This window comes from Labrus mixtus, chromosome 1 (assembly GCF_963584025.1).
Source record: "Labrus mixtus chromosome 1, fLabMix1.1, whole genome shotgun sequence".
In the NCBI taxonomy this organism is placed as follows: domain Eukaryota; kingdom Metazoa; phylum Chordata; class Actinopteri; order Labriformes; family Labridae; genus Labrus; species Labrus mixtus.
Genome location: NC_083612.1, coordinates 23,843,135 through 23,987,313, shown reverse-complemented (window position 1 = coordinate 23,987,313; position 144,179 = coordinate 23,843,135). Strand labels below are relative to the sequence as shown.

The window sequence follows — 144,179 nt, the reverse complement described above, 5'->3', positions numbered from 1 at the left end:
TAAATTGTCTTGTCTGACACAGCAATGCAGGAATATTTAATCTTCTTGTTGATGGTCTTGTTTGCTTTTTATTGTCATGAATAGGCATCAGTACTCATTTCAGTCGACTTCATAACCAGCTAAAATCTCCTCACAGGTTCTTTAAATCTATGTTGTATGACATTCAGGGCATAGGAAGTTGAACACTCATAAATGTCCTAATCCTGTAAAAAAAACAAACTGTTAATTTAACTTTAACTTGTTGGAGTTATCATGCTTAAACCTATGCATACAAACTAAAAACATTTAAAAATAGGATTCCAGGAAAAGGTAAGTGCTTCAGAGTTCATACATGCGGTAAACTCAAGATCAAACTGCAATTCTGGCATCATGCACTGTGGTGAAAACACAATAGTATGCATGGATAGCAATTTTGAAAAATAAAGAAAAAAAAGTGCTTTGATTGTGATATTTTCCGCCAACCAGAATAAAAAGAGCTCTGTTTGCCCCTGCTTGTTCATCAAAGAAAATCCATTACATTTTCCAACCCTGAGTGACGGTGTAGAAACAGGAGCGTTTAAACAATAAAAGAAAAAAAACAAGAAAACAGAAATCCCCAGCTGCTTCCATTTTGCACTGTTTACCATGGTTTCCCCCAGCAGACTAAATAGGCCTGTGTTTGTCTTCACCATGCACTACACAGCCGCTCCAACCCCAAGACCTCTACTTAGGCAGTGTGTGGAATAAACAGCTTTCCTCAGAAGGCCTGAGAGAGGCACAGTGGATCTGTGAGGCGATGGGAGAGGTGAGTGGAGGTCTTACTGGATGAGCTGTTATCACAGTCCAACACAGCACAGATATAGGAACACTTCCTGCCTTTATTTATTTAAATGTGTTTCATGTCTTCTGCTGTGATATTATTGGATAATCAGAGTGGTCTACTTTCCATGCCTGGCTGAGCTCACATTACAAAATTATGTAAAGACATAGGGAAAGAAGTAGACACTGTTTTTGATCCTAATACACAGAGATTTGGCTCAAGCTATGAGGTAGGACATACATGGAAGCGTTGCCAAACAGCATCAGCACCTCCAGCTCTTAGCTGAGGTCATTTGCTGTGAAAAACAGCATCTGCAATTGCTACGGCAAGAGAGTGAGCTGCAGAAATGTAGAAAAACAAAGTCAATCTGTACTTTCCAGCAGTTTGGAAATGCTTTTGAAGGACGGTAGATATGCCGTGGCAAATACACTAGAGTGAAATTCCCTCATTTAGAGATCATGACCTGTTCTCACAAGTGCATTATCTCTGGAAGAAAGCCTCTGTGCTGCAGAATCAATTAAAAACAACCAGACAGAATGGACGGATTAAAAAACAACTGCAAGTGCACAGCTGATAAGAGTGTTTGAAATCCTCATTATCAGATAAAATGATTATCCTCGAAAGAAGTTGATGTGGCCATTAAAAAACAATAGAGGCAGATTATAAGTGCCTTTAAAAGTTTGCAGTTAAATGCCAAGCTTCATCGATTGCCATAGTAGAAGCCAGCACATTCCTATGCTAAATGAAAACGGTTTGCTTAGTGGTGTAAAGATTTTTCGCATTGAAAACGTATTTGTGTGTGTGTGTGTGTGTGTGTGTGTGTGTGTGTGTGTGTGTGTGTGTGTGTGTGTGTGTGTGTGTGTGTGTGTGTGTGTGTGTGTGTGTGTGTGTGTGTGCGAGTGTGAGTTTTGTCTTGTTCCTTTTTCGAATGGTGGCTCTAAGCTGTACAGAATGAAGGACAATTGTAGACCAGATTATTTGAATGAGTGAAAAAAAACCCGCAAAGCAATCATCCATAGCCCACTTCAAGGAAGTGAAATATCCATATAATAAGAGGCAGATTATGTTTTAGTCTTTATCAACACAAACAGACATACTGAGGCTCAGAAGAAAATCTATATTCTCTGTACAGTACACAGTTTGATATCCCGGCCATCATGTCCTTTTTGAATCCATTAATCACTTCCTGACAAGGCGGCGAGTGTAACTCCACTCTGAAAGAAGCATCACAGATAAAGTCTCATCAGTCAGACTTCTTCTGTGTGACAGCAGATCACAGCTGAGAAGCATCACACTTACAAAGTATCGACGCATGAGCAGGTTCTGTAATGTGCTGTGCAGATCAATGTGTCACATTATGCTTTTATTTCAGCAAAGAATAGATCATCAGTTTTCAGAACGGAAAGTACAATGAGATCATTCTCCTCAGTCATGCAGCTTCACAGTGACCCTGCAGCTAGAGGGAAACAGGCTGGCTAACGTAAGAGTGTTTCCCAGATGTATGCAAATAGGCTGTGTCTGGTAACTAGTAAAGTTGTCTTTAGACCTTATGATTTGAGTCCAATGAAGTAGAGCTCTGACCAAAAATATATGATTGTGCTTTATGCGAACAAGAATCACATTACACCAAATTTAATTAAACTAGAAGTGGCAAAGCGGTCAGAGATGTATTTCTTCCTACTCTGAATGAATCCTAATTATTAGTTCATACTCTACATACAAATGAAACAGATTTTTTTGCCCACTGGCATTGTGATGTCCAAACTGCTTTGGACACAAGAAGTAGTTCCTGTTGTCAAAGGAGAGGAAGCTACGTTACACTAAAATTACATTTAAAAAAGTTTGATTGTCCCCGTTCCCACACAATACTTTTGTAGCATCAACATACAGTATCTAATAAGAAACACAGTTAAAGGAGATTAAGGAAGGAATTCATTTTACTCACTTTTACCATTAATTATGTCATTCTGGGACACCTACTGAGGATCCTCGGGAGATATGTAGCTCAAAAACCTCCTTATTTGTCTTATACTGGCATCAGTAAAAACCCTCATTACAGCCTCAGCCTGACACATTTAATTTCAGCTGCTGTCTCTTTAAGGCCCCCCTCCCCACGTGCTCACTTTCCTCCATTTGACCAACTCTGTTAGCAGTCGCAGGGAAATGAGTGAGCGTCTCGGTGGGAGTGTCTGCGAAAAAGCTGCCAGGTTGGGCATGTCCTACAACTTTGCTCCAGTCTGTGCTCTAACCCCGAACTTCCACTAGATACGTGTGCATTGCCTGTCTGCTCTTATAAATACATAAACAAACACACATACGGCCATTTTTCTGAACCGTCAAAACGGTGTGTTTTATTCTGAAAATAAACTGGATGTTTTAATGTCGTATCGGTGTCTGACTTGCCGTCCCGCTTGTTCTTTTCTGTGCTAAATTGATGCGTCGTGCTCCGGCATTCAGCAAAAATAGAAGCCTTGCGTATCTGCTAGGGAGCTGAGGCGCAGCGCAGTCAGTGGAAGCACACACATTGAATAAAGTGAAAACCAATCAGCTCCGATGCCGTAACAGAGCAGAGATGGACCGAACACGCATCTGGTGGAAGTTGGCTGTAATACGTCAGCAGGACCTGACATCAGGTTCTGGCCGAGTCTCGCAAAGTTCTCATAAAATCTTGTTTATAGCAGCAGGAAACCACGTCCGGGGATTATGCAGACAACTGTGTATCAAGTTGCCGAGGTTTATGGACATCCACCCTCCCTAACAAACCCTTTTCTTGAAGAATAAAATATGAAAACAAACAAATGAGCACCATAAGCAAGGACGTTCAAAGTGTAAGGGGACATTTCAATGAAAATCAAGCTCGAAATAAAGACCCCTAAAAAAAAAATCCATCACAGGTTCTGAGCTATGCAAAAAGTTTTTACTCAAGGTTCTGATTCATAAAATTTAAAAGAATCCACAATTTCCCTTTCCATTTGTATAATCACTAAACCACACTGTCAACAGTTTTGAGAAATGGATAAACAGAGTCTGAGAACTATCCATACATTACTTTTACAACTGAAGTGGACACAAGACGGATAAACTTTAAAAAGACTGAAAAAGGTCTCACTGTTGGTGACGATATCTACACTGCATTTATCCCAACTGCCTCAAATTACTTGAACAATAGCTACATCAGTACTTCATTTGAACCACTCAAAAGATGCCAACTAAGTGTGTTTCCAACAGCCATTTGCAAGTTATGTGATTTAAAAGTTGTTGGCACATACACGCAATATCAACACCTGTCTTCTAAACTTGATACCTCTGGAGTGCGCCCAGAAATCTTGCATGAACTTGTTGCATCCAGCAGCTGGTTTTTACACACACTCACACATAGAACCAAATACATGCAGTAGGGTTTGTTATGACAGCTCAATGGTGCAACTGCCGATTCAATTTGATTTTATTTCAATATCTTCATTTAATTTGAAGTCATCTAAAGTTTTCTCCACATAGGAATAAGAAAAAAATAAATCATGGAAATAAGCAGAATAAACATGTATCCTTCACCTGAACCTCTATCTCACTGATACTTCTGCCAATAAACTCTATGTAGAAACATTTGTCCAAAATGGATACACAGCTTACAAAAAATCCTTTGTAAAACTATAAATCTTTAATAATAGTGGATGTTGGAATTGCACTAGGCTTTTGACGTTCATTTTAGTTTACCCACCTTTTGATTTAGCACTGCATCACCAGCCATCAGGGAGCTGATGTGGGCCAGAGAGGTGAGAGTCTGCTTTGTTCTGTGGCGAGGCTGACAGTCTCTTTATCTCCTCCTGTCAGACAGAATACTGTTTGATCTGCAGCTTCTCCAAGTCTTCTATCTCTGGTCAAATAACCTCAGTCCATGAGCAGAAACTGCTGAAAAGTGTGAGGAAAGTGTGAGTGTTCAAGTCAATGCAGTGTTGACTTGACTTAAGAGTGTATGTTTCATGCATGGTCCAACAAACACACAGATAGGAAGACAAGGACAAATCTAAGTTACTTTCTAAGGGTGTATGGATCACAGGGTCTCTGCCCTATGAAGGCACAATACTACACGTCTTACCTTATTTTATTTCAAGACAAGCTGGCAGGGAGGCTCCTTTGTTATGTTAGCATAAAAGTAACATCACCCTTATCCAAAACTACTATTTTACACTAAGTGTGAGAAAAACACATTTACTGCTTGTGAAGATATGAAGACACACAAACGCTTATCTAAAGAAATTCATGTATTTTTTTACAAAATGTTTGTAAGAGGACAATTGTTTGTCACCTTTTTTTTCCCTCTGCTTTTAGACCAGGAACTGACAAACAGACTGCCATTGGCGGATAAAGAGGTGTCCCCAGTGGAAGGCGCCAAGTATGGCAGAGGTGGACGGAGAGTTTGGAGTTTCTTTACAATAAAAGCTCTTTTAATTGTGTTTTGAATAATAACTTGGCAGAAATGTGTTTAGGTGTGCTCGATTATTGAATTATATAAGTTTGGTTATGTGACACAATAGGTGTGTGTCCCGTGTTGCTTAATTGATCACAAAGTGTTTAGTCATGGATAATGAGTCATTGTCTGAATGAATGTATATTGTCTCTTGGTATGACCCAGCTGCTATGGAAAAAAAGGCAAAGACATTTTTCACTGAAGGTGTTATTGTTTAAGTTATAATCATCATTCAGTGTGTAGAGCTGTTTTCTCACTGCATTTTGTTATTATGGTCATCTATCCTTTTTGGGAGCATTATTTTTCTTCAGTCATGTACATTTCCACCAGGCCTGTTTGTAAAAAGAATTGCACAAAATTGTTGGTTTCTCTATAAATAAATGTTCCTGGACTGCATACTAGATTTTTTTGCCTCGTTTTTTGTGCCGTAGACCAACAGGCCCTTGTTATAGTGTATATACTATATGAATTCAGACATGTACTGTAGAAGTATGCTACACGTGTGCTTTTATACACACTAAAATGATATAGTACATAGATATACAGTACTGTACTTGAAGTTTGGCCTTGGCCCTCTCTGTTCTAATAGTGCTGAGTGAATGTATTCCAACGCCTCGCTTTGTCTGCGTCTCCTGCTCTTTTACAGGTCGGGTGTCTTTTAGCAACTCACATCACAGAGCCCTACAAATAGCAATTAAAACGGATGTGCTACACTAGCTCTGTATGGGGAGAGAGAGAGAAGAGAGAGATAAAGAAAAGAGAAATGAGAGGGGACATGAGCAAGGGAGACAGAAAGAGAGAAATTAAAGAGGGGAAGTATGTGAGAGAAAATGTACAGCAGCACCTCTGCTTCAAAACCGTGACTGATACCGTGTCTATTGATCTTTATTACAATAGCAGCAAGCTGTAAAATGTTTGATGGTTTTGTACAGATCTTAGTCCCCCTCATTCATAATTACTGCTACACATGTAGAACCAAGGGCAACTTCAGAAGGGGCGCTGTTTGAAAAGCTGCTGCCAGACTGTGGGGATGATGGGAAATCTCGACGGGGCCTCTTGGTAGCTTCAAGCCCTAAGGCTATCATTCCTGCTACCGAACACCTGCAGCAACTTAAGTTTAACAAAGATCAATTTATGGAGCTGATTTTCAAATAAGAAATGAGAACAACCTCCTTTCACGATGAAACTCTGCTTTTTTTTTTTATTGCTGTTTAGGAAACGTCAGTCGTGCTCATTTTGCAGAAATTCAAAACACTCTCAAGTGAAGGCAAAAGGAAATAATATCAACAAATGCAGACATAGGTTTGCATATTGTATATCTATATGTTGACACTATCTCAATGCTTTGTCACGTGTGTGTTACTTCACTTCTCCGAGAGAAGAAGTTGGAGTTGAATGCTACAGCAATAACTGCTCTGACTCATAATGTTACAGGCCTGGAGGAACACACTCTGCTGCAGCCTACACAAACAAGCAGCCCAGAGTCTTCACAACTTATCATCCCATGCTCTGTTTTCTGGGGACAAAAGTGTTGCAGCAGTACACCAGGTACCCCCAGGCGGGCCTTGGTTCTGGCTCTCCATTTCCCCTCCCTGCTCAAATTTTAATGTCTTCTCTGAGTGGGAGCCTTGGGAGATACAGGACAGAGATTGAGGAGACAACAGACCAAGGATACAAAAAAAATATATTTGGATGTGTTCCCTCCATACCAGTGACAGTTCACATCAACAGGAAACAAAAGCAGAGAGGACAAATTATAGGATAGTGCTTTGAGTTGCACGAGTTGACAGGAAGAAGATGTGTGTGTATGAGAAGAGGCAGAGATAGAACTTCAAGGTGGCTAAGGTCAAAAGCAATGAATATTAAAAAAAAAAAAAAAAAAAAACTTGTATTGTCCCAAAGCTAAATAATCAAAGCCTGTACAGCACGTTTCACTAAATAGAGAGATTAACAAACCACGATGTATCAGAGGTGAAGAGAGTCAAACAAAACTGACAGAGAGCGGAAGAGGACAGAGAGTTCACAGAGAAATGTGTCCTAGAGAGATGACTGTTGCTTCCAGCAGTTGAGAACAGGGAAAAGAGTCTAGCCTGGCACGCTCTGAATAATGCATCACCCTCTCTGTAGCAGGGCAGATATATGGGCGAGGGGAGCACTGATTTGCACCCCCCTGGCATTGTTGGAGAAATGAATAATGGATAGGTTAAATGCTTGTGCTAAGTATAAATTAGTATAGGGTCTCTTCACTTGCTCTATTCGTGTAATTATTTGGTTTGGACTCTACAAATAGTAACAAAAACAGTCTCTTATATTAGATAATGTGTAATGTACATTCTAGGTAGATCTCACTGTGGTCCATGTACATCTGCAGCAGACCAGTATCAACTGCAGAATCTCCACCAGATGCTGGAGCCTCTCGTGTCAATCCACTGCCTGCCACTGATTAACATTTAACAACCAGGGAATACTTTGTCACCAAGAAGAAAAGCAAACTTTGAGCTCTTGAAAGAAACAGTAGAGAGGAAAAGGGAGGGAGGACGGGGGTTAAAGAAAAAAAAAGGGGGGGGAGAGAAAAGAGCATGATACACAGAGTACACAGGAAGCATTTTCACATAGCACGTCATGTATAACTCATGAAGTCCTGACAGAGCCGCATGCACATTCCTCATTCCCTTTGGCTGTCTCCGGCTGGCAGCCCAGATGAACAAGTTGTTCAGACCTTTCTCTCTGTCCCTCCTTCTCTTTCCCCTTTTTTGGTCTCTCCAGGTTATGCCACTGCTCCCCTAGGCTGGAGGTTACGGTTTCCGAAACAGGGTTCAGGTGGCATGGGCTTCAACACTGGGCCGATGTGGTGCTGGTAATGCTGGGGAAGCTGGATATCTGTTCAGTGCCCACAGCTCCAGTGCAGTGCATTACAGCGGCCCTGTGTTTAGACAGTCTGACAGATCTCAACCTGAACACCCTGAGAACCAAGGGAAGCAGTAACCAGCGCATACATCACCCAGCCAACATCTACATCCTCTCCCTCTCTCTGCTTGTCTGTTTTGCGAAGCTAGCTTGGCTTGTGTCTCTTCATCCTTCCCCGCTTGGAATCTCTTTCCTGACTTTTTCCCTCTGTTTCACTCGCCTCTCTCTCCATTTCTTTCTCCCTGGCTCCCCCTTCAACTCTGCTCTCTCTTATTCTCTCATGTTTCTCTCTCTGTCTCTCCCTCCCTCTCCTTGTGAGATTCAATAAGAGCCCTGGAGGCAGGAGAGAGAAAACAGGGGGGTGTAAAAACATCTATGGCTTTATTTACAAAGGGCCCAGGTATTGCCCGGCGTTAAATCCGGGGGAAATGATTTATTTTCCGCCCATGTGTGGCACTGATCCCCGAGGCGTAACTCAACAGCGGACTGGCTTGGTGCTTGCAATTTACGGTGGCTGCAGAGGCTCATAAAGGAAGAATGGATTAATCTGGAACACGACATAAACAATATGACTCTGACAGCCCTATTAAAACCTGTGCTACTCAGCATCAATTCTCTTTCATGCTCTCGCTCGATCTTCCTGAGGGTGGGAGGCCGACTGGTAGCTCTGGAAAACTGACCAGAGCTCACAGCCCTGTTATTGTGATTCCCAGAGTATCAGATTCAGAAACGGGGGGGTGTTGCGCATCTACATATAGCAACCGGACCTTTTAACTGTTTAGCCTTTGGACATCAACGGGGGTATCAGATATACCGGGTCCAGAGGGGAGGCTCCCACAGTGCTTGTTAGGGCCAGGCCGAGAAGGCTTCCTGTCCCAGCGTCGGTGGCCTCTCATTTTCCATGAGCGGTGCTTCTTTAGGGAATGTGCTGCGCTCACTTCTGCTGGCACGGGCCTCTGTCTGTGGATGTGTGCACAATATTGTTGGGAAAACATGTTGTGTAAGTGACACTCGATATGCATTAGTAGTGGATGCACATGTGCACACACACACACGCACACACACACACACACACACACACACACATCCATGCACATGCAGACATAAACAAACAGTTGTCAGCTGCACCCTGACCCTCTTGGGAAGAGGTCACTGCAGCATCTTCAGGGACCCCAAATGACACACACACACACACACACACACACACACACACACACACACACACACACACACACACACACACACACAGCTTGTCATTTCAGTAGCTCCATCTTTGTCAGAGACAGGTGTATGCTAAGCCACACAGAAAACAACCCACACAGAGGCAGCATCCATCTAACCACAGAAGCTTTTAACACATTTAAAAACAGCATTTCCAAGATAGCAACCTTTCTCAGAGAAACAGACTGAGTGAGCCGGAGAGATGAGCACAGAAAAAAAAAAAAAAACAAGAGACAGAGTTACTAATTTATGTTGAGCTATAGTTGAAAGCTGTAAGCGTCAGGCGAGGAGAGAACAGCCCTGAAATTGAAATCAATAAGTTCATTAGACTGCTGAGCTGCTTCTCGCTGCCCCCTCTACTTCCCCCGCAGACAAAAACAACAACACATGAAAAAAACAGGGGCGAAACAAGGCTTGACCTATGTCCACTAGCCAAGCATTCCATTTATTTAGCCCTTATCGCAGGCCTGATCTGAAGAGGCAGCTACACACTGATAACGCCCCAGGATAATAGCAAGACCAGACAGGGTCTGACCAAAGAGAGACAGCTGAAGGAAAGAGAAAGCGAAATAAAGAAAAATGCATTTGGGATCTTCTTGACATTCGTTCTCTGGTTTTCCTTCATGTACACACACACAATGTTGAAATACGAGGGGCTTGTAGGAAACTTTTACAAGGGTTGTTTTTTGCAGACGCCTCTGTTGTTTGAGCCTGTAATTTGGCGGATCCCCATCAATAAGTGAGAGGAGAGCTTTGTGGAAGCTCAGCCTGACAGCTAACAAGACCCAGACCCTATCTGCAACAAAAAGAAAGGCAAACAAACGCTGTTTGCGTGAAATCAGCTCATCTTCCGTGCAGGGGTAAAGTATCAGTGTGTGTGGTACAGGCATGCAGAAGAAAAAGTTTTTACCATCTGAGTGACCTGAATAGTGTTTCTTCTTGTACGGCAGTAATCTCAAGAGCCCTGCAGGGTAGTAAAGATCAGTGCAGCTGATGTCTCCCTCCTGCTGAAACAGGGCCCATTATAGCTCCAGACCATATCAGCAGGGCCCTGTAACCTGTGTCACACCACTTCCTATTGCTGATTTATGGCTACAAGGCTCATGGGTGTTAGCATAATGCATATTCTTAGAGTGACACGTGCACACACACACACGCACACACACACACACACACACACACACACACACACTCAGTCACACACACCAAAAGTACAACCGGGCACAAATTGTTCATGACCTGTACTCAACTTGCCCAACCAGAGGTTTCCAAACCTGTCTTCAAGGGCGCCTTTATCACACTCACAGCTCCCTTTTTCACCTGCAGATTAGTGCACAGGGCTAAATGGCCTGGCTAGACCAAGACCATATCTCTATTCACTCGAATGAAATACAAATGGACTTAAATATATCTACAAAAGAAAATCTTTGCTCCAATCCCTCTTATCCTAATACCTATGCAACTCTAAAAGACATTTCTTTCTTCTCTTTCGTCTTCCAATCAAAGAGAAAAAATGGTTCGCCTTCCGCACAGAAGCTGCAGGGAGTCACCATCCTAGGGGGGTTTCTGGGAACGCAAACACACCGCTGATGCTGGCAAGCGGCTGTTCGTTAAAGAGTTCAACTAGAAGCCAACGCATTTGTTACACGCTCATTTCACTTCCTGGTAGAAATGTCCAAAAATGAGAGGCAAATGTTAGAGCAATGGTTTACATAGGAAAGCTCAAAGGAAACCAAGCGTCAAGCTTTTACCCAACACAGAAACAAGAGCAGCTTTGGGGAAAAAGTGTGGAGGGAGTGAAAAAGACAAAGAGGAGTAAGCGGTCCTTATTGGAAAGCAACGAAAAAGTGCATTACACTCTGTTAACTAGTGGTTAGGGTGAGTGCCTTATAAACAAATGTTCTTAAATTGTCTGATGAGTCAGCGTATCCCTCAAAAAAAACATTTATTCCATGAAATAGTGAACGGTCAATTTCTGCCTTCTGTTTCCTGATACAAGCAGATGTGAATTCAAAGCAAATCTAAACCAGGATTTCTCCCTGCACACCCAAATTCTTCCTTACAACCTTGCATTTCCCAAGAAAGCGTTACGATTTAACATTTTCTATTTGCGTTCACTCGCCATGTGTACAGCTAAGCTTTATTCAACACTATAGTGAATACATAGGAGTGTGTCCAGAGGCGTTTCAAAGCTTATTCATATTTAAGACCTGAAACTTACTGGCAGGGCTTAGCCCCAGGCACAGGAACAACTCAGCCACATATATATACAGGACACAGGGCAGAGGAAGAGGCCAGTGTTGACCATTTATTTATGAAGTCAAAGCTCTGTGGCAACAAGCTATCCACACTGAAAAGCTTAAAGCGCTTATATCCACGCTGAATATTTAATCTCTGGATCGCTTCTCCTTTTGAGTCTTTTTCAAGGTATGAAGCGAGGGTAACGGCACAAACAAGAGCAGAGAAAAGAAGAGAGGACACTGCAGGTGATGCAAGAGCCCTCTGAAGGAAAACAGGTGGGGCTGGGAAAGTCAGAGACGGAGGAAGGGAAGGGAAAGAAGAAGAGTGGGTGGGTGCTGCTTACAGGCCTCTTCAAGGTCAGAAGAAGGAGAAGCTCAGTATTCTCTCCCCCTGTCTTGTCTTGAGCCTGCATTGGCTCACTCTTTCATCTCCTTCTCTTTCTCTGCGTCCCTTCTTTCCCACCACCATCTCGGAAAACTAAACCAGCACCTTTTATGTGTAAAAAAAAATGCATGAGGCGGAAAAAAGGGGGGGGCCTCAGAAAACAAAACGTTGTTGGGCACAGATTTGACAACATCCAGGAAATCTTGCCATCTTTTGAAAGGATTTAGGCTGTTATGAAGCCAGGATACAGAGCAGAAAGCCCTGGTGGAAAATGTAAATACAGCAGACTCCTTCTACCTTTCTCTCTCACACCTCCTCCCTCTCCTCCTCTTCCTCCCTCTCCCCCTTCACTTTACTCTCTTTCATTTTGATCTGTCTATCCTCGGTCTGTGTGTGGGAAACGAGGCGGCTGGCAGGTGGCTGTGTGCAAAGGTATTGAGGCCTATGAAATATTTACCAAAGCAATAATGACTCCCTGGACAGAGTGAGTGGAGGAAGAAGGCAAGGAGAGGAGCGAGGGGGGGGGGCAAGGGGAGAGTGAAGAGTGCCTGTCTTTTTTTTTTTGTAAGAAGCCGGGATAAAGAAAGATGAAAGAAGCAGACCTGATACTTCCAAACTTCGGTTGTTCTTTGACTGTGGTGCTTAAAATATCAAAGTGAAGACGGCAGTGATTCCAAATATACTGCAGTTGTGAAGTGTCCCTTTGATGACGAGTAAATAAAAAGCATGGAAACCAAGAAGCAATCCACTCCGCAACATTAACTTGTGCAAAATGCATTCCAAGACAGTATGCAGACGGAAAGTCCTCCTTTGATTTTGGGTTTATAAAAAGGAGGAAATTTTTTTTAAATAATAGATGTCATACAATTAAAAACGTTAGTCAAGATTAATCGCTGAATTTCAATGCTAGGCTTTCAATTTGAATTGTTGTACTGTCTTAAGCTAAGAATACTTCACTTGCTGTTTGAATTCAAACTGGCTTTTATTTTGAAATAAAGTAAGGACCTTCGGGTGTATAGAAGGTTACGCCTTTAACCTAACCACGTAAAAAGGAACTTGTTACCGATTAAAAACCAAACGAAAACATCTTTTGGGAACAGTAAAAAAGGGAAATATTTGATGTCACATGGTGGATATTTTTAAAATGAAATGAGACATTCAAAGATGCAGCAGGGTCGTTGTTTTCCATCACTGTGACTACAGGTAGACACTGCAGGAGCTTTTCCATGGTGGGCCTAAAGGGACCAAAATTTAAAAAAAAAGAATGCATTATTTTCAAATTGATCAGGATGAACTAGTTACAGTCCTAAAACATATATTTTAAAGGTTTATTTTTGGGGGCTTTTCATGACATTAATTAGTGATAGGACAGTGGAAAGAGTCAGAAATTGGGCAGAGAGAGAGAGAGAGAGAGAGGGTGGAGAATGGCATGCGGGAATGGGGCCACAGGTCGGATTCAAACCCAGGCTGTCCGCTTGGTTGACTGTAGGCTCTGTACATGGGGCGCACGTATGATACCACTATAAGCTTCCAGCATCCCATCAATACATTTCAAAAAAGAAAATGAAGAAACTAAAAGAATCGGAAAAATATGTGACGCACACTCAGGTGCACACAAAAACATAAAATCTCCTTGTAATATTAGCCTCTCCGCTGCTGTCCAAGAGTCAAATTTCTAAGACAGGTGCCCCTGGAGTGAGTCTTTAATGCATGGGCCTTCTCTTGTTTGCAGAGAGCACTCTGCACCACACTGTGGGCCAGTTTGATCCGGACAACCAGCAGAGCCTGCTTCAGAAGAGACAGGGAGAGGAAACTCCACTGCAGAGCTGCTGTTTTTCCTTCATAGCATTACCAGGATGCTGGGGTGGCTCAGAACAACAGTGAGCTCTCTAACCCAAGGCTCTGGGTTAAAGATGGAAGGAAGGACTTCCTCAGAGCAGCAGAGGTAGGGGGTCCGTTTGGATGTGTCTACAATGGGACTGAGTTGCAGTTAGAGAGCAAGGGTTGGGACAAGCAAACATAAACCTTTGCACTGTTTCTCTCTGTAAAAGACCATCACAGATCAGAGAGAAAGTTTATGAGTGGCTGGTACTTGACTTGAAATGAACTAAAGTTAATTTGATTGTGACTATAACACCAGAAGTAGAATATGTCAAATGAAATTTGCCAAAAATGAAACAAGTTATTTTTAAGTGACTGGAAAAAACACTAAATTGAACAAATAAACTAAACTGGTTGAGGGCGTGAAAAGTTTATTTTAGAAATAATATGATCCATATTTGCAGTATTAATTATGGTATCAAAGCTACGACATCCATCCGTAACACTCAAAGTCTTACACATTTATGTTTGACAAGTGAAAGTATTCACCACTTTCCTGCAGCTCTCTGACTTAGCAGGCAGCTCCCCTGCATGTAAGCATGGAAGATTTATGTCAGCCTGCGAGTATGTGTCCAAAACATGACACTCCCTGTGTACTCCCTGAAGCGAGAGGCTACACTTCCTGATCAGCAAGCCTGACACACTGGACAGCTGACCTTTGAGCCCTCATTTCACCTGAGTCGCAGTGCGACCCTGCAGTCCGTTCTCTGGCTCCTGCAGGGTCACTGGGGTCACAGTTGACACAGCAGTACTGTGTTATGCTGAGCTATGAGAGCCGCGGCACATCAGCACAACCCCTTCAATCAGGAAACCAGTGTCAGACCAAATGGACTGTACGGCGGTGTGTGCGTGTGTGTGTGTGTGTTTGTGTGTGTTTGTGTGTGTTCAGACTAATTTTTGTTTATATCCCAAATCTTTTTCTTTTCAATATCTTCTTCTAACTAGAATTATCATGATTCTTTTTTTGTGTTTTTATGTTAGTCTTATATTGTTTTTTCTATATCATCTTATTTATCAATTATGTTTAAATTCCTTGACAGTAAGAGTGCTGCTGTATAATTCACCTTTCACTTCTTTATTTTTGGTCCGGGTTCATTGTTTACTCCCAAAACACCAAGTCAAATTCTTTGAATTTGTAAACATACTACACAATAAACCAAATACTGATTCTGACTCCTATACTAATTTTGAAGTTTCTAATTATTGTTCATTTTATGTTGACCACCTTCTCTCATCTAGCCCATGAGAAATGTATATCCTTCCATATGTTATTTTTTCTCCCCCCTCCACATATCTTTATTAATAAAAAAAATGTATTTCTCTATATGCGAAACTAAAAGAAGATTGAGCGTCTTTCAGCACAAATGCGTCACCTTCCGTATGATTGGTAATTGATCGGCATGACAGATTTTAGTGCAGCGCCGCTCATGGGCAATATCTGACAAATAACTAGACACGACCTTAAAAGCTGACCAGCACACAACTAGGCCAGGATTGTAAAAAAAAAACAACAACAACAGAATGAAGGTACAAGAAACCGTAGGAGAAAAATCTATGCAGCTGAAGTAAAACCGCATTTCGTCTGATGAGCAATGTTAAACAACAACTAGACCGGCGGGCAATTACCATGATTGGAGTGCTGTTCCTAGCGGGAGCCATCTAGACAGAGTTAGTGGAGAAGTAGAGTACATCCCCACCCTTCTCCCTCCTCAATTAGCCACAGAGGCTCAGTGCTCATTAGTATGCATGCTTTTACAGGCCTGGCCAAAGCAGTCGATGCTCTCCACTTTATTTATTAGTAAATAGAGACAGATGGCGATGAGGAGGTAGTATCGACTACCCATAGCCTTTTAAACAGGAATCAATGGCAGGGCTGAATAATTGAGAGGGGGGGGGGGGGGCATTAACTTGCTAATATAGCTTTATGAAATGAGCCAGGAGTGTGTTGTGTCTCATGCTGCTGTGATTCTGAAAAGCCCAAAGACACTACACAATACAGCCTTTTTCGGTTGTTTGTCTTGATCATTTCACTGGTGACTCACAAGAACTGCCACTGTCCACATATTTACAAGTGAACGCACCTTGATAGGCGACTGATCCCATTGATGAGCCGTAGAGTCGTGCTGAGGTTTCATTTTGGGAACAGAAATGCGTTCAACACATCAGAGCTCAGCTGAGCTGTGAGTTGGATGCTGGATCCAATGGCATGTGTTGTCGTTGTGTGTGACGAGGTGGGAGGGTCTTGTAGCTTTCAGTATGACTGATGCACACACATACATACACACACACACACACCGTTTCAGTTTATGCAGCTCTGTGGGGCGTCAGGACAGTAAAAAGACACTGTAGATGTCCAAATTTACGCTTACAGCATGTACGGACTAAATTCATCACGGTAGTGGCTATTGATTATGGGGGCGGTGCTCGGATCAATGTACGCACTAAATGTATTAGTGTTTTAAGGAGGAGAGACACGATGCAGGACAAGATGGCATTAAGAGACAGACAGACAGACGACATAGATAGATAGATAGATAGATAGATAGATAGACAGATAGATAGATAGATAGATAGATAGATAGATAGATAGATAGATAGATGTCTCGCTGTGAACACTCACAGTGAAGTTGTTGTCAGAGGTCATCTCCATCATCTATATTAATAAGGCTTTATCACCTCTCAGCACTGTCTGCAAGCACGCACCAGCCACAATCCAACATAAAACAACTCCCCCCCCCCCCCCTCCCACTTCAAGTAACCCCAGCAGCCCCCTGTACAGGGACTGGCTGAGCTGCAGTGAGCCAGCGCCTTAAACCACCTACTGCCGAGGCAATTAAGAGTTTAACCTGGATGCAGCCCGGGGAATCCAGAGAGAGACTCCAGTCAAATAGAGCAAGGCTCTGCAGAGAGAGAGGCGGACGGGAGGAAAAATGGAGAGAAAAGTCAGGTGAGGGAAGGGAAGAGAACAGAAGAGAAGAAAGAGAAAGAAATAAGAGGAAAGCACAGCAGCAGAAAAGGGAAAAAAGAGAAGCAAACACAGCGAGAGAGTGAATTTCAGCACAGTGTACACAGCGCTCTCCTCCATGAGAGGAAGGTCACCAGCTCTCTCCGAGGACTCCCTTAAATAAAGTCCCGTATCCTGCACTTTTCTGTGCAAACAACCTCCTCTGCTCTTTATTAACTAAATATGAGGGGACTTTGACCGGGGGACAAAAATTCAATATTTTCCCCCCACCAAATATTTAAACCAAGCAAATAAACAGACAAATAAATAGATCTCCTCTGCCAGGGGAGAGGGGGCAAGCCGGTCCCCTGGATGTAATTTGACGGCCCACTTACTTGGAGGGCCAGAGCTCAGTGCTACTCAGACACTCATTTGAAGAGCTGTCAATCAAGGGGCAGCAGTGTTGGCTTTGGGGAGTTGTGCATGTGATGGTGTGTGTGTGTGTGTGTGTGTGTGTGTGTGTGTGTGTGTGTGTGTGTGCATGTGTGTGTTTGTGTTTGTAAGGGCTGGCCAGCAATTCATCCTCAAGGTTGGAGCAGATAAGGTAAGCGTCTCTCCTGATGAATGCATCACACCATCCTGCTCTCCATACTACATTTTTTCTACCCCCCCCCCCCCCCCCCAAATCCATCACTTACCACTTCTACCATGCCCATCAAATCATCTCAACATTGACCTAATAATCACCATTTTATCCTGTCTGTCTCTTTGAAGTATATAAAACATGACTGTGATGTATGAGTAAAGAGATGCAGTAAAATGCTTCCAGCTAATCCAGCGCAACTGTGTTAGAATAGAATTAGAGTGTTATTTAGAGGCCGTGTCTTTAGAAAAAAATCTCTTCTTCATGTTCCACAACACTTTTGTATTGTAACTTAAATGGAAAGCCTCCTGCTGTGGATCTGCCTGACTCCAACTGCCACAACTATTAATATCAGTCTATCATCATTATTATAAATGTGAATCCAAGAATTGCTCAACTTCAAATGCTATAATTAAGATGATCAGTCCTCCCTGTTTCATTGTCATTATAAACTGCTAATGTTAATATTAGAATGATCAGTCTTTTTTATATTTTGTTGTAATTGCTAATATATGTTTTATTATTCCTGGCATTGTATCGATAAATCTGTTTTATTCTTTGTTGTTGTTGCTCTGTTTGTCTCTATCAATCTCTCTTTTTCTACAACTCCCTCTGTACCACTTTCCCAGCATTTTTCCTTCATCACTGTTACTTTACAGAATGTCAGGAGAATTCTGACTGGTGTAGCTACGGTGAGCTGAATCGCTTACAGTGGGTGCTCATGATTTTTAATGCAACAAAGCCTAACAAATTAAAAACTGAGATTTATTTTTGATCTAAAATTGAAAAGCACATTTCTTAACATAAAATGCAAGCTTAATAAAATCCATTCACTGTTATCAAATCAAACGCTAACAAAAAGTGTTAGCAAAATACAAGCAACTGGAATCAAAACATCTGTGGATTTATTCAATACTTCATCTACAGTATGAGTAAAACTATAAGGAAGCAACATAATTTTACATTACTGTAGACATAGCAACACACAAACCCCTGCTGGGTAGCAGCTGTCTGTCTGCTGTAACTAACATCATCCCAGGCACACAAAACATTAGAGAAGTAGCTTCATTTAGCTCATGGCACTGACAGCTTAAATGCAGTCTGTTCATACAGTCCTCTTTGCCACTGTCCTCCTATTGTCCTCATTTTCTTCGATTTGTGGCGACATGATTTACTACTACATAAGCAATTAGTAATTTATCTCCCTCGTTCATTTCTGAGAAAAATTTCTGGTCTATAATCAGAAGATTTCTTTTAACTAACTAGATGAAACAAAGTGTCTGACAACTGTGTTTTACCAAAGTAATTCAACACTTGTGGTTAGTGCTAGACAATGAACTGTTAGAGTGGTGTTTTTCTCGATGGTCACACAAACTGTCTGACTTCAAACATGACTACCAGCGAACATCAGTATCTTTAAGACATGACCACAATCTTTTTAACCAGGTAGTTTGACTTACTGAACTTCCTTTCTACTGGATAATCACGTTCTACTTGTGTTGTTATTTCACATGTAGTGATGGTTCATCAGAGCTATTCGACCACTTCTTCTCATCTTCCTCTCCTTGATCTACCTTCCTAAAATGAAGCCTTCGTTTTTTTCTCTCTCCTGCTGGGTTCTTGGGGGGGAGTCGGAGAGGGGGAGAGGCTGGCAATATCAAAAAGTCCTTTCATCCATTTTAGATGAGATGCAGATGACTCAATTATGCTTGGCCTGACATCAAGACCACTTGGCGGAGAAGCTGCTAATGCTGGAAAACGATCCATTTAATCCCACTGATATGAATGGCAGGGCGCTAACAGGCCCGCTAACGGTAAAAGAGAGAGACAGGTATGAGCAGAGATGCTTCATGGCTACTCTGGAGATACAGGTCTCAGTGTTTGTGAAGGGTGGGAAAAGGAGGAAGGAGGTCAGGTCTTGGTTGTGGCGAAATGAAAAGAAAAAGGGGAGGAGAATTTAAATATGCTGTATTTCAGGTTTACTTAAAGCTCCTATGAGGAGTTTGTAACTTGTTATGAGACAGATTGATACTCATGCCTCTATATGAACTACAAAGTCTAAGAAAGACCATTAGCAAACAAAACGGACTACCCTATACTGTAATATTTAAGTGATGAGAAGATTTTCCCACACGTTGATTAAACAGCCCTGTTCTTTTACATTTTCAAAACACAGGTTCATCACAAGCGCTTCGACTGAGATTATGATGCTAAATTGGGAAATATGCTTAGATGAACTCAAGATTGCTAAAGCGATGACAAAATCCTGCTAGAAGTGTGATCCAACAAGAAAATTGGGTTTGGGACTGAACAGCAATCCAGCTGTCCGTTAAGCCTGTAATCCATCAATCAATCACTCTTTGTTTATATAGCATCAATTCATAACAAATATTATCTCAAGACACTTAAAAAAAAAAGAGCAGATCTAGATGTTACTCTTATTTAATTTACAAAGATCATTAATGAACTAAGAGCACAGCCCTTGGAAACATTAAGTAAAGTAACAGTGGCAAGGAAAACCTTCCTAACAGGCAGAAACCTCGAGCACTAGCAGGCTCATGTTTAACAGGTTGAGTGTGTTCAACTTGAGTCCCACTCTTCCTGCTTACAGCCTTTTTTTTTTTTTCTTTTTTTTTTACAGGAACAATGATGCTAATCTATGACATAAGCATTTTATAATTCAAATGTGTCTCAGAATTCAACATCATAACATTTAAGCGAGTTTCTTTGGACTGTAACTAAGGACAGAGTAGACGATTTGAAAAAAATGTGTATACAAATGCTCCATAGAAGGGTAAGGAGTGAGAGAAATGGGTCAGTGGCTTTAGATTGGAAATAAGAGTCAGAGAGATAAAGAGAGCCAGGTCCTGCAGGACAGATGATATCGGGGCTTTTGGTCACCAGAGCCAGGGCCACAGCGGCGACCCACAAACATGCTCTACATTTGATCAGACAGCTGTTTGATCTGCAAGGCCTTTCTCCCCTAAGACTCCAAGAAACACACATGAATACACACACACACACACACACACACACACACACACACACACACTTATCATGCCATACCCTATACTCATCAGAGCTGCTCAGCTGCTAGCATCCTGACAGCATCAACATCAGCATCAAGACCACATCACATTTGGGCTAATACTGAGTTAACTGAGGGGCAGTGAGTTTGTCAGTGTTGATCAGCCTGCTAACAGAGAGGACAGTTGGTTAGATTAAAAAGGAGATGCTTCAGAATTAAGAAATCAATTAGAATAGTCAGCAGTCATTGCCCTGAGTTTGAGAGGGGAGTAGGAGAACATCATATTGCTCTGCTTAGAATTTCTCATATATCTTGTTCATATATATTACATACACCTACACAATGATATCAAAAGTCAATCTGACTGAAGCCACATGTCAGGAACTTTCATTTGGAGTCGATCTTGGGACCTCTGTTGACAGTGTGGTACATCTTAGCTCCTTGCTATTCTTGTCCTGAAAATACTTCTGAGGTATTCTATAACAAAAAAAAAGAAAAAAATCCCCCTGATGTCTTTTAACTTTCAAAATGATCACTCACTGTAAATCTTTGCAATGAAATGTTTTCATAAAGCTGGTTTGTGTGCTTCATGGGACTCTGACCCGGTGGCATAAGTCACAGGTACTAAAAATAACAATATAATATAATTTCATAACCAGCTAAAAACTACTTTCAGGAGCTTCAACTGACATTGTATCCAAAATATGCATATTTTATAAAAAAATACCTTTACAAAAAATAAAAACAATCAAACTTGATTTAATGCTTCACCTGTGACTTTATTAAGCAGGGTTAAAAAGTCCCAACTCAAATCTTTATCAAAATAAGTACTAAGGTTAAAGTCACATACAGGGGAAAATCTTTTACACTACTCTTTGTTTCAGAGCAGTCACTCAGTTATGTTTGCACTGACATGAAACTCTGCACTCGGCCTTTTTTTTTACGACCTTTAGTGCAATTAACAGCTGCAAAACATTAGTGCTTGTGTTGCTTCACAACTAGTCAATCAAATCAGTGTTTTGTCGGTACTGAGTGGTGTGTGTCTGCATTGGTGACAAATGAGTGCAGCCCATCCCACTGCTGACAGCCGCCCCAGAGCACCGATGCTATCTTCAGCTCTTCAGCCTGCTTCTACAATTACCACTGCCTCTGTGGCCCCGGGGCCTCCAACACCGGCCTGTACTCTGGAACCCAGGACACACACACACACACACACTAATAAACATTTCACACGTCTTTTCCTTTGTACAAAATAGCTCACAGGGAACTTAACAGATATTTTTTAAAAAACAAACACAAATAGTGGAATGTGCTAACATAGAGGAATATAGCAGACCTGATTATAAAAACACATTTTATTCAGTCTTCACTGTAACATAATGCAGTACAGTGTAAAGGTAAGAGTCTGTCAGTTCAAAAAAATACAATAAAATTAGCCCAATTGCATAGTGCCATTATTCACATAAAAACACAATAATTATCTTCCATTCCACACTTTTATTTTCATTTTTAAAAAAAAATCTAATTTAGATTCACATCCATTTCCTGGTTTCATACGAATGCTTAGTCCCAGCCACACACTGAAACATTTGACTGGGATATGACCCCAAACCGATACCTTTCCCCACCACACCTGGTTATTTTATCTCTCCCTGCACCTATTGTTGGCTGGCGGCTGACCCCAGTCAGAACAATGCATACCTGTGGCTCTTGCCAACGCTATGTAATTGTCTTCTCAAGTGGGGCCCTTTTCCAGTCGGCCCCTGAGGGGAGAGCGCTCCAAACTCATCCATCACTCAGTCACTCAGCCACTACAGGAAGTAGTTAACATGGGCGACCTCTGGGATGGCGGTCCATAGTTGGTAGGAGGGGTGTGGAGTTGAGGTTATTTTTGTAGAAACACTGGCAGAGACATAATTCAATCAATCAATCCATCAATCATTCTGTTGTAGAAACTGTTTGCTCTGCTAATCAAGACGGTCCCTTTTAAGTTAAAAAAAAAGACAGATACAAGAAGCAGCTGGTCAAAATGCAAATGTTCTTTGAAAAGTATAGAAATGATGAATGTATGCACACGTTTTTAAACTCACACTTTTGACCTTGTGATAGTTCTAAAAAGAAAAATGTAGGGGTCAGAAAGTCCTAACAAATCATCCTTTTGTGGAGTGTGTTTTAAACATAATGACCACCCATTCTAGTTTTCTGAATCCACACACATAAATCTTGTGCAATGATCAACATGGAAGAATAATGTGTCCATCAAAATACCTAAACTCCTGCACACTTTTTTAACTTGAAAACATTTGTTGACAACAATTTTAGACCTTCATCAGTAAAAACCAAAGAGATTCCAGGTGGTTGTTTGGACAATGTAGTGACAGAACCATGCCAGGCCATTGCCATATTTAATAAATTCAACAAAAACCCTTGTGAATAATTAAGTCTTGTTGTATGTTCCATTTAAATTAAACCTTTCTTTAATTGAAGTATCTCAGTCGATTGCATTAAAAAAAATAATTGTACAGGAACAAAACAGTTTGTTGTTAGTAATGTGAGGTCAGCGGTGATGAAAAACCTTTACATGTCAGGACCAGAAAAGCTAATTCAGCCAAACGCTGTGGTCGCAAAATAATTTTCAACAAGTACCTATTTTTGTCTTAATCACTTTGGAAAACCAAATCTTGTTCACCCCATAGGCAATGTTTACCTATTTATTTTAAAGATCTAGATCAACACTGTCAAACCTGATACAGTAATCCTGACCCCTCAGGTTCACACAGCAACTCACACATCTGCATGTGTGCATGTAAGCACTAGTGATACAGTACCTGATATTCATCCCAGTGAAGTACTCCCCTAAAGTAAGCATCTTTCTGAATGCTGTTATCTTGAGGAATACAGAGGGAGAGGTTACTTCACAGCGCAGTAACTCACTTTCACCACAGTGGACGATTAAAGAGATGCATGCTTACATTTAAGATTAGCTTCAGATATAAGATGCAATCATAGTAGATTTAAAATGGAATACAAAACATGCTTGAAGATATGTTTGTACCTGTCATATGTGGGTTTTTCACCAGGAATTTTATAAAAATTGACAAAACAAACAGAAGAAAGAGCACTGCAGGTCATTGAATAAAACACTTGTTTTTTTATTTACTGCCATTCCTATTGCTTCAGACAGACAAGCTGTGGCGCAGGGAGCACAGAGTGATTCAAACAAGTCAACATTACTGCCGATCTACAAACAAATCTCTCTGACAACAACAAACAACAGAGGCGCAGCAAAAAAAAGAAGCAAGAAGAAGAGCATTTGGCAACTATTAACATCTTGGAAAAAACTTCAGAAGTAAAAAAAGGAGTGCATTCTGCATTTTTAATAGTAAACAGCGTCTCTACTTCATCATGAACTAGATAAAGGAATCAAATGAGGAGGGCTGATACGCTGCTTTGACGTCGGCCCCCTTTTCCACCCTTCTGAGCTTTTTTTTGAAAGTGGATTTTGTCAGAAGCTCCGGATGTTTCGCTCACTCTCTCCCTCTCTCTCTTTCTCGGATGGCCTGCAGCATTACAGAGGAATATGGTGCTCTACACACTTTAAGAGTAATTAAAAGCGATTGAACAGCTGTAATTATGAGAAACGGCGGTTGTGTTCCGGGTCATTCTATCAGTGCTGTCTTTCATCAGAGCAGAGGCAGAGGGGGCCCCGCTGCTACTCTCTGTTTCTCCATATGCGTATCTTCAAGAACAAACAACTGGCAGGCTGCCTACAGGCTCTCACACACACACTATCACATTCATACACACACGCCTTCATGTAGACAAGTGGGAGAGTGAACGTGCACAAACACAAACACACAAATAGACAACTGACATGTATATTCACATGGCTAGTGAACACACACACACACACACACACACACACACACACACACACACACACACACACACACACACACACACACACACACACACACACACACACACACACACACACACACACACACACACACACACACACACACACACACACACACACACACACACACACACACACACACACCATTGCAGCTTAAACCTTAAAAAGCACATTCTTCATGTTCTTCGTTGGGTGACATTCATAACTTTCTTCATAATCTTTCTTTGGTTTCTTCAGGCTCGTTCAACCTTTGAAGACAATTAAGGGGTTTACTATACAAAAGTAAATGCAACGCTGTGTGAGCACTTTATCATTCCATACTGTATAATAACACTATGTGACAAATAGAAAGCATGTGTATGTACTGTACTGTGACTACTGAGAAAAGAGTCCATACATTGATGAAAGCATATCTGGGTTACATGGTTATCTAACAGAATACACAGAAATAATAAATAGTTACACATGTATGCTAACACTGAAATGCCGGTTCCACTTGTGTTTTTTTTCGTTAGACCATTGTGTCACTAGTAGCATGTCATTAAGCGCTGCTAGCATTGTTAGCATGTTACTGAAGCACTATTGTGGTAATATTGTGGTGCTCTGGTTTTTTCTTCAAGCCAGATCCAAGGTGTAGCAGGCTTAGATGCCAAGGACATCATCTGGGGTAGTGGAGGGTGGAGTAAGTGGAGATGCAGATGCCCCAAATCAAAAGCAAATCAATCTTGGTAGGATCACAACGGAGGACTGCTCAGTGGTCTGTCCCTCGGATGATGTGGGAGCATTTGAAAAAAAGCTGGTGGGGTATTTTTTTTGTCTCTTTCTTAATACCTCTTGACACCCTTCACATCCTGGTGTAAAAGAAAACAAGAAACTGTTACTGGTTTAAAAAAAACAACAACAGCATTTGAATCTTTATCCTGAAATGGTTAAAACTGGAAATGAGGCCTCCTGTGAGGGTTAAGATGGGATTGTAAAGGCTAAAAGAGATGCTGATTATTTTTGGATTTGCCATTGTGAGACTTGATTCTCAAGCTGTTTAATTTACTTAAAGCCTGCATAGGTTGAATACTTTATTGTGAATGACCGAGAGGAAGACAGACACTGACTAACTTCACAATGAAGTGAATTATAATGGCCATTCCAAAATATCAAAACTTCTGACTGCAAACATAAAGTGTGTTTGACAGCCGGTGTTTCCTTTATGTAGAAATACAGACTACAGCTTGTCATGACTTCCTTTAAGGTCAGGACAATCCTTTTTTGGGTGCCTTGAGCTTGTTTTCTGAGCAGCTCCACAAGTTAAAAAGTGATATAAGAAAAAAGAAGAAGCTGACGAATTACTTCACATTAATCTTTCAAGAAATTTTACTTGAGATTTTAGTTTGCCTATTTCTTTGGCCAGCTTTTTTTGGCATTCTTGTTACTCACAACATGCTAAATAGTTTCTACATTTTCTATTGGACTGTTCACACAATGGTCTGTAAGGATAGTCAGAAGAAAACTGGCATAGTTCAATAATCCCATGAAGTAATGAACGATCCACCTGTGAATAGGTGTGTGCTGCATGAACTTAACATGTTCAAAACATTTGTCAAACCACTTGTCAACATCCTGAGCTCACCTCCAGAGCAGTAACTCCACTCTGTTGATGATGTCGGCCAAATCAAAGGGTAGTGGCATGCCGGGGTCATCCACACCCCAGAAAGGCCGGTCCACTGGGGCTTCCTCAGGGGGTAATGTCTGGGCCAGACTGGAGTGGCACCTGAGGCAACAGGACACAGGAAACAAGCGCACCCATTAACTCCTCCCTCCAATTTAGAAAACAACTGGTAGACACTCATCAGTATTAGGACACGTGTCTCAGGTCACGGACTAAATTTTGACCTGTGGTTTTTATTCTTTGGATGAGACTTATGCTTGAGTGAAGGTCTCTCACTGCTATAACCAATCCAAATACTATCAAGCTAATCTCTCAGAACTTTATTCTCATTATATCAAAGTGTTGTCTTTTTTTTTTTTTCACCCAACTGTAAATTCAAATGTAGAGGGTGTAAAAAGTCTCCAACACTCATTTTTAAACAGAAACTTTACTATCTGCTCTTCCAGGATTGACTGTTGAAAGCTTTAAAGGGGTAAGCCCCAGTAATATCAAGTTGTTAAGTAAATGATGTGTGTTTGTGTGTTTTGCTGACTCGTCTTTAAACACGCAGTGGGTGCTGTGTGTTTGACCAGGAGGCCGTCGGCTTGTGTGTTTCCGCTGCTTTTTATGACTACTAATAATACTGGGCCCAATTACCACTGCCCGGATACAAGAGATGAAGTGAATCTGTTTGTACTAAGGATACATGGAGAGGTTTACACATCATATACTTCAGAGAGATCTCCTTTCTCTATGTATGTTATTGATAGTTTATAGTTAAATTGTACGTCATTTGTACATCATTTTCTGGTTTAAACCTCTGAACTAGTAAAGCCCATTGAGCTAAATGGAACTGAGAGATTTGGAGAAAGTGATGTGTCAGGAAAGTGTTTTCAAGGCAATAAATGGCAGAATCTGTTTCAGGCTGATGAGACAGCATGATATCATTATGATATCATGATTAATGCCCCTTTCATTTAATACACAGAGACGCACACACAGCAGGATGCTTCCGCAAGAACATCACTCTCTGTTGTTGCAATCGTGACAGTACGGTGACAAATCCAGCCCTTTCATGTCACTGTGATTTTTTTTTTATGATTAATAATCCAGGGTTAGCTGTAATTTCTTCCTTGTTTGGAACCCCCACAGACCTCAGCCACATCTTTTGTCAGAGCAGTGTAAATATTTACTGCGGTGACTTGGTGTTCCTCTCTGCTGTCATTGTAAATCTGCCCTCCCTCTGCCTCTTGACAGATGAGAGCGACCCCTGACCTGGAGGTGCAGGAGGGAGGGGTGGAGGTTGGCATTTGTGTGGTGTGTGTCAAGTGTGTGTGTGTGTGTGTTGTCCTAAGAATTTCATTCTCGAGCCACAAGGCCAGTTATACTCCCCACTCAGTCATCATGCCAGGGTCTATCCTATCGTATCCCTCTACCCCATCCCCACAACCGTGAACCTCAAACATCCCGGAAACACACACACAAACAGGACCACCACCACCTTGTGGCCAGGGACTACAGGGGGGAACGGAGGGGACACTGAGGGCTGGAGAGACAAATATGGGGGTCAGTTATGGATGAGATGAGGGGATGTTTAAGTTGTCAGGGGACAGCCGGGGGCTGCCACAATTTGTGGTTATATATTTTCACTGGAGCCACTTAATGTCCGCCTGGCTCTGGGCCTAAGTGCTGCATTTTGGTGCGGTTAGCCCTTTAAAGAGCTGCTGCATTACGGTGGTGAGGAGCAGCATTAACATTCACTGTTCCAATATATCTTCTGTGCTCTGGATCAGGGCCTGATAATAGCATCTGTTAACATGCACTAAGTACCATTATGTAGCACATCACTTCATAAATAATACGATTAGGCGACCTTGGGGCTTTGCGACGAGCCGTGTGTTTAAATGTTCTCATCATTTATTTAGGGTGCGAATTAAAGGAAGCGCCACTTCAGAGGAGGAGGAGGAGGACATGGCTGGCATACATATCGAAGAAGTGAGCGAGAGAGAGAGAGAGAGTAAGAGAGAGAGAGTGAGAGCAAACTGACCCAGACAGCACACACTGACACACACACACAGTGGGGTTCTGCTGACATCAGCTTAAGGACACCATAGGCTGAGGGAACCCAGGCCTTTGATTTGGTCTGATTAAGTATTCATGCAGTATAGCTATGAAAGAAAACACTGGCCTCTTTTTCTGCTGTCTCGACTCATACTGAAAGGCTACATACCGTAAAAACCTGACCTGACGCCTTCAACAGAGCCGCTGCATTTATCTGACAAGGGATCTTGCAACATTAGCTTGCAAATAGAGGACTCCTGGTTTACCAGAGATATAAAAGATATCAAGGCTGGAAGACTATCAAAGATAATACAGTGTAGGTAATTCAGCACACACTTTTACACAATCTACCACTGTTCACAGAGTGCCGTCTCCTGACTGCTAAAATGGAACCAAACAAAAAGTCAATATCAAGCGAGGTGCCTTAAGCTCTCCCGGGCTCTCGCTAGAAATTCAGTGTAAGCCACAGCGGCGTACAAACAAGGCTCACCAAAAGACTTTCCCATGGTAGAACAGCCCACCTTAAAGTTAAGGTCAAAGACAAAGAGGTGTGTGTGTCGGGGTGGGGTCGGGGGGGGGGGGTGGGTGTTGTGTGTTAACAGTGTTTGTGAGTCCACAAACAGGCTGTTCAAATGGATTAACCCCAGACAGATATGGGCCTAACTATCCCATCTGGCGCTCGGTCAAGAGAGATTGGCAACACAATCACTCATTTCAATTTGCCCTGAAACCTTATAGCCTGGCAGGCCCCTGCTCAAATGGTATGCTAATGTGAAAGGTATCTCGGATTCTATCGCCTCTATTTCACAGAGGCTTTTTCCCCTTCACGCAGCACAGTGCACTTGAACTACGGCCGGGCGAGAGATCCACGGCCCTCGCTGCAATAAGAGCCAGAGCCCCCTTTGCGCTCAAACTAACCACTTTAGCTAAAGTGAGTGTTAATTATGGACAGGCAAAGCAGTCAATAAAAGGTTAATGTAAAAGTCAAAGGATAAATTCCTTTAAGCATTGCATCATTCCACCATCTCCAACACACTGCTCGCAGGTCTCCTAATCAATACGTTTTACTGTAATGCGCTCCCCATCGATCCCCCCCGCCTCCACAGTCCGGGCTCCATCACTTGGTTAAAGAAAGGAAAGAGAGCGGGAGAGAGAGAGAGAAATACGAGTAAATAAAATGATTAACCTGGGTTTTACTCTGTTGTTTCACTCTTCGTCTCTCTCTAAAAGGCTTGTTAGATGAGTGCAGGGTGGTCCAATATCATCACTGCCATCACCAACCATCCCAATCATCAGCATCATCAGCCCACTCAATCTCTGGCCCGTGTGTAATTGTGTAGCAGCACACTCAGGCAGGGCCATACATTAAAAGGCCCTCTGCTCTTTACAGGATGGAAATCCGCTTAATAGACAACATCAGTGCTTCCAACTCTTGCAATTACACTGATAAATGCACGATTGTGTCAGTCCCAGTGAAAAAGAACCCAGGGAACATAGATAGGAGACAACACTTATTGCATTATTGCTACAGGAGGTCATTTGTATCCACATGGGACTAGACAGCATGTGCTGACCCTAGACATGGTCTTAGGACACGGGTGGAATCATGATGTAAGGGATCTAGAGAGGCTTACTAAGATATTATCTCTAACCTTGATGAGGAGTTGTCATATTTGAGAGCAAATCCAAATGACGTTTTTCTTTGTGCATCAATGTGGAAAATGTCTGAGCATATTCTGCAATCAGAAATCTGTATGATAATATCACCATAGAAATCAAACTGGATCCTGACTAGGATCATTTTAAACTCCAACTTGAAACGGTGTTTAAAGAGGACTCAGTCATGTTTGATCTAGTGTTTCCTATTTTGCAGTGTTTTATGTTTTGTATCCTGTATTGTTTTCTCTCTTTTATTTGTTGTGTTTTTTTTGTTCTGTCTCTTGAGCATCTTGTTTTTTAATTTGAATGTACTTCAAGTGCCGTATAGGGAAGGGCACTGCAAATTACTTTGGCTATACTGTAAGTGCTGTAGTGTGTGGAATTGGTTTACTTGCTTCATACTTGTCACTAAGTTTGCTAAAAGTTTTGAGACTTTTGGACACTGCATGTTTTCAAAGGATAAAATCTCAATTTTTTTTAATGATCAAAAGTATTTAAAGGTAGATCTTAAAAAAACGACAGATCTTCAGTCATATTTTTAGCCCCAAATTTATGCAATTTTGACCTCATAATCATATTAAAAACACAACCGAAGTCCCGACACACCTAAAGATAAAAAAACAAATACAAATAAAATAGAATTTCTATAATTGTTCTTGAGGGTATTATAGATTAATATCAAATGCTTTTCAATATATTATTTTTTTCTAAGTGTAACTTAAGATAGCTCATGATCTGTTTATTTTATCATGGTTCTAATAATTACTACTCATAAATAACACAATACTTGTGTACAACCAAGAGAAGATCTTGTGTTTGATAAACTACATATTTGCGGCTATTATCCTTTGTTAATAAAAAAAGAGAAAAGCGATATAACAAAACATTTAACAAAACATTCACAAGTAGGTCATTGAGGATGACCTCAACAATCTTTTCATGTTATGTTCCATGCCCTTTGTATTATCTCAATCAAAAACATCAATCAATCAGTGTCAATTCTGCATTGTATTATATATGCCGGTGCTGATCAAGGCAAGCGAAATACCTCAGATCACCTGCTTCCTCGTGACCTGACTGTGCTTCATATGACTGTCTAGCAACACTATGCAGGTGTGAATTTTTATGGTCTTGGCAACCCGAGTGCCCGATAGCTGAGAATGCAATCAAACAAGTCATGAAAAAACAGGCATGTGTCTCATAAATCAGCCTGCCCCTGAAGGTAAGGCATGCAATCACGTCCAAGGGAGGGAGAAGAAAGAAAGGAGTATATTATCCATGTACATTCTGCATCTATGTGATGTTGTGTAAGAAATGAGCGATTGAGCACATCTGTCTTTGTGTGTCATGCAGTTATATAATGGGTGGGAGAGAGACAGAAGGATCGCTCTTATCTACAAACTTATCTATCTGCTGCGTTGTGCAAGATATTAGTGATATCATGAAGTATAACAAGGAGATGTTTAAAACAAGGCCCAACCTGTAAAAAGTCAAGCTTTGGATCTCTAACTGCACCACCCAAGAATCAAAGGGTCCTGTGAACTCTCAGGGCTGTCCTCATTAGAGCCTGAACAGAGCATCAGATCCCCACCCACCATCCCCAAACTGCCATTATCTCAATCACAGCCACATCCAGTGCTAAATGTAAAGTCGTGCAGAATGTGAGCCAGCCAGCCAGAAAGCCAGAAAGCCAGAAAGCGTGGGCAGGGCTGCGTCTTAACCGTTTCCTCAGGATCAATCAAACACTATTGTGTCTGCAGACAGCTGCTGACTGTACACTTTGTGAGTATGTGAGGTGGGCAATTCTGGAGGCAGAAACAGAAAGAGAAGGAGAGGAGGGAGGGGGGGTGTCATCAAATGCCCAACATATGTTCCTTTCATTTTGATTCCCTCTAAGGAGCCTGGGATAATAAAACTAACATCTGATGCACTCTTTTCCCCTTTAATTAATGGTTGTGGAAACCACACAAAAATGCATTAGCAAAAAAAAAAAAGAAAGGGGGGGGGGGGGGAGGTCGAGGTGGGCTCTGTGGTGCTTTCAACACTCTCCCACACATGCCGCCACGGCTCTGCTGTGGCTGGGACAATGATTCTGTACCTTTGGGGGGGGTAGCCCTCTTGCTCATACACTGTGAGGTGTCCCCCTTGCCAGATGCAGTCTGGGTGTTAAACCACATGAAACAAATAAGCTTCATTATTGGCATCTCAAAGTCAGACTCTGAGTTGCACGGAGTCCATGTACTGTTTGCAGGGTTAACAGGGGCCTACGGCACAAACAGAGAAGGTTTGCCATACCTGCACAGACCCTGCCTGCTTCACACCCTGAGTGTTTGATGTGGTCTGGCTGGCTGCTCCGTCTAGAGCAGGGTGAACCAGATGTAGGAGAAAAACACACACAAAGCAAGGTAGCCTCTAAATAGCCTTCATAATTGGAGGCAATAAAACACTATTGCAGTCTGGAAGTGCAAAGGAGGCGAGCCCCTGAAGTACAGCTACTGCTCTCAAAAACCAGGTGGACGTCCATTAGGTGCTTAACAGTGTAACAAATTACCGAACACCCTGGCCTGCTCCTTCTCCTCCTCGGGCAATGGGATGGAATGTGGCCTAGTGTCAACACCGGCGCAAAATTTACGAGCAGACAACTATTGTTCAAATGCAATCACGTCCTAATAAAAATAGAGGCAGGAAAAGGACAAACAGATAGGGCCCTCCTGGCCGTTTACTCTTCTGACAATGGGTGGAGAGACAGATCACCCCCTTAGGCACTGGATCTGTGTGTGTCAGTGTTGAGGGAAAGAAAAGTAAGAGGGATAGAGGGAGAGTTTGTGTGTGCGTGTGTATGTGCTCCAGGCATACTGGAATGACTGTAGCTGCAACTTTTGGCCTACTAGCCACCTGTGCCAGGCTACAGGCTAGTCCAACATAAGCAGCTGGCTTGAAGGAAGAGCGGGGGGGGAAAAAAAGAAAAGAAAAAACAAACATTTAATTTGGGCCCAGCCAGTAACACCCGAAGGACAACAACACTCAGTGGGGAAGGTTGCCCAGCTCAAACACAACCAACCCAAACCCACTCCATCATCATTCCAAATGAGCCACACGTGGCCAAATACCATAGTGAAACATTTGGATGTATACAGGCTAAAATAATTAAGAGTTGGTTCCAAGGAGACACTGAAGGTTTTCCTGATGACGCTGTTTATTTATAAAGCCCAGGAGAGAAAATGGAGCAATAACAGGACTCGTTGGTGAGGGTAAAGAGGTTACAAGCCTGCGAGTGATTGCTCTTTTTCACAGCTTTGCGTTCGAAGGCTGTAAATCTTCTGTTAGGGAATCAGGAAGAGGGTTACTGCGGCGCAGGGAGCACTAACTCATAGTTTTCCAGGGGAATGGCACACAGTTGCTGTGAAAACTTGTTCTCAGAGTGTTCTTGTAAAACGATCATTTTTTAACCCTCAGACCTTCCTCTCACCACATGCCCCCCCTCCCTCCCTCCCTCCCGTCTGAGCGGCAGTGCCTTGTGGGCATCACCTGAATGGTGCAATAAAGCTGGTGATGGATGAGGCCTGCCTCAACAGCCATACAAGCAAACCATTGGACGACACCTGACCCCGGTCACACGATAAGGTCGATCCAACATGGGCACAATTCCCACCTGTCTTCAGGTGACAATCGTGGGGTCAAGCTGGCCCAGCTAATTATAGTCTATTGTAACTTCAATTGCTCGGTTACAAGTCATCTCTCTAGCTCCAGGGGACGGGGTGTTACGTTCTGAAGCCTTTTGTGTATAGTTAAACTGTGAGATAGAAGCTTCAAACTGTTGCACAACAGATATCAAGTGTCAGAAACGTGTATATCAAACCGCCTCACAGGAAAGAACAGCAAACAGCAAAGGGAGCAGAAAAACACACTTCCCTGTTCCCTTTTAACAATTGTTGACTCATTGTTGGAAACGCTTGTCATGTTGTGATCACATATGTTCAACGACAAAACTCGCCACACACCCTTCTGCCACAGTCACAAACATGAAACACCATTTATTGGACAGGCAGAAGTTGTGATATGACAAGAAACAACACAAGTTCTACTTAAAAAACTATAAAGAAAACAAGGTGGAAAAGACTTTCATCAAATATTAATACGTTTTTTTTTGTTAAAATAATACAGCAAAAAACTAAAGATGCATAGGAAAATGCATACACCGAACATGTTAATGCTTCTGATAAAACAAGATAGATAGCCATGCTTCAACTCGCACAGAGACAAGGTGTAACTCTTTTTTCAGGTCACCAATCTAATCACTGAAATTTTAGCAACCCCCTGACCTTTCTTCTATTGCCACAATCGGGCACGCATCTGTACTTTTGCACATGCAGCGTGAGACAGTAGAACTAAAGTGATTACCATGATTTCTTTTGGAAAGACTAATTTCAGCGAGCTTCTTTTATTTAGTTAACCTTTAAATGGACAGGAAAAGGAGTGGCACTCGAGTATCTGCCATAAGTCAACAACTAAACTGTCATTACTCTTTCTATTTACAGAACACGATGAACTCAGCCTGAAAATGTCAGGCTGGGTATACAATACCTCAGCGGCCACGCTTTCTCGGATGCATATGAGATTTCTCCTCTAGTAAATAAACAAAAAGAAAAAGTCCAGAACTGAGTGAAGTTTCTTAGCCAGGCTTATGCAAATCATAGGTTTATATCACAGTAATGTGAATGTGTATGCATCCATGCGTACATATAGTGCACACTCCCCAACCATGCCAGAGGAGCGCTTACCGCCAGGTGTTTTTAACTTCTGCATCACTTGGTGCTCCTGCTGTGTGAACACGAGTTTTGTTTCACCCTATTAAGTAAATAGTGTAATTATAGGGCCTCGGCATTTAAAACGCTGTGAACAGCCAGCAATTTGTTTGGAAGAGCAGCCAGGCTAGGCCCTGAGGCACTGCACCAAGCAGGATGCAAAGAGTGCACAGAGCAAGCCAGGGAACGCTGTATAATAGTGTGGGAGTGAGTGTGTATGAGTTCATGTACCTGCCTATGTAGATGAGTTGTTGCATGTTTTTTTTTAAGCTGTGTGTGTAAATCACTCTTAAAGTTGCTCAGAGTGTTAAATAGGAGCAGTTTGTGGTCAAACAGGTACTTAATATTGTTTCGTTTGGCAATATTGATGCAGTAACTGTAATACCAGCACTATCTAGAACTGGGTTTTGTAGATCCCCAAATTGACTCCATAGTGGCAAAGGCATCGCTCGTATCGATGCCAAAAGAACAACCATAGCACAAAAGCCACACGGAAAGCTTGGCATAATAAAAAGAGAGGGATTACAACAACTCTCGTTATTACTTTGCTCTCTACATTTTGTCTCCACAAACATCCCAGCTCTGCTCAACCTCATCCTAGTGAGGATGCTTCTTACTTAAGTCTCTGCCCTTACCGCTGATCCAGGGTCAGCTGTGGGGAGTAAGAGAGGGATAACCTCTTTCTGAGCCCCATAGAGGCCCAGATGGCTGTGAGAAAGCTCCGATCCAAAAACTAGCTTACAACTCAATCGCTCTGGCCGCATCTCCAAGTCCACAATTTAACCCCCTCTGATGTCAGCCAAGGTCACAGATGCACACTCGAGAGTAAAAAAAAAAAAAAAAGAGCCAGGAGTGAAGTGCTGCCAGAGTCGGAGGGAATTAGATCCGGGCTGAGTGGCCCTCATCTGGCTAAGCCCAGTAAGAAGCAAGACTAACAGGCTGAGGCAAGGCAGTTTGGGTTCGCAGACAAACACACATCCACACACACACACACACACACACACACACACACACACACACACACACACACAGCCATGCTTGTAAGCTTGCACACAAATGGACACACACATAAATAAAGAGGTAAACACACACTTACAAAGTCACACACACACATGCACACACGGAAGGACTTGGAGGGCTACAGATGGTGTGCCCTGGGCCTGGTGACTGGGGCTCTGAGTGAGCTAGTTTTAGCTCCAGTTTGGAAGCAGCCATGACACACGGGGCTCAGGGGTTGGGGCGGAAGACAAAGAGCGGCGGAAGGAGGTAAAAGAGAAGAGGGCGGGGTCGCTCCGTCTCTGTATGGGGTTCTCCTTACCTTTTAAGTACAACACCAACATGTCACTGTCCATTTGTCCCCTTGCCCTATTGCCCACGTACTATCCCTGTGTCGCCCTACACCAACATTCCTAATAGTGCAAGCACACACCCCACAAATACACAAATATTCACACACACACTCACACACTCTGGGAGCCAGCGGCCACTTCAGCCGTAATTCCGCCTGACTTCCGCTGTCTGACTGGCAGAAGACAGGGAGGGTGAGGACAACAAGCTGTGAATACAGGAAGAGACAGAAAATCATTGAGAACCTTGCCTTTATGAATCTTTGATGAGAGGGAGAGGGGGTTGGCGAGGGCTTTGCCTCTGGTTAAATCAGAGCAGAGCGTGTGTTGTGTGTGTATGACTGCCAACAGAGGTTGAGATAAACAGGGCCTGGACCAGGCCCAGACAACTGCTAGCGCTTCAGTCGGGAACATTTGTCTCTGCAATTAGTCCCTGTCCTCCCTGTTCATGTCGCAGGTAAGTGGTATTTGTAGCTAGCATAGTGACTATAACTACGAGGGCCTCGGAGCCTGTAGGGGGCTGGAAGGTTGAGATTTGAATTTCAATGTATTTTATCTGATAGGGACAATGCAATCTAACAAATTTCAAATGCAGAGCATGGAACTGATGTATTGCACAGAGAGTTTACAGCTTCTGTTAATTTGAACACTTGTCCATAGTTGGGCTTTCCCATACACAGGAAGATAAAAGTTACAGTTTTGTGATCTTTCGTATGGTTTTGCTTCCGTCTCAAAGCGTTTTAAAAGAACCCTTGTGTTTAAAGGTAAAATATAAATAAAGTTACAATTTTTATAATACAACGTAAAAGTACATAAGTTATGTGACAATAAAATCCCTATACAATGAGTTAACAATACATCAATTCTACACACCAAAAATGAATACTAATTTAAAAATTAAAAAAAGCTATGTTTTCTTAAGCCAGCAGTTGGCCTTTGCTATGAAAAAATCTAAGATGAACACAGAGCACTTTGTTTATAACGCAACAAGTATTTCAGGAATTGAATTATGCAGCTTGCATCTCCTCTGTTTTACCACCGACTCCTCTTTCAATCTTTGCAGAGAAAGTTAACAAAAATCACAATAAGGTCTATAAAGACTTACAATACAGAAGGTGAGTGCTATTCCACAACAGTAACAATAGTCTTAAACTGTATATTATGACCATATCTATTTGGGTTAGTTTTATTTTACTGTGACCTCTTGACTACTTGCACTTTAATACCCTCCCCGTTAACAAAAAGAAAACATGCATGCAAATGAAATCCGACTAACAACTACAGCTCTTGACATGGTCATCAATTAAAACATATCAAAATAACCTTTACACATAAAAGGAACTGCATGTTCTACACAGTCCAGTGCAATCAGAAAGTCGTACAATCAACTAACATTTGAGTCTTAAAATTATAGAAATATTGATATTTGTTACACTGCTGTCCCATTCTATCATATTTTGCAGGAAGCCCTCAGCCTGGAGAAATGTGTTACTTGTTAACTTCTGATGCTAATAACCCACGTCTCACATCAGAGAGAGGGCAAGTTTAACAGACACTAACATGTCTGGCTTTGTGCCATGATAAATGACAGGCAACTATAGAAAACCACTAACAAAAACATGATGAGCTGGTATTACGGTCATGTACAAAGCTGTTTCCTAATTGACAAAGCCGAAGTATGTTGCAGTGTCTTGTACGGACAAACTAACTTGTTATTAAAGCATGGGAAGTTTACGCCCCACCCTTGTTCTGTGTCTTCTTTCAGTGTTCATTGTACCTTCCAACCACCTCACACCTGTTCTGACATCGGACACATGAAAGCCGATGATGACTCAGAGGAGGTTATTTTAATTAATAATACAAGACATGTAACAACAACACTCCTTCAAATCTCAGAAACTGCTTTTTAATAGATGTCAAGCAAGGTGCCAATTTTCTCCTCAACATGAGTTGGGTTATGTTACGAAACAAGCAGAGCAGCATAGTAGCTTCGTCTCATCTGCCACCTGTGACAGCTCGGAAATTCAGAGTCCTCCAGGAAGCTCGCTCATGTTAATGTGTCACCAATGAGGCCTTTAGAAGGCTCGATTCATCCATCTGTCAGCACGCACACAAGTACCGCTGACTGATTTGCAATCATACAAGAACCTGGCACTGACGATGAACTGTCTTATAAGTTGATCAAGAGTTTCCTTGTCTTCCATCTACATCTGTCAGGTTCAAATTTTACACTTTGCTACACATGTTGATCATACATAGCGAAGCACAGGCATAAATTTCAAGCTGCTGTTTGGACTAATCTACTTTAGGTGTGAGTAACACAGAATTCCTACTACCTGGGATCGGTAGATGAAAGTGTAGGAATGATTGACATCTGAAGTTCCTTTTCTCACAGCTTGTAGACCTGCCACGGCTCTGAACGCCTGGCTTCCGATAGCCTCGGGAGAAGACAAAGGACTGTGCCAGGCTTGGGTTGGGTCGTTTAAAGGGTGAGAGCGAGTCGAACAGTGCCCCCTGATGGTTCACACACATGCTGTAAGCCGGGGAGGGAAGCTATATAGTTAGTGCTGGTAAAAGTCACGTTAAGGAAAACAACACCCGAATCAAATGGAGCCTGTGTCCAGCCTTTGTTTGCAGGCAGGGGGAGGTGAAAGAGCAGTACTTAGCAGAGCAGCTAACCTGTGGCCATATCTGCTGGACAAATCAATAGAAATGTCTGAGAGCAAAACAGGGTGTGCTAAGGGGGTGCTGGAGGGGTTACCCCTGGCCCGCTGCCCCGGGCCCCTCCTGGGGGCTACCTGCCTGTCTCCTCGCCCTCCATCCCTTCTGCCTCAGTGCTCCCATCCTGCGACTATACGCGCACACACACACACACACACACACACACACACACACACACACATGCAACAAGCCCACATATACTCAAAATACAGGCGTCCTGTGAATTCTTGAGGCACCATATATACTATGAAGTGCAACAAAGGATCCACATTGTCTAACATTTGGCACTGCAGATGCAGACTAAAAGGTATATAAGAGCATGTACAAGACAACGTACACATGCACATACACTCACTGGGACACATATTGATGAATGTGCACACAGTGTTTGTCCCCTGATACTTCATAGTACATGGAACACAATATGGACAAGCTTCAAATGGCTTCCCATTGGTCCTTCACGTAAGAGGGCAGAGGATGCTGGATGAAATGCAGGACAACACACCTCCCCCCCCACCTGACCCCAAAGCCCTGGAGAACGGACTGGCCCAGAGGAGAAGTAAAAGCAGTACTCATCCAAACTCCAGGAATCCAATTCTCTAAAAAGCAGAGACCCTTCTCTGCTCCTTTCTCCCACTTGCTGCCGCCTACTTACTTTCAATCACAGTTAACATCACAGAACAAGAAGTGGAGGGATGGGAGGAGGTGAAATACAAGCCTGCTGCACAATGCACTTGTCTGGCAGCTGCTTGCTCTGACATTTGAGGCCATGGGGACCTTGTTCAAAGAGCAGATGCTCACTGATGTACAGGCACAGGAACATGGCAACTACACAAGTGGCTGAAGCAGAAAAGAAATCTGCACAAACATATGACAGAAAAGAACAGGGGGGGGGGGGGGGGGGGGGGGGGGGAGCAGAAGATGGCAGGCTCCCGCAGAGATATGTTGAGAGGAGACAGACAAACACAAATACACAGCTGAGTGGACATGGCACACAAGCATGCACAAAGATGGAGAAAGACGCCATGCAAACTGTGAAACAGTTGTAAAAATTATCAGAAGGACCCTTCATAACTAACACCACAAATAAACCTCTTCTAAGTAACATTCAGGAAAATGTACTGCCCATACATTTAAACAAGGTTATCTTTTAAATTTGGACACAACAAAATGCAGAGTTCCAAACATAAGACTTCACACATAAGACTTTATTATTAACACTGCATGAAAAAAGTGAGAGTACTCGAATGGGCAGGTAGACTACAAGCTTCCTAGCCTCTACAAATTAAGATACAACAACAGAAATTAACCTTGTGGTAACTTTTATTCTGACCTATTTATTAAGTTCACTTTTTAAGCACCACCACTCGAGACTATATTTGTATTACACAAATCATTCATTCAGCTCTCCACACCTTGAATGAAAACAGTCCAGAAATACAAGTAACTATCGCTAAAGGATTCAATGGTAAGGGCTCGATGAAGGCCAACAAAATATGAAGTGCAAAGGGAGATGGAGAAGTGTATGATGAGTGATGAAAAGAAGAGATGGGAGGAAAACACGGAAACAAAAGAGAGAAACACAAGACAGAAAAAGCAATCTGAGAGAAGTGCAGAGCAGGCAGCAACATGGAGCATCTCCGGCAGAGAGAAATTAGTTTCCGCACAGGACCGCAGGCAGCATTATGGAAATGGGTGGCTGGCAGCTTCTTTGGCTGACTGTAAACAGGATCTTGGTAAGGCATACAGCCTCTGGTGCGGCCCTCAGAGCCTGGCATCATCATGGAGCTGTGTCGAGCTGCAGCACTCCCACGGTCCCTCCTTCTATCTGTCTGGTTCCTTTGCTCAAACCTGCCCGAACTCCACTCGTGAGTAATTTATAAAGCGCGGTGGGGGCGGCTGCGGAAGCAGTACGTGCACATCCTGACACCAAATACATGACATGTTCCACATGTCTTCGCAAGAAACTACAAAGAGCCCTTTTGTCTCTACAAAGAAAATGAAACTCTGTAAAGTAGTTGAGGTGTTTGGGGTTCTTGCATCACTTTGTGAACTGCTGTGAACCAGGAAGTTAATGGCAACACCTGCTACAAAGCAAGACCAGAGTTTAAGTATCTTTATGTGGATTCATAAGCTGCTTAGTCAAGGCATGTGGCACTAACAAGAAAAACTGTCATGGTTTTCTGGCAGCACTGATCTTTGCCGTTCAAAACCAGGCCAATACCCACCAGGAGTAAGAGGACCTTGATTATTAAAAAAATAAAAATCCAAGCCCTCAGAAATAACTTTCCAATATAAAGACACCTAAAAAAATCAGCTTTGCAGATGTTTCCATCATAGTTTCAGTATCTCTTACCTCATTGCACATAAATCTACTCATATTTCTAATTCAAACTCCAAGTGTCTTAGCTTTTCTGTATGTTTTTATTCCTGTCCCAAAGTGTAAGTATGTCTTCACAGTAGCGTCTGCGTGCTGCTCTCTTTCCTTTTCTTTACAACTATAACTAGGACAATTACAGTACAGCTGCATTATCTTTGCCATGCTGCAAAACAAAGCGCAGTGGCATAATGCGAGGCCTTTCACAAAAGTAAACAACTTCATCTTGTGTCTGTAATATGTGTCACTGCGATTGTGCAAAGCTGCCCATCGACACAGCCGTGTCGGGTTGAAGAAGCGTCTCCTAATTAATGAGAGAGCGAGCGAGTCAAAGAGAGAGAAATTCTCTCTTCCACAGTTCTCCTTCAAACAAACACTTCCTACGGGACCCCATTGTTTGGACTGAGGCATCATGGGTAGCCTTATTTACAGATTTTAATTGCTCTGGTGATCTGTGGGTAAAACACCCTGTCGTAATCACCCCACAATAGAATTGTTACTCTTTCTGACAATTGTAATAAAATGCTCTACAGCGTCCGGGGGAAAACAGGGAGGAGGAAACAGAGAGGGGAAGAGGAAAAAGAAACACTGATAGCAGACGACGTAAAGAAAGGAAAACAGCAAAAATAGAAAAAAAAAAGTAAATAAGGAGAAAATATTTTGGATGCAAATCTTCTCTGCGAAAGAAACTAATCCGAGCGGGCGGGAAGCAGGGATGAGGATGGGACTGTTGTCCAAGGAAATGATTGCTCTCCAACCTCAAAGTGACAACCATGAGAAGCTCACCGTTCCTGGACCTCCGAAGCGGAACCGCAGAGGAGACATGCGCTGCAACCATCACAAACACACACGCACACCTTCACACAGAGACAGATTGGGCATGAGGAGGTAGGTCACCTACAGGAGGAGATTAGTGTCAGCAGGCAGAGGTATGAACATGGGACTGTCAACTGCAGCTGTCCCTGTTAGCAAGCTCTCAAACGGCTTTCAGAGAAGTGGTAAAACACTGTTTATGCTGGAGTTAAGGCCAAAGGATATATGACATTCGAAATGAAATGCAGAGCTAGGAGAGAAAAACAAGTTCTGCTCAAAAAGGAAGCTATCTTTTCTATGTAGTGAGTCCCAGGAAAAAATGTAGCCATAGAAATACAAAAATTGAAAATAAAATGCTCAGTATTTGTTTAGCCGTCAACCATGATTTGTTCATTTGGTGCGATGGTAACATTTAAAGCTGTATTTTGTTATTTCTTTACCTAAATCTATATTAAAACAGAAAATCAACCAATTACAACAAAGTGTGTTTCTTTTGGTCCTGTGAATCTGTGGCATTTGGAATGATGTGTATCATTTTGTACACTATAAAAAGGACCTGACACCCGACTGCAGTACACATTGGTTAAGATCACATGAGGAGAAGCAGCTCCTCTACTCTGGGAAAAAAAATCCCATTTTACTTAAGTGTGTCAGACTCTATCCCATTATTATGCCTGCTGATAAAGGTAATACAAACACCCTGCGCATCAAAGGTCCATGAAATATTTAACAGCCAATCAGCTGGCAATTATTCTCTATGATCTCCTGGAGGCAGCCAATGGGGATGTGCCTCCGGTGGAGGTGGCCTGGAAGGGTTTCAAGACTTCGGTTCTGCTTATACCACAATCCAAACACTTACTTTGTATTACGCTCAGTTAACGCTAAAATAAAGTAGAGGCAAAGTTTCTTAACTGGTTTAGCTTTCCCTTATTTGTGAAAACACACTAAACTGAGTATTGATGTATTAGAGCCAATTTGCATGTGTTCCTCCTGGACTATAGATTGTTTTAAAATCATTGCAACTGGACATGAAGACACCCATTACATCTTCCAATGGAGCACATCAATTCCTCAGTGAAAGCTGCAAGATGTGGTGCCACCGTGTTTTGGAGGATGTTATGTTTTTGGTATAACAATCAGAGCTTAAACAGGTGAGTATGTGCCGTTGATTTCTTGTTGTCAATGCCCTCTGTTAGATTTATCACAAATGATTGACTACTTTTTTATGGACTACAACAGATGCAGATCAGCAGACACAAAAATTGCTCATAACAGCTGCAACACGAAAATATGAAATTGATGATTTTATGAGTCTGCTGGCAGAAATGATGCTAGAATTATTATAAGGTCTGAGTTGCAGTTATTACAAAATCAGACACAAGTGTCTCGGCTGTTCCACAGAGAGTCACCAGCTCCAAGAAAAGACTGAACTGAACTTATGGTTAAGCAATGTACACTCTTACTCGGTATTGTGTGGCTGTGGCTCTACCAACAGACTCACTCCTGTCGCTCCTATCTACACTATCCCCACACACCGACTCCCTCCCTGTCCAATCGATGAGCGTGTGGAGCCGCTCAATGCCAATGATTCTCCCCTGATCTTAATTAGAGAAACACATCAGATACAAACGACATCTCAAATCAATCGACAAGTACAGGGTGAGGGGACCGGGGTCATTTACGGAGACAACTTTTAGTCTCATTTTCTACAAAAGGAAAATAAAGTCAGGTCTTGAATCCTAAATTTCAATTGAAAAAAAACCCAACAATTAAATAAGAAATATTAATACCATTTGTAAGCAGCCCCATGCAACAAACCAAAGCCTGGATGAGACATACTGGTCCTCTATTTTTTATTCATACACATATATACTGTACCTGTATAGACATGCATTGATAGAGACATGTCAGAGTGAGGGGGGTGCACACAGGGGGCGGCCAAACAGTTGGGGGTTCATACTCTGAAAATAAACTGGCACATCTCCAGCAACCACACCAATGTCCAAACTTCAATCCGTACTGGGACTTGAACTGGTGATCCAAATATTCCAAACCCATGACCTTATGAACTGCGCTATTGCCCCCCTCCCTACCCTCCATACATTTTTGTTCATAATCATGAATATAATGCTAAAGTCGCTGATTAAACATGAAGGGGAGAGACATTCTATGCGGTCCATCTTTGACTTCTCCAATCTGCGTTCTTTCCTTCACTCTTCATCTCCATTTTCCACTTCATCTCTTCCCTGCTCTGCTACAGTGGATGGATGGTTGGTGGCGTGAAGGCAGAATCGGGCTGACAGGCTCCTTAGCCGCATGGCTGAGTGTATAACTAGCAACATTACTGAACACCTACACCCGAGGAGCCCATCATACAAAGGGTACTTAGTGCGGCGCCTAGGGAAACCTACATGCGCACACAACACACAAAGAGACACACCTGTGTGCCAAATGCTTGTACACACGTTAATTTTATTGGCAGCATGTATGTTCATACACTTATATGCTGCAGGTTTACACACACACACACACACACACACACACACACACACACACACACACACACACACACACACACACACACACACACACACACACACACACACACACACACACACACACACACACACACACACACACACACACACACACACACACACACACAAACTACACACCACTGAGGAAGTCAATAGTGCTGATTTTCCTTGTCAGCTCCTCGGCAGGCACTGGTATAAAGAGACATCAATCTGTGATGTCAGCACTTACCTAATGAACCTTCTCAGATCGATGAAAGCACTGGTCGGCTACACAGCCCTGCCTGCTTTTATGTATACTTTGACTCTCTGGAGATCTATGCTGGACCATAGCATGTCCAGGTGTGGGTGTCAATGTGTGCAAGCAGCTGCCTGGATAAATGTTTGCTGATGTATCAATTTTATTCTGCATGTGTCTGCGTTTACAAAAAGCACTTTTAATGTGTACACTACTAACAACCCCATCTGATCAAAGGCTTCCGTGAGTGTGTGAGTGTAATTCTATTTGCACACCTTTGCGGATGTGCGTAACAACATGATCATTTGCGCACTTTCCTTGTTTGCATTTCTTTCATAATTATCCCATTATGTGCTCAAATTATCTTTCTGTTTGTGTATATGTGCATGTGTAATAAGCAATGTTTGAGCGTGTTACAGTACTTTGAAAACAGGTTTTCTATGATAGATATACTAATATGTTGTTGCATGACTAAGAATATGCACAAACAACAGACTGGGCTACATTTTGGATACATTTAAAACAACTGCCTGCATTGAGTTTAATGCAAACACATGTGTCAGTCTGACAAAACAGAACCTGGCCATCACTGTACCTGCAAACCTGCACTGAGGTCCCAGCCATTCTCCAAACATGCCTCAGTTTATACTAACTGGCAATGGAAATGGCTGTGGAGGTTGCAGCAGCGAGAGATGCTGTACAATTAGATTAGTTCCATTTCCTTTGATCGGCCTCACCCTGTCCCATCTTGCATGTGACACTTCAAATGCAGGAGCCTTCCTGCGCCACTTAATTGACCAGAATAAACATATTATATTGTGATAAGTGTAGCGATTGTACCAAATTGTACAGCGTGACTGACACAAATCATGGCATTAGCCTTGCCTCTCTTATCAGCGGCCTCCTCGTGCCTTTTCAATAAACAATCCAGTAGGCTGAAAAGAGAGAGAGAGAATAGCAGAGCGGGAAAGAGAGGGAGGGATTGATGGCGGGGCGAGAGGAAGAGCACTGCAGCCACCATCTAACGTTTACCCACTTAACCATTCAAAAAGTCATCTTCCTCCATCAGCATCTCAGTCGGCGCTGCATGAGAAACATTATCTTTCCACAGGCGCTATCATTCACTGATGGCTTCCCCCCTCTCAGCAACCTGCCACCATGAATTTTCAGCACTAGATTGTGTATGTGTGTCTTTATTGTGTTTTGTCTTTCCATATGGGCATGGAAAAAGGTATAGGAAGTTTGGAGAAGGGGAGAAAGGGAAGCAAACAAAGGGTTTGAGGATGTTTTTAACGTGGATTTTTCAGTGTGCTAATTTTTGTGTGTAGCTACTTGTGCGGAGGTTTGAAGGGAGAGAGGTAAGACATGAAGGGAACTGCTGGAGGCATGAGGAGGGGGTGTGTGAGAGCGCCTGACGTGTTAATCAGTGAATCAGCGTCCATCCACTAATGTCTGCCAGTGTAAATAAGGCCCTCATCTCCTGCCATCACATACGCTGGCTTTCCAGCCCATTAGGCCCGAGCTGGCTGGCTGAGGCGGCCCACCGCTCGCTGGAGACTCATTTACGTGTCTATAGGCATCTGTGGCTGGTGATAGGGAGCCCATGTGAAATTAATGGGACTATGGGTGCCGCCAGCCAGCCAGCCAGCTCTCCTGTGCCCACACGCACACACTCCTTACACACCAATCACCAGTATGTAAGCTTGGATGCATGAGCTCACTCACACACACACACACACACACACACACACACACACACACACACACACACACACACACACACACACACACACACACACACACACACACACACACACACACACACACACACACACACACACACACACACACACACACACACACACTGTGTGTGATGTGATGTAGTGTTTTTTATGCATGCTGGGTAAACTAACCTTTGCAGTAAAGATTTAGCAGCTTTATTAGTTTAGGAAATGGCTGTAATTAAGGATAATTCTTAATGGCTGCTTCTCCCTCTCTATGGTATTAAAAGGGGGCTGGCTTAATTTGGACCGCTCGCGTTTGTGCACTTGGCCAGTAAAATGGGTGTGGTGGGGGGATATACATGGGCATACAGAGAGAGAGAGGGAGGCCTCTGCAAGGTTCGGATATAATGCGTGGTCAACAGGCCAGCTGAGGGTTATTGCCTAATGGTCTTTACACATCCTTTATAAAAAATTTACACAGCAACATTTTATTTGTCTGGCAGTTTCCAGCATTCACAGGGGACATCATATAAATCACAATATAAAACTACACCACCATGCATGCCTCTTTACCATGTCCAAAATGCAAACCTTTTAGGGTTTAAGACGGTGTTCATTTTTTTGAAGTAACAGTTATTTGTATGGGTTTGGACTTTAACACACAGGGCTTTGTGTGTGTTACGATTGAAAGTCACCTACATTCAATATTAGAACAGCAATAAAGGACAGATCTTTGTATTCACAGATGCTACAACACTTCATTCAATCTGTAAACCATGGCAAGATCAAGCACTCCTCTACAACATAATAAGGCACTTATGTCTCAGTGCCAGGTGGCCAGCCAGCAAGGGCAGAGAAACAGGGGGCTGGGCACATTTCCCCTTGCTCCAGAGAAGAGGTGGGCGTCTGTGTATAGCCCACCTCCTTTCTCTCCTCCCCCACCAGAGGTGAGGCACGAAACCAATGGATACGATCAATAAGTCCACAGATGCTGCCAGCTACATTCACTCATTACCACTAATGAATAATAGAGAAGAGTCCCCCAACCTCCTCAAGATTCTTCTCTTCCCTGAATGTGTACATATAAAAGGGACAATGCAGCGCATGCAGCCATATGGGGACAAAGTCAGATCAAGGTTGAATATGCTGTACGCTTTCCAAAAAAGGAGTTTATCACATTTTATCAGAAAGAAAAAAAAGTACTACATTAGATTCATAGCGAACAGGAGAGATGTGATATTTTGGATAACGTTATTTAACATGTCCGACTCACAAAGCCCACCAAAAAGCAATGAGTCTCGCCTCCCTCTTAAATATTTATACTCAGATTTAAAAATACTTTTTTACCTACTGCAATTGCACTTTATAACGACTCCCCTTTAAGTAAGGACAGAAGACATTTAAACTTTTAAACTTTAGCCTGAGCTGCATATATCATATATCAAACTGTATGGTGGGCTCATGTTTTTTTTGTATGGGTGGGATATGTATGTATATATGTGTTGTGTTGTGTGTTTGTATGTATGCTGGCTGCTGGAACACCTAAATTTCCCTGCTGGGATGAATAAAGTATATCTTATCTTAAATAAAAGTCTGATTAATGGAAAAGAAACAAACAATTGACTACTGGTTTGAAGTTCTGTAAGGCGGATAATACAGTACAACTTTTACCCTCGCAGTCTTCAGGGTTGAAGCTATAAGCAGCAGTGAGACACTGACCCTCAGTTACATAAGAGAAAACAACAGTGGCAGCTTAAAGCTACAACCAATCAATTATGGAGAAGCAACCTGTCCAAATTGTGATTTCCACACTGTCCGTCGCATCTTTCACACCATTATCGATTACCTTTGCTTGTAACGTTTTCTGTTAATTCTGTTCACCCACACAAAATCTATATGTGTGCATTTCAAAGCAGGCCTCTGAGCTGAGCAGAGGCTGTCTGAGTTCTGCAGGCCAGACAATCACTGTCAATCTACCTAATGACCAAGTGTCTGCTGATGCATGCTAGTGAAGCGGGGAGAGTCCCTGGGTGCAACATGAAGCAGAATGGAGAGCATCCCCTGCTTCTCAAAGTGTTGAAAGGGCTTGTAAACCCCCCTGCTGGAGCTTTCCCAATGCTTCTCACTTTTTCCTCTGTAACTTTAGTTAGATCAAAGAGAATGGAGCCCTGAAGTAGAAGTAGTACAGATCAACTACGGTCGGGGTGAGTCACACAAGGATGCAGAGGGAAAGTTGAATGATAGAGTATTCTGTCAGAGTGCGATTCCTGGGCTAACGAAAGTGTGTTTTAACAATGTATGGCACAAGAAAATCCTCCCTGAAGGTTTAGGTTCAGTGAGCAGAGAGCAGAGGGATGAGTGGGGAGCAGGAAGTTGCCAGACAGGGGGGCCCGATGTTCCTGCTGTTAAACCCCGTAGAAGGCGGTGGCTCTGTCCGGTACATCAGCCTAAGGATGTAGGAGATTGAATCAGACCTGTCAGTTCACAGGCGGTTTCAGCAGCAAAAATAAATGACAGGGCAAGTGCTGGGGGAGAGAGAGAGAGAGAGAGAGAGAGGGCAGCCCAAAGGTGTGACCCCACTGATGAGATGAGAGGCAGTCCAGACCTGCCAGGCGCACTATTAGAATCCGAGACAGAGATGGGAGATGGAGAGAGAGGAAGAGAGAAAGCAAGGAGGACCAGTGTCACTTTATCAAATTCCTTCATGGCACATGGTAACAGAGGTCAGGGGAAGAAAAGCATGGGGGCAGAGTGTAAAGCTGAGTGAAAACACAGCACTGCTCTAATACCTTTCATAAAGAGAAAAGCCTCCTCATCCGCCAGCCATGATTAAATATAACCTGAGTGCTGAAAAACTAACCCCCACCACCCTGCATGGGCCTAAGTTTGTGTGTGCATGTGTGAGTTGTGTGAATGTGTACACTGATGGGGTGAGGAGGGTAAAAGCAATTTGTGGAGAACTTGTTGGGTGAGTGGAGTGTGTGTTTTGGTGGTACTATAGAGGGAGTGGAGGAACATGTGGGTGCTGGATGTGCACATCCTGGCCTGCAGCTCTCTGACACCAGCCGGGCAACAGTTAATGTGTCGAGGCTGCTGGTTGCCTGAAATGAATGCTGTCATCAGCAGCTGGACAAGAAAGAGTTAGAATGAGACTATGTAACTTGTGCTTAGAAGAGGCCAGTGTGGTCACAAGTGCAAATTGCAGGATATTGGCTGCTACCCTAAAGATCATTTCCAGTTTGTTGCCATTATTGGGTGACCTGGAGTTATTTTTAGGATCTTTTTGGGCACGCGGGCATGAGTTCACCTCCTTTTTTTTGTTACTTTTGACCTGTTTCTGCAATCAAAGCCACATGTTCATAAGCATGCACTATAAAAAATCCATTCAATACGTCGATGTCCCTGAAGGAACTCTTGACAACTGGACCTTCTGCCCAAGTATATGTTTGTCCGAGATAAAGAAACAAATATTTAGGGCCTCTTCAATTTGTGCAGTAAACCAAAAAAATGACTTACAAATTTACAAAAGGAAGACTACACCGTAGACACTGGGATGTGAGGAACCAATATAAAAAAATAACCTTATTTTAGATATGCCTATGTGGTCCTCAGAGATAGAGAGAAATGGGCCATCAGTGTCACTTGGAGCCCCGATGTGGGGGCTTGTTTTCTTGATCTAATAGAAGGTAATGATCCAGAGAGCAGGGCTAGGCTTCCTCTACCTCGGAGCCGGCCTCCGGGGGCTACTCCACCCCTGACAGCGGCAGTGGTCGTGGCAGTGCAATAAGAATAAACACATGCAGGCGGGGAGTCTATTTGGCTGAGAGTGATGGCTAGCTTGTTGCTTATCCCAGCCCAATAAATCTCCATACAGGGCCAGGAGATGAGCACCGCTTATCTCATCAGCAGCGCGACTGATGCCTCTGACCGAGTGCCGCTGCTCAGACCCCTGATTTATCACAAACAGGGGAGGGGAGAAGTTCTTCACCATCGTAACGCTAAAATAGAGAGAGCGAGTGGGAGATGGGTAAAGCAGGCGATGCAAAAAAACAAGGAGGGAGGAAGAAAATGAAATAAAAAAAGGGGGGGGGAGAAACCCAGTCATATTGAAAAGCAGAGGGCAAAGGGAGATAATGCAGAAATATAGAGAGCAAACAGAAAGGTTTTTAAGGGAAAACATGGAGGCTTTGGCATGAGGTGACGCAATAAACTAAAAATAAAAACTCCCAAACCTGAGGTGGAGGAGAGTGGAGTGTGGGGGTAAATGTCACCATCTTCATGTCAGGGGGTGTTGGTGAGGGGAATTGCACTTGACGGCTGGATTCTGTGGGATTCAGCAGTTTTTTTTTCAAGGAAGGGAAGAAGGATAGAGGGGGATGCAGAGCTGTTATATTAGAAGTGAACCAAATGCACTCTGTCTTATTGGGAAACATGCCCTTCTCCTGACTGATTCTGGTAGAACACATACTGCACCATGACCAAAAAGCTGCTTATTATAGATGTTGAGTAAAGCTCATTGTCCATGGTTCTTCTTATTAACTTAAAAGCAGAGATCGTTTTGGTTTATAGATCACTGATGCCCTCTTAGAATAACAAACACATTACGTCTACTATAAGATTTTACAGCTGACAAAATGACATAACTCAACCTCACACACCCTACCACAGTGCCCCCATATGCCACCAGCTTCCCAATGACATGTGTCCCTGTTACACCAGCAGATTAACCCAATAAGAGGTTTTTAGCCGTGTTAGAGCCAAGGGCCTGATGAAAACTGAGAATGGGGTCAGATGTAAAAGTTGGTAGTGGTGGAGGGTGTTGGTTTAGGTTCAGGGACAATAAAGAGGAGCGAGAGGGACTGGGAGAATTATGTCTGTGTGATTGTCAATCATGGGTGTCAGGCAAACGGCAAAAGTCTAGGACAGCAAGCCAGACGGCGGCCTCTCTCTCTCTCTCTCTCACTCTCATTTTACCTCGCTCACTCCCTCGCCCTCCATCTTGTGGCCATATGAATTAGTGTGGTGAGAGGAGAGAATGAAGAAGGTGGGAGGGGAGGATGGGGAGTGACGGGTAACAGACGTGTATAATATTCTCATCACTCTTCACTCGGCAGTCGTCGGTGAGGAGCGTGGCCCAGGGCACTCAGCGGCCCAGCCAGCCGCCTCGCAGACCTTGCAAATATTCCTAAACCTCAATTTTTCATATTTCCCTGTATGCATAAGGAGATGAAAAATCATCCGATCATTTGTATTGTCTGACTGAGGTTATACACAAATATTAGTTTATCTACAGCACCTAAGATTGCCTCTCTAAGCAAGACGGATCGGTCTTTTGGAGAGGGCAATATTCCCGGAGAACATATTCAGTCCATCTTTTATGCGCTGCAATTCACAGAGCAGCAGGTATGAGTTCCATCTCCAGACAGGCTCGATAAAGCTAAACACCCAATAGAGACACTGCTTATTATACAAAATATGCTTTAATTGCCAGACAATTTGTGGCTGGGTAAAATTGATAGTTTTCAAAACCGATCTCATGCAAAGAGCCTTGACATCTAATATTCATATTCATTCTCTGCACATTTACAGAACACCTACCTAAAATGATTATTAAAGCAAAAAAACAAGCACGCAAATCAATTTAACTTGAGAGTGTGGGGGTATAAGAGGAAAAAAACTCTTCAAATCAGAGTCTCAATTGATTTCCGTTACCTCTTCTGTGAACTAGTGAGTGTCTGGTCCTTAGCTCCAAGAGAGTGTGAAAGGGAGAAAGTGAGAAAAATGAGCGGAGGCGGGGGTGTGAAGAAGGGTTCTGGGTCAGAAATCACTGGGTGATTATTCACCACTCAGCCATGTGTAAAACTCATTAGACAATGCGTAATGCCTTTAATCAAATCAATGGCACAAGCAACTCCAAACTGAGAGCTCCCATCAAAACTTACATAAAGCATGGCAAATTTCTCATTTACTTATAAAAAATAAGTGAAGACAGGGGAATTATACCCCAAATGGGCTTAATTGTTCTCTGTCTGAAATCAATACTGTGGTGGGAAATAAATAAATAAACATATAAATAACTAAAGTTAAGTGTGAGAACAATGTGGACGAGGGCTAACGTAGCAGAGGGGAGAGAAAGAGCGTCTACTACAATGATTGTTGTTTTTGTAATCATTCAGATGTAATATTAAGGAATAAAATGATATAACTGATATATAGAAAAGTTAAAAAAAAGAAAAATGTTTTGTTTTGTTAATGTGAAATACAGAAAAAGATCACAAAGCAGGAAAAATTAGGCTGGTAGAAAATGAAATATCATAACCTGAGACCGTACAATGACGACTGGCAAGGGGTAACACTCCTCTCACCTGCTCTTTTCTGCTGCACCTCTCCATCGAGCTTTGAGGTGACAGACTAGGAAGCAATTGGGCAGGGGTGTTGTGGGTAATTAGGCGGGTGGAGGTACAGATGTTGAGTTGTGGAGGACCCTTACCGGGACACTGAGAAGCAGTGGAGCATAAATAACCCTGCATCTGCCTCCTTCTGCCAGCTCTAAGTACCTTTCTTTGTTAGGGTATGGGTCTTCATTTTTTACTGTTGACAGGCAATGTTATTTCAGTTATTTGGTGGCATCTGGTTTGCCAGGGTGTGAGAGAAAAGGACGTGAGGAAAAAAAAGATGATAACACACTCACTCACACACACACACACACACACACACACACAGGACGCACTTTAATTAATTGTGAGGAAATTACATGGTCTTCCAACCGTGTAGTTTGTCATCAGAGCCCATTACACACTTCTATTAGATGTTTCTTCACAGTGTCAAGTGTAATTTGAAGGAGAGTCTTGGTGGAGGATCTCTAAGTACAGTGAGAGGCCTAATCGGGGCGACTAAGGTTCATCCCAACTGAGGCAAAAATAACAAACTCTGCCATCCCTCAATTAGCAGAAAGAAACGTGTAAACAAATAAGTCTTATTGGAGCAGTGCCTATTTCATGGCGTGTCACTCACTCATGGGGGTGACACGGGGCTGTGGTTGATTCCAGGGAAACCGGCAATGGGCTGCCTCCGTTGGCCAACTGCCATTGCTCTTCATTTCAGCGCGAGAGAAGCTTTATTTTCATTGCCAAGCAATGAAGTGTCTTTGTATGACTGCGGAGCACACCACAATCAATCTTAAACCAGCAGAGTTAACAGGACAGAAACCAATGCAGCCGTTACTCGGCACAGAACATTACCAGTGTATGGACTCATTATTCATCAGAAGCTCCATTAGACACCACTCACTAGCCTGCCACACTGGATATGAGGCAGACAGACGGCAAGTCAATGCTGTGTCACACACAACAGTGGAGCAACACAGAAGAGGGATCATGCATAGGGTAGTATTGTATATACTACATCAGCAATGTCAGAAAAATCACAATTGAGAGATTTTTTTTCTCTCTTTAAAAAGGGGAATTTTTACAATCCTAGGCAAATTTCATTACTCTGTGCTTTATAAACTATGAAGCCAGTTTAAACTAAATAGATGTTCTTGCTATTTTCTTTTAATTAGATGGCAACCATATTATGTGGTTTCTGGTTTTAAAATCCCCCAGAATATACTGTCACAGTTTTGCAGGCACATTCCTGCGTCCCATGCCATGTACCCACAGAGAAATGTGTGTGACAGACTGTGTGCCTTCCTGTGCTGCCACCACAGTTGGTAGAGTAACTAATGACACAGCAGTTAATGGTCAACATTAAGGAAGGCGGAATAATAGACAATAATGCATTCATCAGCCTCGTAACCCTAGCTCTAATTGGCCACACATACTGAGTAAACTGAAGGCAACGCATGTGACTTCAGTCCCAGCGTCAAGTACAAGACTTTACAACATCAGACGGCAGTTAAAAGCGGTGGTTGGGACAGACAGGGAGAGCTGACTGCCGAGCACAGCCAAGGTGGCAGCACACAACACATGAGGAGTCCCTTACAAGCCTGTCGACTTCTTCCTCCACCTCCTCATCGCTGTCACGGCTGCAAACGTTACCATCTCCTGCCACCGCTGCCAGTGGGGCCTGGGACAGCTGCTCACCAGAACTAACCCCAACAAACACACACACACACACACACACACACACACACACACACACACAGCCTAGCCAACTGTACATCTAGAACCAGACACTGGGACCCACCGTAATTGGGCTTTCTCAGCAGCCAACAACAAACCAATGGCACATTCTTGTCTAGCCACAATGGCAGTTAAAAAAATGGTGAAATAAAAAGACAGCACAAACAAACATCCCAGAGGACCCCGACTGCAACATTCAGATGGTTGCAAACCAGGCGATAAACACCATCGAGGGAACAAGACGACCAGAACACGGACAGGAAAACAGGAAGCGGTCCCACAAACAGGAAGTGATACAGGCACTCTCGTCTAGATCCTTCAGCTCAATAAAGTGCGAGGGAAATAAAAAGAAAAGCTAATGAGAACAGTAAAAACATAGGTATCGCTGTTTATAAGTGTCTGCCTTCAATTTGAGGGGGAACTGAAATGGAAATTGAGGACAAACAATCAATGCCTCATTATAATCTCACATCATGCACGCAGGCTTGTTTTTATACCCCTGTCAGTTTATTGTGAGAGACTAATTTTGGCTTGTGTTTGTTATTCTACCGCTATTACAGGCTGATGTGTCCTCGTTCTTAATTTCTGTCCCAGTTACTTTTTTTTTTTTTTGTTGCTTTGTTGTTTATATCCTGCTCAAATGTTTCCCGTCACACTTTCTACTTTGCATCTTCAGCAGGACCCATGTGAGTCCCCAAACATTGACGTAGTTAAGTGGATGACATACCCGTCTCATGCTTTATCTGCAACATTATCTTTTCATTCTCATTTTCTTCCCAAGGCAGGGGGGAGTGTTGATGTCTGCTAACTCAACTCCTACTCTCAGTCAAACCTGCAATTACTGCCGTGTCTATCTCTACCTTAAACATTGCTTAACAAGAAAAATATGCCAATAAGCCGCAAACGCTTTCATTTGGGCTCTGAAATTAAACAAGCTGCTCGGAGCCATGTTGTAAATTACCCTGAGGAATGTGTAACTGGGCCCAGACACAAAGAGCACATCACATAGACTCCCTCAATGGCAGAGCACTTATAATTTGTAACATTTCAGAGATATTTATTATTTTTCAACCTGTTCTTTTGTCCCACTGGCTCTCTCTGGCCTCAGGGTTGGGCTCTTATCTGATTAGTGTGTCATGTCAGAGATTTGTCACAAAGCCATAACATACATTCTCAGTCTTTAAAAGGAGCAGAGGCACTCCCCTTGGCATGTGAAGACATGGCCACATGTACCCGCTAACTTGCAGAGGAGCTCAAGTGTTTTGAGCTTGTCTGTCTTTCAGTGACACTTAACAATGACTACATAAATAGTGCTCACATGTGCGACTGTGTATAGCTAAAAAAAAACACTGTGTAATCACACCCATCCATCTGAATTCATGTACAAATACATTTATAAAATGTAATAAACTATCTAGTTTAATGCAACCTGTTAAAACACCAGAGTGTGTTAAAAGGCAAAAATGATCACTTATTATTACTTTAATTCTGTTTTCTGTAACTTTTTGTGAGTTTGGACTGCAGAAATACATGAAGGATTCAGATAATATTTGACATTAAATGAAAAAAAATGTCATCAAAATGCAAAGTCAAATCTGAAACTCTCAAAGGTGATCCCCTGGCAGGATATCTGTACAATGCATTCCCCCCAAGTTATATTTCCCACAAGTCTGAAGCACATATTGTGCAGCAAAGAGGATAGCACGTGTGCTTGGACATTGCATGAGAACACTTTTTGATGGACATTGCAATAAAATTCAGGCTCCACTCGGTCCGCAAGTAAATTGTCAACAGCAACTTAATTTAAACCTAAATTTGCTGGGTTGTTGGGTCCTTCGCACTTATGACCACTAACACCCAAGGGCAGGACGGGGCCCCAGCCAGGCCTTAATACCTGGCTCAGTGTCCCGCCCAAGGCTGCTGTCACGAGCATGACGAACCAGACACACCTGATGGCTCTATCTCTGGCAAGAATCTTTGAATCCTCATCAGAGCACCTACTGAATTGTGATTAATTCCCTCCAACACAGCTGACAGGCAAGGCGCTTCATCTGTCGCTGTTCACTTGTCTGGCTGGGCCCCGAGCAAAAAAAACCAAAAAAAAAACCGGACAGGCGGAGAGATTGAGAGATACATACATAGATTAAGAGATGGTGTAATGCAGTTTAGCTGCCGGTAAAGCAAACAATATGGAGAACAGCATACTCTAAAGGAGGAAAGAACAAAGAGTGTGAGCAATCCATTGGCAGACCTTTCATTGAACAAAGGGAGTACTGTGGGTCCAGCTGAGAAGAGAGGAAGATGAAGCTCAAAAGAGAAAGAAAGATGGAGTAGTAAAGAAGAATGACAAGAACAAAGCAGGAGGCAAAATTAAAAAAAAAACATGGCAGCCAGAGAACAAAGGGATTACTGGAGAGAAATGACGAGACAGGGAAATGTTCTTATGTTAAGAGGGAAACAAAGATGATAAGCTTCTCACACCTTTACACTCTAATTGGAGAAATAAAAAGAGTGCAGGCTCCTTGAAATTATTCTTGAGAATAAGGGGAACCTTCTCTCTCATGCGAATGTGCTGTCGACACAGTCTATCCATTTATCCTGTGAAAGTTTAATTATTTTAAAGATTACAAGTAGAAAAACAAAATTAAGTTTTGGAGCAACACCTAGTCTTATGTTGGATATTATCTTGCTCTGTCAAATAGTATTACACTTGTGGTCAGCGTGCATATTAGCGTATTTAACAGCTATGGCTTTACTAATCGTTTCCAGATAGTGACGTGCATGTTGTTCTCGATTAGTAGAAAAGGAGGTTGGGAGTATCCGGTGCTTTGGTGGTTGGTCTCCAAGGCTGAAATGGAGTAAAGCTGAATCAATGCTAGCTGCTTCACCCCTGTCATCTCTGATATCATAAGAAAGTGCTAATTAACTTACTGCAACCTCTGGAACAGCTCTGACCAGAGGGCTAATGTAGCCTAATCGCGTGTGGGGCCCTGTGCTTACTTCCCCAGGACTTTCTCTCTTCCCAGTCACAGTTAATCGATTGGAAACTGCAGCTGGGGTCACGGCAGCCCACAACTTCCCCTGCTGACCCCTCCACACCCCCGGGCAGGACCTTAATGGAGCCACGCTCCTCAGAAATCAATACTCAAAGCGGGCATGGATCACTCTATGAGCCGCCCTCCTGATGGGAGGGCTGAGCATTGAATGTCTAAATACTAGAAGCATTTTTTGGGGGATTTATAGGTTGTTGCTTAAATACGTACCTCCTCCCCTCAAATGACTTTGTAAAGTAATTCCAGAAAATAATAAATGTGCAGTATGCAAATAATGGACAGAAAATAAGATGGAACATCCTCTGATTTGATTTACCACTTTTTGACCAATGAAGTGGCTTCACCCATAAGACGTATGCATGACAACACATCAACTGCATTTCGGGTTTATTAAGGAGCCTAAGCCCGTGCTCTGATTGGGAGCGACTGTAAAGACAACAGTAGAAATAACCAATAAGGCAACCACATTAATTCCTCCTCACCTTGGGAGGACCTGTTTGAGTGCCTGCGTCCCGTTAAGATTAATTCTCGCCTAATACTAATTGGTCCTTCAGCTCGGGAGGGCCCTGGGGGAGTGGTTCCCTTTGGTCCACTCTCGCTGGGGCTCGCCACCATTGGAGGGGTGCTGATGAGCAGGCGTTTTTTATCAGCCACAGCATTCCACCAGAGCTCCCCCAGGGCTTTTCACAAGCTATAATTAAGTCTCACACAATCCATAATTGCTGTGTTTACAATTACAGTAGAGGGGGGAACACGGAGGCAAAGCAAGAAGTAGAGTGTGCATGAAGAAATGGAATGAATAGGAAATGAGTGAAAGGATGAAACTGAGAAAAAGAACGAGTCTGGCCCAGCATTAAAAGGTGCAAAATTCATAATAAAATCTCTTTTTCTGCTGCCCCGTCTCCCTTCACTTTGCCTTAATAAGCTCTCAGGGCTGTTTGTCAGGGGTAAAGCCCATCACTTATTTATTTTTCCCAGATAGCCCTATTAATTTTCCCCAGGCCTGTAGTGCTCCAGCAGACAGAGCTGTGGACTGGATCTGCCGTCCCTTGGGTGCTCCTCGAGGAAGAGCCGTAAATGACCCAAATAAAGGGTACTTTTGAAGGCTGCGAAGAGGCGCCGGCACCATTAAAACTAAATGAAGTGTTTATTAGCCATGCCGACAGCACTCTAAACACTGCCAGATCAAGGGCAGTTACAGTTAATGTGTCTCTCCAAAGCATTTGCTGTTTGTTTAGCCTTGCCAATGGGCCTAAAAGAACCAAAGGACGGTCTTTTTCATGCTATTTTTCCATGCATCTTTCTCGCCCAGTCTCTCCATTTCTCACACCTGGCCTTCCCCCGTCTTCTTTTTCTATCTCTTACTTTTTGTAACACCACCGAGCTCCCGTCCCGTCTTTGCAGTGGGGGAAAGCCTTTATATTGTGGTTTCTTCTTGGATCTGGAAGCCACACAGCAAGGTTAATGTAGGGGAGGTGTGACAGCAGCAAAGCGCACCCATAGAAGCTAGAATAAAAACAGTAAGACGCTGTGTGTCTCTGTGGAAAGGGGGTCTTCTACACTCTGTGTACTGTCTGTGGCTGGGTAGGAGACTCTCTGATGGGGGACCAAAAGCTGCTTTTTAAGGCTTTGATTGCTCGGCATTCTGAAATTCCCCTGAAAACTTTTCCTTCCCTCTAATTACGATCTTCGTTTCATTTCGGCTTTTAGACAAACTGCCAGTGAAGCTTTTGGAGAACGAAAAGAGAGTTGGGCTCAATTTCACTTTATTTTTCTTTATAAGGTTTGAGTTTGTAATGAAAAAAACGTACTGAAATTGGATAAAATGGGGAATAAATGTCCATTTATCTTCTTTATATTTTCCCTCTAATAGGCAGAGTTATTACGCAGATGACAAAAAACAGACATTCACATTCACTGAACCACATTTCATTGTAAATACTGCACCTGAAATTGCTCTGTGGCAGTTTTGATAATGCCCAAAAAAAATCAGTTGGTGTGTGCTATTTTCTCATTAACTCATATTAAACATTTTAATGTGTTTTTTTTTTCAAGCTTTCGCATATTTTCTTCAGCAATAAAACCATGTGAGGGAGAATAATGACACTCATTTAGAGCGGAATTAAAAGTTTAGACAATGAAAGCTGTGAAAACTTTCATAATGCCTCCTCAAAACACACGGTTTTTTTTTCTCCCACAGATCTCTAATTATTTTTCATAACCTCAAGCAGTGTACAGTAATATCATGGCTTCCTGTTTTAACTTGCCTGTCTATGGCTGACACCATTTAAAGAAACCATCCACCCTTTCTGCCCCCACTCTCCTAAACATTTCGCTTCTCGAAGATGAGCCGAGGTAGAGAATCAACAACAGTCGCAAATGAAGTTCTTCTCCATAGTGCTGGCTTTTGTTATGAAGATTGATGTTGGAACTACTACACTTTTGAAGTCATGGGCTGAAATTACAATCCAGAGTGATTATCCGTGCCCATTAATAGCAGCAGATATAGCATGTCACAATCAGGGAAGTGCATAATTAATCAGTGGTTACTCCTTGCACCACCTCCTCCCTCTCCTCTTACCCCTTTTCCTCTGGGCTATTTTCAATGTAAAACAGGGTTACGGACAATTCCCAGCAGGGCAACTAAATGCACAGCCCAAAGCTTACAAGACGATGCGAGTCCTGCTATTGACAAAACATCACTGACGGTTAATGAACATACTGAGTTCTCTCACTAATTCCTGATTCCTTAATTTATCATCCACATTGTCACTGACACACACCTTTACTTTGGGCCGGTAAGAAAAATACACACTTCAACTGGAGATACCAAGAAGACATTATTAACGTCCTCTCCCTTTGTCGATGCCCTTTTAATACGAACAGTCTGATTTTGTAATCTCGCATTATTTTTCTCATTTTCTTTTTTGATATCAAAATAAAGCCCTTGAGGCGAGGTAAAAAGGCAGGGAAGAAATGCCAACAACTCCAGCTCCCTTTTATATTTCATATCCTCACCTGTCTTGGTCTAACACACAGTTTGTAGTTCACTATCAAAGCATTCCTCTCTCTTTATTTGACCTTCCTCCCAAGAAGAAAACCTCGGGCTGATTCCGTTCACAACAAAACAACACTGTCAAACCAACAGCCTGCTGACTTTCAAACTTTCCCTCAGCGTACACAAGACTTTCTGCTCACCAGTCCTCTGGAGGACCAGGCCTTCCATCAATGCCAAGCCCGAACAGTGGAGCTCCAGCTCAGTCAATGTGATTTATATAAGTTATTATAGCCCATTACAGAACAAAAACAGGACAAAAACCCACTTCACAACAGGATCCAGGCCTAACAATGGGACCACAGTGGTGAGTGCCGGCGTACGGGCGGGTAGAAGTCCAACACATGCCTGAGCCGTCACTCACCGCACATTGTCTTTAATCTAATTCTACACATGGTTTCGTTTCAATCCAAATCAAAAGCTCTCATGTTAACAAACCATAACAGATCTCCCTTAATCCGCCTGGCAACAAAAGATGGATGCAAGAGACACTCCGCCTCTCCGTCCCTGAAATCACTCCTCATTTGCATATAAAACACTTGCTGGAGGTAAGGGCATATATTAAAGCCATTATTTTGCGTTGTTCTCAATGAAACAAAAAGTTTGCATAATTGTGTTTAGCATTATGTGGTATGGAGGCTTAGCTATCCGAGAGCAACTTAGCAAATCCTTCCTGTTGCTGCTGGCCATCCATACTTCTGTGTTCTCTTGATAATTCAGGAGTCAACAAATGGGAACATGTCTCTCTTGCAACGACTGCAGACACCAAAGCTTCAAAGGGTTGCATGCCGCAGTGTTAATATTTATGACCTTCTTAAGAGTGTGTCCTCTATAAAATCATTATAACAGCTGCACAGAGAGCCTCATGAAAACTTAATATGACACATATTTTGATGAAATGAAGCAGACAATAGTGATTGACTAAGAAGAAATTGATATATTGCTGTACTAGCGTTAGATTAAACTGAAGTATCACCAAAAACAGAACAAAAACATTTAAACATGAGTCACAATAACATTTTTAAATGTGGTAACTATTATTTTGTGAAGAGATTATACAACAGAAATGAATAGATCCACAGTAATGTCTCCCACTGATTTATTGACTAAATCTCAAGTTTGGCATGTAGCTCTTCTACTGCTTTTTGGAGCCTCAGATGACCAACTTTGGACAACAGAAAAAATCCTTCCTGATTGACAGCTCAATGTTGTAGATACTTGTCTGTGACAAGGCAGCAATGCCGAAACCCTGCTATCACCTGTCTAAATATGAACACTTTTCTGCACCGAAGAAGACTTGAAATTCGCGATTGAGACCATGAAGTCATTATGTTTAAAGCTGACCCCTGTTCATATTTAGAAAGAATTGTTTCATTTTATGGCACTTTCACGTTGCCTCTTGACACTATGATCACTTCTTTATACAGTTTATGCAGAAATATTTTTTTTTTAAATGTCTTTAAAATTTATTTTGTGGCTTTTGTGCCTTTGTTTAGAGCAGTGGTTCTCAACTGGTGGGTCAGGACCCAAAAGTGGGTTGTGGAGCTGTTTTCAGTGGGTCGTGAACATGTGACTGGATAAAAAAAGTGGGAAAAAGTCTAAGAAGCGCTCTTATAACATGATGGATTTGTTCCTTCTCTTTATTCCATAACGTTCCGTACCATCTGAGGTTCAAACTGCACTCATTTTTATTCTATAAATGTGATTGGTTGAAAAAAATAACAGAAATTTGGATCACGACTTTCAAAAAGGAGTTGGTGGTGGGTCCTCAGGCTAGATCAGTTGAGAATAGAGTAGGACATCTGGAGAAAAAGGTGGGGAATGACTTGAAGAAAAGGAGCTGTGGGTCATAGTTAAAGCCCGCTTTGTGGACATGAGGCGGTTTGCCCATAACTGCTATTCCAGCCAGCATCTCTATCTCTAAACATGCTATTATGCATGCAGGCTAGCAGAAGATTGACAAGAACAGACACATATACTACATTATTTTGTAAGCCAAACCAAACCAAAACAATTGAAGAGGTGGGGCGCAGGTGCCCTAGTTGTTAGTGTGTGTGCCCCATGTACAGAGGCTGAAGTCCTCCAAAGTGTGCGACCCGGTTCTGTCCGACCTGTGGCTCATTTCCTCTATGTCATTCCCCACTCACTCACTCTCTCTCTGATTTCTGACTCTATCCACTGTCCTGCCTCTGAATAAAAGGCACACAAAGCCCCAAAACAAAATCTTTAAAAAAAAAAAGGGGGGGGGGGGGGGGGATTTTAACTCCAGTCTTACAATCCCACTGTGACAGCAGGCCTCAAGAACATGTGCTGTTTCCAAACCCACAGCACAAGGGAATTAGTCAGCACTAATGTGGCCACTTTGCTAGATCAAACAGGGGGATAGGTTAGTCATTTGCAGCAGGATTGGTTATTAAGCATCCAAAAGGCATGTCAGTGCAGGAGGTCTGATTTGCACAATCTTTATACTCTGATGCTAGCAGTAATGATGAGAACCTGACTTGTACATCTGTTCATGAAAGCCACCTTAGGCTAAATATGAAAGGTCTGACTCAAATCATAATTCATTATGTTGATGTGATGCGTTTTATATTTTTACAACTCCTCCACCCCCAAACACATTCAAAGCGGTTCTTTTTTTTTTTTTCATGATGACGTGACACTTGTGATGATCTCTTTTTACTTGGATAAGCAGTAACTCAGCCTGCCTGACTTGCTGGGCCCTGTTCTGTCCCGAGGGCCTCCAGGGGATTTACCACACACCTGTGTGTCGAAAAGGTCCTGAGCTCTCCTGAGAAACGTTTTCAATGATCTCCCTGCCTCCTGGTGGTTTGGAGCTGCAGCATTCAGCATGAAAAAAACACAAGCTGCAGCTCTCTTCAAATGCCAACATAAAGGCCGTGACGGATGCTTTTATCATGTCGCACATTAGCCCTGCCCCAGCCATACATGTGAGTGCATTCCCTCAAAGGTGCGCTCGTATCATATGTGTGCAGCCCTGTCATCTACAAAAAAAAAAAAAACACATACACATTAGCATGTTGTCATGGGTGTGTGAGCGGCAGCTGGGTGAAATTGCACACAAGTCTAGCGTAATGAGGACTGATGGCTTATGCCTGCTGTATATTCCAGGAGGGTGTCTTCTGACAGCTTTGGGAGCCGATAAAGTAATAACTAATAATGTGCAGATAGTGGTGCCACAGTGTGACAACTGTGCCAACGCTGAGAGAGAGAGTGAGGCTGAGTGTGAGTGAGTGAGAGAGAGAGAGAGAGAAAGAAAAAGAAAGAGAGAGAGAGAGTAAAAAAAGGGGGTGGTGGGGGAGATGAGAGAGACGGAGGGGGTCTGTGCTATGGGGGCTTCCTTTCAAGTTTCAAACACAACCTCCAGTGATGGTTTCAAACCTAATTCACTACCTCCAATAAACACACAGGCAGAAAGAGAATACATAAACTGTTTAACAATCACTCACTTTGAAAAAAAAAAGAGCGAAAAGAACAGAAGGGAAGAAAAAGAGAAGGTATCCATCCGGCATTGCTTTTTTATAATCTGTCAAAACTATAAACAGAAATTGAAATAAGAAAAGCTAAAATAGGTGTGTAAGAGAAGCACCAGGGACAGAGGAGACTGCTCTCTCCCGCTCTCTTTCTTCATGCACAAGCAAGTGATCCTGCTCAGGTTCTTACAACATGGAGACTCCTCCATAAATCATGGTCCCAACTGTGAGAAAAGTGAAGAGTGTCTGGGAGGGACATGAGACTCTCTGTGCATTCTGCTCTCTGCCACTTCTTTTTGTTCTCTTTCCTTGCTTCGGCTACAGCTGTACTGGAGTTATACTGGTCCTTACAGACGGGGTCCTCTGACTCAGTAGGGCAGAATAGAAAAAAAAAAAAAAAACACCACAGAAGAAAAGTTCCATGTGCACTGGTGAAAAAGTAGTCGAGAGCCATGTTGGTACAAGTTGGAACAATTACATACTATACCACAAAATGTACCCACAATCAATGCTGTTTCTGTTAATAAAATACTTACTGTATGTAATGTATAAGTCATGATGTGCACTGGGTTGTTATTTATAACGTGCACACCATTGTGAGGGAAAATGGAGAGTCTAGAAGAAAGATATGAGGAAAAACCTGAGTCCCTTGATAGTTTGAGTCAGGACTGCAGCACATAACTGTTAGACCTTAACACCAGAAAGGTCTCATGCAGAGTACTGCTTGTAAAGCTAACTACATAAAAAGCAAATATCTGTACTCACTTACTGATCTTGCTGGCTCAATGGTTCAAATTTGTAGAAAAAAAATATCAAAAATATATTCAATTGCATTATAATTTCTTAAAAAAGAAAATACAAAAAAAAAAAACATGAACCATTTCAGAATTTCCAAATATTCTACATTGCAATCTCTCCTCTTTAAAACACCTGTAAAGTTGATAGTAGGACATTTAGCATGTATCAGCTTGTCAACATATGGCTGTACATATTCTGCCTCTGTTGGCATCTCTGCTTGTTATAGCGTTGATTCAAAGTCACTGTCTGCGGTTGAGGCAGAAAAGATCTCCACCAATATGAGATGAAAAGTACTCTAGCTCCATGCTTGCTATCCACATGAGCTGTCAGGCCAAATTCTGGCCCTGGTGTTAATCCATTTATTCACAGATCTGTGCAGAACGGTGCAGCTGCACAATCAACTTTGATCAAGTTTGGTTATACATGAGAAAAGTCATGACAGGAGGTAGAGGGAACAGCAGAGTGAAAGAAAAAAAAGAATGGAGGAAAATAGAGAATGAAGGAGTGTGGTTATGTTTCAAGAGGTAAACCACAGGTTGGGTCTGGTGTAGCAGGGCTGATCCGTCTTTTCCCTCTGTGTGATTGGGTCTCTCATTAGGAGCCAGGCCCTGAAACCGGAGCCTGGCCTAATGCCTTGCCGTGTTTAGAGAAGCACAGAAACCATTTTGTTATAATAGCAACCTTTTCAAAAACAAACCTCGAAAATGAAAGGCGGCCAGACTTGCAAAAGAAGACAGGCGATTACTTTTTTTTTTTTTTTTTTTTTTTTTAAAAGGCAGGGGAGACATGACCATGAAAAATCATAAACTGGAATTTAGAAAAAGAAAGCCAGGCATGCTGTAAGCACCACCCAACCCCTCCTGCCACTTTTTCCCTCTCTGCCTCTCTTCCTTTCCACGGTTGTTCATCTTTGTGTCAGTGATTCCCTCACCTTCACCATCACCATGAGATGTGTCAATGGGTTAACTTACACACACACACACACACACACACACACACACACACACACACACACACACACACACACACACACACACACACACACACACACACACACACACACACACACACACACACACACACACACACACACACACACACACACACACACACACACACACACACACACACACCAGGCCTTCATTCCTCACTGATGCTGTCACATGATAAGCTGCTCTCTCTGTCACTTATCAGTAATTTACTGCTACTTCTTTTTCCCCTTCTGTCTCTCTTTCTTTCACACAAAATGAGCATGTTTCGCCTGAAGCCATCCGACTGCTGTGAAAGACAAACACGTATCCTTAACTCTCGTGTTCTGACATAAGGTTTACTGACATCAACAAGCGTTACCTAGGAATTTCCCATATGCTTGAACACAAGTGAAGATTCGCAGTCTAAAGCGCGAATGTTTTCCTGCCTCAACTTGTACTTCTCACCGCCATGAGCATGCCGCTCTATAGCATATGTGTTTTCATGTTAATCACCAAAGATGTTTATGCCGGACATGCCTGTTCCCATGTCTTAAGGTGATGGAAAAGTCAAGGGGTAACTGGGTTCAGGGTCAGGAGAGCTGGGTGCGGACCCAAGCTAAGTTCAGAGCTCTATGCTGGAGGGGACAGGCCATCAAAGAGAGAGGGCCACCCTGTTTAGTGTAGCAGCCTGGGCCTCAGGGGCCCCACCAGTGACAGCTCCCATGTCACAGCCAGTCCTGTGGAACACAGGTAATGTACCCTGGGGGCCTGCTGAGAGTTAAAAATGCACCAGGACACCTGCGTCTAAAGCCGTAATTTGTCTTCGCTCATGTTCAAGGTGTTTTATGAGAGCAAGAGGACAAGGTGAAACAGCGAACAAAACAAGCAAGCCCACATACTCCTCCGGAAATCCTCCCTCTGTCTTTGCGAGCTAGAGCACAAATAGAGAGAAGTGTAGCGAGCCGTTCATCAAACTGAGGACTTCCTTTATAGGAACAACTCTGCAGTATTTTGAGATGGTAAAATGTGTTTTTTCACCGTTTAGCAAGGGCAACTTACGGATAATAAACTAGAATGCATCATAAGTAAAAGTCAAAAAGTTTACTGAAAGTATTTTTCTGTTGTTGTCTAAGTGTGTGTGTGTGTGTGTGTGTGTGTGTGTGTGTGTGTGTGTGTGTGTGTGTGTGTGTGTGTCTGAGCGTGTGTGAGTATGACTGGGGGTAACTGGTGATCCCTGCCTCTTCCTGTATATCTTATGCCGTGGTATTAGTGAGGGTCCCTCCCAGAGGCAGTGACTACACAGGCTCTTCTAAGAAGGCGCTCATCAACGCCCCTACTTTCAAAGGCAGCTTTAGCCAGTGCCATTCAAAGCAATCAGCGCAGTCAGGGTCTGCCCATCCAGCCCAAATCCTTTCATGGCTATCAGAAGAACTCTGAGCTGGGCCCTGCTGGGGGCAAGCCGGGGCTGGGGGTGGGATTTGCTCATAAGGGATTGTGAAAAGGCCGTGACACACGCTTATTCATGCCCAAATAACCCCTGACAAACTATATAGACTGTTCATGAAATAAAAAAAATAAAAAATGAGTAAAGGAATACCCTGCTGCATAAGTAATGGAGCTCATTGTCAGTTTTGCACATATTTATGTACATAGGCGTGTGTGCACACAAGGAGTGCTGCAGACACTCTGCCTTGGTGCATGACTTAACCTCCGAACATCATCAAGATGTGGCCATTTCTGTGGTGTCTGGTAGTAGAGGTGGCATGTGGTGCAAGACAGGGGTTCAAGAAGTGGCAAACAGGATCTCTGTCTGTATTAAAGCTGGAGATCAATCTAACTGTTGATAATATGGGACATAAACAAGAGACCTAAAGAACAATGACTTTGAGACTGTCGAAAGGGGCGCTGTTTATTTTACTACCTCTGGATTAAACAATACTGATAACTAACATATCTACCCTGACATGGCTCATTATTTGCATTCCTCGGCCACTAAGAGACTGTCATTGGCTGACAATTCACAATCACTGCATCCATTACATATGACATAATTGGGAATATTGTGTGAACGTATTATTAACTAGCACTGTCATTTCATTGGTTTGTTCATTTTCCTACCTCAATAAGTACATAATGGTTATCACAGAGGATTCTTGCTAGTATTTAAACTGTACTCTGTGCTAAATAGTTTTACAATCTGTTGTGATTTCTTGGCTTTATTGCAATACACTAAGTCTGTGAATCTTATAAATACCAATACAATTATAAAAAATCCGTCAAAATTAAATGACTTTCAATAAAGTAACTAACTAAGTAAAGTAACTAAGTAATAAAGTAACTCTGACCTCTGAACAGTTCTTCTACTTGTTTATGAGACTCTCTCTGTAACTGTAATCAGCAGCATCAAGACATCATCAATAATTGTGAGATTATTACCCAAAGACCCAACTAGGGTTAACTGTATTGAAACTATGTTAAATTGCATTGTCCATTTTAAATAAATAAATTAAAATCAATCAAATGAAATCAAAGTGAGAAGGAATGAAAGCAATAAAGAAACGTTAAAATATAGTTCCTGTAAGAAAAACGCAGTCGAGCCTTGTTTTATGGTTTCAAAATACTTTCTTAGTTTGTGAATGCAAGCCAACATCTTACTGCGCTCTGAGGTATGATCTGCTATCAGTGTTATTTACAATATTTGATATATGGAAAGAAAACTGCAAAGCTTTTAATTGACTATAGACAGGTTTTGGTTATGTGTGCTTATATCTGCCTGTGTGTGTGTGTGTGTGTGTGTATATATCTAGGGTTTGTGTGTATGTGTGTGTGCTGTGGGGGTTCACAGGGAATACACTGGACAGAACTTACCCATGAGAAACAACAAAAGATGCCTCAGAAGTATGTCACAGTGCCCTCAAATCTCTGCGGTCAGGGCAGAGAGGGTACAGAGTGCTAGGAAGGGTCAGCCAATTTTAGAGAGCGTGTTGTTTTCTATCTGCATGTAAATCCAGCGGTTGTTTTTGGGCAGCCGCACTGAAATACATAACAAAAGCTCCTCAGAAACACAGAGCCAATCAAAACAGGCATCGGCAGCTAGATGCAATAAATATGAGCCCGTTATTTGAAGTTTGAGGTTTTTCTTCTACCAAACAAGCTCATTTACTTTTGAAGCTTCAAGGTTTATGAAAAATTTTCTCCAAAAGAGTATAAACAAAGTTCCCAGGTCATGATACATTTCAAATATGTATGAAACCCAAACAGATGAGCAAAGACTTGAAATACAGCATCGAAATGCAAGCTGTGGAGTTTGACTGAGATGATACTGATGTGAAAAATCAAGCCATCAACGGACAATATTTTTCCCAGACTTATGGCTCCTCCTTTGAGCCTCACTAATTTGTATAGACTGTGTCCTGAACGTCAGCTCCACTCGGTCACTACAAGGGAGGAAAGGAGGGGAAGAAGGAGCAAAACTGTAACACGTAACACCCTTGTTGCTGTGAATCATAATGCATAAACAGAGCAGAAGAACAGAGGACACCTTGACCTAAAACAGGATGAGGGACAACGGAACGGGCACAGACAGGAAGGAGGTGATTGGCCCAAACTTTGAAAACAACAGTGTGCAGAGGAGTCTAAGGACAGTGGTGATTTTAGGAAGGTAAATGGCCTATTGAGCGCCAAGCTATCTTGCCCTGGCATTTAATCAAAGGGATTAAAGCTTGGGAAGCGAAGCCAACAGGTTATCCTCCAGGAAGCATACCAAGTAGTTATCAAAAACACAAAAGTTCAAAGCAGCTCAATATTCTTATATGAGTGTCTTTGTGAGTCCTCAGACTTGTTTCTATGTACAAGAAATGAGTTAGAAATATTTGTGCTTGAAGGCTTTGGGGGCTGGAAGAGAAAACAAAGCCAACAACTGTAACTTTAAGATAGCAGCCGGTAAAGAATATTATCTATAAGATCAGCCTTTTTGCTCTTATACTAAACCTGTAACCACTGTATAAAAAACAGGAATTAACATGTACCAACGTTAGTATTTGTTCCATCTGACTACTGCTCTGTTGTAGCAGACCAGGGAGGGAAAGGAATCCGAAAAAAAAAAAAACACACATGCATTATATAAGGGATCAGTGTGATGTGATTTGTGTGGTTTTCTTTGACATTTATAATTCGGCAGGCATATGGTCAGTGGTTTGATGTTGATGTGAGGAGTCTGAAAGTGAATGCATGTGACAAATCCCATGACTTTTCAAAAGTTGTAGTGGTCTCTGTATAATGGTTTGGTCTTTGGTCAGTGGCCCAGAACAGCTCAAGCAGAATTAGGATTGCGAGGCGCACAATATACTAAGTCACATTGTCTTTTTAGTGGTTTGGGGCCTGATTAAGACAGAGGCTTTGCATGTTAAAATCTCTTGCCTTATAGTTCTGAGTTGGGCTGCCAACATGCAAAAATAAAGAAAGAAAGAAATTACTCATGAGTGACACCAACAACTAGTCAAAGAGATACATCTGCATGCACATTAAGACTTTGATGTCATCACAATTGGACAAATTGCAACTTACACTCCAAAAGTCTCAAGAGACTGATGCATGGTATGAATTAGACAAGTCTGAAATGCCACTGAATCTGTCTTAACTGCTGGTTGTCTATAAACATAAATCCTGCATTTCTCTCTGAGTCTTGCCAAGGCTTAAGTGTGTAACTTCATGAAAAAAAGAATATTTTTACCCATTCTAGACCATGCAGGCCTGGTATGAAGAAACCAGCCTGATCACATATTTAGCATGTTCATTACTGCAGCCTTAAACCTGCCAGGATCCTGGTATGGCTTCAATAGTCAGATCCCATCTGTCTGACGTTAGGACCATAGGAACCAGATGGGCCTTTAATTGTATTTTTGTCCAAATTGCAAAATAGCTACTTGGAAACGGAGCTAAAATAACATACAAACAACAGCAACTATGATAACAACTGCGTCTGGAATGAAATGAGTACAGTAAAAAGATCAAAAACAGAAGGCGTACAAATTCAGCTCTTCTCTTTGAAAGGGGATTCTCCCCCCCCCCCCTTACATTATTGCTACAGTATTGATTTACTCTGCAATTTTGTGTTTTTCTCCCCACGCCATCCTCCGCAATCTCTGTTGAGAAGGAGGTCCGGCAAATAGCACTGATCAGATTTTTCCAAAACATAAAACATTGATAGCTTGCCTCTTTTGAGACAAAAGAATAATTGAGGAAGGGCTGACATTGATATCTGGACAAAGAAGCATTGAGAGAAAAATTGGAAACCAAGGCCCTAGAGTTACTTTAATAATCCATAATGAAATAAATGTTGCAGTACAGGCACTCGTGTGACGGAAAATCTGCACCTTGTAAGGAGGTAAACTCTTATACATTAGATCCTTCAAAAACTGCACCGTAGTTATGTGTACTGGAACGACACTTGGTAGAAGAAAAACAGTAAGATCTGGTTTTAACAATGTCAGGAGAAGCTGGTAAAAAACCAACTAATAGAATAAAAACTTCTATGACAATACACTTGAATAATACTCTTCCAATTTCAAACACTAAAACAAAAAACAAGATTTGCCCTTTTCCAACCACTGCCAGCACTGCAGTGCATCTAAACAGCCTCGCTTTCCTAAACCCTGCAATTTTCAGCCATGGACGAAAGGCAAAGAACAGATAAACAGGTCTTTTTTTTTTATATTTCAGTCCAAATCACATCAAGGTATAAACAGTGAGCCCAGAGCACATCTCCTATTCTTTTTCAAAGTAAGTCCTGCTGTTCCATTTCAAATACCTCAGGGTTATGGGTCATAATGCTGCTTTCCAGCTTCTGAACACGTTTATTCAGGCATCCTACTGTAAATAGGGGGAGATTCAACATCAAATATCTCTATTCCCCATGCTGGCCCTTTCGTCTGTTCTGAGTGGATGTGTGCTTTTGGCTAACAAAGTAATGGTTTCTGCTCTTCCCTTACTGCACTCCGAATACCAAGTGATAAAATAATTGAGGCAAGAGTTGGAGACTGTTTTCTCTGGCGTCATAATACACCAAGGTGTGAATTCAATCAAGTTATCAAAATAACAAAAACAAAACCTGAAGATGACTTGAATCCAATATAAGTCAGGGAATTAAACAAGTGTTAGCTTATGTTATGGCTCACAGCTCTTTGGTCATAAAAGGGGGTAATAAATGTGTTATAAAGCTGTTACAAGACCCTCAGGCCATTAAGGGCTGAGCTGCAGAGCTGTTTACGAGATTGTTTAGTACAGGCTAGGCTTATCATCATTTACCACGCAGAGGTGGCTAAAGCACATTCTATAAATAGCAGATTCACTGGTACTAAGCCAAGCTTAACAAGATTGCCATATCAGGAATATATATGCATTGTCACAAATGCATCAAGTGGCAAGGTGAGTTAAAGAGAAAAGAAGAGGTTGGGAGCTGAGAGGAGAGGACAGGGTGACTTATAGGTGGCTGCATATTGTCTTTATCCACCACATATGTCCTGTCCACTGCTACGCTGACAGGTAGGGACACCATGTGTTGACCTAAGGGCCTGTTAGAGACATGCAAGTGGATAAATATAGAGCAGTGGGAGAGCCTAGGTGTCTTAAATGACACATCTAATGATGCTCATCCTCTGCAGTCTTTTTCCTCCATCCAGAAGAGGCTCAGGAACACAACTGCTGTGTGTAGGCAAAGCCACAGCTCTGACTGCTCTTTCTTTGAAGTAAACATTATTAGCAGTGTCATTTATTGTATGTTCGACCCACAGCCTCCACCCCTCCCAATTTCTCGCCGTCATATACACAATAAAAACATAAACAGCCCTATGGCTCATTTAGATTTGCAGTGAATGGGAGAGATTCATATGAAGCTTTTGCAGCTGTGTGTGTTCCATTTGCATATGAGAAAACAGTTTCAAAAGGCTTGTTTATAATGCATAAGAGCCTTTTAGGCTGTCTTTACTGCAACACTCTATTCCTCCCACTGACAATCCATGCAAGGGTTTGCATCATTTTGTGAGACATGCCAGTTTTGAATTATTCAGTCACTCATCTCTGCCACAGCACCGCATTTAACAAACACACATGCACATTCACATATTAAAAGGCAGAATGGTCTACAAGGATGCTACAACAGCACCTCAGTCAGTTCCTTTGGAGAGGTGGGAATCCTATTACTTGCTGTCAGAACCTGTCGGACGCCTCTCCCTATGGCGGGCCCCCTTTGTTAGCGGGGAATGGGACGTACAACACCAGTCCATTTAGAGGCTGTCTTCTCTGTGAGCTTTTAATGGGCCTTGGGCCTTGAGCGTCATGAGCAGAAGAAAACACAGTTCAATTTCCCTTCACGAGTGCATAAAACAAGCACCTCGACTGTACCAGTCCCATGCATAATTCACTGCCGGTGATGTGTGTCTTAAACGCTGCTGAAATATACATGGCGGCATATGCAAATCTGGCAGCGCTCTCACATGCTTTACTTGCTAAACAGACAACAAGAGAATAGCATGCCACGCCATCAGCCCCTTCTGGACACACACACAGTATGTAGTCATATGCCACTGTGTGTGTGTGCATATAGACCAGTGTTGGCTGCACATCTTTGGTCCTGAACGTATAGAGAAATGTGACAATGTTTCCCCTTAAATGTCCTCTAAAGAAAAATGAAATATTCAAACCATGTTTAAGGATAATCACAAACATTGAAAACATGAAAACAGCTATGTTTAAAGTGCAAAAAGGTTTCTGACATTTTTTATTATAAATATAATATCTCTTTTTTTCCAATCATAGTGTTTCCCGGATCCACTAAGTCAAATCCTAAATGTACAAATTATACCTAAAAAGTGGTTGAAAAATGAGTTTGAAATGAACAGGAGATCATTTGTTATTATGAGAAACATTCTTACAATTCTTAAACAAACTTAAAAGGGGAGAATAAATTCAAGCCTTATATTTTTTTCTTCTTTTGAGTAAGTATTTACTGGTACAGTAGGAACTGCAGCTTAAGACTTAAGAGCAGCTTGGATTTTTAATGTATCTGAACACCAGCATGTGTGTGTGTGTGTGTGTGTGTGTGTGTGTGTGTGTGTGTGTGTGTGTGTGTATGTTGGTACTTGTGTGCGCGAGCATGTCTGAGATCTTTGAAGAGGGATGCTGATGAGCAAGGAGGAGAGGACAGACTGGTGGTGTCAGATTTTATAAATGAGGGAGGAAATGTCTTTATCCCAGGTTTGGACACCCCCACCACTTTCCTTACCATTCCTCCTCCAGTTTGTGTGTGTGTGTGTGCGTGCGTGCGTGCGTGCATGTGTGTGTGGTTTGGACCAGGCATTGGCTCAGTCCGATTCCCAGCAGTGTATCTTTAACAGGGCCTTCCCGCCGGGCTGCCAGGCTGTTCTCCCCTGACAGGACAACAGCCCAGCTGACGCCCCAACAGCCCTGCCAACACAACCCACGCTTTTGACCCACAATCTGCTCCCCTGATCCTGATGAAGGGAGGGTGGGGTGTGATCACAAAAAAAGAACAGAGCAAAGACAATAACAAAGAAAAAAAACGGAACAAGAAAAGGTGTCCTACCTTTACACAGAAAGCATTCAAAGTGCAGGCCAACAAAATGTGAGATGTTTAAGTGGATCATTCCTTTAAGGGGATGGATTCATACATGTTTTATAAATGTACATTAAATGTGACATTTAGCATATTTAGGATAGGGCGAACCAACATCAACTCTAGAGAAAACCACTACAAGGGAAGTACATGCACATCCAAATGGGCAACAGTGCATATCCCAGTACATATAATAAACTATAAATGAGTCAGTGTGTATAGAGAGGGATTCTATAGAAACACTCACACTAGTGTTCCCAAAAAGGTGAAGATTTAGCTGTACCAAGGTAGCAAAAAAATATCCAATTGGAATAAAATGCATTGCTAATAATAAAGAAATGCAATAAAAAATTGTTTTATAACATTTCAAATAATGTAATATTTGTCCAAGTAAGGAGGTGACGGGGGAGCCTTTGGATAATAAACTAAACTTTGACAATTTTAGTTGCAGACATCAACATATTTGATTTATTTTTAGAAATCCAACCGCTGAACTGAACATTTTAAGGAAACCCTTCCTAAAAATGTGCAACCATGAGGAAGTCCCAGTCACTGATTGCAAGGCTTTTGGTAATTCAGACTGAAAATGTTCATATATGTCGCAATTACATGTAAAATGAAAGAAGTGGTGCATATTTCGGCGTGTGCCACCGCATACGTACAGTTAATCTGGCCCTCAGTGCACATGTGCAGCTGCCAAAGCTGTGGTGTCACTGGTGTTCACTGGTGTTGAACAGTGTGTTAACAGGATGTGTAATGTGGTGTGCTGGTCCTGTGCAGAAGCCAGGGCTGGGTGGCAGCAGCACTGTAGGCTACAGTAGGGCTGTTATCATGAAGCAGTTATGTAGCTGCTCTGCTGGGCCAGTCTAATTACAGGAGAACAGCGTGCACCAGTCTGGGCCTCCAAATGGCACCATATGTTTTCCCAGACTAACAGTCTGAAAAAATGCCATTTACCCATTCAGGATGCACTGTGCTCCATGTCTGGGAATCAGTCACTCACTCTCATATAAAACCATTCACACCCCCAAACACCCTACCAACCTACCACCCACCTCCCCCATATAAAACTCAGCTGTCGGTGATTTACCCTGCGCACCCCGCCATGTATCCTCGCGCAGCTTCCTGTTCAGTTTAACCATTTACTAATCCTATTGTAAGTTGGTCTATATGTCTCTAACACACATGGACTCGCATAATGATGTTGTTGATTCTGCTGTAACCAGTTGAGTTAACTACAGGGATTTGGTTAATCAGAAATAGTGTTTCAGAAAAGCTATCAACCGTTTCAGGATGTGGTCAGGTCCTTCTATCTTTATTTTCTGCTGAGCCTACCAGGAAACATCATCAGTAACTTAAGACACAGGTCAACATTCTCAAATTGTTTTCATTTCAAAGGAAATTCAGTTATTCAAAGGGAAAGATAAAGAAGAACTTAGAAAAATAAAATCCATTCTGTTCAGCTTTTTTCTTCTATTATTTCCCATTAATCCTTTCCCATCCCCCACATTAATTTGGGGACAAATATATTAAGCTTATCAAGGGACAATAATGAAATGCAATAACGTTCTGATAAAAAAATGAATGTTAGCGTCTTTTTTCATTTGGCTCTGATTTGAACATGGAGTATTTCCCCACTAACAGTCATTGGCAGAACTGCACTCATAGTGTCACTGATAACAAGAACATAATTCTTTGTGGTTGCAGAAAGCTTGACAACATTTGTATCATGACCTCTTTTTTTCGGAGAAGCTCCCTGTATCATTACTAGATAGACCTATCACACTTCATCAGTTTATTAATGAGAACAGCCCAGGCAACGGCGCTCACAGATGCCTATCGAGGGCAGAAAACAAAAAGAGAATGTAAGTAAATATGGACTGTAATTAGTATGACAAGGTTGAAAAAACAGATAACACACCGCAGCAGCCCAAAGGCCCTCTCTTTCACACATGCGCACGCACATGCACACTTGCACATGCACGGGACACACACAACAGGCACTTGACTGTATGCTCACACACACACTGGGAACAAATCAAATGTTTTAATCAGCTTGCTACAGCACATAATGAGGATCCACTAAGCCCCAGCTATCAGCTGCCATCGGCCACTTACTTGTGCCTTCAAAGAGCTGATTTTTCACTTCTACAACCAGCTTAACACAGTAGTTATCGAGTGAACACAGTCCATGCATGTGCAATAAAACCCAATATGTATAGTGAAGTTGGGGCAACTGATATATTTGCAGTTAAGCAAAGGAAACAATTATGTGCAAGTGGACAAGACGGTGTCATCAATGTAATTTACTGCATGGAAATAATAAAGAATGCCTAAGTTCATGAGTGGCTATTGCACGACAGCCTATGATATGACACACCACAGCCCATAAATCTGACAAAGCATGCATGACCTTGCATACCTTGCACTCACTCCGACACCTGATACACATACTGTATTAGATTTACCTCTCGTCTTAAGTGCACACACCTTGTGAAGCAGCGTAGTGTGCACCTGGCCAAGCCACACCTGCTGCATAGCACAAGGCAATTACATGAATCAGTCAAGTTGGTTACAGCCAGACTAGTTTCCACAGAAAGGTATGTCGGAGTTCTTACTCAACCTTCCAGGTGTGTGCATGTGTGAGGTGTCCGTGTGGAGATGCAAGTCTGCAGGTGGGCCTCCTGGTGCAGTTTTTGGCCTCTTGGCATTGTCCTGACCTCTGTGAGGTAGACTCACAGCTCCAGCCCTCCAGCTGGAGACGTGATGACCTGAGCACTAGACAAACTGTGAGGCTCGTCCTCCTGTCCTTGTCTCCTTCCTGCCTGCATGCCTTCTGCAGTTTGTTCTGATTGGGGGACATGCAGAGCCGGGTCAGCCTTCATGAAGATATGAGCCTTTATTAATCTGTGTCCTCCTTCAAATAACTTCTTAAATTAGAACTTTGGACTTAATTTACTTGGATTTTTCACAAGATTACCTGGAGGGGGGGATTCATTACAATTTTTCATTTGCAAGACATGCCAGTGCTGGGAAGAAGTATCTTCTTCCCTGGACTATTTAATTTATAATATTGTATTCATGCTTTTATTTATATTTTATGATCCTTAAAATAGAAATACATGCACATTTATATGTGTTTGAGTTAATATCAAAACTATTCTAGATCAGGTTTTATTTCAATAAATGTACAGCAAATTCTGAAATGCACCTGAATCAATTTTTTCCAGTGGTTTAATCTGTCCCAAATCTTTTCATACATGTCAAAGCTAAAGAAAGCTAACTTGGGCCTCTGTAGCAATACCTGCGCAGCCTGCTGTAAAATAAATGACGTTGTTAGCTGCAGTCTCGCAGGTGAAATGTGCTGCTGCTACAATTATTCTAATGCCAGCATGCCAGAATGCCAGTGCTACCAAATGCTGCTGTCAACCCAGGGGTTTAATTAGTTTGGCACATGTGCCACTTATAATCACCTGCCATTACCAGTTCTGGCTGCATCTGCTTACACGTCTGTCAGTGCCAGGCTGGCTGTGTGTGGGTGTTTAGGTTTGTGGGGGTGTTGAACAGTAGGTTTTGTGACAGTATATTTTGCCAGGAGTAACAGTAAAAAAAAAAAAATTTAAAACCTATAAACAAAGGGATAATTAGCAATAATTAGCAATACTTTTCAAGAATATGTATAATTTATGTACACACTTTGGTTGAGAGACTCACTATTGAAAAAAATAGATGCCTTCTTTTAAAATGAGTCCTAAACACCTTTCGTTAAAGTAGCTGTCGTATGGAGCCAGAACAATTGTATAGGTAGAACTGAATTGTCAGCAGTCCATCTGTACAAAAACCTTGTGAAAGCAGAGCAGAGCAGGGCTTCGTAGTGTCAAACTGCCTTGTGAATAGAGCTACACCTCAGGCTGAATACATCACATTGTGATTTCATGAGAGCTGGAAGTGGAGGAAGAAGGAAAAAACTTCAGGGCGGCTAGTGAATCTCGACCCAAAACAGGAGAAATGGAAGTTAAAAGTGAATCGTTCACTCCCCCTGGCGTAGCAGTGGCTACCTCTGGGGCTGAGATAGGAGGAGGGCGAGGAGGAGGAAGAAGAGGAGGAGAAGAGGAGCCCCTGGCTCTCACAGTCATGTGACGATTGAGCTCAATATCTAAAGGATGGACCTTAGGCTGTGTATTTAGCTATTAGGACATGAGCTCAAGTATTTGTGTGTGTGTGTGTGTGTGTGTGTGTCTGTGTAAAATAGGTATAGGTCTACATCAGCATGCAGAGGAACACAGACACACATTCCCACAGCCAAAACAGCATCTCAGTTCTCAGGATTTACCTGTCTGCCGCAATACAATAGCTCTAACTATGCCTATTCTTTGCTGAAAGTTCCCATTTAGCGCTTAAACAAGGCTTCAATATTGTGCCGTCTCAAAAACATCTGTCGGGGACTTGTGTGGCTACACTAATTACAAATATCTGCAGTAATCCGGCACCGATAAGAGAGTCATTACTCCAACAGACATTTATCACTGTGGGATTGATGACCCATTTCAGAGGCTGCCATTGTACTCGGAAGTGAAATCGCTGATATCCCTTTTATCCTACATCGCTGCTGAATTCATCCATTCGTCAGGAGGCCAGCTAGTTAGAATTGTAATTAACAGCTATGGACTTTGGCCCTAATAGAATTTTTGCAGGAAACTGCAGATTGACACAGGAGGGGATGCAGGGAGAGTTTACTGTGTATTTCTTTTGCTACTAATTGCCACTTGAAGCAGCGGTCTTTAGAGAGGAGCTGCTCTGCATTCTGTCAAGAAAGTGCCACAGCAGCATTCGAGTATCTCCAAATGCAAGAATTTCTGTACATTTGTGTAAACACAGTGATAAGTGATGTGTATGCACAGGCACATCGCTTCAGTGCAATAATCTGTCACAGACACCAACACACATTTGTAGGTCAAATATAAAATATGCACCTCCCTGCTCGGATACATAAGTTACAGGTTTTCTCTGACTCTTATTCAGACTCACACACTTTAATATCCACCCACCCACACAGACACACAAACACGGTGAAGCAGCAGATGATCACAGTAGGCAAGGACTAAAGGTCTGGCCACCTGCCGGCCATGTCCCGTCTCTGTAGCGGTAATGAACAGAGACAGCTTGGGGACCGCCCTGTGAGCTTGTCCCCCCTCCTAGTCTCCCCGCTTCGGGGCAGAGTCAGGGGCCCTCAGGTGACAGGGACGCCAGAGATGTTCCACACACTGACAGGCAGGTCTTACCCGGCCAACCCACTGTACACATTGGTGCAGTGACACCCAAATGCACACGGGAAAAATGTGGCAACACACTAAGACTCACATGGTTTTGTGCCATATATACATGCACATTGTTAACTGTTCACATGTGTCCCTGTATCTATGCAAATGCACAAAATGAAGAACTTGCCCTCACACATACACACGAACGCTGACCCAGTGTAATTCCTCCCGCACACGGCTGGTCACAGGAGCAGCTGCGGCCGCTACGGCAGACAGATGAAATTTTCATAACTATCTCCTCCAAGTTCCATCCTCACCTTCAGGATAATTTATGACCTGCCAGCCTTGAAGAGACAATATGCTTGATGTAAAATGAAGAGTTCAAGCAATGTAGGCAGTGGCGTCTGGTCCATAGAGGGCGGTAGGGTGCCGCCTCACCACTCCCTACAAGGTGAATGACAGACCTTGACTTAATAAGATTTTGTAAATTATTATATATATTTTTTAAGACTTAATTTGGGGATTATGCTTTTTTTGAGATCGGGGGGGGGGGGGAGGTTGCAGATAAGTAGCCACAGGTCAGACTTAAATAAAAAAATGTTTATAAGATATATCCTTATATACAGTATAAGTCCAAATATATGTATTTTAAAAATATATATATTATATTTATATACAGTATATGTCTATATATATACATATGTGTATGTCTACATGTATATTTATAGATAGATAGATAGACAGCTAGATATAATTAATTAAAATGTATATTACAATATTATACATAATAATAAATAAGATGTGTCTCTGTCATGATTCTGCTTGTGCTCACTATCTCACGCACACAAACAATGTTTTAACTTTGCAAAATGTTTGCATTAGGTTGATACATTTATTGCAGTTGTAACTGAATATTAAACGTACAATCAAAGTACAAATATGATTGACAGTTTATTCATGAGTTTAACTGTAATGACAATGTCTCCGCTGAACCATAATGCCATGTTCATGCTGTAAATGTCACGTGCCTGTCACACATCCTCAACCAATCATGCTCTATCAGCTCTCTGGGATGTTGGGTTAGACCAGAAAGAATGTCCTGATTTTCCTGACTACCAGTAAAACAGGTCCATACCCACAACCCCCACCATAATGCTTACCACACTGTCTTTTCCAAATGCAAATCTTGTTTCCATATTAAAATAGGCTGCGTTTTATGGGGCAACTGTCTCTGCAACAAGTGTCTTTAAATGTCTGTGGGAATTTTAATGACATTTTTAACTCTCTCTTTCTGCCTTTCTGTGCCACATGTCACTGGCAAACACTCACTGTGAAATGCATAATTATAAAACGACTGTTTCCATTAAAACCTGGAAGCAATTTAATGCAACTGAGACTCAGGCGAGGATAAGCACAGAAATTTACAAAGGTGGTGTGATGTGGACGTTTCGCTCCCATACTTGGCGACGAAATGTGAGAAAACATGCATTCAAACAGCTTTTAGAACTAGCGGAGATAGAGGTAAGTGAATATAATTTACAGAGTTAAAACTTGTTGGTGCAGTGAACAGGAAGCAACAGAAATGGGATCATCCGTCATCTGGTTCAAAGTACATTCTTTCAAGAATAAGACATACTCTGAAGTACTCTCCAGCCTGGGAGCTATCTAAGATGGGAGGGCGATTGCTACGGCAACAGCAGCTGTGAGGTTCTGCTGAGGTCAGGACATGTCATGCATAACTGACTGATTGCTAAACAGGGGCGGGTGCATGAAGGAGGAATTCATATTTTACCATCAGACACACACAAACACACACCTCACAAACACCCAGGCCACAGGCGATCTTGCTGCACGCATGTAACCGGTCTAAGGGACCACACAGATATGTTTTAGATAAAGACAGACAAATTAGACGACAGCGTCTTAGGCTAACCACTGCGCTTGCGCTAATTACAGGCTGGCGGACGATGAAAGAGACAGATGACATGTACTTATTTGTTTTCGCCTCCATTGCCATGAACCAAGTAAACACAGCGATTGCAGATGACGGCTAAAGTAGGTGGTACAAAGAAAAAGTACATGTAGACAACACAGACCGAGAAAATGGCTGTGGGATGAGGGTTCCACCCACCACACACAGGTGTTTGCTAGCAAACCCCTGAGGTAAAGAGAAACAAGGGCGCAGCCAGAAAAACTTTAGGCGTGCAAGTCATGCCAAGGAAAACAGAATGAGCTAGCTGCGTCTGTTCTGCTTACTAAACAGGACTGCGGTCGTGGGGGTGATGTAGAGGCAAACGTGGGGCAGCTCTCTGGGAGATCTGATAAACCTGTCACATCGGGTTGAAACATACATCATCCAAGCCTGGTTGACATCATGCCCAGATCAACCTTTGCCAACCAGAACCTTGGGTTATGATGCCAGCCCTAACACTACCACCTTCGCTAAGTAAACCTTTCTATTAGCAGCTTAATTTCATCTTCGTTGGGCTGCATCCAACAAACCCAACAACTCTTTCTCATGATGACCTGCCAGGTACCACATACAAAAATGTAAAAGTTAAACTTCAAACCCACCAAAAACAATTAAACAATGACAGCTGAACACATGCAGATTTCAAAAAGTCTCAGGTATCTATGCATTTCGAGGGGTTGAATTTATGAATTTTATTTATTTATGAAAAAAGGGTATGGTCTATGGCATGATAGTAATCATAAGGCTTTGTAATTGAAGTAATTGTTGCATTAGACAAGGATGCGGTTCATTTTTCTTTATTGTGGACACGGCACTGACAATATTTTAAACTCCCATCTGGGGCAAGGGATCACCATTGTCTCCCATAACTCCCCGTCGCACTCCATCAGAGAAATCGAGGCAGGATCTATCAGGGACAACACAAAAGAAATGTCACCAGTCCTGGAATGAAGTTCCAGCCAGTGAAGGTCTCTCTCCTCACTTTTCTCTGTCTCTATGCATCTCCACAGGGGTGCAACTGGTAACTGACATCACTGAGAGAGGGTCAACCCTGGCTAGGCACAACTCCAGCTCTCTGGCCCTTGCTGGCCTTAAGTGACCCTTGGTTTCGATGACAGGCTGGACCTTTTGTGTCGCGGGGCCCTATCCAGGTGAGGACAAGGAAGGACGACAATGGCAGGAAACATAAAGGCAAATGGAGGCTGGGAGACAGCCCTGCAGGTCATAGGCCAAGCTGGACAGCTGAGTGATGAATGCAGCTGTGGACACGTGGACCTCCTTCTCTGTCCTCTAGCTCTGCTTGCCATGTCAGCTGATTTAGCCATTGTTGGGATTGAGACCTCACCAACTCTTAACAAGTTCTAGAAAGTAATAAACACAGGCAAAAGATGTACTGTGCCACAGATTTTGAGAGTAGAGCTATTGCATTGGTCAACTCCTTGTCTTTCCAATTTACAATGGAATTAGACAGTAAAAGGGACATTGTAAGTTTAACATATTAGTTGCAAAATTTGCTGGCTCACACTTGTCACATGGAGTAAACCCAAGCTCCTGACAAAAATTGAAAAACATTGAAGCTACTAGGAACAAATCTGTCTTTGCCATTAACAGGAAGCAGAACTATGAAACCCAACACAATTAAACAATGTACATTTGCCTGCTATCTACAGTCAATCACACGTTTTGAGCTGTCCAACAGATTCCAATGCCAAAGGTCAATGGTTGCCTACTCTACTACCAGCCCACATTGAGAGACATGAGAACAAGGTTTGCCGAGTCATTCACAAATCCTGCTTTAGGTCATAAACACCTCCGCCTGTCTTCCCACTTCTTTTCTCCTCCACAGAGGTGAGTTCAGTATGCACTCTGTTAATCTTTCACTGGAGCCTGCTTGCTTTTACGCCGAACAGAAGAGGAGAATGAAAGAGGGGTAGTAAAGGACGAAAATGGATAAAAGAGCAGGAAGAAAAAGCCATAGAGAGGGCCAGATGGGCACCTTCACAGTCCATTTATCAAACCCAATGTGGCCCTCCCCTCCCCTCCCGCTGCTCTCATGTCCTAAACCCCCATGTAATTCTGTAATGATTTTCATTATCATATAATGACCTTACAAAGCCTACAGCAGTTTGCATGGTCAGTACAAAACTCGCAGCTGTTCCCCTCAGTGTTTGCTCGCCGGCTGTGACAAAGCTTTTTGTGTGTTTTTTTTTCTGTTGGTCACAGAAGTGACCTCTAGGCTTTGGAAGGTCAGCATGAGGTCACCTCATCCAGGAGGTTCAAATGTTAGCATACTTTAACCATACAGATTCAAAATACATCACACAAAGTGTCTTCTATGAGTTAGTTAAAATACAGCACATTTCAAAACAAAACTATGGAATTTGGTATGGTGTGGTTCCACCTTCACAGTTTGACAAACTACGAAACCTTCTTTTAACCTGTATATCCTTTGAACTGGAACAGAATCTATGCATTTGCAAAACCTAAAAATGCTTTTGAATCTGTATGGTTCTGAGATGAGCCAATTCCTACCCTAATAAGCCTGTTCCTTGGAGGTTGTCCCTTGCTCTTCAATCGGCACTTCCTGTGTGGCACACACAACTGCTCTGCTTCAGTAAAGTAACCCAACCACATAATAATCCATCTATTTTGAGGGCAAACTCATGGAGCATTTACCAAAGGGACATGGAGGGTAGCATCTATCAAAGAATTCTCCGTGTGCATCTGGAAAACTCAGTTACCAGAAAAGCTCATAAGAATAAAAAAGCTCTCATAATTTCATTGGCACACGGTGAATGAATGGACTGCATCTGCAAGCAGGGCGAGCCTAGGCATCACTCACTCTGAGTGCCTATAACTCTCTTGTGAAGAACCTATGGTCACCAGGTCCAATTTCTCTTTCTTCCCTTCTTGCTGGTCCTAAAAGAAAAAAGCGCCGGAGGCATAAAATGGCAGCTTGCAGGCCCAACGTTCCATCGCACAGAGTGCTGTTTTAACTGGTGTTTAAGAAACAAAAGTCAACGAGAAACTTAATCAATCAGTGCTGGTTGTTTATGTTTATGTGCCTCTAGCAAGAGTCATCAATCAGTCTTTTTTCCCCCTTTTTTCCATCCTTTTGCAAGCATTATGTGCTGAATGGAAACCATGGAAACAAAAGGCAGTATTATGATAAAAGCCTGCCTGTTGCATATTGTGTGAAAACCTAATTAGTGCGCCCAATTTAGGGAACAGCAGCGAAATGAATCAGCAAATTAATTTCAAAAGTCCTATTTTAGTGAGTGCTTTTTTTATAATGAATGAAAGTTGGTAAACATCAGACTGAAATGAACTTAATTCTCTCACTTTGTGTTTTACTCTGTAATAGAGCCTACTTCTCTTCAATTCAAACAATTTCTTTGTCTGTTTGTTAGTTATGCTTAAAGAAAGACAAACTCTTTCTTCCTCCACAAAGAAGTACAAAGCCATCCTTAACCCTCATCAGACACTGATCTGTAATCAGTAACCAGAACGTCGCACTTAACATTGCACATAGCGATGTGTTTAGTTTTGTGTAAATGAGATCTGTTGACAGCCACTTGACAGGATGACCCCTGGCTTTTTTGTAAGTGGGGGCTTGGGGGGGGGTTAGGGAAAGACATTTAATGTGTGTAAAGGGGAGAGGAGGTATCAGGAGCAGCTGGAGTTCAAACATATTGTGTGGGTCTGTCACCCTCCTCCAAAAACTAATCTAATCAGTCTTTCACTGCTGATAGAGTAAACGTCTGTCTGCCCTGCCGACAAGTACTGAGCATTTCCTGTCCCGACTGTGATACTGCTTGTCAGGATGTTAGGGAGCGGCTGAGCTAAGTCTAGAAGGTGGTAACGTTTCATTGTGGGTGGCGGGGGGAACGGGGATGGTGGGGGCATGGTGCTGATGTTAAGTTGGGGGTGGGTTTGGTGGGATGGTTCCTAGTTTTCAGCACCTGTAGCTGGAATGCACTATCAGAGCGGGCCCTACATCATAGTTGTGAGGTGGTGGGCGTTGACACAGCAAAGCAAGGTGTGTGGAAACAGGCTGTTTACAAGGCTCATCTGGATGGAGCACAGCTAAGGGTCAACTAGGGGGGACAACTCAAATATGGTGAAATGCAAATATAAAGGCAACAAAACTAAAACTATTTTAAAGGAAGATGTTCAGGAATTTCTAGTTTGTGGAGTCTGCTTGTGGCACCTTTGCTTTGAAGGCTCTGGATCATGTCTGGTCAAATGTTTGTAGGTGTATTTGTTTGTGTGTGACACTGAGGTCAAATGTGTTGATTGAGACAATAAGCAGAGAAACATATGTGAATGCGGAGCTAGTACATACATGCATGCCAGCGTTTGTGTGTGTCCTCACTGAGGGGGGAGAGTGACTGAGAGAATGAACAGCTAAAAAAACACTGTGCAGTGTGTGTGTGTGTGTGTGTGTGTGTGTGTGTGTGTGTGTGTGTGTGTGTGTGTGTGTGTGAGGCCCTTCTTTATCTGAATGAATGGCCAGTGTTCTAATCCGTGCGCTCTCTGCCCTTATCTAGAAGGAAGGAAGTGACTGGCCTTATCCAAGACACACGTGTCGTTGTGATAGCTCTGATAGCTGCCAGGCCCTAGGACCACGAACAAACAGCGACTACACCAGCATATCTGTGGAATTCACAACAGCTCTTCCAAAGGATTCAATGATCACTGAACAAAAGTAGGACTAAGGTGATGTAATCACACTTATTAACCAGTAGATTCACTGCTATTTTGCTGAGGCTTGTACGGCCAAGATTGGTTGTAACGATTCCTTATGTTTTATTTGAGCGATTAAGTGGTTTGTGTGCGTCAAAGCAAGAAAGTTCACCAATAATTGGCCTCTTTGTTCATTGGTGATGTTGTACAACTACAGTTTTAAGCGGCCTAAACCAAATTATGTGACACATTAGTAAAGAAAAAAAAACTTGAAAATTTGACAATCTAAATTACTGGATAAAATGGTATTTCCAAATGTATGTTGGACTGTATCTTTGTCTTTGTATCACTGTGTTATGGCGTTACTATTTTGAATGCTTCATAGAGCGACTTACCTGTCTCATGCGTCTGTCAGATATATTTTTTTCAAACCAATGGAAGTAACAAAGTCAGGTGTACATTGTGTTACCTGTCTCTCCATGTCTGTCTTTGCTGCTGTCTGTCTGTCAAGGCAGCCAGCAGGGTTTCTGCCAGCTCTCTCCTTCCCTCCCCTGATTGGCCCTCTTGCTCCACTTCAGCCAGGAAGAGCATCGTCTGCAAAAGAGAAGCAGAATAAAAAAAATTTAAAAAACAGGTTTACCAATTTCAACTAAATGAAAAGTTGTAAGGAAAAACACATCCAAAATAAGTTTGACTAAATCCTGTCTTCATTTACTGTGACTTCTTCAGACAGTTGCTTAAGTGGTATAGTTCAGCTTTTAAACAACTTTATTTTCAAGTTGTACATATTAAAACTACATGGGCCTATTAAACCTACCCTTTGCATATCACACTGTATGAAAAAAGTGTAAAGTCTACCTGAAGTGATTCCCTCTGTCACTGAGCTTCTATCCTCAGTTTAAAAATGACTCAGCTCTGAGCCAAGACTCCATTATAACATCCCTGGGATGGCAACATACAGTAAGTCTAGTATAAAGTCAGTCTCACATCAGAGGATGGGCAAATTACATCCAATATTAGAGTGTGAGTCAATTAATCACGTCCTGCACAGCACAGTGTAATGTGTGAGTATCCCCCTGTTGAACACGAATTACAGGCCGACTTAAAGTGTGACGTGGCACATCAGTGCTAATCTGAGACATCCTTGCAAACCTTCGCCTCCAAGTCCTCTGCAGCCTCTAAGCTGGCTGAGAGGGAGTCAAATGAAAAAGGATCTGGCAGCCCAAATTAAATGCAGTGCTGTCAGCCACAGTCAAATCCTTCCTTCTCCCTCTTCTTCTCTACCCTTCACAGACTCTCTCCCTCTCTGAATATCCTTAAATGTCTCCCCCTCCTCCTCCTCCAAGCCTCTGAGAAGTGATGGATCTATAACTCTGAGTGACTCTGACGCCTTGTTAAGAACAGTCTCTTCCTGTCACATCCACCAGTAAGGCGCGTTCATTTCTTCCCATTAACAGTCACTTGCCTCCCCAGTCATCCAGCCCTCTTTAAAAAAAAAGAAAATACCCCCCAAAGTAAAGGGAACCTTCATTTCTTCCACTCTTCCTCTTTTTTTAATCCCTTTCTGACAATCCACCTGTCTGTCTCACTTCATGTTAAGATAGGTTTGATTGTCTGTGTGTGCACTTCCGAAGTAGAGGATTGTGATTTGTCGACAGAGTAATATGCTTACTTCCTCTATACCACACAGGACAGGTGTCAAAACATGTGGGGATGTGTGACTGATTACACCTGACTCTGAGGAGACACCAAAGATTACAGTGTCCAGGAGGGAAGCAGGGCAGGCTGTGCTCACTATGGAAAATGTACCCTTTGGTTTGGATCAAACACTGTCCTTTAGGGATGAGTGTCAGTATAAGAAAGTGTATAAAGACTGTATCGCCACCTGAGCTAGTTGATATCATTTTGCTATAGGGGCTGTGTAGCACAGCTTTCTTGTTTCAGGCACATTATTGAAGAGCAAGTGATTTGAAGTTGATTTCAAACCTGCTTTGAAGTGTTAACCGGGCGTTCTTCAGCTCTTCCTACAGATGGCCCGGGCTCCAAATCAGTACAAAAATTAAAAGCTACACAAAGTCCAGTGTGCTTACTTTAATTGAAGTTAGCAAGCCAATGAATATACCTATCATACCAAGTCAATTTAATCATCACTTGTCACTTTATCTTGTCATTTTATGCAAATACTGCCTCAATTCTCAATTCCCCTCAGTTAACTTCATCATTCATTTTGTACTGTATACCCCCTGTTTTTATTTTTATTTTTTATTTTTATTTATCTTATCTATTCTGTTTAATGTGTATTTTTGAGCTTTCTTGTCTGTGCTGCTGTAACGCTCAAAATTCCCCTCGGGGGATCAATAAAGTACTATCCTATCCTATACCCCAATGTGTTCACATAATAACCCCTCACAATCAAAGTGTGACTAAAAATCACTTGATAATTGCTGATATTTGTTTTTCTTTGACCGACATTACACTCACTGTTAGCACCACACTGTTGTTTTTTGGTATTTATGTACCAAAATTAACCACAAGCCAATGATGTTTGAGGCTATATGGTAAGGGTCTCAGATAAGTGAACTGACATACTCGCAGATACCCAATTCAACATTTGAGCAGACAGCTGACAACTCTACCAAAGTTTGTTTTAGTCCAAGAACAAAGATGATGACAGAGGTCACCAACAAAAACCCTAACGCCTTCCAGCAGAGTGAAGTCTGCCACCTTTCCATTAAACACGTTAATTACTTTGGTGACAACTTCTGCTTGAGGAGATTGTGTACATTGTAGGGTGTGTATGTGATGTCCTCTCCTTTGTTTACTCTTGGATATTTTTGTGAGTATAGGTGTGCCTCTAATATTGTGAATGTGTGCTACCAAACTTCCTCCCCATCAAAGTGTGCATGTGTGTGTTCTTCAGATCTTGTGTTTAGAAGACGTGGTGCTGAAAGAGGTCTTCAGGTTTAGCCACAGGCTGATCCCCAGGCCATTTGGACACCCCACAGGTTGTTTACTGGTCCAGCAAGACCAAGCCCTTTATCTCTGGGCCTGTGTTAGCACTAATCAGGCTGCTCTTTCCTTCTATTTACCCCTTGATGACAGTAGCTATCCTCAGCCTCCACCTCTCCCAGCCTGATGCTGACCACAGATGTCCCCCTGACCCAGGCCACATCCCGAGGTGAACTAGAGGACAAAGAGGGCCTGGTTGCCTCTACCCTCTACCTCTACTGGTCTCCAAAACTCAAACTTGACCATATCTATGTGACTACAGATAGAGGTTAAACATTTCCGGCCTTGTGCAAAGGCCGGGTAGGTAAACAAACACAGAGCCAGGCTGAGGTGATATTTTGGTTGGTGGAGAACTGGAGTGATGATAGCATTCCAAGCGAAGGCTGGCTGGAGGGCAGCCTGGGGCGGCTCACTAACACCTCCAGCCAGGACTGTATCTTAACACCAACAAGCATCTGTCTATTCCATCACATAAAGACATGTCACTCATTCAGCACAGAATAAAGGAATAGGACGATTGTTTTTTTGTCGCTGCGCACCATACAATATAGTGTATATTCCTTTAAACTTTCGGTTTCCTGGGTCATATTATAGTTAAGAAATACTCAAAGTGAGGAAGGTTAAAAAAAGATGCATGCAGAACCAAAGGTTTACACTCCATAAAACAGAGCTACTAGCTGACCACCAGAGTGTCTAAGACACTGTTAACACCCCATGAAATGCCTTAGCTGACGTTAGACCAGGACTTTCAGGAGACCCAGAGCACTCTTAAGCTCACTGGCACTCTCTTATATAGGAAACCTTTTTATGTCTGCAGGCCACAAAAAATAAAAAATGTACCTCCTTTACTATTTTAATAGAAGGGGGGTTTTATAGACCTGAATAGACCTTCCAAATGACGGGTGGCTGCCTGAAGGTAGGTGGTAAACATACTCACACGTAACAACAAACATTCTCAAGGTTTTGGCTGGTATTCATTTGCTACCATGGTGCCACTCCCAAGTGCACCTCTGTCTGTCAGACAGGGAGCTCTACATGTCTCTCCCTGCTACTTCGATGACCTGTTTCTCTGTGTGTCCATATGGAGGCAGACATGATCCCAAATACTAGTCCATCTTCTGGTTTACTTTTATACATAATAGCATGCAGGCTTAAATTAAAACCTTCATGAAATATATTCTATAACTAAAATTACAAGTGCATGAAGGTGCCAATTTCATTAAGACTGACAACAATTTATAAGCTGTGTTTTTGAAGAAAAAAAAGGCCTTTTATCTGAAAAGACCGATAAGTAAGGGACGTTGTTTAGTTTGGATCTCTTTGTCATATCAGACAGTTTCTGCATCTTTTTACCACGGTTTCCAGTTCACGAGTTCTTTCTGCGATTGATATGATTATAGTTAGACCTCCAGAGTCTGTGATTAGAGCAGCATTCCTCGCAACCGTGTGCTCTTCATAGTAACGGTTAGTTCTTCCTAACAACAGTGTGCTAGGATATAGCATACAGTTGCTATGCGTAACTGACCAATCAAAGTAAATTATTTAACAGAGCCCTGTAGTAACCATTGAATGATTACATAACCCACTTCAAGGACCTGCATTGTGCATGGAATTACCCAAAATCACAAACATACTGTACTCTGCAGTTGTAAGTAATTTTGTTTAGGTCTAATTCTCAATAGTTTTTAAAACTTTCTCATGGAAAATGTATTTCCTGTCTAAAAACCGATACTGCATGACATGATTTTTGTTGTATTTTTATTAATTGTACAAATAAACACACATAAACTTCTTAATATTAGATTGGCTTTAACCATGTCACCAGACAGATGGTGCAATACAGCTATTGCAAAGCTTAATGGCAAACACCATAAGAATAAGACCTGGGGAATGATTTTGAGCAATTTAATCCCAAACAGAACAGCACACTGACAGACCTGAACTATAACACAACATTCACACATTGAACATTCCTGTTACCTGTTTACTGTCATTCTTACCTATAATTTAAACCCCTCTGGCTCTGATTTGCAAAATATCATGCTGTAAGATTACGTTTTCTTTAAACATTTTCTCCAAATCCTAAAACACTTGACTGACTTCTGCCACAGTTAAAGCCCATCTGCTCCCACATCTGATTTCATAGACCTTAGGAGTATAACTTTGGAATGCTCTATATAGCTTCCTCCATCTCCCTCCCTCCGCTAATACAAGAAACCAATATCACTTTGACCGCTGGTGGAAAAAGGCATCAGGCACCTTGCTCGGGGTAATGGATAGCTTCTGCTCACTGATATAAACAACAGGGGAGCTGTGATCCTGCCAGGGTCAGTTCCAGTCTGGACAAGGGATCTGTGTGTGTTTGCAGCATGCCACCGCTAAGTTACTTTGCTCTTGTGGGGAACTCTCCACCGGTGGAAAAATTATATTAGCCCAGGAAGAAATAAGCCAAGACCACATTCACTTCTCTGTGACATCACACTTGAAGTCATAAAAAGTGTGTGCTTGTGAGCGTGTGTGTGTGTGTCGTTTCTTGCCGTCTGTCTTCTGTCACATGATTACAGGTGGTTCAAAATTGAGGCATATCTAAAATTAAATTTTCTCAGTTTCCATTCCGTAAGATTGGTTGACTTGTGTGAGTATGGTATGTGTGTGCGTGTGTGTGTGCACGTGTTTGTGTGTGTGTGTGTGAGTGTTTTTGTGTGGGAAGACTGTAGGGTCTTAATAAAGCTGGTCAGGGGTGTCTTCGAGTTTCATCAAAAGGGACACAGTATATATAAAAAAGAATGTTATAAAAGAATTTTCTTTCAACAAATGTGTTTTCTTTTTTTTTTCTCGTGTGTGTATTTGAATTATTTCTACAACTTTGAGTAGCTTCTACAACTGAAACTTACTCAGAATTAACTTCTGAAACCTTCTGAAAAGGTTTGTTTCAAAATCTTTGTTCCGTTTCTACGTAATATAATATATTTCTAATATATTTTCAAGATAAAAGCGCAGTTTTTACAGTTTCTTATTTACACTCAGTGTCTCTGCTACATACGGTTATCTGTACAGTCTACTTCCTTTAGTGGTGAAAAAGGTCAAAATAAAACAAACTTAATAATCTTAGTTTTTCCTGTTGGATTTGTCCCAGTAAAACAAGACACCTAAATGTCTTAGGAATCTCTTTTTGTACTCTGCTTATGTGTGTGTGTGTGTGTGTGTGTGTGTGTGTGTGTGTGTGTGTGTGTGTGTGTGTGTGTGTGTGTGTGTGGCTCCGTTGATTGAAACGAAGGCCTTTCTGCCAGATTGACCCTTGCAAGGTCGCGGGCACTATCAATTACGTCAGCCAGTTAAATAGGCTTTGCTACACACAGCAGGTTATATGGAGTGTAAAACATTAGAAAAATGTGTCTGAAACATCAGAGCAACATGTTTGAAGTGACAATGGGTTCGGGGGGTTGTTGAGGAACTCCCAAAAAGGGAAGGCCCCTGACAAGTGATTTTGTTTGAAGGCATTGTAACGAACTCAAGTGGGCAGGGATGCTTTCTATGGCCCCAAAAGCAGTCCATCTTCTGGGCAGAATACAAGCGGGTTGGAAGGACATATGCTTTCCATGGGGTCAAATGAAGCAGAACTCACAGGCTTTTGTGGTGCTCCCTTCTGGTGGCGAGAAGAAAAGGCAAATCTGTTGTCTGGTCACAGACCCAATGGGCCCACAAATATCACATAAAAATTCACCGGCCTGTTTCTTGTGAGGCTTTTGTCTCAGTTTCACGATAAAGAGTGATCCAGTTGGCCTTAATGGCTCACCCACATATTTTTTTTTTATTCTAGGACACACACACACACACACACACACACACACACACACACACACACACACACACACACACACACACACACACACACACACACACACACACACACACACACACACACACACACACACACACACACACACACACACACACACACACACACACACACACACACACACACACACACACACACACACACACACACACACACACACACACACACACACACACACACACACACACACACACTTGAGTAAACTCACTCCTCAATGCCCTGGCAAGAATGCATCATCCATCAATCACAAGAAAGCTTTGAGAGGCGCTTTGACTAATTCAGGACAATGAAGACAGAGCTGGACAGAGATGTTTGCGATGAGCGTGACACTCAAGCACCTTCTGCTCTGTTAAAACCCCCTCACTCTCGTTCAGTTTATGAAAGCTGAGTCTAGATTCTTTCTAGATAGCAGATTGTGATCAGCACCTTACTCTCCTGCCAGTAAAAAGCTTTTTGCTGACTGGGGCCAAAGCCAGCCTTTCTAAGCCCCCAGAGTCACAGTGTAATACACACTGCACCATACTTCAGGTCTTCTAAAAATGCTAAACCAATAAAAAAAAATAAAAAAAAGGGTTTCCATCCATCTAGACATGCTCATAGATTTTTTTTTATCCGGGGGAATATGTCTACCAGGGCTGAAATGTGCTGCTAACAAAGTTTTGATTGACTACAAGTAGTCTGAAGTGCACTGGTTCCTCAATTTTATCTGGCTGAAAAAATGGAGCTGCTGTAGTGAAACTAAACAGACTCTTGTATATGTCTGCTCTGACATCAGATGTGAATTACCTGAGGGATTCAGTGAAAAGAATAACTTTGTCTAAATAAGAACCGATTACATCTCCAACTTGCGGGTTCCCTACCCCAAGAGAACTTTTCACTGTATTGAAATCAGGCTTTCAGAATCATATACAAGCTTTCATGCTCATGGACAACTTATGGATAAAAATGTGCCAGCAAATCTTTTAGGTTAGGATGTTATTTCAGATTTCATTTGCCGGCGACTCTTTCACTCTCTCATTTTAAAGCTGGTTGAAGTTTGGAGTAGTCACTATATGTTGTAGGATATCATACTACCATAGGTTGTAGCACTGTGATAATTCAAACACACTATGCATTCATTAAAAAAAGAAAATGATTTCATCTGCTTAAAGGCTCAGGTGTGGTTCAGTGGTTGCACAAAACAATGAACTCCAAATTTCATGAAATATGAAATAAAAGACAACGGAACACATCATGAAGCAGTTATGACAGAATTATTGACCTACGTACTTCTATGACTTCTATCTTTAACAGGCATGCCATTGTGCGATATATTCATCATCTAACGTAATTAAACAAAGAGACAAAAAGAGAAAATTTCATCAATTTGGATTTAGTTTCATCATGTGATTTATTATTGAAATGACTGATAAGTCAAAATTGTCATGTGTATTTATTGGGATTTTATTTTGAAAGAATTATCTAAATGTAGAATGGTCAACTCGTGTTAGTACATTGTGTGTTAAAACAACACATCTAGAAGTTGAGTAAAGTTTGTGAGGACTGTACTTCCCAGTGTATTACTTAAAAAGATTGATTTAACTTGAATGTAACAAAAGATCAAGTTGAATAATCTATCATGTATAATCTGATAGATTACCAGTGGTATTTGTCAGACACTGTTTGATAAATAGAAAAATAACTCTGCTGTGCTCCTTTAATTTGGACTAGAATATTAAGAAACCTCAGTGTTTTTATCATACAAGGCTCACGTGGTGTAATTCCTGGCTCTCGGCCGGCACAATGGGGTTATGTTGGAGTCAGTCAAGTATTTCTAATCACACCTGTTTTTCCCCTCACACATTAATACTGCTTACTTTGTCCCCCACTGTTGTGTAATGTGTGTTCATGTAACTGCTCGCCACCCAGGGAGGCTGATGAGAGCGGCTAAAGGGTGTTTATGGGACTGTTAGCCAGGAGAGGATGCCGCCCTGCAGCGTTCGCCCAAATAAAAGAGCCATTTATTACATCCAACATGACCCTCTCATTACACACAAATAGGAATTAATGAGCGCTATATCGGGCACTCCCAGCGGAGCGAGGCGGGGCCTGCTAAAGGACTAGTGTTAATTACATTGTCCTACATCTCACCCATTTAACACCACCCGTCAGATGCTCTACCTGAAATGGAAAGTGCGACCGAGTCTTCGCTACCTGAAAGGATGGGAGGCTTGGCATCACCAGTGTGGTACAGCCAAGAAAGTAGATGTATACTTGATAAAATGTAAAGGTTTAACTGTTGACTTCACAAAGCAACTATGTAAGCAGCAGATCAGACAGGTTTTCAACATGTGCAAGGATAGCAAAGGTGAAAATTACAGCTATTACCTGAACAAGCACTTGTAAAAGTCAATTAGACTTTGCATTGTAAAACCTTGATTCATCCTTGAGCTTCAGTAATTACCATAGTTATGTGTGCACACAGTTTAACAAGGTGTTGAAAGTAATAAGTAACGCCTTAAGAAAAATAATAACGCCAGTGTTATTCGTACAACATTAGTCCGCTATAAACATGTTACCTGTGTCTGGATCTCAGCAGTTAAATCGATAAGGGAAACTTCATTTTTATGATCAATGGTGGAAACTCAAAAAACAAACCCCAGGACAAACATAGGACATACCTTTCAGGCTTTGTTCCGAGGACATCTACTTCCTCCTGACTCTACTCATATCTCCTTGTTTACAGCATCAGCTTTTCATTTCTTTCTAGTTTTATTTCTCTCACATACTCTGATTCCAACTTCAATCGTATTTCTGTTATCTCACTCTTCCCTTCAAAATTTGAAAACCCATCCTTCCATATTTTCCCCCCACTCCGGATCTTTATTCACAATTATCATCACCAGTCTTTCCCATATTTATCCTATTCTTCCTAATCCTTCAAGCAAATCAGTTTCACACTGTCTTCCCACCAGTATCAAACCAATTCTCTCTGCTTATTGTTTTCAAAGACTCGAGAACCTCCACACAAGAGCTGCTCCGGTGATTCTGAAGAATTAGCGAGGTGCTGAGGTATTAAGTGGTAAGTATGTAGCTGTGTGAGCTGCAGAAATGGAACAAAAAGCTGATTATGGATCAGATTTTGATTACATGGAGCACAGATGTCACAGATGAAAAGATACAAAGTGGTGATAGAGTGTTATCTGACTTTATGAGGCTTTTGTCCTGACTTGTTTGTTGTTTTTATGTCTTATGTGTACAGCATTTATGTATTTAAGACTGTAAACCTGAGACTTTTGATCTTTCTTATTTTGTTCTAAAATAACCTTATACAGGCAAGTTTAGTTTGTATCCCGGTGAATTTTTAGGGAGTATTTCTTTGTTTTTAACTTATTCTCTGTTTTCTTTAAAATTGGGAAATTGGAAGAAATCTGAGAACTGTGGTTGTGCAGATCCAAATTCAGAATAGTTAATTTCATGAAAAGTATGAGCTCAGCATGTGGACACTATTTTCATTCCCTATAGAGCTCAGCATCTCCATGTGTGTTTAGTTATTTTCTGTGCATGAGGAATGAGCTCTTGTCATGTGCTCAAGATTCAGTAAGATCATCTTGCAAAAAAACAAAAAACGGCATAAATTAAACAGGACTTTAAGTTCTTTTTTATGACAAATCAATGTGTTTTCTTGTGTCTGCGGTTGTTTATTTTACTCCTGCACTTTGACATGGCTGCCTGCGAGAGTAAACAATTACACCTGGATCAAAGTACGGCAATAATTATATATCAAGCACTGGTTAGTGCTGATGTCTCTAGTCAGATATAAGAGGGGCGGGCTCTGATATGAGATGCTCTCAAATATCTCTTTCATCTTTTTATACTTTCCACACCATCAAGGCACTTTTCAGCACGCATAAAAACATACACACACGCACGCACATACACACGCTAAACACACACACACACACACCAACACACACAAACCTTCAGTGCATCTCTCTGTTGGTATGACACAGGAAAAAGCTGGGGCCTCCAGCCAACCCCGGCGTCCGCACTGAATGCGATTAAGACGAGCAGTGATTAATCTGAGCTGCCCCATAATTCCTCTTTACCACTTTAATGGATGTTATCTCCCCTCCTCTGAAGGCTTATCTTGCTGATCGAGGCCAAGGCTGAGGAGAGGGAGAGGAAGAGGAGGGGGCGGCTTTGGGTAAGGGAGGGGGGAATCCAACCAAATCCAGACAGAGGTAAGTAAATGAATAAGTCAGTAAATAAGTAAGTAAATAAATAAATGTGGGTATTGAAGAAGCTGCTAAGCGGATAAGGCAGATCAGCCTTTGTAAAGTGCTCATTTGATTTCTAAGAAGGCGAGACAAGCCGCCTTCAAAGCCTGCTGATACAGTAAAAACACTGTCAACAGCACAGTTCACACACAAACAAAATAAATTATCCAAACCACTGTCAATAAAAAAATCCCCTACCCTCTCATTGTAGAGACGAGGTGTACCCAATCCTGCAGCTGACAGCCAATGGTACAAAGACAATATATGGGGGGGTTTTTGATGACCTCATTCGCCTTCATAGGTTGAAGTGACGTGAAACAATGACTGTTTCTTTTGTTGTTTTCAAGTTGTGAAATGAATATCATGATAAACTTCCCGTACACATTCCAAATTCAGTCATCCATAGCCGGAAACAGGCTCGCTCAGGTCTGACTTCATAGCAGGAACAAGATTTTGAACAACTCCCAACACCTGCAGCTTCCAGGACAAACAGCTACTTCATGGTATTGAGACATGATCACACACATGTGGAAGGGATATTTGAAATCATTTTAAATGAGACAGTCATCCACAAGGAATTATCCTTCAGAAGAAAACAGTGAATGGACTTGGACTTGTATAGTGTTTATCTAGTCTTCTAGATAAGTGATTTTCAAAGTGGGGGGGGGGGGGGGGGTCACAGAAACTTGGAGGGAAAAGGGTGTGGGAGGAATGGAACATGAAATAAAAATCAAAGTATAACATTATTTGTAACAATAACATTTTAATAAGTCTTTTTAGATCATAATTATCGAAGTATATTAATATCGGTTTGTTTTTTTGTTCTATTCAAATCATTAAATTTAAAGAAATTACTCACACCACCTTAACCAATCAGAATCGATCAGCAACACTGATATATGGGATTGATCATATGCTGATTGCTATGAGTGTTAATGATTTATCAGAAAGTTACTGTACCATGAAAAAACCTACCTACCTCCAATAAGTACACCAGGCCATTTATTTTCAATATTGTTAAGAAGGAATTAGAAAGACGGTTGATTTCAGAAGACATACTGAGTGAATGTTGTGAATGAATAACAGGAGTGACAAATTAATAAACATTAAAATGTTTACTGTTACTACAACTGTTGATTATTGTTAAGACATACATTACACACTGTTTACAAAAAATGACAGAATGAAATAAATGAAGGAAAATCAAAATGATTAATTGTTGTTAAAATTAAGGATATATATATAGAAGTTGAATGTTAAGAAATAATGTACTAAGTAATACGTTCTACACTACTCAAAGCTGCTTGTACACTACATGCCACATTCATCCATTCACACACTGATGGCAGAGGCTGATCAGGAAAATTTGCCTATCAAATTCCATTCATAATCATTCACGATTCAGGCTTCAGTGTCTTCAAACTCAAACCTGGCTTGTTCTGTGTGCATTCAAATATACAAATCTTATTATACTAAAGCAAAATTAAAGCTTCAAAATGGATAAATGAACAGATGAAAAGAGGCTGAAATTATCCAAAGTTTCTTTACATTTTCCCTGCTTGACATTTCCCCAGCAGACTTGGTGTGTTGTTCCCTTTGTTTTGGTCCATGTGTGTGTCCCTGTATTTAAATGCATATGTGAGACACCCGTTGAGAAGTGACAGGGTTAAATCTCATCGTAGCGTTTTTTTTTTTTTTTTTTCCCCTCTCTTCAGCTTACAGCAATGTTGCAGTGAGATCCTGTCATAGACAAACCTCTGTGGGATTCCATTCACCACTAGTGTACATCTTTAGGTACAAAGCTGCAGGCTGCATTGGCTCCAGGTAACATAAACGCTCCCTTCAAGCCACCGCATATCTGCCCATGAAAATTCTCTAAAGGGGTTTAAGCATTTACGCAGAACACTATCAGGCAGCGCCGAAAATTCAGCTTACCCTGTTGAATAGGGACTTCAAAGAGAATTGCAAATACCTTTGCACCGCTACATTTTCTCCCTCCTTCCCTCTCTCTCTCGTTCTCTTTCTCTGTCTCTTCCTGCTTCTTTTCATTTTATATTTCCAAACACAAGCTGCAGCGTGATGTAAAATGTATTATCAGCGATATATTTCCTCTTTAAATGAATAATAACAATAATCTTTTAGTAATTTCTTTTTTATTCCGCTCCGTCTAAATAGGGCAAAGCAAGCAAGCTAATATGGAGCCGCGGGTAAACAAGGACACGCAATAATGAATGTGTGGATTAGGCCTCTGGTCTATGTTGTGAGATAAGTAAAAACAGCTGCTACTATCCAGGTAACAGCACATATTGACTGTCAATGAAGGATAAACTACCGTGCAGCTGCACATTTACTTCTTATGTTCACACTGTGGACACACTGCACACAGACACAGACACAAGATAAAAACACATGGACACAAACACTTACACACAAACCAACAAGCATGCACACCTACACACACACAGCTTATATGGGTAAGAACCAAAGAGAATTGGAAAATACTAAATGCAAAAGGACTATTTGCACAGTATAGAGCTTCAAATGCAAAACAATACGGTGCATAAATGCAGTGTGATTTAATGTAAGAGATAATAAATGGCTTCATAATGAGCAATATAAATGGTCTTTAAACAGTTTACTGCTTGGTTCACACTTATAATTAATCTGGGTTCCATGTGTGCATATAAAGTGGGTATAAAACTCGGCCTGACTGTGCGAGTAAACCGACGTATCGAAAAAAGAAAAATGACTGCTGGTAAACATCTGCAACATGATTCAGCGGAGGCCTCTAGCTTTTCCCGAATACACTGCCTTTTTTCCCCCCTCAGCCGGACTGGCACAGAAAGCTCCCCGGAATAATACATCACAAAAAATTGCTCCCTGAAATAATTTACGGTGAATGGCACAACAGAAACCATAACATTTATAATGTTTTACAAAGCCATCAAATAAGTGGAGAGGGGATTAATTGCCCCGGCCCGACCTTAAAATAATTATTGTGAGCGGTGCAACTCTAAACTCCAATGAAATTGATACACTTTGATAATTAGATTCTTGGCACTGACCCGCTGAAGTCAATAAAGGTTATTAAGGCCAATTGCTGTCTAAACGCATTACAGGCAGGGTAAACTGTCCGTCGGAGGCCCCTGCTACTCCAGCGCCAATATGATAATCCATTCTCCGTCCTGGGGGTTTCTTCCCCAGCGCCTGTGTCTCCACTCTGCCATACAAAACCAGATTGGATTCGCTTAACCTTTCCAGGACTTTGATCAAATGAGCTCACACAGCAATAACATTTACATTGACCCCACCCCCTCTTTCTCCTGTCCCTGCTCCCCAGTATACACACAACCTCTCTCTCTCTCTGTCTTATTTTAACCTCCTCCCTCTTTCTGTATCTATCTCTAGAGACTCACCCTCCTTCCCTGACCACTCCTCAGCACCCCTCCTCCTCCACACGCTATAGGTCAATAACCTAATCAGCTATCGATGGCGACCGGGCCAGCCTGTGTACGACTGCACTGCATCCCTCCTCAGTAGCCCAGATTGTTTCCAAAGACCGTCATTACAGTGAAGGGAGGAGATGAAATGGTCACACAGCGCATCCCGGCACGCACAGTACAGTACACACATGCAAGCAAGCACGCCTCTTGTTACAAATCAGAGAGAGGTTAATTTTCTCACACAAAAGGAAAAAAATAAATAAAGAGTGTACTGAGTATATGTGTGCGTGTGACCAAACCGTCGGAAAACAGGGAGTGACAGGCTGGGTGAATAGAGTAGAGGAAGACACGGCCCCGATACCACTTCCTGTTTTGTACATCTTGAAGTATACAAATGTATTCAGCTGAGTGGCTCCCGTTTATTATGAAAGTCGATTAATTTCCTTGATATGTGTTGAAAAGATTTCCATCTACAAGGCTTGCTCTGCTGTCAAATGAGGGAGAAAGAGACGGCGATATTGCGAGAGAGCGGGGGAGAAAGAGAGAGAGAGAGAGAACAAGAGAAAGAAGGAACATAAAGAGAGAGAGAGATGGAGTGCATTGAAATCTCTTTGCATCCACGTTGGCTTTTGAAGTTGTGAGATGAGCAGCCACAGAAGTCAGGAAAGTGACAAATTAGGAAAAAGCTGTACTGTGCAAGCAGAGCTGCTAAATCAATTAAAGTCATGCCAAGTGCATACATTAATATCAATGGCACACACACACACACACACACATACACTCACACATGCTCACACACAGAGACACACGCACAGGACAGGAGGAAAAAAAAAGGAGAGATGCGCTCACGGGCTCGTCGCTTCTCCCCCACAGAGAAAAGAGGAAAGATTAAAAAAAAAAAAAAAAAAAAACAGTATTTAAAATATTCTGCATTAAGCCAGGACTCTCTGTCTATTGTCAGTCACACAGAAGCTATTCATTGTTGCTAGTTTAAGGAAATGTCACTATTGTATGATAGCCACGACATCAAAGTCCTGAGGGAACAAAAAGCTGCAAGTGAAGCAGGTCTAAACGGACTTCAGCACCCTGGATCACAAGGGAATGTAAAACCTTAAAGTTCATGTCCTTTCATCACCCTCCCCCCCTCCTGAAATAACCTTTACCTTATATACATTAAATCTCACACATATTAAACTTTTGCTTGTCATTAAAATAAACATGCCCACGCTTCAAGTTTATTCAGCGGCACATCTCTTTGTTTCTATCCAGAAACCACAAGGATTCATGAGGCACCACAAAGAGGCGAGCAAGCAAGTGGACTTGTTTTGTATCGCTGCTTTATTTATTTATTTATTTATTTATGTATTTTATCAGAATGTCATTCAAATGGAAGGATGAGCATTTGCATGACAACGGGCGGAGGAGCAGAGAAGGAGCCCGAGGGAGAGACAGTATCCACAAACAGAAGCAAGTCCCCCCCCCCCAATACTGCAATATTCTTCATACGGACTAACAAACGCATACATAACCCAGCGCATCCCAAAACACTGTGTGCTAAATATGACAATAAAGAGACGAAGGCTGGCTGTTTGTATTACTATTTTAGCAGGATAAAACAATAGGCTGTTTTATTGCTACAGCTCAGTGTATAAAACGACACAGTGTCAATTTATAAAGCCTATTTAAAGAGATGTATATTTGTAATTTCAAAATACCCGTGGTGATATCAAATTTGACAAAAATAAGGCTGTATTAAAATATACTCTGCAGGCACCAACAAAACAAATCTAAATAAATAAATGGCAAACAGCATCTGCACCCAGTAGGTCATTCGGAATTTCTACACTATACTGTCAATTGCCAGCTTCCAGATCTAAAATATATATATGCAATAAAGGAATGCAGGGGGAAGCAGCGTCATTTAAATAACTCAAAGTAATTTAGAGAAATGTGTTTTAATTTAACTGCAGGAAAAGCCACTGCTATCCCCAGCTCCAAACGGAGAAAATCTATAAGTCACGTCTATAAAGTGCTTTTCATCAGGGGTCGATGCATGTATGTAAATATTGCTTGCGAAAGCAATAATGTTGTCTTCCATCACAATACTGAGTGATTACATTTATGCATTCTGCAGTGTATTATTGTGTGAAGGCTCTGTATGAACTTCGGCACAAGATATACTTCTTTTTGTCTGATTTGACAAATGTGATTAAATACGATTCAAAGAACTTTATTGTGTGAAAAAAAACAAGTAAAAATGATATATTTCAGAACAAAGTGAATATCTGTTTTAAAACTCTTAATCTACATTTATTTGTATTTCTTTGACAGAAAAGTGTCCCATTGTATGATATTGTACTGTTCAAGGTTTGAAACTTCCTTTTTTTACTAAAATACTGAAATTCTCAAGTGTGACACACAAAGACAAACACACAAGCACAGTGGATATGGTTTGCTTGCCCATTAAATTGAGACAGAGACACAGCAGCACACACAGACAGAGAGAGAGAGAGAGAGAGAGAGAGAGAGAGAGAGAGAGAGAGAGAGAGAGAGAGAGAGAGACCTCACATTTCACTGATGCCCTTTTCTAAATACAGGTCCAAATCACACACTTCATCTGGGCCCGGAGGTCGAGCTCTAGATGAGTTTAGCCCCTGTCTACTAAACCCCTCACCACCACCCAACCTCTGCCAGGCTGCTCAACTCGGAGAGAGAGAGAGAGAGAGAGAGAGAGAGAGAGAGAGAGAGAGAGAGAGAGAGAGAGAGAGAGAGAGAGAGAGAGCGAGCGAGCAACCGTGAACAGAGCTGAGCAGCGGCGGCAGCAGCAGTACTGTTCTCCTCCAGCCCCCGTCTTTATCCCCGCCTGAGCATTAGATGTGATTACTGCTCAGCGCTCGACACTGACAGAGACAGAGAGCTCCCAGAGACAGCAGGAGAGGGCAAGAGACATAAAGAGACACGGGGAGAGAGAAAGAGAGAGAGAGAGAGAGAGCAAGCGAGAGGCAGAAGAGAGGAAAATAGGAGCACGGCTCTTTCGCTCTCTCAGTTGCTACTACAGTGATACAAGAGTGCCCCCTGCTGCTTCTGGTATCTGAGTGCTAAACACACCACTCACACACACACACACACACACACACACACACACAGACACAGACACACACACACACACACACACACACACACACACACACACACACACACACACACACACACACACACACACACACACACACACACACACACACATACCTACATACATGATCACACAGACTCTTTGAAATCTATTAAAGAGGGGCGTTTGTTAAAGGAGAGAAAGCGAGCCCAAGCATGTACATGTATCTGTGTTTGTGAGCTGTGTGTGTGCGGTGTGTGTGTGTCTGTTTCAGTGCGGTGTGTGTGTGTGTTTGTGTGTGGTGTGTGTGTCTGCAGCACATATGTACAGTACCGAGCTGTGACTAAGGTGACTTAATTATGAGTCTGACATTACTAAGTGCGTCTCCTTTACGGTGGTTTCTAACTAATAGCTGTGCGCCCACGTTCCTCTCCAATAAAACTTGTGTGAGGCAGCGATTAAACACATGACACATCCTTAATAATGTACCTTAGTGAGAAGTTAGACAATCTACCGTGTAATTTTAAACACACCCTCCCTTGTGAGGAGCATTATTGGACAGCAGATCACTTATGTAGTTTGTACAAAGAGCACGAGTGGAGGCATGTTGACAATCTCTTATTAAATAACTGAGTGGCTCTGCCAGTCATGTAGCTGCTTGAACCATGGGGGAATGGCATCTAAAAATTGATTTAGTTGTGTTTATTTTCTTTTTTTTTTTATCATTGTTATACTGCACTTAGGACATTTGAATTCTATCTGGATAATTGTATGATCACTGATGTTTCTTTATAATGATTTAGTGACATATTTACATCTAAATGTAGTTTTCTGCGTTCTTATTTGGAACAGATTTTGTAAAGCAAAAATAAAAAAAGGGCTAAACCTATGTTTCTGTTATTGGTTATGATGAGGAAAAAAAAGTTTCCTGTTGTAGAAAAACTAGTTAAGCATAACAGACATATGGATTGAAAATGATTTGAAAACACTGAAGAATAACTTAAGTTTAGTGAGTGATGCTGACTTCAGGAAACTACGCAGGCTGAAAAATCAGAGATTAATGCTGCAATGTGAGCAGCAGTGTGTGAGCCTTACCATCGTCTCCATGAGCTTCCAGTCCTTCTCCAGCTGCTCCATCGGTCTGGTCCACCAGCTGCAGAAGCGGGCAAAACGCTGGCCCTGAAACCAGTACTGCCTCAGCCATTCAAACTCCACCTGCAGACAGACACACACACACACACACACACACACACACACACACACACACACACACACACACACACACACACACACACACACACACACACACACACACACACACACACACACACACACACACACACACACATTTCAGACTGACAACAAATTATGTCACATTTAAATAATTTGCAAAATATATTTACATTTTTCTTAAACTTTAATTTCTCTACAGTAGAAATATTAAGGCATAACTTTACAATATTAGATTTAATTTTGAAGACATACATTTGAACATATAACTGTAAATTAAGATGGAATAAAAAGCATGTAGATAAGCGTAAACATATTTTTATTTAACTGTTTTATTCTAACGTGGTCTTTTTATTTTGAACAATAATTGTTAAAAAAAAATAATAACTTTCAAATGCAACCTGACCAAAAACACCCTCCCTACTTTTTGTAGAAAACAGCATAACATGCTTTGTGTTTGAGAGGATTTTGAATTTTGTGTTTCAAATGACACTTTTATTTTTGAATGAAATATTTCAGATGTCATTTTGCTCAGATGTACAGAGTTGGCCTTTTTCTTTCTTCGCAAATGTACATGTAATAATGAAGTTTTCATTAATTCAATACATTCAATAAACGTTTTTTATTGTTATATGCATTATTTCTACACTATTTGGAGGAAGAATTCAAATGTATTTATGATTTTGAGAATGGAAAAATGTGTGTCCAACTTCATTTGAAAATATTGTACTAAAAAAAAAACCTTACACATTAAAGTCTTCAAATGATTTAAAAACACATCATTTCAATGAGGTCTTTAAAAAACAAAGTAAAGACATGTTTTTTTACAGATGTAAAAAAACTGTCTTGCAAAAAATAATACAAATATTGGCCATCTCAGTAAGAATAATCACACTTTCTACAAAAAGCATCAGTACATTTGGACTTTCCTGCAAATGTCTATTTTCACACACAAACATACACACACCTTCCAGACAGCACACCTGGAAAACTCCACCCTCTTCCCCTTCTCCTCATTCTCCTCCCTCCTTCCCTCCTTCCCCTCCTTTCTCACTCCCTCGCTCCGTCTAGAGATGACAGCCTCGGCTGCTGAGCCGCTCCTCTCTCCTCCACTGGGAGTGTTTTTGTTTCCTGCGCTTTTGAAGTGCTGATTTAATCCTCGCAACGATGCTTCATGTAGCCAGGTGTAGCCTATCTTTTTTCTAAGTGTGTCTTTTTTGTGGCGCATATTTGTGTGTTTGTTCCTGTATTTCCAGCAGTGTCTTCATGCTCTTAGGTGTATCAGCCTACAGGAGTGCATGTGTGGCTTTGTTAACGCCTGTGCATACAAATGCCGGTGTGAGAGTGGATGTCAAAGATTGCCCCAATTGCTGCCAACCGAAATTTGAAATGCTGTGAGATGCCCTCCCCCAAAAAGTCCAACAAAGCTTCACCCACTATAAACAATAAACACCCCGTTTCATTCTGACACAGTAAACTGTACAGCACATAAAGGGCTTCAATGCAAAGTAGTCACATATCACATGGGACTGAGAGAGCTATTGTTCCTTTTCTGAATACTATTTTGTTGTTTATTGGTTTTCTAACAGAGCATTAGCAAATGTATACAACAGACCCTTTGTAGTGCTGCAAACTCACACAGTGACAACAAGGTTTAAGCTGGCCATTTCTTTTCTAGGAAAAAATATCTTGTTTGTATTGTTTGTTTGGATGTACTTGTCCATGTTATGGCATTTTTAAAAATGCTAAACCAGTCAGTCATCCACTCTCATCCAACCATGTCTCTCCAATAATGCTCGTATACAACTCATTTGCAGTGGCTAATAGGATTTGGGGGACCATGAAGACAATTGCTTTTGAGGTCTTGATGAAGTATGAAAAAGTCACCGCTGTCAATGACTCAAGACAAGAGATGGAATGTGAGTCAGACTTTCTCATGTTGACATAAAGTGCATAAGTGTGGCATTCACAATCTCATCCTCTCTCGAACTTTCCCTGAAGTGAAGTACTCCCCATTTCCACAAGCAAGTAGAAACAAAGGGCAAGAACTATTTGCACTGACAACTTGAATGAGGTCTGTTTGGGGATAGGCTGCACACAGAATCATCTTGCCATTTGCTTCCAAAAGGGCTCTGATCACAGCAGGGATGACATGCAAGGACCGGGGCATGTCAGGGAGAATACACAGCAAGTGGCACTGCTCAGCTGCCTCTCAGTCACTCCATACAGGCAACCCTTCAAAGAAATGTCATCCTTTATGGTCCCTTCAACCCTCTCCAAATCCACTCCCCTTCGATCACTACAGCTCAAACACACAACAAAGCTGCCGACGCCGATATCGGACATCCTTTTCTCTCTCTGTCAGTCCTTCCTTCTGACTCTCTGATTGTCTGCCTGTCCTTTAGTCAGAAGAAACCAACCTGTGTCTCCACTTTGAGCCGACATGGCCGCCTGTTCCCCACTGCGCAGGCCAGTGGTCGCCACAAAGCAGAGCCTCCACAGCTACTGAGGAGTTCTGGCTTTGTGGCATTTGGAGTCTGGCCACCCAGCTGAGAGTTACCAAGAGGGGAACTCGGACTAAATGCCACCTATCCAGGTAGACAGATCGAATGTGTGTGTGGAAGAGAGAGTGGCTGTTAGGGCTAGTTTTTCTCTGAGACGACGTGGGGGAGCGAGAGGGGAGCTGGTGGCTCCCCTGCGGCAGTCGCTGTCATCTCTCCAGGTGATGGGTACACTAACTAAACATTAGCCCCGCATTAGTCGCCCCCCTGCTGACCATGGCAACTCTGGAGTTGCCAAGTAGCCCCCTTTTTTTTCCCCCCATCTAATGAGGCGTGTTTTTTTCCACACCTTCACGGTATTCCTTGTGCGGGTCCAATCAATTTCCGGCACTGGGGCCCCGAGGTGGGAGCTGATGAGAGTGGGATCGATCCCATTCTGCCGTCTTCTGTTTACCTTTTCCCAGCCTTCGCACAGATCAGCGAGGCGAACTGGTCCCCGCAGCTCTCTTTGAGCAACCAGGCACGCAATTTACACTCACCACACACATGCCAAAGTGGTCATGCAAACACTAGGTTATAAGGAGCATGCAGAGACGAGATGCACACTGTTCCATATTGTGTCTATGGCTACAGACTTAGCTAGAAATTGTCTCACTTTCTAAGCTGTAACTGGAGGGGATCTCCTTTATCTTCACTGTTATAAATCAATTATAAATCTTCAAAAACAACAGCAATTGTCGGCTATTTCAAAAGCAATTAATGATCTTACAAAGCTGAGATACATTTTACTTTCAGAACATTTCATCCCTTGTGATTTGATTCGCAATTCCAAAACAAACTTACTCTTAAAGTCGTAAATGTCTCACACTGATTTAAGACTGCAACAACAATGTTTTTAGTGTCTTAAATTGAGAAATAAAAAAGCACAAATCATTTACTTCACAAGTCCTTTTTCACCAGTGCGTTTTGAAAAGTGATTTATAAGATTACAATGGCATCGCCACCGTAAGCCCCTCAGGAAAGGTGTTTCAAAGCCAGGCAAAGACCCAGGTGCCTGGGGAGAATTTTTGGCCTGAAGACAGGACATTGGAAGGTCACACAAACCTGCTTCAACACAGTTTACTTTCCACTAGAACATGTGGGAAAAGCTTGTCCCTCCCTTCAATATTTACTGTGGGGGGACTAGCATCATTAGAGGGGGTCCCTAAGGGCACTCTGTCACACACCCACCTGGGAAGTGACACAGTGGTTTTAAATGAGACAAGACATTTGCATCTGGGATTAGCATTTCAAAGCCAAACGTGCACACAGGGGCCGCGTGGTGATGCTATGTTAGACTACCCCCCCACACACACACACACACACACACACACAGCCTAAGACAGGAGGTAAGATTAAAAAGAGACAGTAAGAGGGACTGTGCTTAACAAACAGGTGGGAACTCCAGTTTTCTTTATTTCTGTCTCTGTCTTGCGTCAACCCCTACTTTAACTCGACATACCGCCCCATCCCTGAACACTCATGCTCAGGTGGCAGACGTTGTGCCTCATCATCGTCAGACCCGCCCACGACTCCTGACAAGTGTCAACCTCCATCCCATCTTCCCGCTGCACCACATTGCACAATATCCACGGCTAGTCAGCTGGTGCTAGCTTGCTTTTTTAGCACTTTTTTTTGAAGGGAAGGTCCATAAGCCACTGTTCAGGTCAGGCTGCCTGCGCGTCTCAGGCTTGTTCGCTCCTCGGTCGTCCATGTCAAACACGACCTGCACAATATGCACCTGCCACGCACCAGAGTGGACCACCATCATAAATATCCCCACCAACAATGCATGATTCAAGTGGTTGTTCTGCTCTCGTGGGCAACTCCGAACAATTGGCCACATCGATCATTGTGAGTGCCAGGTAGGGTAGGGTTAAGCCCTCTGGGTGCAGCACCCTCCTCCACCCAGGAACTTTAACATTCACACATACTGTACACACACACACACACCTGCTCCTTTATAAATAGCAGCCTGTTTTCCTAAATTAACCTGCCTTAATCTCCAGGTGGGGGACTACGCTTGGTAATCCTGTGGTGCAAAATAGCGGATGTTGCAAGCTCAACTAGCGCAGCGTTCCTCCTCAAACAGACAGGCCTATTGTTCGGCAGTGCTGAATAATTAATATCGTCTACAACCTTTAAACAACCTTACGTCAGACTCATCTATCATGGCGTTCTGCTGTGGGGTCTTGGGTGCCTGTGTCATCTAGGATGTGCATTTTGAGCCCTGGGGTGTAAAGGCCAAGAGTTGAAGTGCTATATTAACTGTTGGCCTGCGGCAAGCTAGCACGCTGGGCTGGCGGTTCTGCAAATGGCCCCACATGTTCCTCTTTTTTGACCCCGGTCTATCCCTCAATACCTCAAGCCGGCATCATTTGTAGTCGTTTTGTGTATAAAGGGAGTTAGAGAGGGGAGTGGGGTATGACTCCATCTTTAGATGACATATGGAGGGGCTACTGCCTCACGATCCATCACAGACCAGGACAAATGAGAACAACCTGGATTTCATACTAAAGGCATTAAACAGTCAGGTAAGTAGAAGGTAGAAATGTGGTGACTCAGCACCTATAGGATCTTGTTGTTATATCACAAACTGTGACGAGGTTACAGTCCTGTGCAGTGAGCTGTATGCATATGAAGTATAGATCCAACAGGGCACAATATACAGGTCATTTTTAAATAAATTGTATTCCTAAAGATATTTTTTCTAAAAGATCTAATACCTGATCTAATGCCTGACTCTTCAAAAAATGACAATTTAAAAAAAAATTCTGCGATGCTGTTCTGATGAAGTTCAGTTTAAGGGTAACTTTACTTCCCTGGACTTACAGAAGGACGAGGACTAGTGCACCAGAGTAATTTAGACAGAGTGAAGAAGGTCATAGATCACAAAAAATAAACTGTTAAAACTTAAAAGACTAGCATTCTGTTGTCTAATCTTTATTGGCCCATATGCATTCATCAAATGAAGCTAACCTCACTCTTCTGGTACCAAGAGCAGGCCGGAAACAAACTTTGGATATCTCTAAGTGCTGTTAGAAATATCTGCATTGCACAGAAGTTGCAAGTTAACAATGACACAGACTACTGTTGATGTGAATGGTAACACACACATGTGGTAAACACCTATAAGCATGTCTGTACCTCATTGTGAATCTCCTCACAATGCTGTAGCGTTGTGGGCAGCAGGGCCAGCAGGCTGTGTGAGCCTGTCTCTGGGTCAGTGTGCAGGTTGGTCAGGGCCTCCTGACACTGGGACTGGATGTAGGTCAGGGTCCCACTAGAACACTGGTGAGACAGGAACAAAGACAGTGATATGAACACAAAAACTGTCCAATGAATAAAAAGACAATCCAAAACGAAATGCAAACTTAACAAGTTGTATTTAATCCCCTGCTGTTGTAAACGTTATTCATTTATCTTTTAAATGTATTAGCTTTGCATGTCAGTTAATTATCAGAACATTTTATTTTATTGATTCAAAACCTTATTATTTATTTTTTTAACTCATAAGAAATCAAAGTCCTTCAATTTTACTCATTTTTTTTTATGTCTTTGTCAATCAGACACATCCTTGATAATAATTGCTGTTATTGCCTCTTTGCCTACAATAGTTAACGGCAGTAACAACGTACTTGCATCAGTTATTACGCACACCGAATGGGACTGCTGGCTTCCGATAAAGCTTTTTCTGTACACATTCAAAACAGTGTCTTTTCAGCCTGTTTGCTTCCTACCTCAGCCACTCTGTGTGTGGAGCTGAAGCGAGCGTTCTCTCCAGCTAGGACACAGTGCTGGTGGGTGGAGTTCAGGTCATCTGGTACAAAAAAAGAGGGAACATAATAAACATGTAAAAAAAAAAGAATCAAGAACAGTCATAAAAGAAGAAGAATAAAACCATGAACAGGACAATTTAAAAAAAAAAACACAAGAATAGAATCAATGTTAGAAGTTAATATTTTGATCTCCCAATTTTAATTAATTCTAATAAAGAATTAAACGGAACAGGGAAAGAAAAGACTTAATTACAATAGAAAAACAGATGAAAAGCAGGGCATGAGGAAACATGACAAGTAAATCATCTTGTAGGCTCAGACAGATTGCGCTCCGTCCAGCATCCAATCAAATAGAATGAGCAGCATTGTACTATAATTTTAATTACCAAACAAAACCAGATCGCTCTCAATCTGTCAAGATGGAGGAGCCATACCAACAAACATTTGTCCAATATCTCGGAAGCTTTACAAAGAGGCCTTACTGCTGTTTCCTGTGTATCCCTCCATGTGTTTCTTTGTGTGTATAGATGTTTCTCAGCTCTGCCATTATTTGCCTCATACCAATAATTAATTTAGCCATGACAGAGCTGTCATTCACAGCACATGTGCATATTTACACCCGCCTTGAGCAAGAGTACACTGGCTAATGCCCGTGATTTGAAAGTCAAACAGCCAAATGCTTTGGGAGCAAGATATTATTGTTTGGTAGGAGGAGAAAAAAAAGATGGTGACAAACAAAACAACTTGCCGGTGTTTTCTTCACCCTGATGAGATTGTGAGGGATTAGGTCTCTGGGCAGAATTACTCTGCGTCTTTAAAACTGTTTATATCCAATAACAAATTATCTCCATCAATCTGCTCTTTTCCTGGCGCGTCTGATGCGTCAGTGGGATCAGGAGGGAGTCGAGGCAAACTCGATAACTGTAATAAATATTTATCTTTCTTTCAACCCCTGCGCCTTCTGCCACTTGTCCTCCTTTTCCAGGAAGCAGGCTTTTAAATATATTGGGTCAACTCTTTCCTCCAGTCCCCCTGTGCATTGGGAGTTGGAAATCTGATTATTGAACAGGCCTGGTGTCAAGACTTGCATTGTTCTTTTTTAACCACTGAAATTCCATTTGGGTGGAAATGATGGTGATTCAATTTGCTTCCACCAGCTCAGACATTAGCAGTTCAAAAGGGCCAGTCGGCAACAAATGGTGCTGAAAAGACATTACAGTGTCTGTGGTTAGACAGCATTGTAGTTCTCTTTTAATACCACCAAACTATCTATCATTCGGTGTATGTCACTAAAACACTCCGGCAATATATTTGAACACATGGTTTAGAGGTGGCTACTCTATCTTTGTGTATGTGTGTGTTTGAAACACGAGGAGGGGGGGGTGGCATGTCTGTCCTCCAGAAAGCAGAAGACTCAATTATTTGCATGTGTGAGGGTGTGTATTCTTGTGCTTTTCAGTCGTGCAAATTTATAGGTGTGTGCATATGTCCGTGCTTTGTGCCAAGTGTTTAATTCAGGTAGACCGACAAAGCGACAGACAGCCAAGGACTGTGCGAGCCGCTATCGTTGTGCAGCAGTTGGCCTCTCAAGGGCGTACTCACCAAGTGGAGCATAAATCCCCACTGATCCGCGACAGTCAAGTCCCATTAGAATGGTCTGCACAACAGCCCATCACTCTATTATCATGGCTGGCCTGAAACTGACTGTTCTATTGTAAATCTTATCCAGCTAAAGGAGGTCGGCTTCAAGCCCTGTCAGGCTGAATATTAGGTGCAGACATCGCCGCTCTCAGATGAAAACACAGCAGCTTCAAAGAGTCAACTTCAGGAATTCCTTTAAGCCTTCCTATTTCTATTCCTATTGAAAACGATTCAGATTGACAAACACTCAATAGGCGCCCTTTTGAAATCCACCTTAATCAATTCAGGATAATGTAGATAAGTAACCTCAAATTCAGTTAGACAGATGATATATGGATGGTGCTAAACTTTTTAGCCGTTGAAAACTGTATTATTTTTATTAACAGCCTGCTAACTTCCTGGTGAATAAAGCACTTACCAATAATTATCCGGACATAAACTTACGACCTGTCAATTGCTGACAAGCAGCAGCAGTTGTTCTGTTTTTATGTTCTAAATAAGTTTAGTGCTTACAGACTAAGAGTTACAATTATTTTGTACAAATAAAGCAGCTCACTGTTTCACATTTTCATGACGCTAACAAGAATCTAAATGACAGACCAGCTGGAGCCTCGCTTATCAAACTAAAAAATAAATGATTACTGGTTCCTTCATTCATTCATTTATTTTGAGTTCTGGTGTCTAATACTTTACGACCCCCTCCTTACGACAGATCTGTTGTCACTGACATGTCCAAATGCTGCTGCTGACTGTGTTTGTTGGTTTGTTGGTTTGTTTGTTTGTTTGTTTATTGGTTGGTTGGTTTGTTTGTTTGTTTATTGGTGTGTTTGTTGGTTGGTTGGTTTGTTTGTTTGTTTGTTTGTTTGTTTGTTTGTTTGTTGATTGGTGTGTTTGTTGGTTGGTTTGTTTGTTTGTTGGTTTGTTGTTTGTTTGTTTGTTTTTTGTTGGTTTGTTTATTTGATGGTTTGTTGGTTTGTTTCCCCTCTGGAAAATCTTGAACCTTGAATGTAACTAATGTTATGTTGACTGAAGTATGGGATACATATTGAATATATTGAAATGTTTTGTGTCCTATATATGTCCTACATATGTCTTCACAAAAATGTTTCTGAAATAGATGTGCAAATCATGAAAGTTACAACCTCACCTTTACTGTCAGCTGAAAATGTAAATCTTAGCATTAATGGTATGATTTTGACATGTTTACAGAGTGTACTGACAGCAGTATAGCACTTGCGATCAGACACTGCATGGATACATACATTTGCTCATGAGGGGATCAGGGACAGATTGATGTGGGCAAATTAAAAGTTGGCAGGTCTTTCTACTACTGCCACAGGCCAAGAGTAGGGAAGAAAGTATTAAAAAAAGAATAAAGAAAGCTGTGCTTTGGAATGTAAACATGAGTTTAATAAAAGGTCTTAAAAGTAAATAACTTAAAAACTTAAAAGACCCTGAGGGTGAATTTAATTTGATTTTATCTAAGTTTAGTCTTGAACAATGATCTTTATATGAAGAATGTTTTTTATATTTTGCTTAGCTTCAATATGTGTTAAGGTTATTTATCGAGAATACGAAGGGACAACTGTCTGACAAGATTGTTATGTGTATCTATCCTTATATACTTAGCTAACCAACAACTAACCAGGGGGCCTCACTTTTCGTCTAGCTGAATCCATGTTACTACTTTGATGTGGATCACTGACCTCACAGGAAATATGAGAAAGCTTGAGAAAGGGCTCACAGGGCCAAAACATTAGGGTGAAGGTGTCTGCTGCAGCCAAAAGCATTAAGCTATGATTTACACCCCTGTGGCTCGCTGTCTGTCCTCTCCATAGAGACATCGTCAGCACCGGATCACAGGACTTCAAAAAATAACATTTGGTTTTCCTAACTTGTCTAATGCACACGATTTCATGGAAACTTAAAGTTCTGTTTTCAGGCCGAGTAATGCATCTAACACACGTGCACACACGTGCACACACACGTGCACACACACACACGTGCACACACACACACACACACACACACACACACACACACACACACACCTCAGGTCTTGCAGAGAGGGTGAGAAGCTACTGGTATGACTTCTTTGGAAAGAGGTACAAGACCCACTAAAACACAGGATTAAAGTGTCCCTCCCTCTAAAGAAAGGCATCATTGTAAATATGTCTGAGTTGTGTGAGCGGTGTGTTTTTATGTATTTGTATGATTGTGCATGTGTTCATGGAGAAGATTTATTACCCCTCATATAATAGCAGTCTCCTGACTCCAGTGGAAGCGTCAGGCCAGGTGTGTGGATGTCCCAGGCTACTTTCAGCCCAATTCTCCAGCATGTCTTCTCCCCGCTGCCTCCCTCACTGCTCTCACCTGTCAGTCAAACACAGGCCAACATGCTGTAACATTAACATTTTGCATTTATATTCACGTCAGGTTTTCAGTTTGAAAGTTGCACACAGTATGACGTAAACTTAGAGTCAAGGTTCAAAGACTTGAACTTAAAATTTCACACATTTACTACTTTGCAATAATTGCTTTATAACACAATATTCATTTTATTAAGCAGTGCTAAAACATTACAGAAACTCAAATTGACAAAGTAGTGGCATAGTCCAAATGATATATTACATTTGAAAAAAAATATTTCCACCTTGTATCACAAGGAAGACTATGATTAAATCCACAGCACCCAAACAGTGGATGTAAGATGTTAGCCTTTGTCTCCAGAAAGTAAGAATCACTTAACAGAAGAGCAAAGATGATATGTGTTGCTGTGGTCAAATTGGCTGTTAGCAGGATCTTTATGCCATCATTATGCTGTGCAAGAGGAAATAGTTGGATAAAAGCCCTTGATGTTGTTAAATGAGTGTGTGAGAGAGTGTTATTGGCAAGTAGGTATCCTATGATATTCCTGTTTCTGAACTCATTCACTATATCCATCTACACTGTTCTCCCGTCTCCTCCCATTCTTACATGGCACACTAAAGAAAACAAGATTTGGCTTGGCTGGCCAACACCCTTCAGCAAAATCAATACTAAAGTCTTTCTGGGCCTCTCTGCCCCACAGCTGCCTTTTCCTTTGCTTAGCGCGGATAAATAGTAACTTAATTTCCAGCCATTGTGCTCTGAGAGCCGGCTAATGACAGTGCTCCCCAAGGCCTCAGGAATGGTGGAGGATCATCCACTGTGCCGGAAAACGCTCAGTCGTGGCAGATTCCTTTGGATCAGTGCAGCTGGGAAAAAAAAACTCCTAACACTACTCTGGCTGAAGCAAAAAAAAGAAAGAGGAAAAAAAACAAGGTGAGGTTGCTCAAAGAGAAAATAAAAGAGGCTCTCGGAGGAAGCAGGTGTCATGCAAAACAGCTCTGTACATCTAAGACATCTAATGTGCCGTGTTTCTTTCCTCTCAGGGACACGCTTGCTTTTTGTTTCCTCAGGGTCAGTGAAAGGAACTTGAACTTATTGTGAAAGTGCAACATTCCTAAAGGTAACAATTTTATTAGCCTGGTTCTGGGAGTTTTCCGAGGCAGAATCCTGAATAAAGCACGATGGGGCTCTAATCACACTTTCCTCTCTAAAGGTCTGGAGCTGTGGGGTAACTCAAAACTAGAAAAGGCACAGCTGCTAAGCACAGCAAGGTGTTATGCCATAGTGTTTGAAGCCCATGTTCACAGGGTCAAAGTTATAAAGGCCTTGAACAAATCATTGGAGCAGACCTCTGCAGCAGGTGTTTCTGGTTAAGAAACCACAAGAAAGAAATCACAGCTATGAAGGGTGTTGGGATTTGAAAGTGGATGGCTGACCTGTGGAAGTCTGAAATTTAATTTTGAGGACAAAGTTGTAGACCCTATTTCTAACAGTACAGTACATGCACTGTATATTACTGACCTCTGGCTGCATCTTCTTTGTGTCTCCTCAGGAAAAACATTTGATCCTCTCCTTCCAGTCTTTTAAAGGTGCATGAATGAACCAATATGTTGCTGCCCAAAGACCTACAGCTATTATTCTTGAATCCCCTCATTTAGTTAGATATAAAAGCATAGACTGTAAATATTAATGGACGAAGCCACCCACATGTTACTGCAGGGGGCTCATAGGCAGCAACCGCCATGCTGGAAATCCAGTCTCAGCCTAACTGTCAGTCAACCTAAAAACCGGTTAAAAGCTGGAGCTGAGGTGGGTTCAAGCCTCTTGACAAACCTCTACATCACGCCCACCTTTCAATGATGTCAGCTACGTGCCTAATTATGGATAACACGTATCATTCATTAAACTCAAAACCCCTCGTACATTGTGTGCCCATGATGACAATAACTAATCAGACCAATATCTTTTTTGTACCAAGCTGTAAACATGTTAATTTCTGCTGTAAAAACAGGATTTTTTGAATGTGTTGTGTATGTGACTTCCGGGGCTCTTGAAACCCGCCTCAAGCGGACCCTCAAAGAAATGCAGGATTTTGCACTTCTGAGTTGGCTTCATTTTTTAACCCCGGAGGTTGCAGCTTGTATAAAAGTTGTGATATAAGATGAGCTTCATTAATCATCAGACATGTAAGGATTTTTTTTCCAATTTAAAAGAGGATCTTTTTCTCAATAGTTTTTATCATTTCAGGCCGCAATGCCGGTCAATTTTTGTGTGTAAACTTTATGGCAGCCGCCTGCAACTAGCCATGGCTTTAGCTCTGGTTAATGGCTACTACCTGATTCCCATAATGCTCTACTACCTGTATGTAAACCAATACAGGATGGCATTTCGTGGTGTGGAGCAGTTTGGCAGTATTTTGATCTCTTTGAAAATAGAGATGAAGTTATATGTAGGCTGTATCAGGTTTGACCGGCTTAAAAATGTGTAACCAGCACAGACATGTGGACGTTAACGTGCAAGGAATACTGAAGGCTAGTGATGCTAGCACTGCTAAAACTATTTTCATATTGTTTACTGGCTGATGCTGTGATGTTTATGCGCCCTGTCCCATGTTTAGCTGATAAACAGTGCTCAATTTTAACGGTTTTAAAATGTTTTCTTTCCTTTTCACTAGTCCAAACTTATATCTGAGTTTAATCAACTGTTAACTTAGTTGCCTAGGGACATCTCTATTTGGCAAGACTTTGTATAATTTGTTAAAAATTGGATACAAAAAGATCATATTTACAATGATCTTTTTTCAAATAAAATAGTTTGATACAGTGTTTAGCCAATGCTCTAGAAAGCAAAGTTCATCTCTCACTGATGTTCTCTATTAACTAAATTGGCAAGTGCTATCAGCTCTTGAAAGAGTGCACAATCTCTAATTAGGAGACATCATATTATCCATACGGTACAGTCTAGGAACACTTATCAAAGCAGGGCTCATTATTCCATATCAGATAATTGCACATCGATCTTTTCTTGGGGAAACGGTTTAGATGAGATGCGGTGTGTGTGATAAGGCCTGTTTGTTAGACTGCACCATTGAGCTCATGTTAAGAGCTCGGCTCCAAATGTCTGTGATCTCCCGACGCACGTTGCTGATAAGGCTGTCAGCAGCAAGCCAGTGATGACATTTGATAATGCCCTGACACTATCACAAAGATGGATCTGATGGATGCCTAACCGGAGGCCATGTCTACAGCTACTACAGCGCTGCTTTGGGGCAAAAATACACAAGGTTAGCTGCATCTGATCCACCATAAAGCATCTGAGATAAGTTGATTGGATATTAAAGTGGGAAAAAAGGAAATTTAATTTCATTAAACAACATGCTAAAGAGGAGCATTATTTACTTTGAAAATTGAGCATTAAAGTGCTTAATAACATATTCGGAGGTGTTTAATCAAATATCTCATCTATTTTTCCAGTTAGCACAGCCATGAGCAAAATAAGCTATTAAATATTTTACCCTTACCTTTGTCATCATGACAGCTATAGCTGTAAACAGCCACTGGTGAATGACTGATGAGGTTCTCATCATGGTGCCACCCTACGGCCATTTTCCCCATGCCATAGTAAGGCTCCTCTTTGAGCTGGCTCATAGCTGCCGGGTCCATGTAGTTGAGTAAGGTGACATTGAACTTGACTGGACCAGTGCATACCTGCGGAGGACTCGGTTGGGAACATCCCTGCCCACCTGGCTGCTCCTCTTTGTCCTCCAAGTGGTAATCTGACAGATTGTGCTTTAGTTGAGCCACAGGTTTCTCATGGGTCACTAGGGGTTTAGTTTCAGTGCTGCAGATGGTTTTAGGAGTCCAGCCAGGGATCTTTCCTTCACTGTGATCAGTCCCTGATGTGAGACACATTGCACCTCCTTTGACCTGGGAGGACTCCCCCTCCTCACTGCTGTGTTTTGACTCATTCTCCCATTCTCCTTCTTGTTTTGACCCCGAGCAGCCCTCTTCACTGTGTTTTGACTCAATGTCCCACTCCTCACTGTGCTTGGACTCGTTGTCCCCCTCCTCACTTTGCCGGGACTCTGCTCCTTCGCTGTACTTGGAGTCTTCACTGTGTTTAGACTCTGTGTCCCCCTCTTCACCTTGTTTGGCCTCTGCCTCCCCCTTTGTACACTGTGTGAGTCTGTCGCCTTCTTTCAGCTGAGAAACATCAGAGCAGAAGAAGGTGTTAAGCTCCCACAATGCCTTGCAAGCAGCCCTTAAGTCAGGGTCACAGCAGTTCTGTCCTTTGGCCTCTGTGTCCTCACTGTGCCAGGGGATGGCAAAGAGCCGTGTGTCCAGATAGCGATAGGTGTGGCCCGGCTCACCCAGCAGAGCCCGTGAGACTGCAGTGAATACATCTCGGTCCCGGACGCGAACCAAGTCCCTGAGGAGGCAGCCTTTCTTTCTCAGGGTGAGCAGAGCTGCCTGCACACGGCCATGCAGCTCGACAGGCAGTGAGCAGGATCTCCTCAGAACCAGACCAGTGTAACTGGAATCCCACTTGGAAACACAAGACATTCATATCATTACAGGATGATCATGACATAAAAAAAACACCTTAGCAACGATCTTAAGAACTACAATCTGATTTGGTTAAAAAAAAGTGTCTTTTAGACCATCAGCAGAATATAAAATAAACAGTGGCTGTATTAAGGCTGCCAACAGTGGGTAAAAGAGGCTGTAGGGCATTCCAAGTAAAGGTCTAGGTTTTATGAGTGTGATCTGTAAGAGTGACATTGGCTCACCAGTTGCTGATAGCCCCGATCAGGAGGTCCCAGAAAAGGGATTTTTTGGTCCCCCAACTGCTGCAGGAGCCTCCGCCTCTGTGGAACAAAACACAAGAAAACAAGGGTGAGAAGATGCAGCAGACTAGTATCTTCTGCAACTTCTTTTGTGTGTTTGAAAAACTCATTTGGGTGTCTTTGGTTACCTTTGGCTATTTTTCATATTCAAATACAGTCAATGCACAATCACACAGTCAGCCAATAGTTTCGTGTACGCATATAGGCCAATGCATTCCAACTATTTTGCTTTCTACAGTTTTCCAAAGACATACCAAAGCAAGCTGAAACAATATTGGTATACTTATTTTGAACTGCAAAAAGAAACCAGAACACTACCAAACAAACAAAAAACATGTCCTTCTAAAAAAAAGCATCTTTATGCAGAACTCTGAGTATAGAAATGACCTGTCATCACTTTTGCTTTTCATAAAAAAAAAATGAAATGGATCAATGAAACTTCCAATAAATAACACCAACTACTTGATTATGGGGACTAACACGAAGAACCTGTTCAAATATAACTGAATCACAAAAATTGAATTGCAAGGTATTCATGAAACCAATGAATAGAGGAACTTCCACAAACCTCAAGACTGACTGACATATCACCTGGTGACCAGCCGTTTCCATGACATCTCACATTTCTATGATTTTTGTGAAGGGTGCCATGGGGTTCATCAAAGGTTTAAAAAAAAGACGCCTGGTGCCAAACAGCGCTCCCTAAATAAAAACGTCAACCTGGTGGAGGGATCAAAGTACTTTCCATTGGGACGCATTCCATTCTGACCTGTAAATCTAATGGCAACTGGCATAAAACTATACGCCCAAATGCATTTCACAACTATTTCGCTAGCCTGCTACTTTCTGCCCCCCATGTATGTTATGTGCAAAGGTTTGTGTGAGCAGAGTCATAACTTTATATTCATTGCCCACAGGTGCACACATACACAGCCTCTGCATGTTGCCTCAGCAGAACCCTGGGGAGCAGAAATGTCACCGACATGCCACTGTATTTTTTTCCCCTTTAAAAGTTTAGCATGCCACCAAGCAGTTGGGCTGGAGATCAGACCCTGTATAAATTTCAGATACATTTACAACGAGCATCTCACGTTTCTTCTGCCCTTATAATGGCCCAAGAACGCATGAGGCACACCACAGGGGGCGTTGGGAATCAGCTGCCAACACATGTCATGACTTTAAGAGTGAGAAAACATGTCCTGTTAATAACATTTATTTGCAGGTATTAAAGTATGTGTGTCCTGACTCAAAAGGTGGTCTGGATCAGAAAGAGAAAAAACATTTAAACTAGTACCTGAATAAAGACAGGAGGGGAGTACAAAGAGATCCCAATAATGGAGGCAGAAATGGGAGGGCATCAGATCTGAAGCAGTTTGGTGAATTTACCTTCAGGGCTGAATCTTTACCTTAGGCTAAACAACACAACACCTGCTGAAAGTTTTCTTAAAGGATGCACATGAGTGTACAGGCCTTCCAAGTTAGTCTGGAACAAACAAAAACAGACTTGCAGACAGTTGGACTCTAAAAAACAAAACAACATGCACTATTCATGACCAGACTGCATTCAAAGGCTGCTGGAAGAAATTGACAACCTGACATACATTCGATGGTGTCAAATTCTGACTCATGACAGAAGCTCAAGATATCAAGGTGAGGCTCTGGGCTAGTGTTGTGTATGTTTTTACATCTGTGAGTATCAGTATGTGGTTTTTTTTTTCAGCGGTGTGGCTCGGTGAGTCCGTCTATATCCTGGCTCCATCTAGATGTGCGCATGTGTGCTTTATAAGTAAGATCATCACAGTCTGCTTTAGCGCGAGTGCACAAACCACTGCTGTGCACACAAGCACAAAAGTGTGTCTTCATACTGTTTATGTGTGTGTGTGTGTGTGTGTGTGTTCATGTCTCCAATTGATACACACACAAACAAGCCCATCCTAAGAAAACACACAGCCAGGGTAGCGAGCGTGATGCCTCAACCCCAATCGCACACAACCACGGCTGTCACACATGTGTCAAATACATCAAGCTGCTCAGAAATTCCACAGAAAAAAAGAAAGACAAGAAGTTAACAGAGCCCTCTGAAGCAGATGGAGCCTCACAGTATCAGAGGGCTGCTGTGTCTGTCTTCCTGTCTCTGTGTCTGCACCTGATTCTGGGAGGAAAACCACAAGGCGCAAGAAAAGGTCCACATTTCCACTCAGACCCAAGAAACGAGATTACCAATCCCATAATAACACGGATGCTTCACGGTAGCCGTGCCAGCCGTCTGTGCTGACTGATATATCTGATGCTTTTTTTTTTTTTTTTTTAATCTCTCTCTTCCTTGATGGGATTATTCCCTCAGCTGGACTGTTTATCACAGAAAAACACATTAGGTAGAATGGGACTCAATTGGTTTGCTTTGATCTTGGCCTATAAGAGATATCAAACTGTGTACCATATATTTATTAATTTCATTTATTCCCCATCTGTGACACTTCAATGGACACTTTCTTCAAAGCGTATCTTGGCAGAGTAGATTAATGTCCAGTGCTTAGCATCAATAGCTCAAAATAGCCAGATAGCTCTGCTGCTGCTGCTAGGATAAAAACACTTCCAGACTAACTTGTGGCTGCCCCAGAGGGTCCAATGAAACTGTTTGCAACGGGACAGCTGAATGAGAACACTTGAGTCTCACATAACTTGTTAAGATTTGGCTGTGGCATCATAGACTGCAGATAAAAAGCATAATGAATATTCTTTGATAAGTACAAGTGTCTCTTGTGTTTATCCATGTGCGTATTAAGACCAATTCAACGGCCATTCAATTCAATTTCTCTTCAAACCCGGGTGCTTCAGAGTACAGACAGGCAGAAAACCTTGGATTTCAAATCGGCCTTGTGCTCCCTTGGGGATGACGTGATGAGAGAGAGAGCTGTGTAATAGAACTTTCTGTGTTTAAACAGAAAGCCATTGGTACTTGTGTGACACCCATTTCAGAAAAGGTGCTCTCCAAAAGTGATGGTGAATCAACAGTTTTGACAAGTCAGCTGTAAAACTTCCGACTCAAACAGTCCAGGGAACTCGAGTACATCAAAGGAGCATCTGCCCCGGTCCATTTGGCACCGGATCGGAGAATGTAGGGAGCTTGTGTGAAGCAACAGAGGGTGCAAAGAGGGGCAAGGGAGTGTCCAACATCACCAGAACATTTGCGGTTGCACGTGTGATACATAGAGAGACAGAGAGAGAGAGACAAAGTCTGTAGAAGCCATGAAGTTAGCTTTGAATTTCGAAAATAGCAGGAAACTAAACTGTTTTTCAACTTAAAAGAACTTGAAAAAGAAATGAAACTGTTGAGTTTGTCTCGTACATTTTCCATGCTTTGAAGTTTACCTCATCTTCAGGGTATGACACCTACTTGAACCATGGTGAGATAACACATCACCTAGGTGTCACCACACCCGCAAAGCACACACATACAGTGCACTTCTAGCTATAAAGTTTGATCCTTTTTTTCTTTAAATAATGTCATTAAAAAAATGGCCATTTTACCTAGCCAATGCACACATACTCAAACACAGCAGCCCTAGAAACTGTTACAATGTTGGGAATTAGCCCTTTTAACTATTTACACAGATTATGCATCTTCACTTCAAGCATGCCAGACAAAGAAAACACTCAGGACAAAGATTAACCATTCCTCACTTCTTTGTGACGTTTTGTTTACAGCCACTTGTGGGATTCATTTATTTTAAGAATACAAGCTCAAATTTTGAGGCTCGGTGTGATGGCTAACTGGGTCGACTGGTCAATGGTTAACTGGAATGTGTGGGGGCGTCGGTAATGTGTAACCTCATGTGTTCACAACCCTGCTTAGGACTGATCCATGAATATGAATGTGCTGTGAGAGTCAGAGGTCATAAGGGATGATGTATCCAGAAACATAGGCTTTCAGAACAATCTGTATTATCCTGAGATGTAATTACACAATCAATTCAACATGTAGGTCTAACCTATAAAGCATGTGTAATGCAAGGTCATCCAAACAAGCTTATTCAAACAATATGTTTATGTCAGTTATTAAAAACTTAATCCTCCATGATTTTGTCCTATATAGAAACATATTGCAGAGGTTTTGGTCAAATATAGATCACCAAATGTAATTATTTTTTTCCATTAATATTGGACACAAAAAAGCAGAATAAAAAACAACTAGATCAAGTTAAGGATGAATGCCCTGCCATTACAGCTGCATATTTGTCATATGAGTGTATATAGTGACAGACATGTGTTTGGTGGGGGTCTGCAGGTGGAGTGAGTGATGAAAAATGTCAAACAGGCCGGCCCATAGCCTGTTAATTGTTGTTTGAAGCTGAGGCCCATGTTGTTCATATGACCTCACAACAGGTCGGCGGGGGACATGATCATTAATATTACAACATTTCCATCCATCTACCTGAACGAGAAGCCAATCATTTAAAGGGCCAGCGCTGGGGAGACCTTTCACGCCCTGTTTATAGCACTGATCTAAGCCCATTACCAGAGCTGCGGGGGACAACTGCCAGTCATTAATTAGATTTGCACACAAACACACACACCCTGAGACTGTGACTACCTTTAATGGCACTCAGTCACATCTGAAAAATATCACATACTAACACATGTCCTGTGTGCTTTTTTAACCAAACGTGAAAAACACCTGCACACTTTCTTTCTAACACAACCGCACTCACGTACTTACTCTCAAGTCATCCCAAGGTACGTGTAATTTTGACAGGTGGAGGGTATGTGTGCCTGCGTGTGAGAGATGAAGAAAGAAAGTACTGGATCTCATCTGTTGTTTGACCTCTCCCTTCCTCCCCCCCCCCCCCACCCCTGCATCTGACAGGCTTTAGGCGAGACCACAAGGTTTCCAGATCAATCATTCAAAAGTATTTACAAATGCACAAAGTCAGACACAGACATGCAGGTTGGCACATGACCACTCTGTTTAAGTGCTTTTCAATGTGTATGTGGTGTCAACATCTATTTCACACTTATCTACAGCTCAAAGGAGGAGAGAAAAAAAAAAGACGTTGCTGTGACCTTAAGCAGGTGTCAAATCTGGAGCGGAGAAGAAAAGAGAAAAAAGGGAATAGGGCACTTTAAGAGATCTGTCAATGTGTTGTGCCTTACATAACCTTTTTATTTATCCCGGAAAGATTGATTGAGCATGCTCTTTATCAGAAACATACCAGCAGTTTCACTCACATGCACTCACAATTTCACACTCAGGAGCTGCCTGGAATATCAAAAGATTTCTGGACGACAATAAAAAAGTATCTTTGTACTTTGCTGGAGGAACATCTTGTTCAAGGGCATCTTGAGTTTTACACCCAGCGCAGGATTTTAACTAGTAGCCTTGTGGTTGGAAGAGAATTTATCACCACTGATATGCAGGGGGCCGTTTGCTATTTTGCCCTAATTGTTGTTTCGTGGCTGGGCCGTAATGTTTCCATTAAGGTTATGCTGAGCGAGAAAAGCTTTTTAGTTTTCACCTTCAAATTACAACATGCTTTCATGAGGTCAGCTGTTTTCCATGTGGATTGGTCCATTTTAATGCAGACACAGTCCCTTGGTATTCAGACAGGGTCTGGTACAGTAAGAAGGAAGTCAGGGGAAAGAGTGAGAAATGAGAAGGGGGGGATGGAGGGAGGAGTAAGAGGAAGGGAAGGAGAGCGTTGATTGAACGTCCATGATGAGAAGTTTTCAGCAGGGCGCCAGGGCCACTGAGTTGTTCTTACAGGGTTGTCGCGTCTCTAGGTGCAGTCAAGGAGAAGTCAGTGCTTTAGAAAGCGCCTTCGATTTCTCCATTTCCCCCTCCCACACTCATTTACTCTCACCACCCGGCCACACTTTTCCTTCCCCTTCCAAAAAAAATCAATATGGCTGTGGAAAGTGCAGCTTGGCCAAAGGGGGAGGGCTAGCTAGCTGAAGGGACTTGATGCCAAGCTTAAAGGGAGGACAAGAGGCGTCCTCCAGGCCTGTCCCACAGGCAGTGTCAAGGGCAGACCTGAGAACCAAAAGACTGAGGACCACAGATTTCCCCTTCCCCTCTGCATCTCCCCCCCCCTCTACTTCTCTCTCTCTTTGCTGGTTTGGCTCAGCTAGCTCAGTAGGGCAGAAGAGATCGATAAGCAGGTGGAGCGTTTAAAATCCCCAGCTCTAGTGGCTGACGTTACGCTCCTCAAGCACAGCAGACTAACACATCGCTCAAGGAGGAGACGCTGGGTGGATGGATGGATGGATGGATGGATGGATGGATGGATGGGTGTATGGTGGTCGCACCTAGCCATTGAATGGTTTCTGATTTGTGAGACTAAACAATTCAATAGCACTTAACAATACACAGTGTCTGTAGTGATGTACAACTGGACTTTTGACACACACTGCCATCGTCTGAACATGTCACTGTTCAATAGTACTCAGGCACATCAGGCATATATATATATATATATACATATATATATATATATATATATATATACACATAGCCTATACATACATATATATATATATATATATTTCTACATACATGCATATATGCATCCATCTTTTAAGAGTACAGCAACAAAAATGGCTTCAAAAAAGCAACGACTATCATTGTCAACAGCAGCATTCCTCATCTCCAAACAGTAGGCTTGACGGAGATGCCTGCACATGATGCGGATGAAGTGTGTGATGAGGATTTCAGTCCTGCCGCGTGTCTCCTTGTGTGAGTGACTGATCACAGTGGATGTGGCTTGTGTCTCTAATCCAGTACCACTGTTAGACAGTGCAAAGACCCGGCTCTGTGTACCGTGGAGCGGGTTGATCAAACCCATCATGTGACAAGCAACCTCTTCAAATGACGATGATATTCCAGCTCTGTGTCCTTTCGGCTCCATATTAGATCATCTTCTGACACCGCCGAGTCTGGTACTTCATCTGGGATAAAGATGATGTGCAATCCGACCGGAATGGCTGGGAGTCAAGGGTAAACGAGGGGCTAAGACAGGGGGGGGACTGTGCCAGATAGGCTGACAGCTGTGACAATTATCATGTGGTATATTATAACCTTATGCTAAACATAAGTTTTTATACAGTATGTCTTTTGACAAAACACATCAAGGGTATATTATCATCCAGTGAGCTGTATGTCACATTCAGCCAACACATGAAATGAGCCATAGTGGAGAAAAATATATATATCACAAGTTCATCCAACATTTCAAATATAAAGACAATACTGTTTCCTGCAATTCATCCAAAAGCAGCCCCAAGTTGTCAATTCATCAAATAGTGAAAAGTTGATTTACTTCTCTAGATCAACTACCAGGATATCACATTTTTTCTAAAGACAACCTCTTGAATTATTTGTTGGAAGGGATTGCAATAGGGTATTATTAACTGGAGCTAGAGCAGTGGCCTAAATATATTTGCTGACAATCACCTTAGCCAGTAGAAAAACATATGGCTCAACGCAGATGTGGACTGAACATCTAGGACAGGTCTAATTCCATCTCATGTAGTCTTTGACCCAGATAAACTGGCATTATGATGCGACCTGAGATTAATATCAAATTAAGAAGCGGATATCATTCGTGGCTGTTTACATGACCGAGAGCCCGTCTTCCTGGAATCCCGAAGAAGATAAGTTTGCAACAATAGCATTAACCAAATCCCGAAGTATATAGACGACACTTGTCTTGCTTGAGAAGCCAACTCATTTCTTTATTTATTTTTCCATCACTCATTCTGAACAAAGGGAAATATTCTACCAGGAATTGAATAGCTTAATCCTCTTTTCACTCTTCCTAGTAGCTTGAATGGTGACAGATTAACATCCTGAAGGTTTACACACCCAGCCATTTGAAAATGTAATTGCTGGTGCCACACTGCATGCATGTGTTTAAGTTTAGGGTTAATATTAAAGCTTAAAAACACACACGCTCACTGGAGTATGGAGGGATGTTGCCATGTTGGGCCAGACCCTGAATACTTAAGCCTGGGCAGGAGAGACTATTCTGTTACGACGTATCAGAGAGTGGCAAGCTGTCCCAAACCCTCGCTAGGTGCCTCAGTTACTGTTCACTTCTGCTAATTATTAAATCCAAAATGAGGGGTTAACGGGGCGGAGCCTGGCCAGACGATGTTCTGGGGCATTTAACAGCTGGCAGCAATGGAGGTGAATGCATTACACACTGCCCTCATCCAATAAAAATAAAATACCCTGACATCTGAGGTGTATTTAGCACAGAGGGGAGGGAGGAAGTGAGGAAAGAGGGATGGCGAGAGGGAGGGGAAGAGAAGGATGGGGTGAAGGGGGAGAGAGCATCTGATAACATGATGTCCAAGTGCCACCTAGTGACATGTTTCAAGTCTCTCTAAGGTTCAAGAGCATCAGGGGTCGGGGGACTCTACAGATGAAGCAAAACAGGATTGAGGGATTTTATATATCGGAAGTTTTTTTACATTGTTACTTTCTTTCATCTCGGCTACCATTATTAAGAACAGCCTGAATTATTCAAATTTAATGACCAATTATGCAATAAAATGTAAAGTAGATTTTGAAGATATAATTGCTTACATTCAAAACCCAATCAAGACAAAAGCAACCTGACACTTTCCTCATCTGACCTCACTGTCTCTTCATTCAGCAAACAGGCCTACTGTATAACATCGCAGTGGTATGCTGGTGGCCCAAGGCTCCTGAGGTCCCCTCCCCTCATTAACCCAGGTATAAATCACACTCTGCCAGTGCCCGGAGGTGAGTGGGATGAGAGTGGAGGTGAGCTTGAAATAATGCTTATGTCACGGCGGGTCAGCCCTCCATTATGGCCATTTCAAAAACTATTAATCTTGCTTGTAGTCAGTGGCCTAGAAATAATTACTTCATCTAACCCATGTAATACAGCATGACCAGCAGTAGAGCCTGGTCAATTTGAGGCTATGGGGGGGGGGGGCAGGATGGAGGGTTGGGGAGACACACAGGGAGAGAGACACAGAGGGAGTGAGTAAGAAAGTGAGGGAGGGGAGAGTCACAAATTACCAGGCCCTGTCTCCTGTTACTGGGTGAATGATGTCCTGCTCACTTCAGCTGTGGCCTTTAGCACTCTTAACACTGATTTAGATAGATACACACTCACACATGCTCTGAAAGGCAGATCATCTATACAAGCACACACATGTACGCACATTAATCAATGACTAAATACATACACAATGAGGGAGGAACACAAATTACATTATTTTAAACAAGGGTTCAAAACCTGCATAGATCTCATAGACTTAACACAAGTCATAGACTTATTGGAATAAGGTTGTTTTCCTACCTTATGCCAATACCTAGTCTTAGCTTTGGGGGATACTGAGAACCCTCTGATTCCAGTAAGAAAATAAAAAATACACATTATTGGTGGGCTGCTGCTTGAAACTGCCTGCTTACATTTTGCTAGCTTTGATAAACATTTCATTTTCGCTAGCACTGTGCTGTTGTTGTTATCTTAACATGCTAATGTAAATGAGCTGATAAATTGTGGTCAGATTTAATGTATACCACGCTGTTCTCGCTAGTACACCAAATCAAAGAAGTATACAGTACTGTCTGAGTCAGGTATTGATATTAGAACATCGTATATACCATGTTTTATATGATTTATGTTTTCATCTAAATGTCATGATCATGAAAATAATTCATTATATTGCCGTAATAACTCTGCGTTTAAGTTTTGTCAATGATAATGTAAATTTATATCTTGCCAAATTAGCCAGCAAAATCTGAATTGTTAGCTAAATTTGTACACACAGGCAGGTTAGCGTTTTCAATCTTAAGCAATCTTGACAGCCATGATGTTCCACACGGTCCTTTCAAAACCAACACTGTGGGTACACATCTACAGGATCTACTGCAAATTCAACCTCCATGAGCGTCACAGGAAGTGTGTATGGAGTGACATAAATAAATGCAGCCCTTCAGTGGCTGTCACAGCTGGCATTGCAGGTGCAAATTTAATTAGTCAAGGTGAAGTCTCCCTTGTTGTTTGAGAATGGGGGGGTCTTTGCCATGCACGACTGTAAACACGCACTATATCCTAATCAGGTGTCAACGCGGCGTTTGATCAGCCCGCATAAACTTGTCACGAATCCTCAGCAGAGTGGGCCGAGGGGGAGAACAAAGGAAAAAGCTGTCACGAGAGAACAGGGTGGTGGTGATGGCAGTGGCGCTTGGATGAAGAGAGTTTGCCCATTAGCAGTCTCTGTCGCCTATCTCTCTCCCACTCCCCTTAACGTCTCTCCTCCTCTTGTTTTCTTTCTTTCTCTATGGGGCTACCTACAGTGCACACCTGACTGTATCCCATCACAGCTCTCTGTCAATGGAAATCTCAACCAAAAGCTGTCAAATCCATGCTTCACAAACCACCACCAAAGCTTCCAAAAGAAACCCCAAAGTAGTTCCTACTTTTGTTTACCTCACAAAAAAGCCACACAGAGATTCAAGCTGCACTCGTTTTGTTTTTTATCAAGCGTCATTCGAAGTTGTTGGGTCCTCCTGAAAAAGCCTGGGTACGCGCTTGTTCTCCTCCCGCCCAGCACCTCTAGGGCTGCGACGAGGCAGTGCAGGAACACACGCGCCATTAGATGCTGTTTAACTTTCAGTTTCGGTGATATTGAATACATTAGCCGATTGAACCTCATAAGAAACACAGCCGAGTGACAAGGCCCAATCGTCTTTGCGCCTACCATGGTAACTGAGATTACAGGCTAACAAAGAGCAGACAGGGGGAGAGAATATTTAAAGCCCGAATGTGATACATAAATTAATTAAAGGACAAAAAAACAAGTGGAGAATTAAAGTTGGAACATCTGTCAGCGACTCAGCTTCCCAACGTAATACCAGTGTTAGAACATTTATACCCTTGAAGTTAATGATCCCCTCTTTAATTGACAGTCAAGGAAAACTGGCTGCGGCAGCATCCTGCCGAGACGCTGATAAGAGACACCCCACCCCACCCACCCCCCCTCCAAAAAAAATAAAATATAAAAAAAAAACAGTTTAAAGAACCTTGGCACTAATCCCTATTGTCATCCCAGCGCAGCAGAAGGACTTACAAACACAGATAACTCCACCGAAGCTGTCTTTCTCTCAGGAGTTATGGGGACAACCGAGCCGCTGTGCTCCTTGAATCAGTCACTCAGATTAGCCCAATCCCTCTGTGCTGTCACTCAGCCGAGACAGTAGCCTGTCACCGCATTTACATGAGTCCATCTCATATGTGACAATGCCCCCTATATGTGACAATGACTGCAAGGAAGGGGTCCACTTGCTGGCAGATAGAGGGAGTACAGTATAGCAGATGGGCTGTTGTTGGATTAAGCTCATGGTGCGCGCCGTGCTCATGTCTTCTCTGACACTTTAACAACAAGTTTAAGGAGTCTTAGCCATCGCTGGTTTTTTTTCCAAAGTGGAGAGAATGTGGGAGATGTATGTCAGATGAAACACACACATACACCTACACTGACAGAACAGACACACACACACACACACACACACACACACACACACACACACACACACACAGGGATAAACTTCAAAAAACTTTAAAGTACAGACTGATTGTTGGATGAAAACCAAAGGCTTACCTAGTGTATGTGTTCCCCTAAGTTCGCTTCAAGCATGACTCTAATCCACCTACTTCACTTAACATGATGAAGCTCAGAGAACAAAAGGGAAAACAAAAAAACAAAGTACATCCCAAAACATTAAGATCACTTTCCATCCCAGGTAAACATTGGTATGAAGGAGATTAAAAGGCCAACCTTTAAAACAAAGGTCTAAAAATACAAACTAGATAAAACACAAACTTTGGAGTGTCAAATAAATGTGGGGATTAGTTCATGCTATAAGTTTGTACTTTTGAATAAATGGCTGTTACTTGAAGGCACCTGAGAGCTCGCAGTGTGCTGACTGCTTTTTATGCTTCTGTGTCTCACTCCCCTTCAAACAGTCCCGAAACAAATGACAGTGGATGCCCTCTACATAACAGGGCCAGGGCAAGCATGACACAGGGGTTGACAACTGAACCCTCAAACTCCCTAACCCCTACCCCTGCCATGGCACATGCACACACACACACACACACACACACACACAAATAGGAAAGAAAACAGCCCTGACATGACCGCTCAGCAGCCCTCCCTAACCCCTCCTTGTGTTTCTTCTCTCTCCATCTCACTGGAGACAACCCTCAATTCAGGACCGTTTTAGTCAGGCAAGTGGATGTGACCCGCTGCCCCCCAGTCAGGCTCATCTGAATAAACAGAGTTGAAGAAAAAGGCAGAGGAGGGAAAATCTGCCTACATTATGATAGGAAGAGAGACGATGGGATTCAGCCAAGGGGCTCCTTTCTTTATGCACGTTTGATCAAGTGCTTGACAGCGCCGGTGGATGGAATTACGGGCTGTTGAACAAAAAGTTGTAGTGTGTGTATGTGTACGACTGTGTGTGAGCGCAGCTCAGTCTGGACAGCTGGGTTTCTATGGCCTGACAGTGTGAGGCCTGTGACAAGCCTGCAGCACCACACCAACACACAGAAAGCGCAATCCGCCTACCAGCCTTTCCGCAGTCCATCACTCAAGACGGCCGAGGGAGGCGCCGTGAGAAGAGGTCAGACGTGGAGGAAAGAGGGTGGGAGGAGAGAGGAGGAGAAGATGCGAAGGAAGACTACGGAGGGAGGGCTGGTCAGGGGTTAAGTGTAGAGAAGACAGCGATGAAAGGCAACTGTCATGCACCAGTGCGCGCCCAGGAGCACCTGTCTCGAGGAGAACATGCAAAGTGTGCCGGTCACGTCCTGACAATACCCCCACTTCTCTGCGCACACATAGATCAACACACACACACACACACACACACACACACACACACACACACACACAGACAGACACATACAAGCTCTCAGGAAAGGGCTGATGCTCCACCGTTGGAAAGGCATCGCCTGTCTGACAGCATGCCAGTCAAGCTGTCGTTGGCTTCTTCGCATATGCAAAGAAAAGTTAGGTTGATGAAGAAAAAACACACAGAGGCTCAGAGGAAGAATCACTGAGACATGAACAGACTACCTGGAGTGAGCCGACACTTCTCAAAGACTTGATGCAGAGTAAATGCTGGAACGAGCAATGCAAAAAGCATACCCAGACAAACAGGAACTTACAATCGCCACACTGGCTATTTGAATGCTTTTTGTTATTGATTTTTTTAAACATTATTCTATGCTTGACAAAGTTACTACCATATCATAATTATTATATCCTATAAATGAAAAGAGTAATGTAATATGGAGGAACTACCTCCAAGTGGTTAATAGTGTAAGCCAATGCTTCCTCCAGTTGGCTAAGGTAATAGCAAAATTTAAAACCTGGCTCTGACAAAAAGAGGCAGATCCTACGCATGGACTCAACAAAGCAACAAGCTAAATTCCAGGTATTTTAATGCACTTTTATTGCCCACTTTATGAGTAAAAAAAACTTATGAAGTACAAATTAACAGTTACTATTTACAGCGTCTCGTTACCTGGTCTCCTGCAGCTTTTCGTGAATGAAGGGTTTGGGGTTTTCCATTGGAACCAGATGTTGTGCAACACCCTGGCTGTATGCACTTTCCTTTATTGGAAAGGTGAGTCATTACAAAGAAACATAAATTCACAAATAAACAGCCTAAGGAATCAGCTACCTTTCCTATTCAGACGACTTTTCCTGGTGAAGCATTATTGGATGTTGCTTTCAAAAAGATTCTGGTTAGACTTTGATCAAATGACTGAATATGTCTGATGAAATCATCTGTAATTGGTCAATTTTATGTCCATGATTTATCCATAAACTTTTTGAAGTTTATTATCATTTAATGTTGTCTTAGCATAACAACCATCAGCAGCCTCAACACACATATAAACGTGCATACACACACACAGACATACACACAACACAACTATGAATTCAAAAGCCTATTGCATTCATACACAAACGCACACACACACACACACACACACACACACACACACACACACTCACACAGCTAGAATGCCAAACAAACAAAAACAGAAGATAACGACTCACGTGGATCATAGCCTTGAGTGGCTAATGAACCCCCTGGAGGCTCTTGCCCCTGTGTATGAGGTGAGAGGGTCATTCCCATGTTTATTCAGCAGCAGTCCAATGAGCCACCACCATCTATTGATTGAACTGATTATTCTATGTCTCTCTCGTGACAGGGTGTGTGCATGACAGATGAACCCCCACTTGGATAGGTCACATTTGATGTAATCTCATCGAAAGTGACGGCATATCTGGTCGGACAGTTTGCAGGATCCACATCGTGGCCTTGTTGAGAGTATGCTGACATCTTTGGCTAATGCTTCAACACTAATACGAGGTGCTCGGTAGGGGCTGTCAGACACATTAGCTGTCAAGGGCTGTTTGGACAACCCTTATAGTGACGGTTTCCATAGGAAGAAATGACCCTGGGAATAAATACTTGATAGAAATACATAGACAAACATTATGCATGAGGTGGTATTTCCCAAGCAGAATGTTCCAATCAAGCTTTCATATATTTTATTTATTTTTTGGAGGAAATATTTTTACTGTAAGTATTATCCAAGTAAATTAAAAATGTATCAAAGTTGCATGTTTGTAAGACATGGGAGAAGGTAAATAGGTAGCACTCTTATTCCAATAGTTGCCATCTTGAGTTCTTTTCGGTAACAGTATGACTCACTATTGGGCTCAAATCCCCCAACCACACCATACTCTTAATAGCTATCAGAAGGCTATCTCTGCTTTTCCAAAAATGTTTAGTAGGTTTGCAGGTCCTTCTTAAGCACATATGGGAGTCCATGGCAGGTCATCTCAGCCATGTACCCTGAGACAATGCAGGCCGGGCCATAAAAGTTGATATCCTTCCAGATGCGAACCAAATGTGGACATCATGCAACTAAAAGAAGAAAAAAAAAAAAAAAGGTGGTAGGAAGTGAGGGAAAGACGTGCAGGATTTCTCACACTGATCATGAAAAGCCGACCCAACCCTTAGATGGCTGATAACAGAATGCTGTTGGGGAGAAGCATCTCATGGGCAAGAAACACTAAATAGGTGCAACGTTTGATCCAAGAGAACAGCTTGCTTTTGTATAAAAGTCACAGGCATTTAGGACAGACGACAAACTGTTTAAGCAAGACAAATTAGTTGATACAAAATCTGAAAAATCCATCCCAGCCTTCCAGCAGGGAAATCTTTAAAAACTAAGACCATCCCTCTACCACACTTAAGATGATTATGGTCTCACATATTGTTAAACATTGTATATTGATATAGCCTACATAGAGAGATTAAAGTAATATCTAAGCACATCCAATGGCATTTCGCATCAAATTTGTGCTAATTATTACGTGAATACAAGTTATGATAATCTTTTGCAAAACTGTGCAGGAACATAAATGCACGAGTGTTCAGTATGTTGGCTGAATGTATTGAAAGAGAGGTATGACTAGCAAAGCTGACCTGTAAACAACTCAGTCCAAATATATGAGCCAAAGATCAAATAGGCAATACAAGGTAAAGACATGTAGAGGAAAAGCTCAGTAGCACACTAATCAGCCCCCTCCAATGCTCACATAGCAGATCAATGAAAGACCCGGGGCCCTGGGCCTGCACTATATTACACGCCAAAACTTCATATTCATTCATTGATTTTACTTTTCAGAATAGTATATCACTGAACTCCAATGGGAACGAAAAATAGAAGCCGGAGCTGAGGTCAAGCCTCGCGTGGACGGATGTTTGCACAATATTGATGGCGCAGACAGAAAGAAATGACTAAATATCTGGATCAATAACTAGTTTCCCTAGCCACGACAGGTTGTACCAGATGGAAATATATAAATACTTCTTTATGACTGCTGGAGTTGCCCTAACGAACAGGGCTAAATGCCCCCCTTAAGGTAAACTCTTTGATTAGGCAAGGCCAGAGGTGACTAGAGGGCCCTGCTTATGCTACAATGCCACGCTTCTAATGGCCTGAGAACACTAATGCACACAGGGGCCCAGTAAAGGGGCCACATATATGACAGGTCACAAGCCCTGGGCAAAGTGATCTGTGCTACCTGACCCTCCTATTCATTTGTAATGGTGATGGGCCCATGCAGGCTACACCACTCACAGTCATGTTCAAATAATGCATACTATAAATAATTAAGAAGGTATTTTCTTCGGCTTTCACATGAAGTCATTTTTCTAATTGTAGTAATCAGAACTGAAACTAGCAGCTCCCCTACGATTAGGCCAGAAGAAAACAAATTTGAATTTGAAATACCTCAATTTTTGGCCACATGGAGCAATGATGATGTAGAATTAAATATGTGGAGCACTATGTAATCAAACCTGGCCAGTAGCCGGGTAAAATCTTGCACCTGCTGCTGCTGATGGGATAAGAGCTGAATGTTCTTATTTACAGCACAACACAATTACTGAGAACAACACCCAAGCTCACAGCTCTCCCTGCTCCAAGCTGGCCAATGGGGCCATAAAGAGGGAGGAACCACATCATTGCCTGCTCCTTAATTAAATGAAAGCTGTAAGGTTCGTTTGCCTCCTATTTTACACAATGAGCTGGCCAACCCACTGCTAAAGACATCCTATTCACCATCCCCGCTTGGCCCTAAATCATGACTGGATAAACAGCCCTTTGGGTCCCTGTTAGACACACAGCGGCCGCCCAGCGGCAAGGCCAGAGCAGGGCACACAGTGGATTGACACCTAGCCAGCGATAAGTAATTCTGTAGAGGATTAGCAGCATGATAGCTTGATCAATACTGTGTGCTCAGGCCATTAGTAATGCAGCGAGGAAATGACCCCCTTCGGTAATAAAGCAAGGCATCTGGGTTCTCCTTCATTTGCCAGCTCCATTAGTGTAATGGTATCATTATCTGCCACAGCCGTATTTTTCTGAGTCTTGGCTTTTCCACAGTTCGACCAATGGGGGTCTAATGAAGCTGTGCGAGCCCCCATGCCGAGTGTTCCCTTTCTACCATTCTCGGCAGAGCCACAGAGTAAATCTAACTCTGTTGGAGCTTATGTGCTACCCCGCCTTAGGTATCCATACCCATGTTTTATGTCAGCACCAAACACTATTTCTACATTATTGGCTCATTAATAGAGCAAGCAGCATGTAGCTTAGGTTAAAAGGGAGAAAAAGATGGCCGGCAGAGTGCAAAGCTGCTGAATGTGCAGAATCTGACACCCCCCTCTTGCTAAAACACCAGGCCAGACATGACAGGACGTCAGCATTAGTCCCCATAAATCGTGTCCTTTACACTAATTCACCAGCTAACATTTTGTGTGGGAGAATTGATTAACCATGTCTGGATGTGTGGCCACATAATCAGCTTTTACCTCTGTAGTTGTTAATTTAACTGAATTGCCAAGGGAAACACAAACCATTTTAATGAGTGTTCAGAAATTAAATACCCTAAACAGCTTGCACTAGGTGCCACAACCAGAGCAAACCAATGAGGCTGATCTAAGCAATGGGCTGGGCCGAGCCCAGGACCTCACAACATCTGGTGACCCTGTGTGATCATTACTTAGCCTGCTGCTCACACACACACTTCCTGTTTCGACATAGCACTTTATACTTGTCATCGCTGTCCAAGTGGCGAGTGTGCATCAAAGACAGCGTTAAAACATCGAGTTACAGGACAGGTCGAAAGCTGTTTTCACACTTGCCAAAGCACGAGTGGAAAATTAAACAGTGATGAAAACACTGATAAAACTTGATCAAATGTTTTTAATTCCTAGGGGTCCAAAGCGAGACAAATGAGACAGAAAGCATGAAAGTGTAGCTACTTGAGAACATGGGACAGTGAACAAACAATTAGTGTCTCAAAGAATGTCTGATGAAACCCGAGATAATCTAACTTCAATTAAAAGAACAGTTATCACATGTTTTGTAGTTATTTATGTTGTGTGGGTGTGGTAAGTTCTCTATCGTCAGCGAGGCCAATTAAATGTTCTATTACACTTTAAATATATTGACTATGAAATTTCAGTAGCAGACCTGCTGTGGTAGGATTTTCTGAAGAGATTATGTATTCCTTTGTCACTAATCTTTTAGTGCTTGCATTCCCTAACTCAGAATGACAGACCCATCATGGCACATCTCTCACTTTGTGCAGCATTGCAAACACTCTCGCTTACTTGTTAAGACAACCATCATATCCAAGTTATAAGTTATAATAAGAACTGTATCGTTACACAAGCACTGATATAAAAAATAGGCCAGAATGCATGTCAAATCCTTCCTTAGGATGCTCTACAGTCATATAGTCATACTGCGGTTAGAGTTCCTCCTGCTCATCTTTTTATTTATCTAAATGGCAAGGAAGCTAAGCCATTAGGTCTGTGCTGCCTGACTGCCTGAGGGCCAGCTGGAATGAGTTCTCTCTCTGAGCCGCTCATCTGGCCGCCATGGCTGCTTTCATAAACAGGAGGAACCACGTCCTACATAGTTTCACTGCTGTCTAACATGATCCAAACACATGTGCCACAGCAGACGGCGTCCAAGTCAGGAGATAAGAGAAGAAACAGGCAGAGAAGAGGAAAAGACAGACACTATAAGGACAATAGGCGACGCAGAGTCCAAGATGCCTCAGGCAAAGGAGGGTCCTTTCCTTCCTTTTCTTTCGCCCACAGAAAACAAAGTTACAGCTATTCGGCATGTGGAGGCATGATGAGGCCCGGGTCAGCATGAAAACACAGTTAAACACACGGGTAGCCTACACGCAACAGTTGGCCATCACATGTTATAAACACATGTGTTTGGAAATCATCCTGCATGCATGCCATGTATAACATAGCTGGTTCTACAGTTAGCAGGTGTGTGTTATTTAGCAACACTTTATCACAGCATTATCCAAAAGGGTTGTCATTTCACTGTAGGCTACATCAGAGCTGCAGTAGGCCTAACTCTTCTTTGTATAGTGCTGTAGGATGCTGGCCTGGCACCTGGCCAACTCTGAGGTGAACTACGCATTCATTTTAATATTGTTTTTAGCCTATAGCTTATCTCACTCAGCTGTTGCTACTTTATTCATTTATGTTTCATTTTTCACTGTCTACACAAAAATATTATCCCATATTAAACTTTTAAGTAGTTTCCTGCTTAATTGTTGTTATTAAAATGTCAGCCTAGTACCTAACCTATAGAATATTTACGACTTTTTAGGCTAATATTTTCCGACAAATAAATGCGTCTGCTGTCCACAATTCATGTGTTTCGATTTGATATTGGAAATTGCCAAGACGCTAGTTTGCAACCTCGAGCTTCTTATCAGCAGTGTATTAACGTGGTAAATAACTGTTTTGTAATGTAACTGTAATTCTTCATTGTGGTAGACTGGGGGGAAAAAAAATGGAAAACACCATAAAGCAAACAGGCAAGGTGAGGTATCCGCTGGCATTCGCGGTTTCCTAGCCTTCAAAATGCATCCAGCAGCATCACATAAGGAGCATTAGACATTCAACGAGCGACAGGGCTTAGAAATATGCCAGACCTAACGGAGAAAAACGCTATCAATACCTTTCTTCTCTTCTCTCCCTCACTGTCACCCGATCTTTTCATGTTCCTGGAGTTGTGTTTACACTGCCTCGCTTGCAGCAGGGGTGACGCTGGTTATTGTAGTCCACGAATACACGGTAATCTCAAACTATTCTTACATACAAAGTTCTCAAGATAGATTTTCCCTCTTTTTTGTCTTAGTTGGAGCTCACCTATGAGTATTTTCTGCGTAAAAAGACTTTTTGTTGGGGAGTTTTTAAAGGAAACGTTTAAAGCCCAGCTATGAGAACTACATGTCCCAGATGAAGCGAGTGCTTGCGGCGGAAGGAGCTTTGGCACACTCTAGAAGTTGCACTGAGCAACTGCACCGCAGGTACAGATCTACAAATGAAAAATATGCTCGTCAACGTGGTTATAAATCAGCGATTTAAGATCAACAGTTCTTAAAATGGCTGTGACGTTTAACAATGAAACATTAAGGGGCCAAGAGAGCTATGTACCAGTGTTTTTGTCACAAGGGCCTGCTTTGGAATAAATAGCCTATCAAATATTTTCCTTAAAATAATCTGGTCTTCAACATGGATATTCCATATGCTTCCTCTTTAGCTAAATCAAAGCAGTGCCTCTTTGATCTCAGACTATGTGTAAAAATAGCAATCATGCTTTGAACTATCCAGTTCAAGTCCCGCCAACCTTCTTTCAACTCTTGCATGCATTTCAAATCCAGGTGCTTTTCTGTCGGTGTGGGCTTCAACCATGTCAGCCCTTTTCAACTCACTACCGATCATGAAAGAGCACCATAAACTTACAGCCTCAGTGTGGCTGCGTTAATGCATCACCCACAGTTGAAGTCCCTTTAAGAGTTCATCCAGATTTCCCATAACATGTTTTGAATAGTGCTGAAATGTGTTCTGTCCATTGTTCCTATCAAAGCACATGTGAAATACATAAAGGGTTTCACAGATGGATCAGCAGCGGTGGTGGTTGGAAGGTGGTGCAGGGGCGGATTGCAGGGTTCTGAAACACCTGCTACATATTACCTTTACAGACTTTGATCAGTGTCTTCATTAGTTTCCTTTGTAATCTCTTTTCTTTTATGGTAAAGCTGACCCAAGTGAGACCTGTACAGTGATTTAACGCACATGTTTCTTTCACCTGTCTTGTAAAATGCTCAAAAGTTCTCCCACTTTCAAAGATGCCGGTGTCTCTGGCATGCCTTTCTAATAAACGGACGGGGTTCTTTTGATTCCTATTTATAACCTACATTTCCTTTCCTTTGTCCTGGTCTTCCAGGGGTAAAATATGTTTGAAAAATGCCCTTGGAATAATTTTGTGAAAACTAGATCCATGTGCATGCTTAAGTTTTTTAAGATACCTTTTTGTCAGCCCTGTTAGAGCTACAATGAAGGAAAGCAAACTCACTGTTCATCCAACCTCCTTTACCCAAAACCATCATAATGCAATGTACCTTTTATGAGTCAAACTCTTTCACTTATTCACGCTGTCAGTCCCTCTTACGGTTAACATTTAAGGAACAGTTGGTTCTGTAGTCTGTAGACCTACATTCTTCAAGTTAATTTAAGTGTGAGGCCTTTAATGGCAGACAAATAAGATGGACCACTTGTCCTATATCCTTTAAGTAGCTTGGTTTGAGTTTGTCACTTGTGGTCCAATTGTAAGTCCTTAAGCCCCCCCATGGATAAAGGATCATAATTATGCGGTGAGAGCTGGATTATTCACAGAATTCAATTTGTGTTTTCTTTTTTTTTTTCTGGTAATGGGGTTTTGTTGAATGAACATGTCATTATTAGCTAAAGGAATAACAGCGAGCCTATATGTCCTATGTCCAGTAACACCAGGCTACCATCGCCTCTTTATCTCATTTAGTTACGTGTATTTGAAGACCATTTGATACTGGACTACTCAAGATCAAGAAAAAACAATCCTACAGGAAGACTTTTCAATGTCCCCATTTGAAACCACAGCTAGACATTTTTACACACAAACTTGAAAATAAAAAAAAAACACTGGTAGATTGAAAATGATGAGCTCTAAACAAGGCCAGGCCTGCTGAATTATCTTGTATACAGTTTTGGGGGGAATACAGATGGGCTGCTAGCTGTAGCTTCATATTTACTATACAGATATGAAATGTATTTACTTTCTCATCTACTAGCACATTTTAAATACACCTAATTATGGCTAAAATAATTCCCTTTACCCTGGCTCTGAACTTATTTTACAAACCTCAATAACCAACAACCTTAAAATAAAGTACAAGCTGTAGCTTTGGCAAAAAAAACTTTTTTTGAATCCTGCACCCCTCAATTCAAACCATAAACCCAATCCATCAATACTTTATGCTATTTGAAAAAACATGCCAAATTATCATTCATATATTCTCACTGTCACTGTGATGGTCTACAAGACAAGATTAAAGGTCTCTGGATGTTTTTCGCTGTATGGTCAGATTTGAAAGTCTGTGAACAATCATAATGTTATTATAATTATGATAGAGGCAAGCCAATTACCTTCTCCAACAATGTCTGTCATTTGTCCTACAGTAAATCAGGCCCTAAAACAGGCACCTTCCCTCTCATGTCCAACCCCTGCATGGCAGGGTCATTCCTATTCTCTCTCTGATGCGGTATAACATGGGACGAAGGCCAAAAAAAAAAATCCCTTTGAACCTCTTCCACCATCAAATAGCCCTCTTTACTGGTCTGTCTGTACTCATGATGTGGGTATGTTTTCTGTTATTGGACATTGCATCAGATCCGGATGACCCCACATGGTTCTTTTTCTAAAGAAATGACTGTAAAAAAGATCAGCAGAACATGGTACTATAATGTAGTGAGGCACAGTAAAGGAAGACAAAAGCCATTGTGTTTTTTCTGTATTTAATCCAGAGCCAATGCCTGCACTTGAAACTTTTGCATTGCCTGAAGATTGACTCACACTAAAAGCACACCCTTTGTGGGAATAATCATATTTCCAATGTAGGAGTTTCTATAGGGCCACCTAGTTTGTATTATTACGTTATCAAGTTAGAATGTGGTTTCCTAAAAGAGGAGGCAAACTACTGGAAAACAATACAGCCAGGCATTGTCCTGCACCACACAAGACCTCTGGTGAAGGTACTGTTAGAATTGTAAACAGCATGTTTTGCTCACCACAATTTTAGCCAGGGAGCATCAAGCCTACGTAAAGACAAGCTCTTTTTTTTTTTTTTTTTATATCGAATACACATATGGAGCAAGTATGTGCCTTCTCTGCTTTCTAACCTTCATTGCTTAGCCCAAGGAAACTGTTATTTGTCAGTGCTATAAAGCAGATTGCTGCCCAGTGGTTTCAATTAACATCAAAGAGCTCTTTGCAGGCCGTAATAGTTATATCAGAACCTGAAATGTATTATTTAGGTTCTATGCTGTAATCCTCCAAACGATTATGTCGGTGTTCAGTCGAGGGTTTTCTTTTTCTTGCCGACTTTTTGCATCCCATGTACCCCACCGCCTCCGTCTGGTTCCTTTGAAGCACCCCCACACCACCCCTGCACGGTCTCTTTGTAGCACCAGGGTACCTGTGTGGCTCACACCCGGTGGCCTATTAGTTACAGGGAATAAAAAGAGCCACTAGTGATGGAGAAGATGAAAAGTGATTTAGAGCTACATGGGTTGTTTTTGTTAGATTTATGGTAGGTGTAGTTATTAATGTATCACTTGAGACGTACAAAATTATTTTGCATGCATAGTGCAAAGTAGAGAAATGCATGTTAAATTGCAGGTGAGTTCCTTTTTTGAATAATTTTATAATAACAGTCTTGAATCTAACGCTAACTTCATGTCATTTTTATAATCAAAATCTTACATGGCGACATCAGCTCCCTTATTAGTTAAATGTAGGATTTTTATCATGTTAGATACCAACAATAATACACATTTTTTGCATAATAATCTGTATTGTAACCAGGATTTGGGTCCTTTGAATCACAATTAAAAGAAGTGACATTGAAAGATACGTTTAACCAAACAACATGTTAGGTCCAGAGCCCAAATGTTATGTCTGAGTAAGCAAGTTATTAATCCTA

At 42.1% G+C, this 144,179-nt stretch overlaps 1 protein-coding gene across 1 annotated transcript; it reads right to left on the bottom strand.

Annotated features, from left to right (window-relative positions):
• Positions 1–23,644: 23,644 nt before the first annotated feature.
• fto (FTO alpha-ketoglutarate dependent dioxygenase) lies at positions 23,645–140,218 on the bottom strand. Its single transcript, XM_061039117.1, has 10 exons — positions 140,114–140,218; positions 120,432–120,509; positions 119,163–120,186; positions 115,520–115,645; positions 111,593–111,672; positions 111,000–111,143; positions 105,178–105,297; positions 86,870–86,994; positions 26,060–26,200; positions 23,645–25,286 (listed from the first exon to the last, which is right to left on the bottom strand). Exons 1-10 carry the CDS (start codon positions 140,153–140,155, stop codon positions 25,280–25,282), a joined length of 1,887 nt encoding a protein of 628 aa, XP_060895100.1. The 5' UTR covers positions 140,156–140,218; the 3' UTR covers positions 23,645–25,279.
• Between the last annotated feature and the right edge of the window lie 3,961 nt (positions 140,219–144,179).

Coding starts and splice junctions, on each gene's coding strand:
- fto (XM_061039117.1), bottom strand. CDS start 140,155: ATGAAAAGATCGGGTGACAGTGAGGGAGAGAAGAGAAGAAAG. Junction 120,187..120,431: donor ATCGGGGCTATCAGCAACTG/GTGAGCCAATGT, acceptor TGTGTTTCCAAG/TGGGATTCCAGTTACACTGG. Junction 105,298..110,999: donor GTGAGGAGATTCACAATGAG/GTACAGACATGC, acceptor GTCTGTCTGCAG/GTGGAGTTTGAATGGCTGAG.